General features: G+C 57.0%; 6 protein-coding genes across 23 annotated transcripts; 4 read left to right on the forward strand and 2 right to left on the reverse strand.

Annotated features, from left to right (window-relative positions):
• Positions 1–7857: 7857 nt before the first annotated feature.
• CIC (capicua transcriptional repressor) lies at positions 7858–34524 on the forward strand. Of its 8 annotated transcripts, none has more exons than XM_037065506.1 (21): positions 8609–8735; positions 11187–13985; positions 25634–25783; positions 25868–26102; positions 26184–26313; positions 26406–26588; positions 26671–26836; positions 27597–27799; positions 27896–28121; positions 28564–28667; positions 28881–30105; positions 30188–30375; positions 30802–30923; positions 31022–31188; positions 31289–31585; positions 31676–32001; positions 32250–32545; positions 32643–32797; positions 32874–33005; positions 33298–33429; positions 33526–34524. In XM_037065506.1, exons 2-21 carry the CDS (start codon positions 11198–11200, stop codon positions 33891–33893), a joined length of 7593 nt encoding a protein of 2530 aa, XP_036921401.1. In that variant the 5' UTR covers positions 8609–8735; positions 11187–11197; the 3' UTR covers positions 33894–34524. The 8 variants fall into 8 exon arrangements, with proteins under 8 accessions (XP_036921399.1, XP_036921401.1, XP_036921404.1 ...); XM_037065509.1 differs by having other exon boundaries at positions 32643–32773; XM_037065508.1 differs by having other exon boundaries at positions 32646–32797.
• An 867-nt stretch (positions 34525–35391) lies between these two features.
• Positions 35392–37985, reverse strand: PAFAH1B3 (platelet activating factor acetylhydrolase 1b catalytic subunit 3). Of its 4 annotated transcripts, none has more exons than XM_037065514.1 (6): positions 37885–37985; positions 37413–37794; positions 37139–37228; positions 36446–36562; positions 36245–36367; positions 35392–35717 (listed from the first exon to the last, which is right to left on the reverse strand). In XM_037065514.1, exons 2-6 carry the CDS (start codon positions 37485–37487, stop codon positions 35430–35432), a joined length of 693 nt encoding a protein of 230 aa, XP_036921409.1. In that variant the 5' UTR covers positions 37488–37794; positions 37885–37985; the 3' UTR covers positions 35392–35429. The 4 variants fall into 4 exon arrangements, with proteins under 4 accessions (XP_036921409.1, XP_036921413.1, XP_036921412.1 ...); XM_037065518.1 differs by lacking the exon at positions 37885–37985 and adding an exon at positions 37822–37840 and having other exon boundaries at positions 37413–37503; XM_037065517.1 differs by lacking the exon at positions 37885–37985 and adding an exon at positions 37795–37821 and having other exon boundaries at positions 37413–37503.
• A 110-nt stretch (positions 37986–38095) lies between these two features.
• On the forward strand, positions 38096–41879 carry PRR19 (proline rich 19). 2 transcript variants are annotated; one of them, XM_037065513.1, is made up of 3 exons: positions 38096–38591; positions 40633–41257; positions 41357–41879. In XM_037065513.1, the coding sequence occupies exons 2-3, from the start codon at positions 40639–40641 to the stop codon at positions 41812–41814; spliced, it is 1077 nt and encodes a 358-aa protein (XP_036921408.1). In that variant the 5' UTR covers positions 38096–38591; positions 40633–40638; the 3' UTR covers positions 41815–41879. The 2 variants fall into 2 exon arrangements, with proteins under 2 accessions (XP_036921408.1, XP_036921407.1); XM_037065512.1 differs by lacking the exon at positions 38096–38591 and adding an exon at positions 39225–39253.
• A 1769-nt stretch (positions 41880–43648) lies between these two features.
• On the forward strand, positions 43649–51763 carry TMEM145 (transmembrane protein 145). 2 transcript variants are annotated; one of them, XM_037065520.1, is made up of 15 exons: positions 43649–43823; positions 44564–44638; positions 44758–44835; positions 44921–45007; positions 45101–45202; positions 45302–45386; positions 45498–45569; positions 45681–45749; positions 46039–46119; positions 46199–46277; positions 46428–46521; positions 47264–47436; positions 47935–48055; positions 50258–50464; positions 50951–51763. In XM_037065520.1, the coding sequence occupies exons 1-15, from the start codon at positions 43704–43706 to the stop codon at positions 51197–51199; spliced, it is 1692 nt and encodes a 563-aa protein (XP_036921415.1). In that variant the 5' UTR covers positions 43649–43703; the 3' UTR covers positions 51200–51763. The 2 variants fall into 2 exon arrangements, with proteins under 2 accessions (XP_036921415.1, XP_036921414.1); XM_037065519.1 differs by having other exon boundaries at positions 50258–51041.
• A 418-nt stretch (positions 51764–52181) lies between these two features.
• MEGF8 (multiple EGF like domains 8) lies at positions 52182–95161 on the forward strand. 3 transcript variants are annotated; one of them, XM_037065521.1, is made up of 41 exons: positions 52182–53078; positions 60206–60369; positions 60612–60818; positions 61688–61868; positions 61949–62037; positions 62830–63245; positions 63643–63788; positions 63919–64041; positions 66047–66201; positions 66520–66639; positions 66992–67136; positions 67221–67384; positions 69091–69291; positions 69674–69874; positions 70257–70493; positions 71214–71332; positions 71418–71549; positions 71658–71771; positions 72243–72491; positions 72989–73188; positions 73527–73737; positions 73829–74078; positions 74606–74738; positions 76113–76360; positions 76441–76551; positions 76705–76823; positions 77164–77371; positions 77854–78034; positions 78612–78775; positions 79544–79688; positions 80439–80670; positions 81777–81900; positions 82021–82237; positions 82351–82565; positions 86593–86800; positions 86953–87112; positions 87437–87629; positions 88119–88289; positions 88382–88512; positions 88990–89122; positions 91501–95161. In XM_037065521.1, exons 1-41 carry the CDS (start codon positions 52892–52894, stop codon positions 92761–92763), a joined length of 8367 nt encoding a protein of 2788 aa, XP_036921416.1. In that variant the 5' UTR covers positions 52182–52891; the 3' UTR covers positions 92764–95161. The 3 variants fall into 3 exon arrangements, with proteins under 3 accessions (XP_036921416.1, XP_036921417.1, XP_036921418.1); XM_037065522.1 differs by having other exon boundaries at positions 82024–82237; XM_037065523.1 differs by having other exon boundaries at positions 77863–78034.
• Positions 95162–98318: 3157 nt separating this feature from the next.
• CNFN (cornifelin) lies at positions 98319–100462 on the reverse strand. Of its 4 annotated transcripts, none has more exons than XM_037065538.1 (5): positions 100410–100462; positions 99678–99859; positions 99130–99240; positions 98623–98759; positions 98319–98529 (listed from the first exon to the last, which is right to left on the reverse strand). In XM_037065538.1, exons 2-5 carry the CDS (start codon positions 99712–99714, stop codon positions 98440–98442), a joined length of 375 nt encoding a protein of 124 aa, XP_036921433.1. In that variant the 5' UTR covers positions 99715–99859; positions 100410–100462; the 3' UTR covers positions 98319–98439. The 4 variants fall into 4 exon arrangements, with proteins under 4 accessions (XP_036921433.1, XP_036921432.1, XP_036921434.1 ...); XM_037065537.1 differs by having other exon boundaries at positions 99678–99891; positions 100410–100459; XM_037065539.1 differs by having other exon boundaries at positions 99678–99799; positions 100410–100427.
• Between the last annotated feature and the right edge of the window lie 7562 nt (positions 100463–108024).

The following is a 108024-nucleotide window of genomic DNA, read 5'->3' on the forward strand; positions in this document are numbered from 1 at the left end:
GTCCTACAATCAGGAAGTGTTGGAGCTGGGATTCAAACTCAGATCTTTTCCATTGGAAACCACCACCCTTAACCACCAGGCTTTAGTATCACCTTTCCTGCCCTCCCCCCTCCCTTAAATAGAGATGCTAAATTTCAAAGATAAGAGCCTTAGTGATCCCTGCCCTCCCACCAGCAAATCAGAGACCTGGGTTGCAACCCTAACTCTGTACTTTCTGTCTATGACAGAGAGCCAGTGTACCTCTTTGAGCCTTAGCTTCCTCATCTGTAAAATGGGGATATTAACAGTCTACCGGACCAGGTTGTTGTGAGAAATCCAAGACATGAAATAAATACTCGATAAATACTGGTAATAATTATTAGCAGAGTGAACTATATACCCCATGGATAACGTAAGCACCCCTCACCTTACGCTCCAGCCGTGCACAGTAAACACACAGCACTGACCGTGGGAGATTGCCTGTTAATGGCATAGTTCCACCCCGACCCAGCTGGGTGACTCAATCCCAATCCCACTGCTTCTATGAAACACAATCGTGGATGTTGGGCATGCTTCATAGGAGTGTCTGAGCCACACACACAGGATGAGAGTCCCTGGTGAAAATGTCCCCTGGGCAGTGTGACCTGCGAAAACCCATCCACAGATTGTGCAACCCCTTTGGAGGTCCATGTGACTTCACCATAGAAATGTGGACCCTCTTGGATAGTTCAGTTGCCTCTTGAACACCAAGAGTCACCCCCGGGGAAAGTGAACCCCATCATTACTACATGAAGGCCCACATATTGTGAAATTGTGTTTAAAACTATTCATCACCGCTGATTCCTTGAAGACATACCATCCAACCAGGGCCGTGTCTACTCCAATGAGCAGGGAGACGCCCTCCCCAGGTCACTATGAAAAGCCTCCAGGAATCCCTCTGGGGCTGGTGAGAAGCCTCTCACAGACCCAGGGCCAGCCTGTGATGAAAAGTGCAACACTACATGAAGAAAAGAACTCTTGTCTGAAAAAAAAAAGAAAAAAAAAAAGAACTCTGTCTGATCGGTGAGGACACCCCCACCCTCCCACAGACCTAGCAGTCCTCGTTCCCGTTTATTGTCCTGACACAGATAACATTTACCCTATTGTCAGGCCAAGGCGTGGACGGAACCTGTCCCCACAGAAGTTGCAACTATTCACAGACTTCACTCCTGGAAATTGTGGGGACAATAAAAATCATAGCCACAAGCCACCCACCACCCCCATGAAAAATAACAAAGTGTTACCCCATTCTGTGAACATTGTAGTTCTCTTCGAAATAGTGTGACCCATTCTATATAGAGAGTACAGCTACCTAAACAGGTGTGACCACCCCAAACAGAAAATGTAACCCTGAGATGGTCTTACGCTTCCTCATCTCTCTGATCTGAAATGCTGAAGGGCCCTAGGGCTCAGTCTCAGGTCCTCTTCTCTCTTCATGTATAATCTCTATGCTGATTACACCCAACTGTCTATTCAGGACTCTCCCCTAAACTTCAATCTCACACATGGAAGTATCGTTCCCCCGCCCCATTATGCTGGTTGCTCAGGCTGAATATCTTAGAGTCATCCTTGACCCCTTCCTCTCATCTGACATTAAATCTGGAGGGAAGTCCCATCAGCCCCATCAACTCTAATTTTAAGATTTCGTTTATTTATTTTTAGAGAGCAGAAGGGAGGGAGAAAGAGAGGGAGAGAAATATCGGTGTGTGGTTGCCTCTCATGTTGCCCGTACTGGGGACCTGACCTGCAACCCAGGCGTGTGCCCGGACTGGGAATCGAACCTGCCACCCTTTGTTTTGCAGCCTGCACTCAATCCACTGAGCTACACCAGCCAGGGCTGCTTTCAGCCATTTTAAGAATCAACTACTTGTCACTGTCACCACCATACCCATGGTCTGGGGTCTTCTCACTGGTCTCTCTGCTGCCACTGGCCCCTATATTCTGCGTTCCACCCACAGCCAGAGGGGTTCTAGTAAATCGGATGCTGATTTAAAGATTTAAAGGTCCAAAACCTCCAGCAGTCCCTCTGACCCCTGGGAGTAAAAGCCAGCTTCTTGCAGTGGTTGGCAAGGTCTTTCCTCCACAACCTCACCTCTCACCTTTCCCTTCATCTCCAGTCTCTTAGCTATTTCTTTTATTTCTTTTTATTTTTATTCATTGATTTTGAGAGAGAGGGAGATTGACTCATTGTTCCACTTATTTATGCATTCATTGGTTTGATTATTTTGTGTGCCCTGATTGATCAGGAGTTGAACCCAAAACCTTGGTGTATGGGGATGATGCTCCAACCAACTGAGCTACCCAGTCAGGGCTTGGCTATTTCTTGAACATGCCAGACGTATTACTGCCTCAGGGATCTCTGCCAATGTTGTTCCATCTGCCCGAAAGGCTTTTCCCGCAGAAGTCTGCATAGCTCTGTCGCTCATCCCCTTCAGGCTTTTACTCAAAAATCACCTCCCCAATAAGATCTTGCCTGACCTTCCTAGACCTCGAGCCTCTTTTAGTCCCTATTTTTCTCCATAGCCCTTATTCTCATCGGACATGTATTTCCACAATACATTTGCTTGTCTGAATCTCTCCTCATTAGTGGCAGTTCTAAGAGGGTAGGAATTTTTTTTTTCTTGCCTGTTTTCTTGCCTGAAGTATCCTCCAAGCCTGGCATGGTGCCTGCTAATCTATGAGGGAATAAGCTCATCTTTGGACAGTGAACTCCCTACTCCCTGTACCCCAATGTGATACCAATGAATGTAGCCCCAGACACTTGGAGACACCCTCATGGACAGCTGATGCCAGCACAACCCCCAGGAGCATGAACCCTGATGTGAATCACATAAACAGGGTGTGCCTGTCCTACTGAATGTCAGCTCCACAAAGACAGGGGTTTGGGGTGTTTTCTTCACTTCTTTATCACTGGAGCTGAGACCCTGGTCTGCCCTAGAACAGGCTGGTGACACATATCTGCTGACATGCACCAAGTAGACGTGGTATCACCCCACAGTCAGAACCCATATCGACAGTACAGTGTCCATAAGTGATATAAACCCCCATATACAGTGTGACTCTCACGTAGACAGTATAAACCCCATGTACACAGTGCTCAAAAACAGTGTGGCCCACAGAAAGCTCATACAGACGGCGCAACCCTCATAAATGACGTGAGCCCCACGCAGTATAGTGCAATGTTCATAAACTGTGTGAACTTCACACGACAGGGCAACCCATAGAAATGGTGTAGACCCCATGTGGGCAGTGCGACCCTCGTAAACAGCGTGAGCCCCAGATAGGTGGGGAGACAGCAAAAAAACAACATGCGACCCCTTGAGGCATATTCCCTCGTTAGTGTGCTGTACCACACAAATAGCATAACTTCTTTAACATGCTGCGAATTCCTCTGTCATCAAGGTCAACTCCAACAACATGGGCACAGCACCCCCACAGCCATGTAAACAGGGTCCCTTCCATCAATAGTGTGACAGTGTGACTCTTCATGTGACTCAGGGAGCCCCATGGGCGATACGGCCTCCTGCGGTGTAATCCATGGACATTGTGCCCCCTGCTTGGGTGGGCCACTCGGTGAGCAGTGTGGACTCACCAATGAAGGCAACAAACCCTAATGTCACTGTGTCTGTTTTATTTCATTAACTTAAAAAAATTGATTTTAGAGAAGAAGGGAAGGAGGGAGAGAGAGAGAGAAACACTGACTGTTGTTCCACCTATTCCAGCATTTACTGGTTGAGCCTTGCACTGTCCCGACTGGGTATCGAACCATAACCCCAGCACATGGAGACAATGCTCTAACCAACTGAGCTACCCAGCCAGGGCTTGCTATGTCCATTTTATTAATTTCTGGATAATGCAGCCCCTTCCCATAGATAGGGAGAAACCCTACTTTCCATGTAAATCCCCTGGGCCTCCGTAACCTTCAAAAATTATCCCCCCACAAAAAAATCTTAATGCTCCCATAAGTTACCCAATTCCCCTTCAACACAAATGTATTAGGACAGATGGCTCCCTGAAGGGTGATATAGGCTGTTATGGACAATGAGGCCCTGAATAAAGGCAAACAAATGCTGAATTCCTGAATGGCAGGGGTTTCCCAAGGCCCATGCAAATCACCACTTCCGTTCATTGGGCATCTACTCTACATAAGGCCCTGGATTCAACATCTCGTTATCCTTACCTCAGCTTTATGAGGAAGGTACTCTAAGGTTGCCCATTTTGCAGGTTAGCAGATTAAGGCTGGGAGAGGTTACAGACCCAATATCACAGAACTAAAAATCTTTACAGCTAGGACATCAAGTACTAGACTATAATGCTTCCGGATGGATTGATAAATGTCCCATAGATATGCTGAATGCTAGAATCCTTTCAAAATACAGCACTATCACAACCACCATGGCACAAATCAACTAGGACAAGGTTATGAGTAAGATTGTCACAGCATAAACTTTAAAAAATTTTTAGAGCCCTGGCTGGCGTGGCTCAGTGGATTGAGCGCAGGCCTGCAAACCACATGATCACGGTTCGATTCCCAGTCAGGGCACATGCCTGGGTTGCAGGCCAGTTCCCGGCAGGGGACACACCAGAGGCAACCATACATTGATATTTCTCTCTCTCTCTCCTTCCTTTCTCCTCTAAAGATAAATAAATAAAATCTAGAAAAAAAAAATTGGAGCCCTGGCTGGTGTAGCTCAGTGGATTGAACGCGGACCTATGAACCAGAGGATCGCGGTTCGATTCCCAGTCAGGGCACATGCCTGGGTTGCAGGCCAGTTCCCAGTAGGTGACTCATGAGAGGCAACCATACATTGACATTTCTCTCCTTCTCTCCTTCCCTTCCTCTCTAAAGACAAATAAATAAAATCTTTTAAAAAATTTTTAGAAAGGGAGAAGTAGAGGGAGAAAGAGGAAGGAAACATCAATTTGTTGTTCCAATTTTATTTATGCATTCATTGGTTGCTTCTGGTATATGCCTTGATGGGGGATCCAACCTGCAACCTCAGCATAATGGGTAGATCCCACTCCAACCAGTGGATCTACCTGGTAAGCTATTTAGGTAGAAATAAACTCCTTATGAATAACAATAATTGCAACAACAGCTAATATTTTTGAGGATTTATTCTGCTGGAGACACCATCCTAAGTGTTTCACATTTTAAAAAATATTTTATTTATTTATTTTTAGAGAGAGGGGAAGGGAAGGAGAAAGAATGGGAGAGAAACATCAGTGTGTGGTTGCCTCTCACGTGTCCCCCAATGGGGATCCAGGCTGCAACCCAGGCATGTGCCCCAACTGGGAATCGAACCGGTGACCCTTTGCTTCACAGGCCCGTGCTCAATCCACTGAGCTACACTGGCCAGGGCTATATTTTTTTTAATTTATTTATTTATTTATTTATTTTTAGATAAAAAAATTATCTTTAGAAGGGAAGGGAAGGGAAAGAGAGAAGGAGAGAAATATCAGTGTATGGTTGCTTCTCGTGCGTCCCCTGCTGGAAACTGACCTACAACCCAGGCATGTGCCCTGACTGGGAATAGAACAGCGATCCATAGGTTCGAAGACTTGAGCTTAATCCACTGAACTACACCAGCCAGGGCTTACATTTGTTAATTCACTACATCTTCATAACAGCCCTAGGTCATAGGGTTTTTTATTTTTTATTTTTAAAAAATATTTTATTGCCCTGGCTGGTGTAGCTCAGTGGATTGAGCGCCGGCCTGTGAACCAGAGGATCGCGGTTCGATTCCCAGTCAGGGCACATGCCTGGGTTGCAGGCTGGTTCCCTGCAGGCCAACTCCCAGCAGGGGATGCACGAAAGGCAACCATACATTGATGTTTCTCTTCCTCTTCTTTCCCTCTAAAGATAAATAAATAAACAAATAAAAATCTTTTTTAAATATTTTATTTATTTATTTATTTTTAGAGCGAGGGGAAGGGAAGGAGAAAGAGTGGGAGAGAAACATCAATGTGTGGTTGCCTCTCGTGTGTCCTCTACTGGGGACCTGGCCCGCAACCCAGGCATGTGCCCTGACTGGGAATCGAACCGCGATCGTGTGGTTCGCAGGCCCGCGCTCAATCCACTGAGCTACACCAGCCAGGGCTTATTTTTATTTTTAATTATTCCTTTACAGATGTAGAAATCCAGGCACAGAGGGATTAAGTGTTTTGCCCAAAGTCACACAGCTGGGAAGAAGACCAGCTGGATTTGACCCTAGCAGTCTGGGTAATCCTGTGTTATCCTGCTTCCTGAAACATCACCCCCTAGTACCACAAATGACTGTAATTTCTATGAGCTGTGTAATTAAATTAACTTTTATTTTAATTTCTGAGAGGCAGGGAACAGCTCCCTGTGCACACCTTTCCTAAATGACAGGGTAAATAGGCCTTGGACAGTATGAACTCCCATGGATGGGTCTCCCTCATGCATGGTGAAACTCATGTGAGCAGTGGGGATCCTCTGTGGATATCATAAACACGCCACGACCAGAGACAATCTGAACGGCTATCAGAGGCTCCCTTCACTACAGCAGAGTGCTTCCTAGGCAGGGTCAGGTCCATGGTGGAGAGTTCAGACCAGCCAATGAATAGTTTCACTCTTCCTCACACATGACGCAAACTGACTGGGCAACACAAAACACCACCCTAATCAATGGAAACCTCTCCCAAAGGGAAACCTCCCAGAGGCAATTTGGACCCTTGGCCCAGAATGTGTCTCTCCATGCATAGTATAGTCTTTCATACCCATGACAAAGTTAACAGGGACAGTATGTATCACCATGTATGGGGAACTTTCTGTGGCTTCTGGGAGCCCCTTTTGTGAAAGCACAAACCACTCTCTCCAAGGGTCTCCCTAAATGGGCAGTGGGAATGAGTGTGATTTTCCTCAGACTCAACACTACCCAATGTGCATAGCACACTCTGTCATGGGTAGTGCTAATGGAACAGACAGTATGGATCTGCAACAGGGCTGGGTGCGTTTTCTTCACACCTGGTGTGAACCCCGCGTTCGTACTGGGAACCCAACACAGGCAGCAGAACCCTCCCTCACGCCCAGCTTTGTGGTTTTGTTCTTTAATATGGAGTGCTTCACAAATTTGTGTGCCATCCTTGCGCAGGAGCGAATCTTCTCTGTGTATATGTGCTGCCGAAGTGAGCACCCCCAGGCCGTTTTTATTGCCCTCCATACCCTCCATCCAGGACAAGTTCAACGTGGAGAGAGTATGGACGTGCCACAGACAGGTTCACACCAGGTGTAAATCCCTTATCTGGACAGCAGGAATCTACTACTGACAGGGCATACCCATCTCCCCCGCAGTGTGAGCCCACCCTTAAAAACATATAGCTCCCGCAAGATGTGAACACACACAAAGTGTAGCTCTTCACGGAGTGGAATGCGGTGTGAAGCCGAGGAAGTGCTGTATTTCTCCATCTCGTGACCCCCATGCGTAAGACAGCCGTCAGAAAATTACACCGCCCTTAAATGTCGAAGTCTTGGAGGGAACTTGTCTCCAAGAACCCCAAGTCCCAGGCCGCGAGCGTAGACTACACCGCAGCGCGCGCCACCTAACACACGTACGTCTCTCCCCTCCCGGTGGCAACAGTGCTTTCCGCGGGGCCGCGCCAGACTTTCTGAGGCTGTTGATTGGTCGTAGTCCTGCCACCCAACAGCCAATCAAGCGGGGGAAAGGTGACATCACTCTTTCTTCTTACCTCCCCCTACCCCAAACTTCCCTACACCCGACTACCAGCAGCAACAACCGTGGGGGAGGGGCAAGAGAGTAGAACCCGGTGAGGTCATTGCACCGCCCCAGCCACTGCTGATTGGTTGCAGGGCTTGCGGGTGGCGGTTGGCTGTTCCTCGCACCTCCCCCTCGTGCAGCTACCGCCGCTGCTGAGAGGAGCCACCAGCGACGCCAGAGCTGGGAATCCGGGTGAGTCAGGGCCCTGGGTCTAAGATGCTCCTGGTGTCCAGTGAGAGTCCCGAAAAACTGCCCTTTGCGACTTTTTCTCTTCCCCTGGGTTCTTTGGTGCTTCAGGCACTCTGTCACATGGGAGTTGTAGTCTGCCTTTTACTGTCGACTATGCGCCAGAGAGGCAAGAAGACTACCATTCCCATCAGGAATTGCGACTAGCCGGTCAACAAATGCTCAGGCCACGCCCCCTAAACCTGCTCATTGGAGAGCCCGTCCATTGGCCCCTCCTTCTTGCGTTTCATTGGCTACTGTCCTTAAGAGGGGCTGGGTTCCGGCTTAGAGTGGGAGGTGACTGGGTACTGTATTCGTCAATCGGCACTAAGACGGCTTTTAATTGGTCAATGCTGGTGTCCATTACTTGCTGTGGGGCAGGGCTTTAGGCATATTAGGCAGTCGTAGGCTCAGGTGGGTGTCGGTCCCAGAGGGAGGCCGGTCTTGGACCTTGGCTCCGCCCCCTAGCGCTGCCGTGTGGGCGCGATTGGTCATGGGAAGTGTCGCTCGTCGTCCAGAGGTGGAGCTGGCTAGGCTGCGAATATCTATTGGTGTAGGACGGCGCCGGTCAGCGGGGTTGTGACCGCTGATTGGCTGGCTGCTCCAGCTGTTGCAGGTCCATTCACCATTTTGTGTGTTGGAGTAAAAAAAAGGGAGAATCGAGAGGGAGAGCCGAAGGGGGGGGCGGGGAGGGACCGGACCGGACCAAGCCGGGGGCACGGCCCCCCGCCCCGAAACCCTGCGGAGCCCAAGGTGAGGGGCGGGTCCAGGGCTGACTTGGGCCGGAGGTGTTCGGGGTGCTGGGGGCCGAGAGGGACAGGTGGCAGTAACGGGGAGGGGGGGTACAAGGGAAAAAAGGTGAGTGGGATGGTGGGGAGGAAGGACAGAGTGGAGGAAGTGGTGGGTAGGAGGCGGGACAGAAAAGGGGTGACGAGGAGTGAGTGGTGGGCAGAGAATGGGTAACAGGAATTGGAGGGGTGACAGGACTGGATCAGGGTAACAGGGAGAAAGAGGGGACAGAGTTGGAGGGGATGACAAGGAGAGGTGATGGGGAGAGAAGGTGGCATGTCCAGAGATGGCTGACAGGAGAGTGACTGGAAGGAAGAGGTGACAGAGATAGATGAAGATGGCAAGGCGGGGGGGTGACTAAGGAGGGGGCCTAGGGCTTGTGAGGAGAGAGGTAGACATAGAGGTGGTGACAGGATGGGAGAGAGAATGGCAGAGAAGCTGGTGCCAGGAGGGTTGATGGGAGCAGAGGGCATGAGACCCTGAAGAGCCAGGGCCTGGGCTGGCCTTGGCTGGCATGGGCTTTAGGAGTTAGTGCTCAGATTCTGGGGTAGATGGCCCGGGTCGGGGGGTGGGGGGGTGGGCAGTGAGGGCCTACAGAGCCTTGGGTGTAGGCCCTAACTCTGGGAGTTATTCAGAGAGGAGTGGACAGGAAGAGAGTAGGCCCCAGGGGAAAGAAAGAGGCTTGACTTCTGGGGTGGAGAGGCTGGGCAAGGCAGCAGGGTCCAGGGGTACTAGGCAGTGCTGTTGTAGGCCCTGATCGGGTATGCAGAGGTTTGTGTTTGGGCAAGACTGGGGCTGCATTTCAGTCCCCAGGTTGGTGGCACAGCAGGTCAACGGGCAGAAAGTGGTGGTGGCTGCCCAACTCTGGGGCAGTTGGGTGCTTTCCTCAGTGTGAGAAGACCTGGCTTCTCCAGGCTCTGCCTATGAGGACTGCAGGATTGGCCCAGGGAAGAGGCAGCCTGGAACTACAGGGTCCACAGGAGCAGCAGGCCTCAAGTATGAGGTCAGAGGTTCCTAAAGACTTGAGTCAGGGGTGCCTTTGATTGTGTTTGGTTTATGGTCCCAGGTTCATTCTAAACCTCACTTCCCCAGAGGCCCCCTTTCAGCTTTTCAGGTTCTCTTAGTCACTTGAGAGTAAAGTTTTTTCCCTTTTCTTTTCTCAGGGCAGCTTGAAAGGGGGCGGGCAGTAATGACTGTTCAGGAAGTGGGTGAGGTTGGCCTGCTGGGCTTGTCCTGCTTTCTTTGACCTTCTCCCACTTACCCCCCCGCCCAGGAGTCAGGGGGCACATTTTGGGGCTGGGGGGACCTGGCTGGCTTAGCTACCTTGCCAGAGCTAGCCCAGCCAGCCCAGCCAGGGTGGGGATGCAGGTAGGCCAGAAGAGGGGGCTGGGCTTATGGGTATCATGCTGGGTGCTATGCGGGAAGGAGCAGGCTCCCATCCAGTAGGACAGCAAAACCCTGGGGTATAGCTGTGTGTCCCACTGTGTGATGACGTGTGTCTCTGTGTGTGTTCTTGTGTGTGCTCATGTACAGCCTCATGGCAGTGCTGGGTAGGAGCTCTTGCCCCAGACGTGCCCCTGCCTGCTCTATGCCAGGATCTGGGGAGATGGCTCCACCTGGCAGGCCCAGGGTGCAGAACAGACTGGGAAGCCATTCCTCGGGACTCTCAGCTGCCCACTTCATCCCACAATGCCTGGACATACCAGACTGCTCAGAGGGGTGGGGCAGGGGGAGGTGGAGAGAGGCTCACATCACAGCCCAGTCACCTCCCTTTCTGTGACTGTGCCTGTGCGTGTGTGTGTGAGTGTGTGCTCTCTGGCTGGTGACAGTGCAAGGAAGTGTGCTCTCTGGATCATGTGATAGGCGGCACACTGAGATGGTTAGGAGGACAGACTCTGGAGCCAGGTTGCCAGGGTTTAAAACCTAGCTCTCTTTTATAGCTAGATGAATTTGGACAAGTTGGGTGATCTCTCTGTGCCTTAGTTACCTCAAGTGTGAAATGGGGTTGTTAGTAGCCTTTACCTCTTAGGGCCGTTGTGAGGATGAACTGGGTTAATAAAGGCGAGTTCAGCCTAGGAGTGGCACAGAGTGAGTGGTCCATTTGCGTGAATCGTTCCTGTTTCTTGCATCTCCTTGGGGCAGTCAGAGTGTGTGCCTGTGCATGCTGTGTTCTCTGCAGAGGGAGCAGGTGTATGCGAGTGTCCCCGAGGAGCCACAGTGAATAGCTCAGGGAACACGGGTGCCACTCTGTGTCTGGGTGCTGGCCAGGGGCCCATTATGACTTGGGGACAGCCAGGAAGGAGGCCTCAGGGATAATGGAGGCGGGGGCCTCTGCAAGTGGAAACTCCTGGGGGCGCAAGTCTGAGAGATTCCTGAGTTGCTCCTGATGGCCCCTGTCTGCCTTCCACCCTGCAGGTGGAGAAGAGATGAAGCCAATGAAGAAGGCATGCACTGGCCTCCCAGGTCCTGGCAGTGGAGGCAAGTCCCCACCAGCTACCAGGGCCAAAGCCCTGCGGCGGCGAGGGGTTGGGGAGGGTGACAAGCCAGAGGAAGAGGACGACGAGGTACAGCAGCAGCCTGGCCCAGAAGAGGCTGAGGAGTGTGAGGAGGAGGAGACCCAGCAGGGCTCAGGGCCTGAGGGGCTTCCCCCGGAGCTGCACCCTGATGACCCGGTCCCAGGCCCCGCTGAGGACCCCAAGGCAGAGGGTGAGACTGGTCGCTGGGAGCCCCCCCTCAGCCGGAAGACAGCCACGTTCAAGTCACGAGCACCCAAGAAGAAGTATGTGGAAGAGCACGGGGCTGGCAGTGGCAGCGGTGGAGCAGTTGGGACCGCAGACGAGCCAGCAGGGACCCCCGAGGATGCTGGTGCCCTAAGTGTTCCTCCACGGCCACTCACCTCTGCCCGCTCCTCCTCCACTGACACAGCCAGTGAGCATTCAGCTGACCTGGAGGATGAGCCCACTGAAGGTTGTGGGCCAGGCCCCTGGCCCCCGGCTGGCACCAGTGGCAGCTATGACCTGCGGCAACTGCGGTCCCAGCGGGTGTTGGCTCGGCGTGGGGATGGCCTGTTCCTGCCAGCTGTGGTTCGCCAGGTACGCCGAAGCCAGGACTTGGGTGTGCAGTTCCCTGGGGACCGGGCCCTGACTTTCTACGAGGGGGTACCTGGCAGTGGTGTCGATGTGGTTTTGGATGCCACGCCGCCACCAGGTGCGCTGGTGGTGGGCACAGCTGTCTGTACCTGTGTGGAGCCTGGTGCAGCTGCCTACCGTGAGGGTGTGGTGGTGGAGGTGGCTACCAAGCCGGCTGCATATAAAGTTCGCCTCAGTCCTGGCCTAGGTTCCCAGGTGGGTCTACCAGCCACCCTCCCCCAACTGTCCCAGCCATCACATTGTGAGCCTGAGGAGGCCATATGGGTGGCCCGCTCCAGCCTGCGCCTGCTTAGGCCCCTCTGGGAACCTGAGGCCCTGTCAAGGAAGCCCCCCATGGGCCCGGAGGAGGAGCAGGCTGACCCAGGGGCTACCCTGCCACCCTGCCCTCCTGCCCTGGATTCCAAGCAGCCTGAAGATGCTGAGGTCTCCAAGATCAGCTTTGGTGGCAACCTGGGGGCTTGTGAGGAGGGTGAAGAGAAGCACCCACCAGCCCTGGGCACTCCCGCCCTGCTCCCACTGCCCCCACCCCAGCTTCTTTCCCCGCCACCCAAGTCCCCGGCCTTTGCAGGCCCAGGCCGCCCTGGTGAGCAGCCTTCACCTTGCCAGGAGGGGAGCCAGGGCGGCAGCCGTAGCAGCAGTGTGGCCTCTCTGGAGAAGGGCACCGCTCCAGCCACCCGCGCCCGCACGCCACTGACAGCTGCCCAGCAGAAGTATAAGAAGGGCGATGTGGTCTGTACGCCTAATGGAATCCGCAAGAAATTCAATGGCAAGCAGTGGCGGCGGCTGTGCTCACGGGATGGCTGCATGAAGGAGTCTCAGCGGCGGGGCTACTGCTCCCGCCACCTGTCCATGCGAACCAAGGAGATGGAGGGCCTGGCTGACAGCGGCCCGGGTGGGGCCGGGCGGCCTGCTGGCGTGGCAGCTCGGGAGGGTAGCACCGAGTTTGACTGGGGTGACGAGACATCGAGGGACAGTGAGGCCAGCAGCGTGGTGGCCCGAGGAGATTCACGCCCACGCCTGGTAGCCCCCGCCGACCTGTCGCGCTTTGAGTTTGACGAGTGTGAGGCGGCAGTGATGCTGGTGTCCTTGGGCAGCTCCCGTTCAGGCACGCCGTCCTTCTCCCCGGTCTCCACGCAGTCGCCCTTCTCGCCAGCGCCCTCACCCTCACCCTCGCCACTCTTCGGCTTTCGTCCTGCCAACTTCAGCCCCATCAACGCATCGCCAGTCATCCAACGGACTGCTGTTCGCAGTCGCCACCTGAGCGCTAGCACCCCTAAGGCAGGCGTGCTGACGCCACCAGATATGGGTCCCCACCCACCGCCGCCTGCCCCCCGAGAGCGCCATTCCTCCGGCATCCTACCCACCTTCCAGACCAATCTGACGTTCACCGTGCCCATCAGCCCTGGGCGGCGGAAGACAGAGCTGCTGCCCCACCCAGGGGCCTTGGGAGCCCCTGGTGCAGGGGGCGGAGGAGCCGCCCCAGACTTTCCCAAGAGTGACAGCCTGGACTCTGGTGTGGACTCGGTGTCCCACACACCGACACCCTCTACACCAGCCAGCTTCCGGGCCGTATCACCTGCTGTGCCCTTTCCCCGCTCCCGCCAGCCCTCACCGTTGCTGCTGTTGCCCCCACCTGCCGGTCTGACCTCGGATCCTGGACCCTCTGTGCGAAGGGTGCCTGCTGTGCAGCGGGACTCACCCGTTATTGTTCGCAACCCTGATGTGCCGCTACCTTCCAAATTCCCTGGAGAGGTGGGCACTGCTGCGGAGGCTCGAGCTGCAGGACCTGGGCGGGGCTGCCGAGAGACCCCAGTGCCCCCTGGGGTAGCCAGTGGGAAGCCTGGCCTGCCCCCGCCTCTGCCGGCCCCCGTACCCATAACTGTGCCTCCAGCCGCGCCAACTGCTGTGGCCCAGCCAATGCCCACCTTTGGCCTGGCTTCCTCGCCCTTCCAGCCAGTGGCCTTCCACCCCTCACCCGCTGCCCTGCTGCCCGTCCTGGTGCCCAGCAGCTACACCAGCCATCCTGCCCCCAAGAAGGAAGTGATCATGGGTCGGCCTGGGACAGGTAAGGATGGAAGTGGGTGGGACGGGTGAGGGCTCATTTCCAATAGAGTTGCTTTCCAACGGGCTCTTAAGAGGTGGGCTCCTGCCTTGGGAGGGATGTAAGGGGAGGCTGGAACGTCCCTGCACAGATGTTCCAGTGAGAATTCATGTGTCAGGCAAAGGACCGGACTTGGGAGGCTCAAAGTGGTGTTAACAGGCCTCCTGTTAGGAATGTACTCTCAAGGGTCCCTCAGTCATGGAAGTAGTCCTGAGTGGGGCTGATGGGATAACAGGATAATCATGATGATGGCTCCGAGGTCTGGAGGGCTGGTGGGGGTGTCACCATGATAAGCCCTGTGTGGGGGTTATCTCGCCAAACGCTCATACCCACCCCATGATGCAGCACTCAACTTACAGGCCCTGCTCCAAGCCCTTTTCAAATATTAGCTCCTGTAGTCTTCACAATAAGCCTAACAGGTGGGTGCTTTGATTATGCTCCTGTAGAGGAAACTGAGGTCAGGTCAGTGACTTGCCCAGGGTCACATGGCTAGTAAATCCTAGAGCCTACCTTCAAACCCAGGCAGGCTGGCCTGTGACCCTGGGGCCATAGTGTTGGTTACAGACAGGAAGACTGAGGCTCCCACAGGTCCTTCTGCCAGGAGTTGGTCAGACCAGGACTGGAGCCCTCACGTTCACCATGGCACCCAGAAAACACCACAGGTGCTGTCATTGCCCTGGAAGGGACCTGGGGCTGTGCCGGGCATTGTGCCTTGTTTTGAATCCAGGTGTGAATCTAGTCTGGTTGCCCTAGGGACAGGGCGCCTAAGCCGGGAGTTGAAGGATGAGTTGGAACCAGTCACCATGGGGTGGAAGAGCTTCCAGAGAAGCCAGTGAGAAGGCAGGCTCCAAAGCCAGAAGGAACACAGCTGAGGAAAGCCGTTGTGGCTGGAGGGCTGAGGCCAGGTGTGGGGAGAGTAGCATTTCTGAGATCGTGTTGGAGAGACGGGCCCAGGCCAGGCTGGGCCTTGTCAGAGCCACTCTCCGGGAGGGTGACAGACCCATCACCAGCCCCTTCCCTAGCATCTTTTTTTTATTTACTTATGAGTCCACTGCTTACTGAGGGCTCTCTCTGCTCCTGGCCCTGTGTTGGTTGGTGCTGAGGACACAGCCCTGCTTTCAAATTGTGCCTAGAAAGTGACTATCCAGAGTGGTCAGGGCAGGGATAGGGCAAGCCCAGGAGACTGTGGGGAGTCAGGGAGGACTTCTTGGAGAGGGGGCTAGAGGCTTCTAAAGTGAGACCTGAAGGATGTGCAGAAGTGAGCCTGCCACTGTCAGCAGGAAAACCCGTAGGCAAAGGCAAGAGTTTCTGCAAAGGCCTTGAAGTGAAAGCAAGTATCTGAAGGAAGTTATATCGGCAGTAATGGGTTGCAGATGGCAGGTGAGTGCTTAGATGTGTGACTGTATTGATGAGCAAACGCCAGATAATATAGCATCCTTATGAGACTTGTGGACGTGATTCTAAGGGCACTAAGGAGCCATGGAAGGTTTTGAGTCTGTCTGTCTACGGCTGTACTAGAGATGGGGAGATGGAGAGGAAGGAGCCATTGTGGCTTGTGCTGGGGCAGAGGTCAGTGTAGGAAGGAGCTCCAGCCTGGAGCCAGGCCACAGGGACACAGGGGTTCTGCTTACCCCCTGTGCTCATATAGTAGGTTGCGACCTGTGTTTTTTGCCTCACTTCCAAGTTTTTACATCTGTTACTGTAGTTGATAGGAGCAAAATTCCACAGAAGTGGACACAGCAGGGGCTTCTGTCCTTAGGCAGATGAAGAAACTGAAGCAGGGCCCTGGCTGGTGTAGCTCAGTGGATTGAGCGGGGGCCTGTGAACCAGAGGATCGCGGTTCCATTCCCAGTCAGGGCACATGCCTGGGTTGCAGGCCAGTTCCCAGCGGGGGTCACACGAGAGGCAACCATACATTGATGTTTCCCTCCCTCTCTCCTTCTCTTCCCCTCTAAAGATAAATACATAAAAATCTTTAAAAAAAGAAAAGAAACTGAAGCAGAAAGACTCTAACCCCGCCTTACTTCCCACGTGCCTGGAGCCCCAGACATGGTCCAACTCAGCATCATCTTGGGTTATCTTCACTGCTGCTGTGTGAGGAAGGATGGCACCGAGGCAGGTCACCTGAGGGCTACCAGGGCAGGCCCAGCAGGGGTTCCTGCCATCGTTTTCCAGATGAGGCAACATGAGGCCCTGATAGAACAAGGGTCCTGACTGACAGAACAAGGGTCCTGACTGGGTTCACCCAGCCAGGGAGGAACAGGACTGAGCCTCACATCAAGTCTGACCTTCAGATCACAGAACTCCTTACTATCAGAAGTTACAGGAATAATAATTTATTGAGCTCTATTCAGTGTGTGTGCTTGGCTCACTGCTCAGTAAGTGCTGAGTATTTACTCACTGAATCCTCACAACCTTTCAGGAGGTCAGGATGCTTACTGTTTCCAGCAGACAGAGGACGAAATCGCAGCCCAAGACTTGCCCAGAGTCATCAGCTAGGATAAGGAAGAAGCAGGATTTGAACCCAGGTGCTCTGGCTCTGTGGCCCAGGCTCTCAAGCACTCTCAATAATAATGATGAGAAAATAATCATGACCGCTCTTCACTGAGCATTTACCACGTGTCCAGCCTCAGGTGTGGGGCCATCTTATGGAATCCACCCAGTGCTGTGAAGTAGGAATTACCAGCTCCGTTGTCTGGGAAACCTGAGGTTCGGTGGAGAAGGAGGCCTCTTGCTGGAGGCCACCTGGTCGTCAGAACTTGTCCAGTGCCTGTCCTGGCGGTTCTGAGCCGCGCCTCTCTGACAACACCCATGCTGAGGTATCCAGGTTGCCCTTAGATTCCCAACCAGCAGGCCTTTTGTTCTTCTCCCAGAGGCCTTCCTAAACCCGTGGGAGGTGGCACCTTGGGGCCTTCTCTTTTGAAGGCCAAATAGGGCAGAAAGTGCCCAATGGCATAGTGAAGGCGTAGTGCTGTCCACTGCGAGTATGACTCTGGCTCAGGGCAGCAGGTGTGAGGGGGCTGCAGGGCAGCCTGCCTGCTCCTGTCCCCCACCAGGCATTTGCTTCCGCTGGGGGACATGCCAGGGCAGGCGGGAGGCATTCTCCACATTCTGTGCATGGCCTGGCCAGCCAGCTGCCATTGCCACCTCCTGTGACTCTTCTTGCCTGCTCCCCAGGAGAGGAAGCTGCCCCAGGGCCTGCAGCCCCAGCCCAAGAGGCCAGATGTCTCAGCCCAACTCCTGGCACAGCCTCCTTTCCAGCTTCCTGGGTCAGCCTGGCTTCCCTGTATTGACAGGCAGTGCCCCTTCTCCTGGGCCTGTCTGCCCATCTGTCTCTCCCTTGGGTTTCTATGTCTGTCTCTCTCTGTTTCCATTTCTGGGCCTCAGTCTCTCTCCCTGGACTTGTCTGCCTCTGAGTCTGGCTCTCTACATCTTTCTTGGTTTGTTTCTCCTTAGATACCAGCCCTTGTTTGAGCTTTGACCCCATCCTCTTTCTCTTTTGGTCCATGGTCTTGAGATCCTATCTCTCTGCTCCAGCCTTAGCCCTCTCCTACTACTCTCTCTCTCTTTTTTAAAGATTTTATTTATTTTTAGAGAGAGAGGGAAGGAGGGAGAAAAAGGGAGAGAAACATCAATCAGTTGCCTCTCACATGCTCCCAAATAAAGACCTGGCCTATAATGCAGACGTGTGCCCTGACTGACCGGGAATCAGTTTGCAGGATGATGCCCATCCCACTGAGCCACACCAGTCAGGGCCCCTCCTCCCACTCTTTAGACAGACTTTCTGCCTCCATTCTAGCCCCCCACCCCCACCCTGTGTCTATCAGGTGCTTTGTTCCTTGAAGTCAGTGGACAGTTGCTAAGCACCAGGTCCCCTACTTCCTTTCTGGTTAGTGTTGGGAGATTGTCCAGGCCTGGGACAAATTAACTGCCTACTACTGTTCCTGAACCCTGCTGAGAGGTATCAAGAGCCTTCTGTAGACCCCTCTACATCCAAGCACCTGTTTCCAAGACAGGCAGGAAGGCGGGGGCTGTGCAGACCAAGCTAGGAGATCCGGCTGTGGGGGAGCAGTAGGAAAGCAGCTCCTATGCCCACCCACCTGCTAGAGGTCACGGCCTAGATCACCCTATATCCCCTCTCCACCACCACCTTTCAGGAGGCACATTTGGTGCCGGCTTCATTTAACTGAGTCCCACATGTGGTCCGCCCCAAAAGGTTGGACCTCAGAGATCAAGCAGTGCCCTCAAACTGCTTGGGCAGGTGGGGAAAATGAGGCCCAAAGAGAGGCCAAGGTTCTCCTGGCTCCCCAGATCCAGATCCAGGTTCTGTGCACCAGCATTTGTTTTGCTGACAGTGAACTCCATCTTCCCACCTCATTCTCCTCATCCTTCCCCCAGCCCAGGCTGAGCAGTTCTGGGGTTGGTGGGTGGGGAAGGCAAATGTAGCTGCAGGCACAGGCAAGGATGACAGGGAGATACAGCACCTGGGGAAGCCAGAGGATAGACACAACTCTGGCTCAGTGCAGGGCGATGAGGGAGATTCAGGAAGGCTTCTCGTTAGAAGGGACATTTGAGCTGAAGCAGGAGGAATGAGTGGATTTCAGGATAGTGAAAGAAAAGGAAGGGTGATCCAGGCCAAGGCAGCCACGGGAGCAAAGGCCAGAAGGGTGAAAGTGCATGACCTCTGAGTGGCTGTTGAGGCTGAAGCTGAACTAGAGCCTAGGCTTGGCCAAAGGGTGCCATGCAGGACAGGCTCAGCCAGGCCAGGGTTGAATGCCAGCCCCTGAAGATCCAAGAAGGGGTTTAGAGCAGGGGGGGATAAAGGTTGCACCTGGGTGCCAAGGATCCCGGGAGACTGTTCTGGAACGGAAGGAGACCTGTGCTTGGAAGAAGATGACTTGCGGGGAGAGGCATTTGTGAGGTAGCAGGAGTGATTTTTGGAGATTTCGTGGAAGAACCTCCAGCAACAAGAGCTGTGAGGGGTCAGGCTGCCTCCTGGCGGCGGCTGGCGGCTGGCGGTTGGACCGTGGAGCCGCTGGAGCGCGCACGCGCAGCGGTTGAGGTTGGGGGAGGGTGTATGCGGCCGGGAAACCCCGGCGCCGGGCGCCGGGGCATTAATGGCTCCATTAGTGGCCGGGAGGGAGGCGCATTAGCGGCACCGACGGCGTCTGGCTCCCATTACCACCGGCGGCAGAGACTGCACCGCAGGCGGCTGGACCCTAGCCTGCCGCACCGCCTCCTCCGCCCGTACCCCATCCCCTGTTCCTGCTCCCCGTGGGAGCCTGAGCCAGGGAACCCCGGTCTCCCCTTTTCAGCAGAAAGGCAGACTGTGGCCAGGTAGACCTGGGTTCAAACCCTGACTGTGCCACCTTCTGACTGAAAGGTCCTATCCCCCTCTGAGCCTGTTTCTTGTGACCTGACGTTTTGTAGACCCGGACAGGCACCCCTTGTGGCCGCACTTAGCCCCCACTAGCAACCTGGGCACAGGTTCCCGCGCCCCTACGAGTAGCCCCCCCAACCCCGCAGTCGGGCTTTCGTTCTTCCTATTGGCCGCCTTCGCGCCTGCTGACACCGATTGGCGGAGACTGGTCCCCCCCCCCCCCCCCCCCCCCCCCNCGATTGGCGGAGACTGCCCCCCCCCCCCCCGCCCACTCCTGCGCCATTAACCCCTGCACAGCGGCGCTCTCGGGTTGGGGTGGGACCCCCTCCCCGCCCGACAGCTCGGGTGCCAGCTGGCCCGCGCCCCACCGCAGCCCGCGTGGGTGTCAGGCTAGCCGGGCGCCCGCCCGCCCTCCCAGCACAAAGCGGCTTTGTGGGGCCCTCCAGGGGCTGGCTAGAAGCCAGCCGGCGAGTGGAAAATCTCGTGAGCTCGAGGACGGGAAGAGAATGCAGGGCGGCGCCCCCTCCTCGCCTGGGCCGTGGCACCTCCCTCATCCCGAGCCGACATGCCCTCCCAGTCCCGGCGCCTGTACACTATTCCCCCTTCCCACCCCAAAACCCACATCCAGCCCTTGGTCCTATCCTGCCCATCTCCCGATCTCTGGGGACCTTCCCCCACACCTCTCGTCTGCCTCTCTTTCCCTTCTGGTCCCCCTGCCTACCCCAGCTCCACTCACACTGACTCACCCTGGCGCTATTTTTAGGCTCCCATCACTTTCGAGCTGCACCAGCCCAATCCTGGGCTCGTTCCCCAGGCAACCCTGGCCGTTGCCCACGCCTCCTGGAGTGGGTGGGTGGGTGTATATGTGGGGAGCGGGTGAGGGGATCTGGGGACACCAGGTTGGTGAGCCAAGGCGGGGTCCCAGGCAGGGTGGGGCGCTGTGGGCGATGGGGGCAGGGGCGGGAGCCTCTCGGAGTTCAGAGCGTTTAGTCGTCTGTCAGCATCCCGAGCTTTATGCCCCAGGCCCTGGGCAGGTCTCTGCCTGTGCCGCCCTGGGTATCACTTGGTGTCTTTGTCTGGGCTTCGTGTTTCCAGGCTGGGGTGGGTAGAGTGGTGCTTTGGGGGCCATTTAGGACCAGACCTTTTGTGGAGTTGGCTGCGGGATGGTACAGGGGTGGCTGCACCATAATTCTCCCCCAGAACCTGCCGTGAGTGAAGAAGGATGGTGTTCCCACACCGTCTCAGATGGGGCTGGGGCCCTAGTTTGGGGAATTTCCTCAGCATTTTATAGCTAGGGAGGCCCCCGCTGGAGAGATGGGGCTGTGTGGATATAGGGCCTGCTCCCTCTTCTCTGCTCCTAATCACCCCCACCCAGGGTTCCTCCACTCTGAACAATGGAAGCTAAGTATAGGGCTGGCCCAGTGCCCAAGGCAGGGGGGCCCTTCCTGCCTGGATTCCGGCCCCTCCCTGCCAGGCTGGGCCCCCGCTTGGCTGTACCATACCCTGTAAGGGGCCTCTTCCCACCCCTCCTATGTGGGCACTGTGTCTTCTGCCAGATGTGTGACCCTCCCAGATGTGTGGGGCCCGCTTTCTCTGCTGTACCAGGCCTAGCTCTTTTTCTCGCCCAACAGAAGTGGGGGGGGGGGCAGAGGACAAGGTTCCTCTGAGCTCTGACCCTGGGCTCCACTGCAGTGGGGAAAGGGTTAACTTGCCAATAGGTGACTCACCGACAGAGAGAGGAGGGGGCAGTGGTGGGGAGATAGTGGCCACATTGATTTCAGCCTTGGTTTCTGCTTCACATTGCAGTCCCTGGGGCAGTGAGGTAATGGAGGGTCTGAGTCTGGGGCTGCATAAGGAGGAGGGGGCAGTCACTTAATAGCCCCTCTGGTGGCCCCTCCAGGCCCATAGCCAAATGTCAAGCCCTGTGATCTCTGGAGGTCAGAGGGCTACAGATGTCTCTTTCCCCACTGGGTTCTGGTTACCTGGTTTTTGCCCCCTCTCCTTGCCTTCAGCACTGTCGGTGGATGGGGCAGGCTGGAAAAAGGGTTTGTCTGCTGCAGTCTTCCGCCCCACCTGTGAACCAGCTCACTCAGTCTTGGTCCATCTGAGCTCGTGCAACATTTACCAGCTCAGGTACCCCTTGGGTGATCCAAGGCCTCTGCATCTCTGCCTTGTGGGCTCTAGACCCTTGCCTGTGTCTCTGTGTGTGCCCTCTGACCTTTCTGTAGTTAACCAGTCTCTTGGTATTATAGTTGAACCATGTTCCTGGATCCTGGGGAGCCTGTGCCCGTGTCTACTCCGAGGTTAAATTTTCAGTAGTGGGAAGAGTAGTTCAGTTGGAGCACTGGGTTGTTCCATCTGGCCGCATGATCTTGCGCAATTCATTCAGTTTCTCTGAGCCTCATTTTTCTCATTTGGACAATGGGCGTAATACAGTGTACCTCCTTAGTGGCTGTGAGGATTCAGTGAACAGGATCACGAATACAAGTTCCCAGCACATTATCAGCCTCAGTGTTAGTTTCCTTTCTTCCTCCTGGCCATTTTTTTGGAAGGGGTGACTTTCAGCCTATGGTGGTGGGGCCAGCACACAGTGGTGTTCTATGAGGTAGAGGGTCCTGGGTGGCTGCTGAGTGTCAGGAAGGGTAGTGTGAATGGCCATGGCACTACTGCTAGGCCAGGGTATTGAGGTAGTTAGTGCTCACCAGGGTAAGTTTATATGGTGTGTGGGGCCACTATGCTGGTGTTTGTGAGAGTTAGCCTGTGTTGGGGATGGGAGTACCTCAAAGACCGTGTGACAGTGTGTGAAGAAAGAAGAGCTTTTATGGTTGTGTGGGAGGGATGTGGGCGTGTGTGATGAGGTGTGCATGATCATCGTGCCTGTTTGATATATTGTGTGTCTGTACGATGATTCAGTGAATGTGTGGTGAAGATATGTGTTGATGAAACATATATGACAGGACATGTATGAAAGGGGTCACGTGAAGAGGATGGGTAAACATGAGTATGATATGAACCGTGTGAGAAGTATATGTGAGGTGTTCGAGATTTGTGACTTCGTGTGTGACAGTGAGTGTAAGATCGAGGGTACATGTGAACGTGGGGTGTGTATGAAATAATGGGTGTGGCAGGAAAGTCTGTGAGGGGTGTGTGTGTGTTGGCGTGAGTTGGTGAGGGCTCAGGGTGGCTCCCCAAACCCTACATGCAGTTAATCTGCCCTGCGAGACCGGTGGGCCGAGCGCACGTGAGAGTATTCCTCGAGTGGACTAGTCACACACACACACCCCACACGAGCCCCGGACCTCTGCAACGCGGCGCTCGGAACCGCCCCCTGGCTCGGCGCCTTTACTGCAGTGCGCTCGTCCTGCCTCCCTCCTTCCGCGATCCCGCCCCCGGACAGCTTGAGGCCAACCGGAGCCCGCCCCGCCCTGCCCTAATTTGCATATGACTGACGTTCCCCCGGGGCGGCCAATGGGGGCGGACGCGGCGGGGCCTGACCCGCGCGCGGCGGCGGCAGCCAATAGGCTCGCGCGCGAGGGGCCGGGCTTGCGCGGAAGGCCGCGGGGGAAGCGGGGAAAGGGCGGGGGGAGGCGCGGCGGGGGGAGGGGAGCGCGTAGTAGTGGCGGGGCGGGGAGGCGGCGGTGGTTCGGCGCGGGGCTCGTTCGGAGCGCACGAGCGCACACACGCTGGTCCGTCTGTCTGCCCTGGGCCGGAGGTCGACCCAACGCTGAGCCGCGGGCCAGGGGCCCGGAAAGGCGGGGCGGCGGCGCTGGCAGCCGGGGCGCGCGGGGCTAGAGCCGTTACCCGCCGGAGCTGCGAGGGAGGGAGGGAGCAAGCAAGCCAGGGAGCGGGGAAAGGGAGGGGGACGCGCACGCGCACCCGCGCCCCGCCCCACCGGGCTCGGTGCTTGAGGAGGGAAAGGGAGGGGGCGGCGCCGATGGCCCCGGTGCCGCGCGCCCCGTGACGGCCCCCGCGCGCGCCGGGGGGCGGGGCGGGGCCGGAGCGCTCTGACCTCCCCCGCCCCCCGGGCGGCGGGAGGCAGTCGACGCTGTGCGCAGGCGCTCCCGGCGGAGACCCCCGCGTGGGGAGGCCGGAGGGGGGCAGCCGGGGGTAGGGGGGGGGCATGCGGCGACGGCCTCCAGCTGCCCCTGGGCCGGAGCGGCGGCGGGCGGAGCGGCGGCGGCGGCCGCTGAGGAGGCGCGAGCCCCGGCCGGGCCCCCCGGCGCCAGATCATGTACTCAGCCCACAGGCCCCTGGTGCCCGCGTCCAGCGCGGCCTCCCGTGGCCTCGGAATGTTCGGTCAGTAGTTCTTCGGTCCTGGGGTTGTAGGGATCAGGGTGTCGGGGTGCTAAGTGCAGAGCGATGGTGATGGGCATACGGTAGAATGGTAGAGGCCGAGTAAAAGGGTAACGGGAAAGTTATTGAGCTGTGCTGTAGTGGTTAGTGGCGGCAGGTGGGAGTGTAGCAAAGTGATGGGAGTGGGGAGTAGCTGGGGCAGCCGTGGTGTTCAGGTGACGGGGTGAAACAGGTATGTTGTCATTGGGGGTGAGAGGTGGAGAGTAACTGGTTTGGGAGCATGGATTAGGATTGGAGCAGCCTGAGACCTGCTGGAAACTAGACAGAGGGAAGGGGCTGTGACTGAGTAGTGTAGATACAGAACAGGGCTTGGGAAGTGAGTGAGGCACTGTGTGCTTAAAACAGTTTTGGGCTGGAGTGGTGAGCTTTGTAGAGAGAGAGGGAGAGACCCAAAGACCCTGGAGGATAGTGCACTTGGGTGGGGGAGTTCAGGAGGGGCAGGACCACAGGACTGTTCCCCTATTGTCTGCTGGGCCCCTTCTCCACCCAGCAGATGAAGAGGTCCTGGTAAAGAAAGATCTTTGTGAAGACCTTTGTGAGAGGGACAGGTTCAGGTTCCTGGGGGCTGTTATGGGGTTGGAGGGCCTAGAAGGCTTTTGTGTCCCCAGGCGTAGGGGATAGGGTCTGCATAGTACCTTGAGTAGCTTCCACTGCTGACCTCCTTGTTCCTCTCCTGTTGCCTTGACGTCTATTTTTTCTTTTGTCAGCTCTTTGCAGAATCAGGTCTTGAGGCCAGTGTCTCACTGAGGACTCTCTTAGCCAAGGTTTCTGTAGGCATGGGTGGTCACTGCAGGTTAGAGTGGTCTGGGTCAGGAGGAGGCCTGCAATGATGGAGACCAGGGTTAGGGCGTTCCCCTTCTCCCTATATCGTCTTCCCCTAGCAGGGGCCTCCGCTGCTGGTTCCACTTCCCCCAGGGAGCCAGCAATGAGGGAAGCCCACTCCTAGTCTCTGCCTGCCCCAGGAGTCAAGCCAGTTATCCAGCTCCTGGGGCTGAAGGTGGGACCTTGGGACTAGCTTCTGGTGAGGGAAATGCCTTCCTGTGTATATTCTCAAGGAAACACCTGGCACTCTTGCGTTCCCTGGGCAGAGACTTGTAACAGTTCTCTCATCTGCCCCATTGTCTGTGCCTTTTCTTCCAAGGAGTTTACCACACCCTCTTCTCTTTCTGGGCTTGGGGGCTGGGCCATGCTCTAAAGATGAGCTTGGGGTTTTAGAGGGAGGGAGGGTGGGAGGGTTCTTCACAGGCAGTAGATTCTCTTTGGGAGTAAGGGGAAAGCTGTTGTAGCCACCTGTGCCCAACCCGGGAAGGGCAGGTCTGGCTCCCTAGGGCCTGTGTTGGGGGAGGGAGGCAGAGAGACAGACTCAAGACCCTGTGCCCTATTGGTAATGGAGAGTAGAGGAGAGAGGAGACAGGGCCGTCTGCCCCAGGAAAGAGAAAGGCAGTGTGAGGCTAAGGTAAGAGGCTATGTCAGATGGCAGCATGGGTGCTGGCAACATGCCATGGCTGGGGGAGGGTCTCCAGGCAGGCTGTGGGCTTAGGGCCTTAGGAGTATAGGATGGCAATCTTTCATGGCCTGGTTTGTGACAGGAGCCAGTCATTCCTCTGGCTTGGTCCCTGGTGGAAGTCAGGGAGGGAGTGGGATGTGAGGACTCTTTTCCTTCCCTGCTCTGTTTTCAGTTTTATAAACCTTAGAAACCTTTCAGGCAGGAGTTTTTTTTTCTGAGTGATGTTGCGTGCAGGATGTCAAGAGATTCAGGGCTAGGAGAAAGGGGTGTAAATGAGAGGTGGAACTTCATTGTCCAGGGTGGAAAAAAGCTTGGGTTGAGGGTCAAGGCCAAGCTCTCCTGCTGCAGAGCTCATCTGGCTCCTTCCCACAGTGTGGACGAATGTGGAACCTCGCTCTGTCGCTGTGTTCCCCTGGCACTCCTTAGTCCCCTTCCTGGCCCCCAGCCAGCCAGACCCTTCCGTGCAGCCAAGTGAGGCCCAGCAACCTGCCAGCCACCCAGTGGCCTCCAACCAGAGCAAAGGTGAGGGGTGGGGGGCTGTGGGAAGGCATGGGGAACAGCATTGAGGGGGCCCATGAGCTCTCTGATCTGCCTCTCTGTCCCCAGAACCTGCTGAGTCGGCGGCTGTTGCTCACGAGCAGCCACCAGGTGGGACAGGGAATGTTGACCCTGGGCGGCCCCCTGGAGCCACGTGCCCTGAGAGCCCAGGGCCAGGACCCCCCCACACTTTGGGGGGGGTGGAACCTGGAAAGGGCCCCCCTCCCACAACTGAGGAGGAGGCCCCTGGCCCTCCAGGAGAACCCCGGTTGGACAGTGAGACAGAGAGTGATCACGATGATGCGTGAGTCCCCTGAGGCCTGGGACTGGAGGGGGTGGTCTGGCCAGAGACATGTCCTTCACTGTCCTTGCCTCTCCACCGCAGTTTCCTCTCCATCATGTCTCCTGAGATCCAGTTGCCTCTGCCACCTGGAAAACGCCGGACCCAGTCCCTCAGTGCCCTGCCCAAGGAACGAGACTCATCTTCAGAAAAGGATGGACGCAGCCCCAACAAGGTACCTCACCCCCACCTCCAGCTTATCACCTGGCTGTCCAAGCCTGTTTCCTTGGTTCTAACTATTGTACTTGGGGTCTCTGTCTGATCTAGCGGGAGAAGGACCATATCCGGCGGCCTATGAATGCCTTCATGATCTTCAGCAAGAGGCACCGGGCCCTGGTCCACCAGCGTCACCCCAACCAGGACAATAGGACCGTCAGCAAGATTCTGGGCGAGTGGTGGTATGCCCTAGGGCCCAAGGAAAAGCAGAAGTACCATGACCTGGCCTTCCAGGTAATGCCTCCTTTTCTTGGCTTCTCCCCAGCTTCCTCTAGTGGGCGGGTGAGTGAAGGGTCTCCTTGTCCTCTCCTGCCAGGTGAAAGAGGCCCACTTTAAGGCCCACCCAGACTGGAAGTGGTGCAACAAGGACCGGAAGAAGTCCAGCTCAGAGGCCAAGCCCACGAGCCTGGGGCTGGCAGGAGGGCACAAGGAGACTCGGGAGCGGAGCATGTCGGAGACGGGTACTGCCGCTGCCCCTGGAGGTTAGTGAGCTCCTTGGCTCTCTTGTCCTGCCACCTCCCTCTCTGAGAGCCTCTGGTACCCTCTTGCTTGCTGGCTTCGACCCCTAGAAGCTCATCTGTGTCCTGTCACTTTTTTTTGAGGACCCTTACATGCAAAAGAATCCACACTTGTCTCATGAGAAAGATCTAGGGGAGTCCAGGCAGATAAAACTTACACAGCGATCTCATTATCAACTGCCACTTAGTGTTTATTACACACCAAACACCCAGGGGAGTATAATCTCTGGGACTCAAAACCATATCCTATTTTTTAGATGGGAAGACTGAGGCTCAGAGAGACAAAGCCACTTGCTTGGAGTCATAGGAAACAGTAACTGTCAGAGCCAGAAATTAAAGCCCTGCTTGGCTGGCTCCCAAGGCCATAGTTGGAGGTGCCTCACGCTGTGCTGAGGAGCTCCTCCGGAGCAGTCCTGTGGGTCTGGGCCTATAGCTCTGAGGGCAGGCATGTGGTGCAGGAGCAGACCGACAGTTATTAGCTTGTCGGTGCCATACAAACCTGTCTCCAGGCTTTCTTACTCTCAGAAGGGCTGCCCTCTGGGCTCCAGAGGGCAGGAACCAATGGGAAGGAGATGCAGGGCTTGTGAGTGACATCTCTTTTCCACTTGGTGGCCCAGGAATTCCAACCCGCTTTTTGCCCAGTACCTAGAAATACTGTCCAGGTGCTGGGTGCTGGTAAGAGGCTTCTTGACTCTAGCACTTCTCTCCCCCTTCCACTCTACAGTGTCCTCTGAGCTTCTGTCTGTCGCAGCCCAGACACTCTTGAGCTCGGACCCCAAGGCTCCAGGGAACAGCTCTTGTGGGGCAGAACGTCTGCACACAGTTGGGGGACCTGGTTCGGCCCGGCCCCGAGCCTTCTCCCACAGTGGGGTCCACAGCCTGGATGGCGGAGAAGTAGACAGCCAGGCACTGCAGGAACTGACTCAGGTCTGGGGTGCAGGCCATGGGAGTGAGGGAGACGGGCAGGGAAGGCTGCCTAAGGTAACAGCCCCAGCTGAACTCTTCCCTACACCTGCCCTGCAGATGGTGTCTGGCCCTGCGTCCTACTCTGGCCCGAAGCCTTCTACACAGTTTGGGGCTCCAGGCCCCTTTGCAGCTCCCGGAGAGGGAGGTGCCCTGGCAGCCAGTGGGCGGCCTCCCTTGCTGCCCACCCGAGCCTCTCGTTCCCAGCGTGCGGCCAGTGAGGACATGACCAGTGATGAGGAACGCATGGTCATTTGTGAGGAGGAAGGAGATGATGATGTCATTGGTGAGCAGTGGTAGGGGTCCAGATTCCTGCCCAGGGGCAGCAGGCTACGGTTTGGACGGTGGACACAGACTGCATCCAGGCTCTCAGGCCCCTTTTTTTCCTTCCCTTCCATATTTTTTCATGGTTGCAGGCATGTTTAGTGTAGGCCCTTCTGGGTAAGCCTAGCCCTGCCCTTGGGAAGCCCCTGTTTAGATAGGCAGCCGGGAGGACCTGGGCGTGGGTAGGCCATGGGCACAGTGTTAGGTGCTATTACCTGCACACTCTAGTAGGTGGGCACACCCTAGGCTGAAGAACTGCATTTCTGGGCAGTACTCACTGCTGGCTTGGGGCAGAGCTGAGGCCAGAGGCAAGGCCAGCTTCCCGACTGCCCTTGCTGCTTTACATTCCTTGTCCTTTTGTCCTTTTGACCTTTTGACAAATACTGTTCCCTCTGCTCCCTCAGCTGATGATGGCTTCAGTACCACTGACATTGACCTCAAGTGCAAGGAGCGGGTAACTGACAGCGAGAGTGGAGATAGCTCTGGGGAAGACCCAGAGGGCAGCAAGGTGAGAGCTTGGGACTTGGTGCTGTCTGGTTCCACTCAACTGCAGGAGTGAGGATATCTTGGCCTGTGTGTTGACAGAGGGCCTGGAGAGGGAAGCTGTTTGCCCGACAGGGAGTTGTATCACAGTCTGGATGAATTGAAGCCTTCGATGGGCTGGCTGGGTTTGGGTATCCAGGCTCCCTGACACAGTTATGTCTCTTCTGCTTCCACCCAGAGCTATGGCAGGAAGGTGTTCTCGCCTGTGATCCGTTCTTCCTTTACCCACTGCCGTCCATCGCTGGACCCTGAGCCCCCAGGGCCCCCGGATCCACCTGCAGCCTTCGGCAAAGGCTATGGGCCCACCCCATCTTCCTCATCCTCACCTGCATCCTCCTCAGCCTCAGCAGCCACCTCCTTCTCATTGGGCTCAGGGACCTTCAAGGCCCAGGAGTCAGGTCAGGGCAGCACAGCAGGCCCACTACGGCCCCCACCCCCTGGGGGCCCAGCGACACCTTCCAAGGCCACTCGCTTCCTCCCAACGGATCCTACCACCTTCCGGCGCAAGAGGCCTGAAAGTGTGGGGGGCCTAGAGCCACCTGGCCCCTCAGTTATTGCAGCACCTCCCGGAGGGGGAGGAGGTGTCCTGCAGACACTGGTCCTGCCTCCAAACAAGGAGGAAAGGGAGGGCAGCGGAGCCCGCATGCCCTCAGCCCCAGCCCCATCGCTGGCCTATGGGGCCCCAACAGTCCCCCTGTCCCGCCCAGCTGCCACAATGGTCACCAATGTGGTGCGGCCTGTCAGCAGCACTCCTGTGCCCATTGCCTCTAAGCCCTTCCCCACCTCCGGCCGGGTGGAAGCATCTCCAAATGACATAGCAAGTGCCAGGACTGAAACCATCACTGGGTCCCGGGCACCTGGGGGCTCTCCACTGGGCGTCAGTTTAGTGTATTCGGACAAGAAGTCAGCAACAGCCACCTCACCAGCCCCACATCTGGTGGCTGGGCCCCTACTGGGCACTGTGGGGAAGGCTCCTGCCACTGTCACCAACCTGCTGGTGGGCACCCCAGGCTATGGGGCCCCTGCACCTCCTGCTGTCCAGTTCATCGCCCAGGGAGCCCCTGGCAGTGGGGCCACTACGGGCTCAGGAGCAGGTGCTGGGAGTGGCCCTAATGGGCCGGTGCCCCTGGGTATTCTGCAGCCAAGTGCCCTGGGCAAGGCTGGGGGAATCACTCAGGTGCAGTACATCCTGCCCACGCTGCCCCAGCAGCTGCAAGTGGCGCCTGCCCCAGCACCAGCCCCTGGGACCAAGGCAGCAGCTCCCAGCGGCCCAGCACCCACCACCAGCATCCGTTTCACCCTCCCACCGGGCACCTCCACCAACGGCAAAGTCCTGGCTGCCACTGCACCCACTCCTGGCATCCCCATCCTGCAGTCCGTACCCTCTGCCCCGCCCCCCAAAGGTGAGGCCTGGGCCGGGCAGCACAAGTAGCGGGGCCACAGCCCTGTTTGGCTCCCTTTAATCTCCTGTCTTGCCTCTTGCAGCCCAGTCGGTTTCTCCTGTGCAGGCCCCGCCCCCGGGTGGCTCAGCCCAGCTGTTACCCGGGAAAGTGCTAGTGCCTCTGGCCACCCCTAGCATGTCAGTACGTGGTGGAGGGGCTGGCCAGCCACTGCCCTTGGTGAGCCCCCCCTTCTCAGTACCTGTGCAGAATGGTGCCCAGCCACCCAGCAAGGTAAGGGCATCCTGTCCCTCTTTTCTCGCTTCCTCGGTATTGGTGTCTTCGTTCTGGGGTTTCTGTCTGCCTTTTCTTTGGTCTCTCTTTTTTCTCTCCTGTCTGGTTTTGGGAGTGTCTTGTAATCTCCTTAGTGTCTCTGCATCTTGATTCTGGCCTCGGTCTCTGCAACTTGTCCCTTTTCTGTGTCCCTATCTGTTTTTTTCCAGATATAAAAAAAACTTATTTAAAAAATTTTTTATTGGCTTTTAATTTTTTGTATTCTGTATTCCCTCCCCCATCTCTTGTTGTCTTCTTTTCCTCTATCCCAATCCCAAGTTTTGTGCTCTCTGTCTTGGTTGAGACCCATCCTTCTAGGCGTTGGTCCTCCCCTGCCCCACTCTGGGTCCTCCACTCACTGCAGCTCGTGGGTGCTCTTGCCCACAGATCATCCAGCTGACTCCCGTGCCTGTGAGCACACCCAGCAGCCTGGTGCCACCCCTCAGCCCAGCCACGATCTCTGGTCCCACCTCACAGCCTCAAAAGGTCCTGTTGCCCTCTTCCACCAGGTAATGGAAGTTGAGCCCTTACCCAGAGGCCAGCCCAGGGGAGGGGGTGGTGTGGGGCAGGGCCAGCTCACTTCACTCCCTTGTTCTTCTTGTGGCAGAATCACCTATGTGCAGTCAGCGGGTGGGCATGCGCTGCCTTTGGGCACCAGCTCAGCATCCAGCCAGGCTGGAACGGTCACCTCATATGGGCCCACAAGCTCGGTGGCTCTAGGCTTCACCTCACTAGGGCCTAGTGGCCCTGCCTTCGTGCAGCCCTTGCTTTCAGGTGAGGGACAGCCTGGCAGGGAGTGCTGGGGATCCAGGATGGGGCTGAGGTGGTTTAGGCTCTAGCTCAGGTTCCTGACTCTCTGTTTTCCTCTCTGCAGGCCAGACACCACTGTTGGCTCCCGGCCAGGTGGGCGTGTCACCTGTGCCCAGCCCCCAGCTGCCTCCCGCCTGTGCTGCCCCTGGAGCTCCCGTCATCACGGCATTTTACCCTGGCAGCCCAGTACCCACCTCATCAGCACCCCTGGCCCAGCCATCCCAGGCCACCCCGGGCCTGGTCTACACTGTGGCCACCAGCACCACCCCACCTACTGCTCCAATCCTGCCCAAGGGCCCACCAGCTCCTCCCACTGCCACTGCCACTGCCGCCCCTACTAGTCCTTTCCCTAGCTCCACAGGTGGGTATTGGGCCAGCCCAGGGCAGGGTGAGTTTGGGGACCCAGGGAATGGGTCAGACCTGGCTCAGCAAATGCTCTTCTCCCCACCAGCAGGCTCCATGACTTACAGCTTAGTGGCCCCCAAGGCCCAGAGGCCCACCCCCAAAGCCCCTCAGAAAGTGAAGGCAGCCATCGCCAGCATTCCTGTGGGCTCCTTTGAGGCAGGTGCCCCTGGGCGGCCTGGCCCTGCACCCCGGCAGTCCTTGGAGCCTGGCTCAGCTCGTGAGCCTGCTGCCCCTGAGTCTGACCTTGAGGGACAGCCTACAACGCCAGCTCCTCCACCTCCCTCAGAAACGTGGGCTCCCACTGCCAGGAGCAGCCCCCCACCACTCCCACCTGCTGAGGAGCGGAACAGCACCAAGGGCCCCGAGAGCATGGTGAGTGCCCAACAGGCCTGGAGGCTCCTGTTGCTGGGCTCTGTCCCTTAGCCCACTCTCTGCCTTCCTGTCCTGCCCTCTTTCCTGCATGCATGTCTGAGCCATACCCTTGTCCCTCCTGCTCGACTGTGTGACTGGGCCTCTTCCAAGACTATCGGGCAATCAGCCCCCATCTCTTTGTGTTTCTGGGTTTTGCCTCAGCGATTCTGAACCCAGTGTCCTCCATCTTCTTGCCATCCTCACCCCAGGCCAACAAATTCCCCAGCTCGTCTTCAGATTGGCGCGTCCCTGGGCTGGGCTTGGAGAGTCGCGGGGAGCCTCCCGCCCCTCCCAGCCCAGCTCCAGCCCCAGTCCCGGCCCCGGCACCAGCACCAGCCCCAGCCCCGGCCCCAGCCCCGGCCCCTGGTAGCAGCAGCGGCAGCAGTGAGGGCAATAGTGGCAGGGCAGCCGGAGACACCCCTGAGCGCAAGGAGGTGGCTGGTACCGGCAAGAAGGTGAAGGTGCGGCCCCCACCCCTGAAGAAGACCTTTGACTCTGTGGACAAGTGAGCATGGGCTGGCGGCTGTGGTGTAGCCTGTGGGGTTGGTGCCAGAGAGGGTGGCTACAAGCCGGGCGGGGGGGTGACTCTGCCTGCTCTCCAGCAGGGTCCTGTCAGAAGTGGACTTTGAAGAACGCTTTGCTGAGCTACCTGAGTTTCGGCCGGAGGAGGTACTGCCCTCGCCCACCCTGCAATCTCTGGCCACCTCGCCCAGGGCCATCTTGGGCTCCTATCGTAAGAAAAGGAAGAACTCCACTGGTAGGCAAGGGGGGTCCCCAGGGTAGGTGGGGAACACACTAGGGCCGCCTCCCCTTATCCTCCTTCTTTTGACCAGACCTGGACTCGGCCCCTGAGGACCCCACTTCACCCAAGCGCAAGATGAGGAGACGCTCCAGCTGTAGCTCGGAGCCCAATACTCCCAAGAGTGCCAAGTGTGAGGGGGACATCTTCACCTTTGACCGCACAGGTGCTGGTGCCTAACTGGTAGACCTGTGGGGAACCCAGGGCCAGCAAGGGGGTGGGATCTCAGGAATAGGGTAGAGGTGGGTGTCACTGAGAGAACAGCAGGTCAAGGGTGGGCTCTAGAATCCAGCAGGCCCTTAAGCTGCCACATGACCTTGGGCAGGCCTCCTCTTCAAACCCTGCTGTGAAATTGAATTCAGTGAGGGCTGCTGGGTAGACACTCAAGATAGTGGTGTGGGTATGGGATGGCCAGGCTTCTGCAGGAACCTTCATTGTGCTTCCTGCCCTGCTTCCAGGTACAGAAGCTGAGGATGTTCTCGGGGAGCTGGAGTACGAGAAAGTGCCATACTCATCACTGCGGCGTACTCTGGACCAGCGCCGGGCCCTGGTCATGCAACTCTTCCAGGACCATGGCTTCTTCCCATCAGGTGAGCATGTATTGGAGTCCTGGCGGGTATGTGGAGAGGATCTGCCTGCTTGAGTCATCCTCCCTTCCCCAACCCCCACTGTCCTTCTGTCCACAGCCCAGGCCACAGCAGCCTTCCAGGCCCGCTACGCAGACATCTTCCCCTCCAAGGTCTGTCTGCAGTTGAAGATCCGTGAGGTGCGCCAGAAGATCATGCAGGCGGCCACTCCCACAGAGCAGCCCCCTGGAGCTGAGGCCCCCCTTCCCGGACCGCCCCCCACTGGCACCACTGCTGGCCCTGTTCCCACTCCCAGTCCTGTTGGGGGCCCTGATGCCACCTCACCTGGCTCGGACTCTGGCACGGCCCAGGCTGCCCCGCCACTGCCTCCACCCCCAGAGCCAGGGCCAGGACAACCTGCCTGGGAGGGCGCCCCCCAGCCCTCCCCCCCACCCTCTGGTCCCTCCACAACTGCAACAGGCAGGTGAGGGGCCCCTGAGAAAATCCCAGGAACCACAGTACCCCCCCTCAGGAATGGACAATACGTAGGTGGCAGGAATGGGGGGGGGCAGGATGGTTACCTCCCCCCCAGTAAAGCCATTTTCGTCCTTTCTAGTTTGGGGCAGAATGAGGCCTGCTCCTCTGTGTGTCCTCGTCCCCCTACAGCTCTCTTCCAGTGATGGGGGCAGCTGAGGGCGAGCAGGGGCACAGTCTCCCTCCACTGAGCCCCTGTACATAATAACCTGGAGTGTGTTACCTTCAGATCTTTTCACTTGTACTTTATGCAAAATGGCTCATGTGAGGGCTGTGAGCAGAGAGAAGTGAGGGCCTTGGGCCAGAGGGAGGAGCCTGTGGAGTAGGGGGAGTTCATGTACCCCTTTTTTCCCCAGAGGGGCTGGACTCAGGTTAGTTTTGGGGGTGGGGGCTCCTGCACTTTGCCACAGGCATGGGGAGGGTTTTCTCCCCACCCCTTTGCCCTCCCAACTTGGGTTGTACTTTCTAAGAAGGTGATTCCCCCTACCCTTGTCCCCATCCCCAGAACAAAACATGTTGATCATGTGCAATATTTCTTACTGTGCCGAGAAGCCACAATGACCGCGATTAAAGCTGTTTAACACATCTGTGTGGCTGCCCATTCAAAGGGGAGGTGTTGGTTGTGCCAGTCATGTCCCCAAATGGCCATGGTGGTATATACTTTTCCCCCAGGGAGGTGAGGGGAGCAATGCTAGGACCACCCCTCCCAACAGCAGAGGGACACCCATACTCTGGGGTCCCTGGTCCAGTGTGGGCCCAACATCCTCTCTGGGCCTGGTGCTCATGAAGTTGTGACGCCGGCTCTGCCTCTTTCTCAGCCATCCAACATTCATGGGCTTGGGGAATGCCTAGATGTGCTGCAAGGATAGCGAAACCCTCAAAGTCCTGGTTAGACCTGAGGTCTCTGCCCAGAAGTGGCACTGTTCCGAGTCCTGTGAGGTCCTGAGTGACTCCTGCTGCCACCACGTGGCTTGAGCCAGCACTGCAGCCAGGCCAGGAACCTCTCCTGGGTCACACCCCTTTGGGCCAGTGAATAGTGCCCATTTGAGAGATCTGTACGGTGTGGAGGAATGACTGCTGGGGGTGGGAACGTCAGGAACCTCCCACGGGAAGTGGCATCTAAGCTAGGCATAGAGCACCAGCCAGGGGAATAGCACGTGCAAATACTGGAGGACTACTTTGAGCTTTGACAGTTAAGCCACTCTGTTCCTGGAATTCTTTTCTAGATGCTGATCCTGTAGGGTAGCGTTGGCAAACTGGTTTTGCCTAGTGTTACTGATTAGGAGTGCCCGCCTGGAGCACTGCTCTGCTAGAAATGGGCCTTCCTCTACAAGAACCAGAGCTCCTCAATAGATGGATGACCCTGTAGCGTTGCAGGGTCAAGGAGTTCAGGCCTGAGGCTGAGCTGCTTAGATAGGCATGGTCAATGAAGCAGAAAATAGGACAGGAGACTGAGGAACGAGAATTTAATGTTGCAGAAAAGTGGATGCTTAGAGCGTGGGCTCTGGGAGAGGGACCCCCTGACCCTGGTCTTGGGCTAGCAGGCGCAGAAGCAGGGAGTGCAGGGTCCGGCACACAGGTGTGTAGCCCAGGCGGCTCAGGTGCAGGTAATCATACATGTCATGGTGGCTTATGGTACCATCTGAGTGCACAAACCCAGGGTCAGCATCCAGGAAGTGGGCCCGTGGATGGCCAGCCAGTGCTGCCCGTACCAGCTCATTCACCTCTTGGTTTTTCTCACGAAGTGGGTTAGGGTGCTGGCCTCTCGGAAGCAGGCCCTGAGGAGGGGCACCAAGAGTTGTGAGGAGATGTTCTATCAACAACTGTGTCCTAGCAGCACCTCTGTGCCAAACTCTTCTCCAACCCCCATCATGAAGTCCCCAGCTGAATGCATTAGGGATGGGAAAGGGGGATTGGAAGGTTAATTCCTGACGCTTTGTCTGAGACCCCACTCAGCGACAACGGTCTTGTAAAAATGTTGACAAAATGACAAGGGGTCAGTCCCTCTATCAGGAGGAAATATGCCAGTTAGAAGTGATGTAGATTCACCCCAGGAAGGCCTGACATATTCTGAACCATGACACCCCAGAATCTCCAGTGTTCCCCTGAGCAAAGGGACCTAATTGGTGCCCGAACAAGTCCTTATTCACAGCTGCTGTGATGGATGTAACAAGCTTCAATGTGAAATTTTGCTTGAAAGCCACTGCTCTGTGCCAACCTGCCCAGAACCATGCCAGCTGTGATTACACCTGAGAGCGTCCCTGAACACTACCATTCTTCCTTTCCTGCTCTCCCACACTCTCACCAGCACCACGACGCGGGCCTGGGGCTGCCGCTGGTTCACCAGCTGCACGATGGCCTTGATGCCGCCAGCCACCTGCTCTGCTGTGTGTCCATGGTTGTTGGTACCCACCCAGACCACCACAATCTGTGGAAAGAGAGGCATGGAGCAGTGGTGAGGGTGCAGGCTAAGGGACTTCTGGCTGCCCACTGAAGCCCTGCTCACCTTAGGCCGGATGTGTTCCAGCTCCCCATTCTCCAGCCGCCACAGCACATGCTGCGTGCCATCACCCCCAATGCCAAAGTTAAGTGCATGCAGAGGAGAGAAGAGCTCCCGCCAGATCTGTGGGCAAGAAGTGAGGGCACAGGGGCATTGTCAGCATGGACCACTACTCTGGGTCCAAATGTTAACCAGATGTCATTAAAGAAGAGTCTCTCTTCATGGAAGGCATCTGGTTAAAGCTCACCTAGAGCAAACCCCAGTATGGTCAAATCTCACTTTATGCAAACCCATTCATTATACTGTAGGAACTCCAGAGGAGCAAGACTCACTTTGTGGAATCGATTCTGCTTGAGGCATGCATTGAAACAATAGTTAAATCTTACTTGGAGAAAAGCCATTTGGGTTTAAGCTTGCTTAGTGAAAAAGAGCTATTACAATTGCAATCCATTAAGCAAACAATAAAGAGCCTCACCTTAGGCAATCTTTCAGGAAAGCTTCATTTTAAGTCTCACTATACGACCCCAGCCTGACAAAGCCAGGGCATGCACTTCCCTCTCAGTAGAATGTTGTCCTTACACTGAAATTCTGGGTGCTCGGCTCTACCCGAGGCTATTTCAGGTACCCCATATCCCACCCGTCCAGGTGTGTCAGTGAGGGCAGGCCTGGGTGGGGCAGGAGGAGGGAGACGGTCCTCACCTCGCACTGGTGCATTAGCTGGACCAAAGAGTCCCCGATGAAGACGACTTCGGGTTCTTTATCTTTGCTGTCAGCCACGAACCGATGGTGCTTCAGGGATAAATAAAGGATGATTATGGCACTCTCGCTCCCGGGCGCGCCCGGCCCTGCTTCCCTGCACCATTCTAACTGGTTCCTAAATTTCCCAATCAGGTAGTAAGAGTCGCGCGAACCAGCTGGACTGAGCCCCGGCCCCAACCCCTGACCCCTTCTTATCGCGGACAGGATCGCTCACCAGGGACATCCAGCGTCCGTCGCCCTGAACGTCCTGCACCGGCGTGGGCTCGCTGGCTGGGTTCTCTCCGCTCATGTTGGAGTCGTAGTTTCTGCAGGAGGAGCAAACGAGTTCGGGTACGGACTACTCCCGGAGGAGGTGGCTCTGACACGCCCACCCCTACCCCTCCAGGCAACAATGGAGGGCCCAGACGCTCCCACTCCAGCGGCGGATGAAGGCCGATCTCGAGCACCGCCTCCTCTCCAGGGGCGGAAACTTTCACTTAGGAGGGGAGACGGCTCGGGAACTTGCTTCCCCTACGGCTGCCTCGGAGTGAGCTCGTCCGGCGCTTCCCGCCCGCGCGTTTTTCCACTCCGAGGCGGTGGATCCAGTATCCTTGCACCTGGGGAAAGGGGGCGGTGAGACCAACCGGCATCCATGGGAGGAGGCGGGAGAAACCACGCCACTGGCGTCACGGGGAGGGGCGAAGTACCTGAAAGGCCGAAAATGGGCGGGGAAAAAATCTAGCACCCTGCCCTGGGGGAAGGAAACCATTTGCTGTAGGACGAGAAGCAGTGTGCCCGAGGGCTCACGGGCTCTGGCTTTCTCTGCCTTCCCCCCGCCTCTTTCCCCCTCTCCCTCTTTTTCTGTCTCTCTCTCCCTCCCACTCCGCGTGTGGGTGTGTGTCCGTGTTCTGCCCCATTCACGTGACGGGGGTGGAGGGGAGTGAGTGGACGAGTCCATTCTTGGATCCCTTGAAGGGGAGGCTCGTACGCACCTGTCTTAGAGGAGGCGCTCCCATTTTTTACGGTTGAGGGGGAGAGAAAAGGAAAATGGCAAAATGTGAAAATAGAGGCTCAATTGTAAAGAAACACTCTAAGGCAGCGCCAGGACTTCAGTGAGCCTCTCTGCTCATGGGACTCCCCTATTCAAAAACACCAATTTTGTGGCATAAAATCTAAACCACACGTCTGTATTCCAGACATCACAGGCCATGCAAGGAGGTTAGAAGAAAGTGAAGAAAGAGAAAAGAAATTAGAGACGGTGCAAGGCCCAGGTCCAGCCTGGCAAACCTCCCGCAGCAGCTCACCTTGCAGATCTGTGGCCTCTGCTCCCCTCCCTAAACCCACTGCCAACCAACAACTTCAGCTGGGTGTGTCTAGGCTCTGAAACCGACATCCACAGCCAAGGACAGCTAAGGTCGATCCTCCCCCTACCCCATCGTAATCTCAGATCTCGTCTTCCTAGATCTCCCTGTTCTCGGGGAACAGGTGTGTGTGTGTGAAGGAGGGCCCACAGCCCCTAAACCTCGTGGCCGTATTCCCAGATGGGACCTTCCCATCTATTCCTTCCTTCTTGGCAGGTTGATACTGAGATAGAGAAATGAGTCTATTGTTTATGTTTTACTTCAATGCACTTGCCTAGTACAGGGCCTGACTCAGTACCTAGTACTGTGGCCGTTCACAAGTACTTGCTGAATGAATATTACATGAATAGATCAAATCCTGGCCTTGTCCCAGTGTGTTGACAGAGCGGAGGGATGGATCAAGGTTGTGATTAGGGAAGAACTGGGGACCTCTGGGGATGAGACAGAGGCCAATTCGATGGCAAGGGGTATCTTAGAAGGAATAGTATCTGAATCAGGATTCGAAAGATCATGAAGGTTAGCTAAGCAGTATTACACAGATAATATAGCTCATTGGGGGATGGGGAATACCCTGGCATAGTCTGATTTTAAAGTCTGAGGGGAGCCCTAGCTGGGTAGCTCAGTTGGTTGGAGCATTGTTCTTGGTGCACCAAGGTTGTGGGTTCAATCCCTAGTTCGAGTACATGCCGGATTCAACCAATGAATGCATGGACAGGTAGAGCAACAAATCGATGATTCTCTCTCTTCCCTTCTCTCTCTCTCTAAAAAATCAATCAATAGAGTTTTTTTAAAAGTCTGAGCAGATAAGTGTAGATAGGTAACTTCAAGAAATAGACAGTTCCTGAAGCAAAGCTTAGCGAGAAACAAAGCTTCCAGGCTTTCATTCACCAAGGACTATTTTAAGTTAGATGTTGGCTCATCTCATACTAACAGTCACCGCGTGAAGTAGGTACTGTTAGGAATCTCATTTTACAGATTAGGAAACTGAAGCTCTGAGCGGGTACACAATTCTCCAAGTTCATACAGCTCAAATGTGCCAATCTGGACATTTGAACCTAGCCCCAGAGCCTAGCTTTGAATGGCGACCCTATGGGTGAAATCTCTGACCTCCCGGGGCTGGCTAGCCCATTCCATGCTTCAGACAGTAAGTCCCCTTATAGACGTATAAACCAATCGGATTCAGGAACTGGAAGGCCTCCTCATAGCCAATTGGTAGCTGGGAGGCGCCCAAGCGCAAATGGGAGGTTGACGAACGTGAAGGCGAGGCTGCCACCAGCGTTCTGAGCCCCAGGCACGTGCCTTTGAGCCTCGCGCCTCTAAGACGCAGAGAAGTCAAAGGGCGCAATAGGGGCACGCGCATGCGCAGGAGGCTTGAGGCCCGGAAGCGCATCCGGTGCCCGTAGTGAGCTGTGGGAGGTACCTTGGAAAAGAAGCCATTGCGCCCCACGGGCAGGTGGGGTGGGCGGGGCTGGGGGCAGGGGTCGGCTTTGTTGGGGTGGGAGATGAGGGTGCCCCTCCCCCACTCTTACCGTACCAACTCCGTTCCCTCCTTTTCTACCTCGACAGCGCCATCCTCCTCACATTGTCCACAGCCCAACTCTCCCACCCCCTGACCAGACTCCAGTCCCTGATAGCTCCGCTGTCACCGTGTCTGTGTCCTACAGGTTCTTCTCTGAACAGTTACTGCCCTCTGTCTCCCTCCTCTGCCTTTCTTTCTCTACCATATCCCTCTACTTTTTGCGTTCTCCAGGACCATCTCTACCCCCAGGATTTCTCTTCTGTCCAAAATCCGTTTTGGTTCTCCAGATCCCTTCAGTCTCATGATCCCTCCCCCATCCCATCTTCTATTTAGCTATTTCCTCAGGTCCCTGAAACCCTCCGTATTCCCTGACAGATCTTCCCATTCAGCAGAGAATCCCTTGATCCCACCCAATCCCTATGACAACTTGTAGACCAAGCCCTGTCTAACCCCTCCGAGCCCATTCGCTCTCTCATCTTGTCTCCCATTTCACCCCAAACCATCTCTTCTCACAACTCACTTTTAGTTCCCTAGCTTATCTGCGTGCTGATGACCACCCTATCTTTGTATTCTAGGACACTATGGACCCACGGGGACCAGTCCCCCAGTCTTTCCAGAGGACTGAGAAATCTGGTCGGGTCCGCCGTCGGAAGACCAGGAGGGAGCGTAATAAGGCCCTGGTGGGCAGCCGCCGGCCATTCGCCCATCAGGATCCTCTTGTGGCCAGTCAGAATCCACCCATGGACCTCCAGGATCCTGTGGCCTCTACTGCCCCCAAGCTTGTGGTCATAACCCAAGGCCGGCTAAGCCGGGAGCACCGGGGTCTCTTTAGCCATGAAGTGAAATCTCTGGATGTGGCACGGCTGCTTAGCAGTGGGTCCCTGGAACCTGGCACCCCCACACTACCCACCAAGCTTTCACCAAGCCCAGGCAAGACCCAAGAACCAGCCCCACAGTCAATAGGCAAGGAGAACCAGGTGCCTGGAGACTCGGGCCCAGGCCCACCTAGTTCCTCAGAGCTCCCTAGCTTGGGGCAGCTGCTAGGGGAGTTGCAGTGCCAGCTGATTCTGCCACAGGCTTTCCCCAGGAGGAACCTAGTGCAAGAGAACAGGGATGCCATCGTGGGTACCTTACAGGCCTGCCACGGGTGTGTGCCCGATCTTACCCTGGTGCTCCGGGGCTGCCAGCAGCCCTTGTCAGGTGAGCAGCCCTGCCTCCTCTGCTTCCAGCCTCCTCTGCTTCCCTTACCCTTGTCTGTTTTAGCTCAGCGTTCCCCGACACTTCTTTCCTTTTTGTCAGGGATCAAGCCTGGGAACCCCGAGAGACGGAGGATCAATAGCCCTGAGCAGGCCCCAGGAGAAGGAAGGCAGAGGAGGAGACGGGGGACAAAGGAATTCGCCTTTGCCATGCCTCGCCCCTCCAGCACTCCCACTACACACAGAGTGAGCCTGCCACCACTGAAAGGTCCTTGGCCACCCACATTGCCTTTGTTGTCTTCACCCTCTGCAGTGGCCTGGGGCCCCCCAACAGCCTTTGACCTGCTGAAAAGCATTTGGCTGGTGGCCACACCGCCCCCTCCTCACCCCTGTGGGGTCAGCACACCTCAGCACCTGCCTCAGCAGCCTTCCCCATTGTTGCTCCGAAGCTCTGCCCTGGACTGGAGTCCCAGCATACCTGTCCCACAGCCCAGCCTCTCCTGGGTGGTAGCCCAGAGCAGCCCAGAGGCCTGGTCCTTTCCACCCATGAGACTGTACTAAGGGGGCTAATGCTGGGCTAGGGGCAGCATTCCCAGTCACTTCAATAAAATTCCTTCTTCATTGTCCTCTTGATTTTTAGTGATTGGTTGACTCAGAAGAGCTGTTTCCCTTAGCTCTGAGTTCTGAGTCCAAAGTGGAGGAGAAGGTGCTATTACTTATCTCCTTCCTAGACCTTGAGGGGCCAGCAGACTGGAGAAATCTGGGGCTTTAGTTAGTTCAACACATCCACCCACTGAGGCCAACTGTGTGCTGGGCTCCGAGCTCTGGTGATGCTGGGGCCCCATGGTGAGTGAAGTAGACTCTGTCCCCAGGAGACTCCCCATCCAGTGGTGGGTAGAGAGAGTCCCAGCCTCAGTGGTTATCTGTAGGAGAGAAAGGTGGAGGGGCTGGGGAAGTCCGAGGAGGGAGTGATGACTCTGCTGCAGTGATGACCAAGACCTTCAAAAACAGAGCTGACCCAGACCCTTGTGTTTCTCAAGACTGGTAGAAACTTGCTAGTAGAGACGGAACACAACATTTGAGGCTATGCGAACACCGTGTACAAGACCTGGAGAGGGCGAATAGAGGATATGGGGCCATTTTCATTCAGCCCATATATCTGTGTGCCATGCTGAGACCGAGAGTGAGGCACATCTGGGCCCTGCCCTCGAGGGGCTCCTGGTCTGCTGGGCGCAGGGACGGTGTGCATGCAGGAAAAGCTGATAGGCCTGCATCTGGCCCACAGACTTTTGTTTAGCTTGTGATAAACGTTTTAAAATTTTGAGTCAATTGCCTACTGTTACAAATCATACAGTTTGCTTTAAAGGAAAAAAGAACTGCATGTCTGCCTTCTAATTTAGGAGGCACTGCACCTATCATCCCTCCTGGCAGCCATTGGCTCAAGCCCAATATCAGAGGCAGGCCCCTTTCATGGAGTCCACACTCTTCCTTGAAAGTGTTCCACACACCTATGTTTCCTGCTTGGCCCCCTGGTTTAGAAAGTTTTTAAAAATGCTATTTTGAGAAGCAGCAAATTTTCTGCAGTGGAGAGAGAGGGATGAATCTGAACAGGAAAATCTACCTGAAGGGTGTGGACCCTACTTTTGCAAAGCTCTTCCATGGTTCCCCATTGCCATTGGAAAACTAGGGTTGGTGCCAGCACGAAGGGGACTGGACCAGAAGATTACGTGGCTGCGAACTGGCTGAGGTCTAATGGGGAGAAAGTGGCTATACTGCAATTTGAACCCAAATAACTAATGTCAGAGTCTGCTCATGGGCTTTTCACAGCAACCCTGTTGCATATCCAGGAAGGAGGACAGGGTAGGCTCAGGAAGGGGGGTGTATAGTGGTTGAGGTTGAGGGCCCTCTGCCACCTCCGTGTTGTGTGACCTAGAACAAGTGGGTTGCCCTCTCTGCGTCTCTGTGGGCACTTCATAGAGTGCGACAGGAGGTGTGGAACGCTGGTACCTTCACTGGACCGGGTGGGGGATGGCTGGCATGGGGGCGGGGCTGTGCAATCCAAGTACAATGAGGGGACTAAGTTGAGGGTATATCAGGACTGAGCTGGGGTCTGGGAGTTGTGGGTCGTCCGAAGATGGTAGTCTGGACGAGGCAGGGCTTTTTGGAATGTGAGTTCAGTTTAGGACACGGGGAGCCGGAGGTATCACCGGACTCCAAGAGGGGAGGACTGGGGCTGGAGCGGGGTAGAGAGGGTGGGAAAGGGGCGTCCCCTTCCACGAGGTTTGGAAAGGAGCCGGACCGGACAGTCCCGGAGGAGGGGGTGGGGATAGCAACGTCCTGCGGCCTCTTTAATCGGGGGCGCGCGTCGGCCGGCCTGCGCGTTCTCGCTGCCGTCGCCAGGCCGGAGCGGGAGCGGGAACGGAGCCCGGGCTGGGGCCAGAGCCGGCGGAATGGAGCCCCCGCGTGCGCCGGCTCTGCGCCGCCTGCTGCCGCCGCTGCTGCTTCTGCTGCTGCCACTGCCCCCCCGCGCCCGGGCCAAGTATGTGCGGGGCAACCTCAGCTCCAAAGAGGTGAGCGTGCCTGGCCCTCCCCTGCCACCCGCCGGGGCCCCAGGGGAAAGGAGGAGAGGGAGAGGGACTGCATCGCCCCCTGCTGCCCCCCACGGGGAGGGGGGAACCTAGGAGCCGCGAGAGAGGGGGCTGGGGGAGATGGAGGACTGGGTCAGGGTTAAGGCCAAGGGAGGCCGTGGGGGTCGAGCGGAGACCTCGGTGGTTGTAGGAGGGACATTGAGGTCAGAACTAGGTGGGGAGTGGGGACCGGATTGGGAGATTCGGAGTTTGGGGTGGGGGCGGGGAACCGCCGAGGTGGTGCTGAAGGGACAGCACTTTTTACTCCGCAGAGAGCCGCGAGTTCACGCTCTTGCACAGGACCGAGAGAGGGCCGTTTGGAATATTGCGCAGCACAGGGTGGTCTCTGGGACCCGCGGCGGTGTGTGGATAACTGGGGGGTGGGATTGTCAGTCGGATGGTGTCTGGGACAGAAGGTGGCAGGGATGGGGATCTGGCCCTCCGGGGTCTTTCTCGGGGCACCTGGGGAATAAGAAAAGTGTTTGAGGGGAGGAGGCATCCGAGACAGGAATCCTGGACCCAAGGTGAAGGGATCACGGAAGAATTTGGGATGTGATTTGTTCTCCTTATGCTTCTTGGGAAATCAGGCGCTGAAGGCAGGGAAGAAAAGCTGAGAGTCTATGGAGTTGAGGAGAGTTTCTCAAAGGACTGGGGAAGAGGGTTTGACTGCACCCCTTTTCCAGGACTGGGTGTTCTTGACAAGATTTTGCTTCCTCTCGGATTATGGACGACTGGACTTCCGTTTTCGATACCCTGAGGTGAGTCTTCCCCAACCACCCCCACATTGAGGCTGGATGTTCCCTTGGCCTCTCAAGGTAAGAAGGGCTGCGCCCAGCTCTCCGTGCTCCTCCAAACCCCCAAATTTCTGGCCCTGCAGGCCAAGTGCTGTCAGAACATCCTCCTCTATTTTGATGACCCATCCCAGTGGCCAGCTGTGTACAAGGCAACGGACAAGGTGAGGGCTGTGAGGAAGGTGGACGGGAGGGGGGAAAGGTCAAGGCTGGCCAGGCAATGACCACGTCCATCCCTGCCTCCTCCAGGACTGCCTGGCCAAGGAGTCAGTGATCAGGCCTGAGAACAACCAGGTCATCAACCTCACCACCCAGTATGCCTGGTCAGGCTGTCAGGTATGGGCCCAGCCTGGGGGACTAGACCAGGCGGTGAAGGTCAAGGGCCTAAGGATGGTGCCGACAGGCTTCAGCTTTCTCACTCTTCCCCAGGTGGTGTCAGAGGAGGGAACCCGCTACCTGAGTTGCTCCAGCGGCCGAAGCTTCCGCTCAGTGCGTGAAAGGTGGTGGTACATCGCGCTCAGCAAGTGTGGGGTAAGGGGCCATGCTAGCCACCTGGCTCTTTTCCTCTTTGCCTTCCTGCCAGTACACTACCTGCCCAGGGCCCTCCTTAGACCCCTACACTCCCCACAGGGAGATGGGCTGCAGCTGGAGTACGAGATGGTCCTCACCAATGGCAAGTCCTTCTGGACGCGGCATTTCTCAGCTGATGAGTTTGGTGAGCCTATGGGAACCCAGAAGCCAGGATCTTTGCAGGACCCTGGAGCTGGGTCTTGGCTGAGAGACACCAGCCTGACAGAACCATTTCTTCCTTCCACCTAATCGGCAGGGATCCTGGAGACAGATATGACTTTCCTCCTCATCTTCATCCTCATCTTCATCCTCTCCTGTTACTTTGGATGTGAGTCTAGCACCTGGTGGAGGGAGATATGAGGGGAGAAAAGACTTGGGGGGGTGGGGAACTGCTCTCACTTCCAAACCTGTGAACCACCTTCCCCTACACCCCTTCTAGATTTGCTGAAAGGCCGTCAGTTGCTCCACACCACTTATAAAATGTTTATGGCTGCAGCAGGAGTGGAGGGTGAGGTTTAGAGTATCTCAACTTTAGAGTTCGGTGAGAGGAGGGACCTCAGGCCCAGACGTCTGGGGCCTTAGGGTGGAGGGGCTGGAAACCTGGACCCCCGGGTCTGAGGGAGGAGGGGGCTGGAGGCCTGGGCTCCTGGGGCTCCTAGGAGGTCAGTGGAAGTAAACTGTCTGGAACCCTGATGGGGGCAGAGGAGGGTTCTGGTCACCTGGGTCACAGTGCTAGGGGTTAGTGATGCACTGAAGCCCGTTTCTGTCCTTTCCTTTCTCTGCATGTCCTCCCCCAGTTCTGAGTCTCCTGTTTTTCTGCATCTACTGGGGCCAGTATGCCACGGATGGTATTGGCCACGAGAGCCTGAAGATCTTGGGTGAGAATGACGGGGGCCAGGGTGGGCACTCGGGCTCCTCTGCCACGGTGTCTGAGCCCTCCTCTCTTCCCTCTCCCAGCCAAGCTGCTGTTCTCCTCCAGCTTCCTCATCTTCCTGCTGATGCTCATCCTTCTGGGGAAGGGATTCACAGTGACACGGTGCCCAGGCTGGGCTGGGAGGGAGTGCTGGGGCTGGGGAATGGCTGGGCTGGGGAATGGGGTGGGAGAAGGGGTACGGTCTGGGGGGGTGGCCACCCCTCCTCCCTGACAGCCCCACCCCTGCCATCTCCCCTCATGGCCTGTCGCCAGGGGCCGCATCAGCCATTCAGGCTCTGTGAAGTTGTCCGTCTACATGACCCTGTACACTCTTACCCACGTGGTGCTGCTCATCTATGAGGCCAAGGTGAGTCCCACCCACCACTGCCCAGGCCCTGCCCCTACCCCGCAGAAAACTTGCACGGCTTCCTCCACCTGTCTGCTAGCCCTTTTCCACATGGCGTTCCTCCTGGCTCTCTCCCCTCCCCTCTGCGATTTCCTGGGCTCCCACCCGTCTTCCTAAGTGCATTCTTCCCCTCTTCACTGTCTCTGAGTGGCTTCTCCCTCCTCCCGCGGTCTGTCACTGTCTGTCATACTTATGCTCAATGTCATGACCGAGAGTTCAGGAATCACACAGACCTGGATTCCACTCTGGCTGGCCCACCTCCCAGCTGGCCGATCTTCAGCGATGGCCACTTTCTTTGGGCCTGTTTTCTTCAGTGTGAAATTAGGAAAGTCTTACCTACCACAGGGCCTCCTTGAAGACTTTAATATTACCGTGGCTGTGGCTTCAGCCAAAAGACATCTCTCTTAGCCTCAGTTTCCCCCTCTGTGAAGCGGGGTGAGCATAAGACCTACCTCAGGGAGCTGACGCAAATGGAAAGCTTCCACATGGCAGTGTTTGCCCCTGTTGGGCCCAGGTGTATTCTCTTCCTATCTTTGTCCCTCTCTCTTTACCTCTGTAGGTGCTTTTGCCTCCATCCCTCACTGTCCTGTTGCCTCTGTCCTGACCAAGTGTCTCTGTCCCCTGGGTGGCCATGGGTATGCTCTGGGGTCCCAGTGTGGAGGGCAGGAGACCAGTGCTATGACAAACCTCTCCCTTGGGTCAGTTCTTTGACCCAGGCCAGGTACTGTACACGTATGAGTCGCCGGCAGGCTACGGACTCATCGGGCTGCAGGTGGCAGCTTACGTGTGGTTCTGCTACGCTGTGCTCGTCTCCTTGCGTCACTTCCCGGAGAAACAGCCCTTTTACGTGCCCTTCTTTGCTGCCTACACCCTCTGGTGAGATGTGCGGGGCCCCCAGTATATCCCTTTGTGACCTCACATGAGTCAATTAACTTCTGCCTTATTTTCCTCACGTGTTTAATGGAGGTGGAAATTGTACCCGCCTCACAGAGCCACTGTGAGAGTTCAGTGAGCTTATGTAGGTAAAGTGCTTAGAAACAGATCTGACATGCAGTAAGTCCTCAGTCGTTACGGTCGCATGTTAACCCATTCATCAGCTCTATTGATTTTCCTGTCAGGTGCTGGGAATGTGGGGTGGGGTGGAACTGAGTTCAATTCAACCTAGTGCTAGGCCCCCAGAATTTCCCAGGCCAGTGGGAATCTTGCCCTCTTTTAACCTCTGGCTTCTGTAAGTCATACAACTTCCCTCCAGTTTGGGACCCACCTGGGGCCTGTGTGTGTGTGTGTGTGTGTGTGTGTGTGTGGCAGGGGAGCTGAGCCAGGGGGTGGAGGGCATCAGACAGTGTCTCTACCAATCCACTTCCTTCCCTTCAGGTTCTTTGCAGTTCCTGTCATGGCCCTGATCGCCAACTTTGGGATCCCCAAGTGGGCTCGGGAGAAAATTGTCAATGGCATCCAGCTGGGCATCCATTTGTACGCCCATGGCGTGTTCCTGGTGAGGATGGCATCCTGTGGGGTGGGAAACCAATGGGTGGAGAATGTATGAGGCTCTCACCCCGACCTGCCCGAACCTTGTATTCTGAACACTTGGTCCACATCCTTCACTCCATCCCTTCAGTCATTCGGTGGACACTTAATGAGAGCCTGCTGGGTTCTGCAGGCTGCTCCGCTGTGCCCCCAGAGTCCACTCTCACCCGTCCTTCTCTCCCACCTTGTGTCTGGCCTCTTCCCCTAGCCTACCCTCGTTCTTTGCCCCCTTCTTCATTCCCATTCTTGACCCTTTGTCCCCACCGCCTACCCCAATCCCTTGGGTCTCTACTCCACCTCCCCCCCTTATGTTCTCCAAATCTGCCACTCCATCATAGGCCATTGTTTGGGCAGAAGCAGCTGGGGCGGGCCAGGCCAGGGCTCCAGGGACCTAGATCTGAATGGCATCTGGAGGGTACCAGCAGCAAATCTATTCTTTGCTCTGGTGTACATCCTATCCAGCCTTCTGGGTGACAAGTTTTTTTAAAAAAAGATTTTATTTATTTATCTTTAGAGGGGAAGGGAAGGAGAGAGGGAGAGAAACATCAATGTATGGTTGCCTCTCATGCATCCCCTGCTGAGAACTGGCCTGTAACCCAGGCATGTGCCCTGACTGGGAATCGAACCACGGTTGTTTGGTTTGCAGGCCCGTGCTTAATCCACTGAGCTACACCAGCCAGGGCTGGGTGACAGTGTTTGCATTTATCAATTCATCCACCCATTTATCCACCCACCACCCATCCATCCGCCATTCAGGAGGCACCTGTCTCAAACCACCTTGTTTCATACCAGGAACACCCATATGCTTTTATTCCTACCCTCTTTTTGAAGTGTCAGAGCAGCCCCACATAGTGGTCATTGGATCCACTCTACAGAGAAGGGAAGCTAAGGCCCAGAGGTGGGAGGTGACCTGCCAGGGCTCCATGGCCTTTAGTGGCAGGACAGGGACTTTGAACTTAGTTCTTTTCCAGCAGACCACAAGATCTGGCATGAAAGGGAAACAGGCATCACTGAAGGCCCCAGCTCCTGACTCCAGGGGCCCACCATGTGCTCTGTGTAGGAAAGGTACTCAGCAGAGGGAGGTGGCCAGGTCCCCGATCTGCTACCCCCCAGCCTGACTTAGGTACAGATTTACCTTCCTAGGAGAGTCCATCTTGAGGCTCTGCAGGAAGTCAGAAAGGGGCAGGGAGTGGAGAAACGCTGAGAGCTCATCATGAGCCAAGCTCTGCACTAGTGGTTTCCATTTCCTCCCTTCCCTCATCTTTCGGAATAAGCACTGCAATTCCTTTCCACCAGTGAGGCTTGGAGAGTTTAATCAACGTGCCCCAGACTCCACACTCAGGGAGCTGTGGGGCTGAGAGGTGAGGTGCGGGCTCGGAACACCAAACACCGTGCCCTTTCTGCTATATTTCACTTTGAGCCAGTTTCATTACTAAAAATGCTCGGGATAGCTCAGCACCGCTTCCCGGTGGACATCCCACTGCCGATTGGTTTCAGCTCCTTCACTTATTGAGCACAACCTTAGAGGGCCATTCTGGGCTTCCCGGATGTGGTTCGAGGGTCATACTCAGTTGCTTCCTTTCTACCAGACTAATGGGGAGACAGCCCTACGTTCAACCAGTATTTATTGAGAGCTTCTCTGTACTAGGTACCCTTCTAGGAGGTATTGGGGTTTTAGCAGGGAACAGAAGAATCAAGTTCCTGCCCTCAAGGTGTTAACATTCTAGGGTCTACTAGTTCAATTGAATTTTGTGTGTTTACAAAAATATTCTACGATTTTTTCCTGTCCAGTATGATAACTACTATCTACATGTGGCCACCAAGCACTTAAATGTGGCTAGTGTAACTGAGAAACAAAAAAAATGTAGATTAATTTTGATTAAATTAAATGCAGCCACATATGGTTGGTGGCTATCATACCGCACAGCGCAGGGTTCTGACGCTTAACTAGTTAGTGATAACTGAGCAATCAGGGCTCTGATGGAGGAAGCATTGGCATAGTAATGAGTTGTGATGAAGGAAAAAGGTGCACAGGGCACTGTGAAAGCCCATGGGAGGGGCCTAATTCCGTCTGAAGGGAAGGGAAGGGTGGGGGATTCCAAGTGAAGGGGGTCCTTAGTCCTGAGTCCTGGCCAGTGCTTCTTCAACCTGCACCTGGCCCTCACCCCAGATCATGACACGCCCCTCGGCGGCCAACAAGAACTTCCCCTACCACGTGCGCACGTCGCAGATAGCCTCGGCCGGTGCCCCGGGCCCCGGGGGCAGCGAGTCAGCGGACAAGGCCTTCCCGCAGCACGCCTATGGGAACGTGACGTTCATCAGCGACTCGGTGCCCAACTTCACGGAGCTCTTCTCCATCCCCCCGCCCGCCTCCTCCGTAAGCCCCGCGCCCCTGGCGCCCGAGGAGCTGCTGGCGCCGCCCCTGGAGTACCTGACCCCACTCCCGGCCCCGCCGCCGCCCCCAGCGCCCAGGCGCCTGAGCCCACCCCTTGCCTTTCGCACCCCTCGCGCCGCGATGCCGCGCCGCGACCATCTCCCGGCGCCCGCGCCTACCCTGCCAGACTGGGTTCTGGCGCTGTTGCGCACGCCCCCGCAGACGCCACGCGCCGTGCCCCCGCCGCTTGCCTTCCGCAGCTCGCCCCCGCCTCCCCGGCCGCCGCCGGAGTTCGCCCCTCGCTCCCCGACGCCGCCCCTTGAGTATCTAGCCCCGCTGCCCAGGCGCCCCACCACTCGCTCCTTCCCTGACTGACACGGGCGCCCACGCCTGGGGAGGGGGTTCTCCGGCGGGAGGGGGACGGGCCTTCGGGGCCGCATCTGCCCCACGTGGGTCCCGGACGGCCTCTGACCCTGACCCCCCTCCCAGGCCGGGAAGCAGGTGGAGGAGACGGCGGTGGCGGCGGTGGTGGCCCCGAGGGGCCGCGTGGTGACCATGGCCGAGCCCGGCGCGGCCTCCCCGCCCCCTCCCGCTCGGTTCCCCAAGGCGGCCGACCCGAGCTGGGATGGCCGGACGCCGCCCTACCAGCCTCTGGTGCCCCAGACGGCGTCGCCGCACACCGGCTTCACCGAATACTTCAGCATGCGCACGGCCGGGGGCACTGCACCCCCGGTCTGACACCCCTGCCACCCTTGCCTCATGGGCCATGCGCCGGGTCCCGGCCGGGCTCCGGACCCTCTCTCTATCCCAGCCCCAGGGCTCGGCCATCCCAGGCCTTCCCGACCCTCCCCATCCCGCGCGCCCAGGTAGGGGTGCAAGGTGTCCCGCTCCCCCCACCCCCCTGACTCTTGTGCCAAACGGTCCCGCGGGAGCCGCTCTCCCCGTCCCCTCCCTCAGCCCCTGCCCCGAGCGGCGCCGGATTCTGGGCTCCCGCTGTTCCGTGACCTCCGGCCCCCTGGCCCCCTCCGAGACCTCTGACCCCGTCGGACCCTGGAACACCAGTGAGGATCGGCGGGACCCTGCCCATGGGACACTCCAGGAGGACTCCACGACCCTGTGCCACTGCTCCCGGGACGGATATTTTGAAGCTCGTCTCGACTCTGAAGCCTTCCCTTAGATCTCTGTGACCTCGGACCCGTGCTCTGTCCACCCCCATCTCCACCCCAGGGGCCTCCCTCAGGTCCCCGGCAGAAAGACTTTTTTCCCTTCTTGCCAAAATAAAGAAGACTCGTTGAGTTTTTATCTATAAGGTGGCCTCTTTTACATAGACGGTGCTCAGAGACAGGGCTGAGAAAGAACCGTTCCAGGCTAGGGGTCTCAGTGTGTCCATCTGTGAAATGGCAAAGTGGGAGAGGTCTGCATAATGTGACCGTTATGTTGACCCAGAATCTGAGATCACTGAAGGTATGAATCATCTAGTCCTCTTACTGCACCGCTCTTTTCTTTTTACCTTCTCTTCCCGTCTCAGAGGTAGAGGCGCCCTCAGGTGGCACATAGTTGTCAGCCAGCTGCACCCTGAGTTTGGGTTACGACTTAGCATTGCGCATGTGCAATTGTTTTTCCCTGGCCAAGGAGGTTAATATTGCACATGCGCCTGGGAACAAATGGGCGGGGGGGGGGGTCCGGAAGTCTCCATTTTGGGGGGGGCGGGCTGAGTGTTCCGCAGTCCTCCCAGAGCCGCTCTGACCTGCTGCTCCGCTACTTCTCGCCTCCTCTCCCGGCCCCAGTTCTCCCACAGCGCCCCCCCGCCCCGCCCCCTCGCCCACCAAGCGGTCTTCCTGAGACCGCTCTGGCCCGAGCGTCCCCTCGACTCTGTGATCTGGCCTATCCGGGTGTGTAGGGAGTCGCGGGTGGGTGAGCGAGGGAGTCAGGCTTTGTGGTCCAGACCCGAGCCCCTGAGAACGGGCTCCGCCCCCGGCTGGAGTCCCTCCCGGACCATCCCGTCCTGGCCCGCCCGGGCCTGCATCCTCTGTGGAGCGCTCGCCCGGCTGCAGGACCCTTCGCCCCCCGGGGACCCACCCATCTCTAAAGTCCGTTTCGGCCTGCAGCGGTCCGCGTCTGTAGTTAATTGCTGGACACCGTTTATGGGGTCAGCCAGCCTATGGGGGGCCTGTGTCTATAAGGGACTCCCACAGTCCCTAGGGCTCGGCCCCGCCTATAGCGACCCCATTTTCAGGGCCTATCATGGGTCTCTAGGGCCCACCCCTGGACTTCCAGAGCCCGTCGCCTGCGGCGGTTCCCTTAGCGGGGACTGCGACTCCTAGACCTCCGTGGTCTACAAGGCCATGTCCCGTCCATAGAGGTCGTATTCAGGGCCTCGCACCGGTGGAGGGTCCGCGCTGTCTGTAAGGGTCAGTGCCGGAGGCAGCGATGGCCCTGGGCCGGGCTCTGGCAGCCTTGCTGGCCCTGTCTACGGCTTTGCTGGGGCCGCTGTCCCCTGGGGCCTGGGCCGGGGACTGCAAGGGGCAGCGGCAAGTGCTGCGGGAGGCCCCAGGCTTCGTGACGGATGGTGCGGGCAACTACAGCGTCAATGGCAATTGCGAGTGGCTCATCGAGGGTGAGTAGGGCGGTGTGGGTCACACACCCTGTCATTTGCTAATTCATTCATTTGTGCAGTCATTCATCCATTCACCACATCCCCAGAGCCCAGTTCTGGTGCAGGCCCTTTGCTCTGAAAAGCAGCCCACTTGGGCCCTGCCCTGCAAGGCCTTGAAGTCTGGTGGGGGAGTTTCCCCCACACTCAGTGGGACAGTTGCAAGCTAGGAGCATCGTGAGGGGTATTCTGAGTAATTGTTAGAAACCTCAGGCAGTGAGCACAATTGCCTTGCTTCAAATTTGGTTTTCCCTTCTTCCCAGCTTTGTGAATTTGGGAAAGTGGCTTCCTTTCTCTGAGATTCAGCTTCCCCTCCCCCCAAGTAATAATAGTACTCACCATGGAAAAAGGTATAGGGAGGATAAGGGATAATGGAAAAAGCCCCGGCCAGTGTGGCGGAGTCGTTTAGAGTGTCGGCCCCATCTAATGGAGGGATCTAATGGAGTGTCGGTTCGATTCCTGGTCAGGGTATATATCTAGGTTGCAGGTTTGATCCCCCTTCTAGGCACCTATGGTCCCCAGTCCAGGCTTCTACAGGAGGCAAACCATTCGATGCTTCTCTCTCTCATCGATGTTTCTCTATCTCCCTTCCTCTGTCCCTTCCCCTGTCTCTAAAAGCAATGAAAAAGTGTCCAGAGGTGAAGATACATAAAAAAATACAAAAAACCCAAACATATTACTGACCTCATAGGGTTGTTGGAATGAAATGAGAACGGGTATTTTTAAAAAGATTTTATAAGGGAGAGAAAAAGAGAGGGAGAAGAACATTGATGCAAGAGAGAAACATGGATTGGTTGCCTCTCGAATGCCCGCGACCAGGGACAGAAAGTGCAACCCAGGCATGTGCCCTGACTGGGAACCAAACCAGCAACCTTTTGCTTTGCAGTAAGATGCCCAACCAACTGAGCCACACCGACCAGGGCATAAGAACAGGTGTTTAATGTGCCTGGCAAATAGTAAGTGCTAAGTGAATGGTATTAGGGTTATTACTGTTGTTTGGGTTTTTTAAATATTTTATTTTTAGTGGGGGAAGGGAGGGAGAGAAACATCAGTGTGTGGTTGCCTCTTTCGTGGCCCCCCTGGGAACCTGGCCTGCAACCCAGGCATGTGCCCTGACTGGGAATCAAACCAACAACCCTTTGGTTCGAAGTCCGCCCTCAATCCACTGAGCTACACCAGCCAGGGCCTGTTGTTTTTTAAAGTACTTAAATAAAAGCATTTTTTCAGCCCTGGCTGGTGTAGCTCAGTGGATTGAGCACTGGCCTGCGAACCACATGATCGTGGTTCGATTCCCAGTCAGGGCACGTACCTGGGTTGCAGGCCAGTTCCCGGTTCCCGGCAGTGGACACATGAGAGGCAACCATACGTTGATATTTCTCTTCCTCTCTCCTTCCCGTCCCCTCTAAAGATAAATAAATAAAATCTTAAAAAAAATAAGAGCATTTTTTCAGTCATTCGTGTGCTACATATTGCATTTGTAGGTCCTGAGACATAGCAGAGACCAAGGCGGTCCCAGCAGTCCCTGTGGGTTTGAGGCTCGGGATTCAGTGGGGGAGACAAACACACTAATAGATGATAACAGTCCAGAGCGATTGGTACTGTGATGGAGAAACCCCACAGCTGCAGGGGATCCTAGAGGAGGTGCCTGGCCTGGGCACCAGGGAGAGCAGAGAGGGCCTCCTGGAGGAGCAGGTGTCTGAGCTGAGGCGTAAAGGACCAACTGGAATCAGCCAGGAGGAGGAGGAAGAGCAGTTCAGGACGAGGGAACTCTGTAAGGGCCCCAGTCTTACCCTCATGGGCTCCCAGTCCAGTGGGGGAGACAAATTCACCTCCAAGGGGTGGGGAGCCCAGAGAAAAAGCCTGCCCTGGCCTGGGCGACATCTGAGACCAGAGGCATGTGTAGCAGGGAGCAAAAGGGCAATCAAGGCAAGGAGAACAGCCTGTACAAAGGCCTAGATGCAGGAGGGCATGGGGCTTTGGAGGAAGCAGAAATGCAGTGCGCCAGAACACAGAATACAAGAAGACCAATCACGAGCCAGAAGCTGGAAGGCTGAGGGGAGGCAGAGGGTGTAGGACCGTCCTGGGGGTGGTGGAGAGGTAGAAGAGAAGTCCAGGAAGGCCTCCCTTGGGTGGTGGATGTAGGAGTTGGTCTTCAGCGAGAGGTGGGAGTCCCCCAGCGGACATCCCGGGCAAAGGCCAGGGGTTCAGTGGCCTGGATCATGTGGGGCCTCCCGTTGTGGGCTGCGGGGCTTGGCCTTCATCCCAGGGCGTTGGGAGCTGTGCAGGCGAAAGGCATAATCTCATTTATGTTTTATGTGTTATTTATTTATGGCTGTTGTGTGGGGTACGGATGAAGCCTGTTTCTTGGCATGTTGTGTCTGTCCCCAGCCCCGGGGGCCATTTCTGCCTGGGGGTGAGAACAGAATGGGAGGTATGTGTGTGTTGGGGGCAGTACTCATCCTCCGGCCCTGAAGAGCCCCAGCCTGGGTGGGGACACAGTTGTGCCCAGGTCTGAAACAGAAGGAGGTACAGGGTGGGGACAAGAAGACTGTAGGGGCGTGAGAGGACACTGCTAGGGGTCCCAGAGGGGCAGCCACTGGAGCAGGGTTCTGACGCAAGCTTAGGAGTTTACTGGGTGAGAAAAGGGAACAGCCTCCGTGTGTCTCAGTGTTACCGAACAGAGGTCCAAGGGGGGCAATATTTGGCCCACCCAGGGATGCCAAAAACTGTCATAGAACAGATACACTGGGCCTGGACTCCAGAGGATGGTATATTAATACCGTCCAGACCACCTACTGGGCCCGATGGTCCGTCGCCAATTGGAAAGACATCTCTCAATGCCTTTGTGAAAAGGAAAGGAAATGTTTATTTAATGCTATATAGACCTAACATAGTAACCTAACATCTCAATTAAAATATCAAAGTCTTTTAGGATATCCATCTATGCACACAGCACTCCCTTCTCCCCCTGCCCTAATTTGGGGTACCGTAACTCAGGAAAAAGAGCACACGTCCATTTTTCCAGGCTGCTGGCACCGTCCAGGCAAGATCTCTAATTAATCCAAAGTCATGTGGCACCTTCTCATGGTCCACTGGCAAGAGTTCTTTGTACCCATTTTTCCAGGCAAAGTCTCCCCTGCTTCCCAGGCCATTCGGCCAAAGGGAGCACCCCAAAGCTGCAGGGGTCTACACTCCGCCAAAAGTGCGTGACTTTCTTCCTCAACTGCCTGCAGGGGTCCCCACTCTGGCAAAGCCGCGTGCTTCCCTCTTTCACCTGGGCAAGTGGGGGTTCTCACTCTGCCCAAAACCGCGTGGCTCTCCCTCAATGGCTGCTGTGTCTGGGTTTAAATCCCTTCACCAATCTTCCTCTGTACCCCTATTTCCGACTCCTCCCACAATCAGCTACACCTGCCAGTATTTCTGTATTATTCCAAGTTTACCGGGCTGCCATCGTGAGTCTGGGCAGGTACGGCCCCATGTCCTGGAGCCAATCTTCTCCAAGCTCCCACGCAGGCGCTGTAACTCAGGGGACCTGCCGCCGCCCAGTTACATCTTGGGGGGAAGTGACTTCATCCCCCTGGCTCCAAGCATGGCCACAGATATTTAACATATCTAAGTGACCCGCCAAAGGCTATAGATATGTTAAATGACNATTGTTGCAAGTTTACTGGGCTGCCATTGTTAGTCTGGGCAGGTACGGCCCCATGTCCTGGAGCCAATCTTCTCCAAGCTCCCACGCAGGCGCTGCAACTCAGGGGACCTGCCCCCCCCAGTTACATCTTGGGGGGAAGTGACTCCATCCCCCTGGCTCCAAGCCTGGCCACAGCCATTTAACATATCTAAGTGACCTGTCAAAGGCTATAGATATGTTAAATGACCCTGCCATGGATTAGCTGCAAGGCTGTGGCTGTGCAAAACAGCCCTGCAATGTTCCTGCTCCATGTGTCCCTTCCCCCAACTCACATCCGTGGGGGGAGGGGTGAGGACATCTTCTATGTCTCTCCAATAATTCCTAGACACCTTGAGTTCTTTGGACACCATTCCAAATCCCTTTTTGGCCCCCCTCCCTTGGCTGCACCCTGTATCATCAGGAGCCGTGTATGGGTTTGTCCGGCCTGTTGGCCAGGAGGCGAGGAGGGTACCAGAAGAAGGGGAAGGAGGGCCTTAAGTGTCCCGCTGGGCAGCTGGGCTTTGCTCTCCGGGAAGAGGAGCCGAATGGGATTTTGAGCGGGGGTGGGGCTTCGCTCTCAGGCTGGTGGGGGTGGACTGGGGACCTGGTGTGCTAGTCTTGCAGGAGAGGGTGAGCTCTGACTGGAGCAGGAACTAAGGAGGCAGAGAGGCGCAAAGAGCACTGGGAGATGTCTGTGAAGTTTCACCAGTGAGACTGGGGGACCCACTGGCTGGATGTTGGGGTGGGGAGGAGTCTGGGAGGCTTCCAGGCCCCCCTTGACCTCCCACGCTTCCCGGTGCCTCGCACCTCTAAGAAGCAACATGTTCTTCTATCTACTGAAGGAAGAAAGCACTGCATCACTGAATTTTGTACCATGTTCACACTCTGTTGTACCTCGTCCTCGTAACATCTTCATGAAAAGAGGCTTTTGCGCTTTTTTAAAAATTTTATTTATTTATTTTTAGAGGGGAAGGGAAGGAGAGAGGGAGAGAAATATCAGTGTATGGTTGCCTCTGCCGGGGAGGCACAATGTGTCGTGTGTCCCCCTGCCAGGAGCTGGCCTGCAACCCAGGCATGTGCTCTGACTGGGAATCGAACTGCGTTCCTCTGGTTCGCAGGCCCGCGCTCAATCCACTGAGCTACACCAGCCAGGGCATGAGGCTTTTGCTTTTGAAAAGCAGGGGTTTTGTGGTTGGCTCTCTGTTTAGGATGGCATGGGCGTTGGGCCCATGTTGAGTTAGAAAGGAGACCTTGAACTTAGGGAGGAACTTGGGGAAAGCAGATGGTGAGCCTGTCTTTGGCTGGCACTTAACAAAGAAATACTTGTTTTAGGCTTTATAGTCTGGTTGAGGCTGGTAAGGCTTGGGGGTTTTTGTCTGGTCTGGCTGAACGGTTCTTCTGCATTCTCCAGACCATGGCTGGGGTCTGCTGGGCTGTTCTCCAGGGCTCTGGTCGGAGCCTCAGGGGGAGCTGCCAACTTCAGCCTTTTGTGGGTTTCCTCTTTCCTTCATCTGGAATTTCCTGAGCCCCTTGCTCAGTGCTGGGCTCTGTGCTGGGCAATGTTGAGGAGGGACCCCAGATGAATTGGCCCAGGCCCTTCCCTGTGAGCCTCCTAGGTTGCAGGGGAGACAGACCTGGACACAGGAGGTCCCAGAAGAACGGAGGTTATAATGGGAGGTGAGGACCCCCGAGAGGGGCACCTATCCCAGCCAGGGGATATCAGGGAAAGCTCCCTGGAGGAGATGGGGAAGCTTGCTGGCAGGAAGGGAGAATGTGCTCCAGACAGAGGGAGAAGCATGTACAAAGGCCCAGCTGCTGATAGAGCTATGAGCGGTGGGGTGATGTGAGACAGGGTAGAGGGCTGGACTTTCTCCTGGGGATGGTGGGAGTCATGAGGGCTTGTGAGCAGGGGAGGGCCCGGGCCAGATGTCAAGCTGGGAAGATTGCTCTGGATCCATGTCAGGGCAGGATGGAGGCTGGGAGGCCAGGAAGGAGGTGTTGCTCAGTGGTCCTGGTGCGAGGGCACGGCCTGGGCTGGCGCCTCAGAGTCACCATCCGAGAGCTCCGCAGCAGCCTAGTGGATGCGAAGACTCATCCCCATTCTGCGTGAAGGAAACCGAGGCTCAGAGAGCCCCTGACAGGGTCCTAAGATCCCGCAGTGAGCGAGTGAAGATGCGTCTAGCCAGGGGTGTGAGGGAGCGGCTGGTCCAGGTCTTCTGGCAGGTCAGGGGCAGAGGTGCAACTCGGGTCTGGTCTCACTGGCCGGGAAGACTTCCCCGAGCCCTTCGTGTGACATGTGGGGTGAGAGGACCTCTGGTCCAGGACCTGGCAGAGAGCAAGAATAGGGACAGTGCTAGGAACAGTGGCACTCAGGAAGTGCCAGGCTCCATTAAGTACTTTATGCGCATTAACACCTCACACTCAGGCTGCTCAAGTGTCAGCTGGGGCTGTGGGCGTCTGAACCCTCACTCACCTGGGCTGGACATCCCAGACGGCACCTGCTCAGGGCTGGCAGGTGATGCTGACTGTCGGCTGGGGTGCCCACAGGTGGCCCCTTCATGTGGCTTTGGCTTTTCATAGTGTGACAGCTGTGTTCTGAGAAGGGGAATTCTATGTGGCCCGGGGAAAAGCTGCAAAGCTTCCTCTGATCTCGCCTCAGAAGCCCCAGGATGCCTCTTCGGCTGCTGTGTATTGGTCAAGCTAGTCTCAGAGGCTCTTCCCAGATACAAGGGACACGGCATCAGCCCTCATCTCTCAATGGGAAGAGTGGCCAAGAAGCGTGAATCTACCACAGTGCCGTTCTATCCTCACTTACGAAGAAGAAACAGATCAGAGAGGTTAGGCGACTTGCTCTAGGTTACACAGCTAGTGGCTAGTAAGCGGCAGAGCCAAGATCTGAGCCCGTGCAGTCTGGCTGCGGAGTCTGAGCCCTTGGGTGCCACAGTAACCAGAGGTGCGACCCCGGGTGGGGCAGACGGGAGCTGCGGTGCTTTCAGAAAAGTTTGGCTTTCCTCCAGGGAGAAGACAGGCCCTTTTCCATCCCGGAGTATGCTTCTCTGCCTGGGCCTGGGCCCTGACCCCCGGCCCGAGTGTGTCTGGAGCTCAAGAGTGAATGGAACAGCTCTGTCTGATCGCTGGGATGGGCTTCCTCTCTCACTGTGTCCATTTCCCCACCTGAACAGTGGCGGGCGTTCAGCCTGGTGTCAGGAGCCCTTGTCAGGGGGGACACTCTAAGTCCTTGCCTGAGCCCTGACCCCCCTGGGCTATGAGACCAGAAGCCCCTCCGAGGCAGGGCGCAGATCCATTCATCTTTGGGCCTCCTCATTATGCAGAGCAGGCTTTGGTGTTTGTGGGTGGTCCGAATGGAGGAGTGAGGAGAGGGTCCGCGCTGGAGCCTGGCCCCTCTGTTTTCACCACCCAGCACCAAGCCCCCAGCACCGGATCCTCCTGGACTTCCTGTTCCTTGACACGGAGTGCACGTACGACTACCTGTTCGTGTATGACGGCGACTCCCCCCGAGGACCCCTGCTTGCCAGTCTGAGTGGGAGCACCCGGCCCCCACCCATTGAGGCTTCCTCGGGCAAGGTTGGTGGGGCTGGGCTGTGGACTGTGGCTGGAGGATCTCAGTGCAGTGTGGGGCAAGGGGGCAGATGCACCCAGGCAGGGAGAGAGAAACAGCAGGAGGGACATGGCATCCGACAGGACACAGGGACAGAAAGAGGTGGAGAAAGACAAAGAAAGGCGGTGGGGACATCCAGGGTGGGGGTGGGACAGGAGTGGACCACCTCCCAGTCAGGGCCCGGAACCCTGCCCACCTGTGCCCACAGATGCTGCTGCACCTCTTCAGCGACGCCAACTACAACCTGCTGGGCTTCAATGCCTCCTTCCGCTTCTCCCTGTGCCCGGGAGGCTGCCGCAGCCGTGGGCAGTGCCGGCCCCCTGGGGTGTGTGCCTGTGAGCCAGGCTGGGGGGGCCCTGACTGTGGCCTGCAGGAGTGCTCAGCCTACTGTGGCAGCCATGGCACCTGCGCCTCGGTGAGCCCGCCCCCAACTGCGTTGCGCCCACCTTGGGGTCCTGACCTGTGTCCTCACTTCTGCTCCCATCTTCTGGATCTAACTCTGCCCTTGTCTGACTCCGCCTGACACTCCGCCCTCTGCCATGATGCTGACCCCCCACCAGCGCCCCTGCTCTCATCCACAGTCCTGCCCATGCATTCCAGATGCTGCCCCACCTGTGACTGCAGCCCCGCCCCACCTCTGCCTGGGGCCCCTCCCCCGCCTGAGTCCACTGCTGCTCTCTCCACAAGGCACCGCTCACCTGTGAACCCACACTGCTCCCTCTTGCCAGGCCTGACTCCACCCACCCACCCAGCTGCTCTGTCTGGCCTTGGGCCCTGAGCCGTGACTTTGACTTTCGGCCACTGTCTTTGGCCCTAAGGCATGTGTGTCCGCCTTTGGGACTGGATCACACCTAGCACCCTCCCTGCCTTGATCTCCCCAGACCTGAGCTTTCCCAGCTCAGGCTGACACGGGCCTCCCCATCGTGGGCCTCACCGTCTTTGCCAATCTGTTTTCTGTCTATCCTCATTTTTTTCTCTGGGCCTTTCTCTTTTTTTTTCTTGGTCTGTCTTCTTGCCTCCACCACCTCTCTGCCTCCTCTGGTTGTGTTTCTGTATCGCTTTCTTCCTCTGTCTATTGGTTTTTCTCCTTCCTGTTTCTGTCTCTCTCTTTTTGCCTCTCTGTCTTTATTTATTTATTTATTTATTTATTTCCATTCTCTCTTTTCCTGTTCATCTCTCTCCCTTCCCTTTCCGCCTGGTGTGTCTCACTCTGGCTCTCTCTTCCCCTTGTTTCCCTGTCTCTTTCTCTGGCTCTGTCCCCTGTCTGTGTCCCTTTCCCCCCAGCCCCTAGGACCATGCCGATGTGAGCCTGGCTTCTTGGGACGTGCCTGTGACCTGCACCTGGGGGAGAACCAGGGGGCCGGCTGGTGGCACAACGTGAGTGCCGGGGACCCTGCCTTCTCTGCCCGTGTCGGGGCGGCTGGTGCCTTCCTGACCCCACCGGGACTGTTGGCTGTTTTTGGAGGTGAGTAGATGGGGTGTGTGCCTGCAGCCTGGAGGCCTGGCAGCCTGTGGCCAGGGCTCAAGACCACCCACCTTCCATAGGCCAGGACCTCAACAGTGCCTTGGGTGACCTCGTGCTGTATAACTTCTCCGCCAACACCTGGGAGCGCTGGGACCTGAGTCCTGCCCCGGTATGGACCCCGCCTCTGCTCTGCCTGGAGGCACCTGCCCCCTCTGTCAGTCCCAGCAACGGCCCCTCAGAGCCACTCCCTTACCCCATAGTCGCCCCAGCCTGCAACTTGATAGAGGAACACCTACCCTTTCATTTCTGCTGTCTCAGGTCTTCTTTTTTTAAAAAAAGATTTTATTTATTTATTTTTAGAGAGAGGGGAAGGGAGGGAGAAAGAGAGGGAGAGAAACATCACTGTATTGTTGCCTCTCGAGTGGCCCCTACTGGGCACCTGGCCCACAACCCAGGCATGTGCCTTGACCAGGAATGGAACTGGTGACCCTTTGGTTTGCAGGCTGGTGCTCAATCCACTGAGCCACACCAGCCAGGGCTCAAATTTCCTTTTGTCTTCCTTTATATCCCTTTCTGCAACTTATCTTTCTGTGTGTCTCTTGCCTCTCTCTCAGTCCATCTCTCTGTTTTCATCTCTGACTCTTGGATCCTTGTGTCTCCTCATGTCTGGATTGTATCTCTGTCTCTCTCTGCCATTTCCCCTTATCCTTCTGTCTCCCTGATTCCACTTTCCTTACCTTGTTTCTCTGTCTCCTCTCTGCTCTCACTCACGTGTGTCCATCTTTCTGGGTCTGTCTCTCTTCTCTCCGTGCATATCTGTCTTTGTCTCACCTTCTGTCTGCCTGTCTTCCTTTCTGTGTCTCTTTCTCTGTCTCTGAGTCTGTGTCTGGCCCTCTCTGTCATTCTGTGTGTCACCGTCTGTTTCCCTCTCCATCTTTGTCTCCTGGTCTCTTCCTCACAGGCTGCCCGTCACTCCCATGTGGCCGTGGCCTGGGCTGGCTTCCTGGTGCTGATGGGCGGTGAGCTGGCCGATGGCTCCCTCACTAGTGACGTGTGGGCCTTTAGCCCTCTGGGCGGGGGCCACTGGGAGCAACTGGCCCCACCTGCTTCTAGCTCCTCCGGGCCACCAGGCCTGGCAGGTCACGCCGCTGCCTTAGTGGACGACATCTGGCTTTATGTGTCTGGTGGCCGCACCCAACACGACCTCTTCTCCTCGGGCCTCTTCCGTTTCCACCTTGACCGCACCAGTGGGGGCTATTGGGAGCAGGTGACTCCAGCGGGTGGGCGACCCCCTGCTGCCACCGGCCACTCCATGGTGTTCCATGCCCCATCTCGAGCTCTGCTGGTCCACGGTGGACACCGGCCCTCCACTGCCCGGTGAGTGGCCTGCCTGCCCCACACCTCTGCTCTGCACCATTAGTCACTGGTGGTCTTCACCCGCTGACAGGCTCCTGTGGCCATTCAGTCACCCCTTCCCTCATTCAGTCACGCTCTCGTTCAGTCTCTCACTCGTTGTCCCACTCAATTTCTTGGTCCCTTGCTGCCCCTCACACTTACACCGTCTGTTCATTCTACCAGCCCCTGCTTGGTGTCCAGCCCTAGCTGGGTTATGCAGGGTGCCCAGATAGGAGCCCACCGGATCCTGCCACAGCAGCTTCTGGTTCTGAGGGGACATAAACCCTATCACAGACGGTCTTAGCCCCGAGTGAGCACACAGCCCTTAACAGCCAGCGGCCCCCCTGCCCTGAGCCCTTGCTCTGCCCCACCCCCGTAGGTTCTCCGTGCGGGTGAACTCCACCGAGCTGTTCCACGTGGATCGGCGCGTGTGGACCACCCTGAAGGCCCGGGATGGGCTCCAGGGCCCGCGGGAGCGGGCCTTCCACACAGCCAGTGTCCTGGGCAACTACATGGTGGTCTATGGTGAGGAGGCTCCCTGCTGGCCTGCCTGCCTGCCTGCCAGGGGCCCAGTCCAACCCTGAGCTGAGGCTCCTTGTGTGGGCGGCCCCACTCCCCCAGTCTTGCCAGCTATGCCTCTTTCCTCCATTCCCAGGGGGCAATGTGCACACCCATTACCAGGAGGAGAAGTGCTATGAAGACGGCATCTTCTTCTACCACCTGGGCTGCCATCAGTGGGTGTCGGGGGCTGAGCTTGCGCCTCCAGGAACCCCTGAGGGTGAGTGGCCCCTCTGTCTCCCTGAGGGGCTCCTGACGGTCGTACTCCCCCCAACAGTGAATCTGGAGGCACCTTAGTCCTTGTCAGGGTGAGCCAGCCCTCCTATTGGAGCTGTCTTAGGAGGCAAGCCTGTGCTGCACCGAGGACGAGGTCATTGTTGCCATGGAGATGGGAGGTAGTTACAGCAGCATCAGATCTAGGCTCTAGTTCAGGTTTTCCAGTTTCTAGGGAAATGCCCATGAAGAGGTGACTTTTTCAAAGTCGCACCGTGTGGGCAAGTGGGAAAGCCAGGATGGCTGGCTCCAAAGAACTATCTGTGCAAAAGCCATCATTTAATTTCTGTGTCTCCACTTCCCCGTCTGTAAAATGGGGATTATGGTAACACTTAAGCCACCAGGCTGTTGTGAGAGTAAACTGAGATGGTGCTTGAAGACTGAGGGCAGCCTGGTGAGGGGCTCCACACGGCGTCTTTCTCACAGCAACGGCAGCTCTGCCGGAAGCAGATGTGGAGACCCTTTCCAGCTCCTTAGGTCAAAGACTGCTTTAGGACTCAGAAGAAAGCCACAGGCCCCTCTCTCAGAAAAACATTTGTATACACAAAGTGGACATACCATTCAGGGGACTATGGACTTGCCAGAGGCCTCTCTGTTCTCAGCACCCCATCAGAAATAAAGCCTGGGCCTGACCTTCTTGCTTTCCAATCCAGGACTCTTCTGCTTGTCCCTGCCCCTCCTTTAGGACCCTTTGCTGGGCAGGCGAGAGTATGAGGTTCTTGGAGGTCTCTTCCTCTGAGGCCTGTGATTCCCTGGGCCGAGTCCCATGTGCTTACGGAGCGTTCAGGTTCAGTGAGAGGGTGGGGGAGTCGCCCATCACTGGCCACCTTCCTATTGGTCAGGACTCTTGTTTTTTGTTTTATTCATTCATTTTTAGAGAGAGGGGAAGGGAGGGAGGAAGAGCAGGAGAGAAACAGTCATGTGTGAGATACATCAGTCATTTGCCTCTCGAGTGTCCCCAACTGGGGACCTGGCCCACAGCCTAGGCTTTGGTCCTGACAGGGAATTGAACCTGTAACCTTTTGGTTTGCAGGCTGGTGCTCAATCCACTGAGCCACACCAGCCGGGGCAGGACTCTTGGTTTTAAGTGACAGAAATCCAGCCCAACTAGCTTAAGCAAAAGGGAGAATTTCTTGGCTAATTTGAGTGAGTTCCGGCTGGACTGGATGCAGGTGCTCCCGTGATGGTGTCAGCCGTATCTCTCTCCAGTTCTCGTCTGGGCTTACTTCCGTCTCCGGCAGGCTCGCCTTTTGTAGATGGTCGCCAGCGGTTCTGGGGTGACATTCCACCCTTTCAAATGCCTGGAGGGAAGAGCGTGCTCTTTTTTCCCAAGGACTGTAGGACTTGAGTTTCATCCCTGAACTAGTTAGTCACTGGCGCTGATAGGCCCGGGCTAACTAAGGCGCTGCTTCTGCCAGAGGTGCGGATGGCGTGGCTTGCGCCTTGTGGCCTGGGAGAGGGAGAAGGTGGTTTTTTAGGGGAAAATCAGAGGCTGTCCCCAGAAGGGAGGCTAATTCGAGGCAGACCAAAACAGGTGAGAGCCAGGCAGCTCCCCAGGAGCAGGGTGATGGTTCCACTCATAGAGGAGGGACCCAGACTCAGAGATGTCGAGTCTCTTGCCCAGCGCCACACAGCTGGTTAGTAGTCGATCCATGATTTGAACCCCAGTAAATGTTAAACCCAGGATTTAAACCCAAGTTTTTCTGAACTGAAGATTGTGGTCTGAATGGTAGCTTGGCTGGGGCTGTGGGAGCCCAGGAGAGAAAGGACTGGAGCCGCTGCGGGGCCAGGCCAGCCGGGAGGGTTTCCGTGGGCAGGCGGGTTTAAGCAGGATCTAGGAGTCTGGGCTGAGGCTTGGGAGAGCCAGGCAGGGGTGGTAGTCTCAGTAGGGGAGCCATGGAGGTGGTAGGGGGTTTGGGGGCCCCATGTCCTAGGGGTCTGTATTCCTCTAGGCCGAGCAGCGCCTCCGAGTGGTCGGTACTCACATGTGGCAGCTGTGCTTGGTGGCAGCGTCCTGTTGGTGGCTGGTGGGTACAGTGGCCGGCCCCGTGGCGATTTGATGGCCTACAAGGTGCCTCCCTTTGTGTTCCAGGCGCGTGCTCTAGATGTGAGTATCGAGGTGGAAGGGAGAGGGTGGTGTGGTTCCCACAGATGAGGGAGAAAGTTGGGGGTTCTTGGGGTTAGCATTGGGAGTCCTTAGACGGGCCATGAGAGGAGAGACGTTGGTTCCCAGGTTCAGGGGAGGAGGAATGGAGGCCTCTGGGGTGGAGGGCAGAGGAGCAGGGGTCCCTGACACTGGAAGAGGATTAGATGGGGTCCTTGGGGTGCTGAGCACTCGGGGTTCCCTGGGATGATCAGTATGAGTGGGAATATGGGAAGCGGGCCCCTGTCTGAGGAGCCCCCGTGTCCACCCCTCTCTCCGCAGTACCACTTGGACTACTGTTCCATGTACACGGACCACAGTGTCTGCTCTCGAGACCCTGAATGCAGTTGGTGTCAGGGGGCCTGCCAAGCCGCACTGCGTCCTGGTACCCCCCCGGGGGCTGTGAGTGACTGTCCTGGCCCTGCCTCCTAGCCCTCAGTGTCTCCCTCTGCTGAAACCAAGTGGAGAAGGACTTCCCTACACACCGGGGAGACTTGTTTTCACATCCAAGATCAGCATCCCTGATTCCTGACTGCTGACCCCTTGAACTTTGACCCTCTCCCAGACCCTTTCCAACTCATCTGTGCCCACATCCCCAGGCCCTGCCTTTTGAGCTTTCCTCATTCAAATTGGCTTTCAATGCTCTTCTTCAGTTTCCTGACCCCTTCTACCCCTAATTTCCTGAATTTGCAGCCCTTTCCAGATCCCTTAAGCCCCAGTGCACACTGACCCCTGTTCCCTTCCTTCCCTGTAGTGTCCCGCTGCCAGCTGCCTGGGCCTGGGGCGTCTCCTGGGTGACTGTCAGGCCTGCCTGGCCTTCAGCAGCCCCGAAGCTCCTCCCCGGGGGCCCGGTGCCCTGGGCTGGTGCGTGCACAATGAGAGCTGCCTCCCTCGGCCCGGTGAGTGACCAGTGGCAGTGTGGGCAGGGACAAGATGGTGCTGCACCCCACACTGACCCCACCCCCACCCTCCCGTCCTCACAGAGCAGGCCCGCTGCCGAGGAGAGCAGATCTCAGGCACCGTGGGCTGGTGGGGTCCCACACCTGTCTTCGTCACATCCCTGGAGGCCTGCGTCACCCAGAGCTTCCTGCCTGGTCTACACCTGCTCACCTTCCAGCAGCCACCCAATGCCTCCCAGCCTGACAAGGTGGGGAGCTGGGGGCGGGGCCCAGTGCGAGTGTTGAAGGGCTGGTCCTTGGGTCGTCGTTTTCCAGATGGATCTTTTTCATTCTCGTATTTACTCTGTAGGTCTTTACATTCAAGGGTTTGCTTTTCCTTACTGAGTTAAAAACATTTTTAAAAGTTATGGTAAAATCCACCTAACATAATATTTACCACTAGTGACATTTAGAACACGCACAATGTTGTGTGACTCTCATCACTATCTAAGGCAGGGGTGTCAAACTCATTTTCACTGGGGGGCCGCATCAGCCTCGCGGTTGCCTTCAAAGGGCCCGCTGTAATTTTAGGACTGTGTACATGTAACTGCTCCTTAATAGTTAAGCCAGAGCTCGGTGCTGCCACCGGATGAAACAAGGTGGAGGGCCTGCAGGCCTGCTGTGTGCCACCTGTGATCTAGGGTCGGAACGTTCTTGTCACCTCAGAAGTTACCACGAAGTAGTCCCTCCAGTCCCCACTCTCCTGGCATTTGGCAACCCCTCATCTGTTTTCTGTCTCTGGATTTGCTAGCTGTAGATGTAGCATATAAAGGGAATCATACAATGTGGGGCCTTTTGTGGCTGGCTTCTTTCACCGGGCGTGATGGTTCTGAGGCTTATCCATGTGTTGCGTGCATCAGGACGTCGTTCCTTTTCACGGCCGAGTCATCTTCCATTGCATGGCTGGGCCGTACCCGTTCATCAGCTGATAAGCAAGTGGGTTGTTTCCACCGTTTTGCTGGTGTGAACATTCATGCATGTGTCTCCCATCTACCCACTCCCTGCCTCCTCAGTGTGGGAAGATGGCTCCCACCGCCCCCCCAGCTCAAGGCCACCCTACTTCCCCCCGAGACCTGTTTGGATTTCTTTGATCTCCTCCCAGAGTCTACCTATTCCAATACAAGTAAATGTGACTTTCAATCATTTTTCTTTCTTGCAAAAAAAAGTAGTATGCTACCCACACTGTATTACTGCTTCCTTTTCTTCTTGACACACACTGGCAACCTTCCCACCGGGGGGCTGAGGAAATTGCCTCAGTGCTGCTGTTTATCTAAACAGTCTCCCTCGATGAGCACTGGGTCGGTCTGTTCATTTGCAATTACAAAAACACATACAAGCAATAAATTACGTCATACGTCCATCACTTTGAACGTTGTATCTGGGATGTCTTTTAAAAAAGAACCTTATGTACTTGGTTGCTGTATAACGGAGGATATGGTACGTAGGGTATGGTCCCGGGGCTCTGAGCACCGGGGCTTCTGTCCCCGTGGGGTGGGGGTGCAACACCCTTTTGGCACACGGTTGCGTTCGCTAACCGGGAAGTTTCCCAAACCCTGTAGTGAAGTGATACTGTTTCGTTTTTTTAAGATTTTGTTTATTTATTTTTAGAGAGTGAGGAAGGAAAGGAGAAAGAGAGGGAGAGAAATATCAATGTATGGTTGCCTCTCACATGCCCCCTCCTGGGGACCACGCCTGCAACCCAGGCATGTGCCCTGACTGGGAATTGAACCGGCAACCCTTTGGTTCTCAGGGCTGTGCTCAGTCCAATGAGCTACATCAGCCAGGGCAGTCTTTCATTCCGTGAAATAGGAAGGAGGTGGAGCTGCCTGGTTGTTTCTGGCTCTGCTGTGGCCTGAGGGGTGGGGACCACAGGCCACGTGGAGTTCTCATGCACACCCGTCCCTGGCCGTCACAGGTCTTGATCGTCCGCAGCACAACCATCACCCTGACACCCAGCCCAGAGACCGATGTGTCCCTGGTCTACCGTGGCTTCATCCACCCGCTGCTTCCAGGAGGTCCTGGCGGGCCAGGGGCCGAGGACGTGGCTGTGTGGGCCCGGGCCCAGCGCCTACGTGTCCTGGCCCAGATGGCCCGTGGCCCTGACACAGCGAACATGGTGAGGGTGCCTGGGGCACTCAGAGGGCTGTTTACAGTCAGTCCAGGGGCGAGGATGTGTGGTGCAGGGGGGCGGGGAGAAATCAGAGCTGGGAGATGTGTCCTCAGTGCAGGGAGAGCCCTGGCGTGTTCTGTGGACACGCTTTGGTGGGGAAGAGGGGAGTGGAGAATGTGGGGAAGGTCTGTCCTAGCAAGTCAGATTCCCCTGAGGAGGAAGAGGGTCACTGGTGGCTTTGGGGACACTTGGAGGTTCTCAGAGTCAGAGGAACTGTGCCCCTCTTTTTCCCAGGAGGAGGGGGCTGCTATTGAAGTGCCCAGAGGTTTCTGGGGTTGGGGGCTGTGGAAGGCCCTGAGGCCCCCGTCTGTCCTCATCCCTACCCTAGGAGGAGGTGGGGCGCTGGGTGGCTCAGCAGGAGAAAGAGACGAGGCGGCTGCAGCGCCCAGGGGCCGCTCGGCTCTTCCCGCTGCCTGGCCGGAGCCACAAGTATGCGGTGGAGATCCGTGGCCAGCTCAACGGCTCCGCAGGCCCTGGGCACAGCGAGCTCACGCTGCTGTGGGACCGGACCGGCGTGCCTGGTGGCAGCGTGAGTAGTCGGGCCCGGGCCCCAGGTGCCCTGGGCTTTCTGAACCCCTGGCAACAAACCTGGGCTTCTGAACTCGGGCCTCACCTTGCACCCTCCACACCCCAGGGTCTGACCCCCAGACTCTGACCTGCTACTCCAACCCCTGCCCTACCCCACTGCCCCTGACTTCTGCCCTCCATACTTTGACCTCTGATCTTTAGATTGTTTCAAACCCTGGTCCCCCTTTTGTCTGCTGATGGCCTAAATCCTGACCTGTGTGTGCATGAGTCCTCAACCTTGTCTCTAAACACTGAAGCCTTTAGCTCCAAACTCTGACCCAAACCTCTACTCCTGACCCTGAAGCTGGGGCACAGACCCCTGACCTCCTGTGCCCCTCCCCCAGGAGATCTCCTTCTTCTTCCTGGAACCCTACCGCTCAGCGGCCTGTGCCTCCTACTCCTCTTGCCTGGGCTGCCTGGCCGACCAGGGCTGTGGCTGGTGCCTGACCAGCGCCACCTGCCACCTGCGCCAGAGTGGGGCCCACTGCGGGGCCAGCGGGGCCAGCGGGTCCTTGCTGGTGCTGGTGCCTGCCCTTTGCCCCCTCTGTGAGGAGCATCGTGACTGCCATGCCTGCACCCAGGTGCCTGCCAGGCCCCAGAGGGGCGCTTTCAAGTTGGAGGCAGCCAAAGCAGGGGATCCAGGGGTGAGGGAGGGGCCCCCTGGGTGGCAGTAGGGGGAGAGAACTGGGTCTATCATCTTCGAGCTGCAGACAAGAGCTCAGTGGGGAGCAGAGGAGAGGGCTGGCACTCAGGGCTCTCCCTCTCATGGGGGCTGGAAACCCCAACCTGGAGCCTCTTCACCAGAGGAGCGTTTATGGGCTCAGGCTACAGGGCCCCAGAGCAGGCCTGAGACGCCTGGCGGCTCACACTGTGCCCTCCCAGAGGGTCAACGCCTGCGGGTGGCGGGGGAGCCACAGGCTCCAGACTTGCATTCCCCCGCTCAGCCAGGTGGAGAGAAGGCACCTTTCTGTCCCCGCCTCACTCACCCTCCAGGTCAGCAGACGTCCCAGGAGAGCATTTTACTCACTCTGGTTGGGTCTCGTGCCAGCTCTAGGACCAGTCAGGGAGGCCAGGATTGACCCAGCCCCACCTTGACCATACAGAGGGTGCTAGTGCCCAAAGGAAGTAGGTGCTGGGCAGGCCGAAGCCAAGGATGTTGTTGGCTGAAAGGCAGTCTGGAGAGGCAGGCGGTTGGGGAGGGAGGGGGCTTGGAGGGGTGGTCTCGGGTGGAGCAGGTGGGGGAGGCAGGACGCTGGGAGCCCAAGGGACAGGGCTAAGCTGGGGTCTTCTGTAACCCCCAGGACCCCTTCTGTGAGTGGCATCAGAGCACCAACCGCAAAGGGGATGCGGCGTGTAGCCGGCGGGGCCGGGGTCGGGGTGCCCTGAAGACCCTGGAGGAGTGTCCCCCGCTCTGCAGCCAGTGAGCCCCTCTGGCCCGGGGAGCAGGTGTTGGGGGGTGCACAGACCAGCCATGGCATGACCCCGACCCTACTCCTCACCCCCAGGCGCCTGACCTGTGAGGACTGCCTGGCCAACTCAAGCCAGTGTGCCTGGTGCCAGTCCACCCACACCTGCTTCCTGTTTGCTGCCTACCTGGCCCGGTACCCATACGGGGGCTGCCGAGGCTGGGACGACAGGTACGGTCAGGGTGATGGCTGGGTGGTGGGGCTCACAGAGGGGAAGGTGGCGGCAGGTGGGGGCCTGGGCTCTGAGCCACCCCCACTCCCCGCACTGTCGCTCTGCAGCGTGCACTCAGAGCCACGGTGCCGGAGCTGTGACCGCTTCCTGACCTGCCACGAGTGTCTGCAGAGCCATGAGTGTGGCTGGTGTGGCAACGAGGACAACCCCACACTGGGACGGTGAGGCCTGGGAGGTGGGGCAGGTGGATGGGTGGGGTATGGGGTGGGGTATGGGGCGGGTAGCTCTCCAGGGCCCTAATTCTAACAGCTGTTCATTTCTCTGCTTTTTCCTGACCATCGTCTGTTTTTTCCCCTTCCCTTTTCCCTTATTTCTCTCTATCCACTCTTTTCCTTTTCCTGTGGCTTGTTTTCTCTCATCTTTCCTTCTGTTTCTTCATTCTTGACTTTCTGGTTCTGTCTCCTTGTCTCTCCCTTTCACTAATTCCCTGCTTCTGTCTCCTGTCTGTCACAATCATTTGTGTCTGACTTCTCTTGGTTTCTCTGTCACTTCCATTTCTTCTCCTGTTTCTCTCCCCGTATTCACTTTTCTCTCTCTCTCTGATTGGCCTCCTCTCTCCCCATCACTGTTTCTGTCTCTTGTATCTTTGTCACCTCTTCCCATTCCACCACCTTCAATCTCTCCCAAACCAGGTGCCTCCAGGGGGACTTCTCTGGGCCCCTGGGTGGGGGTAACTGCTCCCTGTGGGTGGGGGAGGGCCTGGGGCTGTCCGTGGCCCTCCCTGCCCGCTGGGCGTATGCCCGCTGTCCAGATGTGGATGAGTGTCGCCTGGGCCTGGCACGGTGCCACCTTCGGGCCACCTGCTTGAACACGCCCCTCAGCTACGAATGTCACTGCCAGCGGGGCTACCAGGGAGATGGTATTACATACTGCAACCGCACGTGAGTGGGACTGGGTTTCCATGGAGATGTTGCTCCGGGCTGGGACGTGCGGCGATGGAGGGAGGAAGTGATCTTGGTGGGGGAATCCTTCCCATGGACCAGCACCCGCAGTGAGCCGCAGGTTTCTACCTTGCAGACTAGGTCCTCGTTATAGTGATAGGGTCCCCAGTGTAATGCCAGTTACTGTGGAGACAGGTTACCCATAGACTGTGGGCCATAGTCTTCAGAGTTGCCATGGAGATGGAGGAGGACCAAGTTGAAAAGGGGTTTTCATAGAGAACAGATCACTAGTGGTGATATGTGGTTACTATAGAGACAGAAGTAACCACGTGTGATGGGTTACCTTGGAGATGGGGCCACCCATGTAGTCCTGGACCAGTGGGCAGTAGCTTGCAATGGTGTTGCCATGGAGATGATGGAGCAGGGTGGGGTGAAGGGATGCCTTGGGGAGTCTCGGCCTGCCCAGCCCTTCCCCCACCCCTGCCATGGCCCCTCAGGTGCCTGGAGGACTGCGGCCATGGTGTGTGCAGTGGCCCCCCCGACTTCACCTGCGTGTGTGACCTGGGCTGGACGTCCGATCTGCCCCCACCCACGCCTGCTCCGGGACCCCCTGCTCCCCGCTGCTCCCGAGACTGTGGCTGCAACTTCCACAGCCACTGCCGCAAACGGGGGCCTGGCTTCTGTGATGAGTGCCAGGGTGAGCAGCCCCCCTCCCAGATGCCCCTGGACTGGCCTCGAGGGAGCTTCCTCGGGGTTCCAGTTTCCTGTTCTCTGCATGGGCTTCAGTGTCCCCTCACCTGGCTCTGGGTCCTCCTGCCCCATTGCTTGCTCCTGACCCCAGACAGGCTTCAGTGGCACCCACCTCTTTGGCGGGACCTCAGTCCCCACTCTTGGGCCTTGCTAGTCTCCCAAGTCAGCCCTGGTTACCTTCCTTTGAAGCAGCCAGGGGAGGTCAGGGGTCAGCTGAGCCAGCTGGGCAGGCCCTGTCCCACCCTCGCCCCTGACTCTGCACCCTGCCTGCTGGGGCTTTCACAGACTGGACCTGGGGAGAGCACTGTGAGCGGTGCCAGCCCGGCAGCTTTGGCAATGCCACGGGTTCGAGCGGCTGCCGACCCTGCCAGTGCAATGAGCACGGGGACCCACGCCTCGGCCACTGTGACAGCCTCAGTGGGCTCTGCTTCTGCCAGGACCACACTGAGGGTGCCCACTGCCAGCTCTGCTCCCCTGGCTACTATGGGGACCCCCGGTGAGCCAGGGGCCAGACAGGTGGGGTAGGGGTCCGGTCGATGTGGGATGAGGCAGGACTGGTCTGACACTGGCTTTCCTTTGTCTCCCAGGGCTGGTGGCTCCTGCTTCCGGGAGTGTGGGGGTCGCACCTTCCTCACCAATGTGTCCTCAGTGGCACTGGGCTCACGCCGGGTTGGGGGGCTGCTGCCTCCAGATGGTGGGGCAGCAAGAGCCGAGTCAGACCTGTTGTATTGTGTGTGGATTGTCTCGGCCACCGAGGTGCTGCAGCCCTGTGCTCCCGGGACCCAGTGTCCACCACTCACCCTCACCTTCTCCCTTGACAGCAGCACGCCCTGCACGGTGAGCTCCGAGAGTGCTAGGGTTCAGACCCGCACCTCCCTTCCCAGTCTGAGTCAGACCCTGACCCCAACGTTCCCATGTTGCATCCTTCAAACCCCAAACTCTGTTCCTGTGACCCCAGCCCTTCATTTCTAAGACCACAGACCCTCCCATTTGCCAGGTCACCTACTGTTTCCTGGACTCCAAGTCTCCAATCCCCAGATCCTCAAACTCCCCTTCCTCAGCCCAGGCATGGTAAACATTTATTCCGTGTGTCAGCTCTGACCAATGGTAGTGGCTTCCGGGAGCTGTGTATTGAGAAAGAGGCTCCAGGTGAGAGTGCCTGATTGATTAGCCACGTCTGCTATCAACACAGGTGGGGGACTGGTGGCCTCTAGGCCACAGTTTGACCGTCTGCCCAGGAGGTGCAAACAGCCCATTTCCCTATCTCAGCTTGTCCTCTGCTCTTGAACTCCCCCTCCCAGACTCCTAGCACCCCTCTTCGTCATCCTCAGCTTCCCCTAACCCTCAGCTCTGCATTCCTCCAGCTGAGCTACGTGCTGGCCTTTGATGGCTTCCCACGATTCCTGGACACCGGTGTGGTGCAATCGGACCGTAGCCTCATTGCTGCCTTCTGCGGCCAACGGCGGGACAGGCCCCTCACTGTGCAGGCCCTGTCTGGTACGGGGACTGGGGAGGTGGGACCTCTGTCCTGGGCTGTGTATCCCTTGCTCCCCTGCAGCTTGCTAACCAAGGTGGGCTGAAGACCCAGCCCACCCTGCCACTGACTTGCTGGGTGCGGCAATCCCTTGCCACCTCTGGGTCTCAGTTTCTTCAGCTGAGAGGCAAATAGAATATTAGTGGGTTGCCTCTGGAGAGAAGGGCCAAGAGGGACGTGTCTTTGGGATGCACAGAAGGGCCGGCGTGAGGGCCCCTGAGTGTCTCCTCGGGCTGGGGTTCTCTACCAGGGCTGATTATGTCCTCAGGGCTTTTGGCTGACTGTCACCATTGGGGGCACAGCCCCATAACTGAGACCCACCCGCAGGGCTGTGAAACCCAGCTGATGTTGATGATGATGCACCAGAAATAATTTGTTGCCCATGGCAGTTGCTGCTCCAAGGCTGGGGGAGAGAGGCAGGGCTGTAGTTAGCCCCTGCAGAGCCCTCGCAGTGAGCCTAGAATCGATTGGGCCCTGGTTCCCTTCCACTCACTAAGTGTTTACTGCCCACCTGCGGTGAGCTGGGCCTGTGCTAGATGCTAGGGGTGCAGTACAGGCTTCACCTCCATGGATTCAGCGTGTGTGTGTGTGTGTGTGTGTGACATTGAACAATGTGTACTCTGAATAGTGAGGGATAAAAGGAAATGGAAGAGAGAGCCTGGCTTATCTGGGTAGTACTGAGGGCTTCGGTGCAGAGGTGCAGTTTCACTTAAGGCCTCTAGGGGGCAGTGCGGGTAAGGGAGACTCCTCCAGGCGGAGGATCTGCAGGTGGCCAGGCCCTGAGAAGCAGGAAGGGGGCCTGGTGCTGGAGCCAGAGAGCCTGAGAGGGGGAGGTGATGATGTCAGAAAGCTTGCAAGGCCCTTTTTCCCCCCCATGTAACTTTTTTGAGACTTTTTTACATATCGTTAATCCCCACCCTCCCATCCTGGAACTCTTTCTAAGGAAACTGGGTTTTACAGAACAGTAACAAGTCATGGAAGGTTTGGAGCTTGTGAGTGACAGGATCAGGTTTGTGTTTTTGGAGGATCACACGGGATGCTGTGAAGGGCAGAGTGTGCAGGAGCCAGGAAGACCAGTGGGGGATGGTGCTGGTGGCCAGGCCAGACTACTGAGGAAGTGGCCAGCAGTGAGTGAGCATGAGAGAGATTTAGGCTTCACAACCAGTGGGGAAAAAGAAAAACCCATGAGAACTTGCTGGGCTGGACAAGGGAGAGGGTGTGCAGAGATTATAGACAAATGGGTGCCTGCCTAATGACACTGGTTTTTCTCAAAACCTGGGGGTGGAGTAGTGTCTGGACTTGGCTCTGCTACCTGCTTCTGCCCTCTCTCCCAACAGGGCTGCTCGTGCTGTACTGGGAGGCCAACGGCTCCTCGTCCTGGGGCTTCAACGCTTCAGTGGGCTCTGCCCGCTGTGGGTCAGGGGGCCTCGGAAGCTGTCCTGTTCCCCAGGAGTGTGTGCCCCAGGACGGGGCCACCGGTGCTGGACTCTGCCGCTGTCCCCAGGGCTGGGCTGGCCCACATTGCCGCATGGCTGTATGTCCTGAAAACTGCAATGCCCACAGCGGGGCGGGGACCTGCAACCAGGTACGGGAGGGACGAGGTGATCAAGGTGGGGTGGGGTGGTGCTCAGGTGTCCTGCTGAGCATCCTCCTGCTGTCCCCCAGAGCCTGGGTGTGTGCATCTGTGCTGAGGGCTTCGGAGGCCCCAACTGTGCCACCAAGCTGGACGGTGGGCAGCTGGTCTGGGAGACCCTCATGGACAGCCGCCTTTCAGCTGTGAGTTGTGGTGGTCTAGTGTCTGGGGAGGTGCCCCTCTGCCTGGATCCTTCTCCCTCCTCCACTCCTGGGACTACCCCCAGACCCTGTACTCAGCCTGACACTTTGTCGTGACCCTAGCCTGACCCCTCGTGTCCTTACCCGCACCCTTAGGATACTGCTAGCCGCTTCCTGCACCGCCTGGGGCACACCATGGTGGAGGGACCTGATGCCACTTTGTGGATGTTTGGGGGCCTGGGCCTTCCCCAGGGGCTGCTGGGAAACCTGTACAGGTGAGAACTGCCCTGGGGAGGTGGGATACTGGAATGAGAGAAGTTCACGTCAGGAGATGCTGGATGTCTGTCACCTAAGAGTCCTCTCAGGGGTGCCTAAGAAGGACATCTCCAAAGGACATGGTGACACTTATCATAGGAGGCTCGCCTCAGGGGTGGACACTTATTTAAGTGGGTAGTGCCGCCCGCCCTGGGGGATGGTAAGGTGACTGTCTTCGGAGGGCCACCCCACAGGATGCTAGGATGCTGGAATACCCGCTGAGGAGTAGCGGGTCACTTGGGTTGCTGGGATACTGGGATGACTGGACAGTGAGGCTGCTTTTTTGCATCTTGGTCCCAGGTACTCAGTGAGTGAGTGGCGGTGGACCCAGATGCTGGCAGGAGCTGAGGATGGGGGCCCAGGCCCCGCACCCCGCTCCTTCCATGCAGCTGCTTATGTGCCCTCGGGCCGTGGTGCCATGTACCTTCTGGGGGGGCTCACGGCTGGGGGCATTGCCCGAGACTTTTGGGTCCTCAACCTGACCACCCTGCAGTGGCGGCAGGAGAAGGTGAGCATCTCTCCCCACCCCTGGGCCCTGTAACCGGGCTCTGGCCAGATGGCCAGGGAGCTCCTGCCACTTTGTCCCCAGAGGACATGGCTTACTCCCTGGGCTACAGCGGAAGTCCCAGAACTGAATCTCATTGGCCACCTGGGTTACACACTCTGTTCTGGCCAAGGGGATGTGGTACCATGGTCGAATAGGCTGGGGATACAGCCTGTAGAGCAGGTAGTCAGCCCTCTGCAGCCACAGCAAGGGAACATAGGCTGCTCCTGGCTAGAGAAGTGACACTGAGGTGGAAATGGCCAGAGGTCTACTGCACACCTGCTGGGAGCAGGGCTGGTTGGAGGGCCTGCTCTGACCAGCCCCGGGCAGCTCACTGTCCCCTTAGTGGTTCAGGAAGAGTGTGGGGAGTTCTGAGTCTCTCCTACCCTCAGGATGACCCCTGACTTCTGGCCTCCTGTGACCTATGTATGCCCTCTGACCCTCAGACCCCTCAGACTGTGGAACTGCCTGCTGTCGCCGGCCACACCCTCACTGCCCGCCGAGGCCTGTCTCTGCTCCTGGTGGGCGGCTACTCCCCTGAGAATGGCTTCAACCAGCAGCTTTTTGAGTACCAGCTGGCAACTGGCACCTGGGTATCCGGCGCTCAGAGCGGGACGCCCCCCACAGGTGGGGCTAGGGACAGGAGAGCACGGCGCCTTTGACCTACTGGCCATCTGGGGCTTTGTGTAGGCTCTCTGTCCACTTCCATACTCTGTGGTCACTGCCCACCCCCCAACTTCATATCTTGTTATCTCCTGTCTTCCTGCTGACCCCTACCAAGATTCTCAGGGTACCGTCTCGAGAATGAGAAGTTCAGTGTCTCTATTTAACACCCCTCCCCTTGACTCCACGGTAAGCTGCCCTCTTTCTGCCCAGTATCCCGCTCCCCCAGGGCCTAGGTCACTGTCCCCCAGATATTCTCCTGTCTCTGTCTCCTCCTACATTCTTGGGTCGCTCTCCCCAGGATATTCTGGCCACCCCAGTCGCCCTCTCCTCTTTCCCAGACTCTGATGGTTCTCCTTTCAACTCCAGGGAGAGGGAGGGTTGAGAAGGTCTCCTGAGTCTGTGGCCTCAGGGCCTGGGGAGGCGTTGTGGTCATAAGAAGGGGAACTCAGAAAGGCAGCAGGGGTGGGGGGGGCGCTGTCTGCCTGGTCCCCAGGCCTTCGCCAGTTTCTGTCCTCACCCTTGCCCCAACTCCGGCCAGGTCTCTATGGTCATTCTGCTGTGTACCACGAGGCCACGGACTCCCTCTACGTATTTGGGGGTTTCCGCTTCCACGTGGAGCTGGCGGCTCCGTCCTCCGAGCTTTACTCCCTGCACTGTCCTGACCGCACCTGGAGCCTGCTGGCCCCTTCTCAGGGGCCAAAGGTCAGAAAGGAGGTCTAGACAGATGGCGGTAAAGGGTGGGAGGGAAGGGGCCTCCCCATCCCAATGATCCAGGGACTAGCTCAACCCTGGACTCCTACTCCCCCTCCTCCCCAGTCCCCTGAACTGAGCTGCGGCATCCCATGTCTCCCCATCTGCCGTCCCTGGCTCGGAGAAGAGACTCCTAGACCAGGAGTTCAGAGGCCAGGGTTCTGCCCCAGCTCCGTCCCACTCTTGGTGCAGCCCTGGCAGGCCCCGCCCCTTCCTGGCCTCCCCATCCAGGGACTGAGGCTCCTTCCTTACACTTCCTGCCTTCAAGGCCAAAGGAGACCAGTGGGTGTGTGGGAGAACATGTAACCCTGGATCTGCTGGTCAGGGACAATTGCGTTTTGTCCATCGACATATTTCCAAGCCCTTCCTGGGTCTGGACTGTGGGGGAGGAGTAAGTAAGACACCCAGGCCTCACCCCAGGCGTCCCCAGCCCAGCTGGCGAGATTACACAAATCTGTGGGGTGCATCTCCAGCAGTCTGGGCTAGGTTGCTGCGGAGTAGCACAGGGTGTAGGAGTTCGGGAGAGGAGGATGGTTCTGGGGCTGCTGAGGAATGAGGGAGTTTTCCTGGAGGAGGGAAGTGAGATCTGAGGAAGGTCTGGATGGGATAGGCTGGCGGGGCTCAGGTTAGGGGGATTTGGGGTGGCCCTCAGTGAGCCGAGAGAGGGGGCAGAGGACTGCGGACTCTGATGGGCCATTCTGCCACCTGTCTGCCCAACAGCCCCTCCCCCGACTTTTCCACGCCTCGGCCCTGCTGGGGGACACCATGGTGGTCCTGGGGGGGCTCTCGGACACTGAAGCGTTCAGCAGTGAGGTGCTGCTCTACCAGGTCAACTGCAACACCTGGCTCCTGCCCGACCTCACCCGTAAGTCCTTTGCTGCCCCCGGGAGCCCCTGACTTGGCTCCCTCCCACTGGGAGATACGTGGTGCCCCTCAGACGCTCCAGCACAGCTCCTGTCCCCTAAACACCCAGGGGGACACCCTCCTTCCTTTTTCTCCCCTTAGAAAATTTTATTTTGCTGCTTTTATTGGGATCCATGGTAGAGGCCTGGGGTTTCTCTGGCTCATTCGTTATGGGCAAGTTTAAAATATAAGAGCAGGAATTTAAAGGGTGGGAAGAGAAAACAAGTAGCCCAAATGGTCAGATGCTGAAATCAACCAAATTCTGTGAAACAAAGCCCCAGGTGGGGAGGGAGCCAGCTGGCCTGGTCCCAGTGGTCCTGCGGCTACAGTGTGTCCATCCCAGACAGCCTTCCTTGATACATGTGCCTCTTTGAAAAGGGTGCCTGGCAGTGAGAGTTTCTGTCCGGGCACTTGCGTTACAAGAAGAAAAGAAACAACTCTTAGGGCTGTACTGCAACATTTATCCCCAATCGTAATTTCACTCTCTGTTGCTTTCTTCCCTCTACATGCCTCTCTCCCTCTCTTGTTTGGCTGTCTGTCCGGTTCCCCGGCCCTGTCTGGCTTTCCCTGTTTCTCCCTGTCCTGCTCTGTCCGTCTCCTCAGACTGTCTCACTGCTTGCTCGGTGTCCCTCCCTGACGGGTGTCTTAGTGTAGGTCTCTTCCCCAGCGTCCTGCCCGTTTTCTTCCTGATCGCCACTCTGTCTTTCCCTAGGTCAGGCCTCTGTGGGGCCCCCCATGGAGGAGTCTGTGGCCCACGCTGTGGCCGCGGTGGGCAGCCGGCTCTATATTTCAGGGGGCTTTGGGGGAGTGGCCCTGGGTCGCCTGCTGGCCTTGACTCTGCCCCCTGACCCCTGCCGCCTGCTGCCCTCGCCTGAAGCTTGCAACCAGTCTGGGGCCTGCACCTGGTGCCATGCGGCCTGCTGGTCTGGGGACCAGGCCCACAGGTAACCGTGGTGACTGACAGCTCAGGGGAGGGTGCTCTCTGGTGCGCTCTGAAGGGGCTTCTGTGCTAGGCCAGGCTGGGATACCAGCTTCCGTGGGGAAATGGGCAGCTCTTCACCGGCAGGGCTGGCTGGGGGCCCCGAGGGTGAAGCCCTGCATGTGGGCTGGAGAGCCATCCCAGAATGCTTCCCAGAGGAGCTGGGTCTGCACTGGGCTCTAAATGACTGGGCGACTGGACACCAGCGAAGGTTCAGAAGTGGGGCTGTGCCTGGCATATTTGAAATACCCCCTGAGTCTGGGGGAAATGAGACTGGGTATCTCCATTCTCAGTTGGGTGGGTCGGCTCTTTAAGGGCTTCTGGTGCTTGGCCGAGGCGCTGGCCCTGGCTCGGGTCCGCAGACCCCTCCCCTGTGGTTCTGGAAGCTGATGTCTCGGGAAGCTGGCATGGGTTTAGCACAGACTCGGCTTTGTGTGCCCGATGAAATGCGCCACGGCCTTCACTGCAGAAATAGCAAAGGGCTGGGTTTACGGGGTGCTCTCCCAGCCTCCACAAGGGTGTTCCGTAACAGTCGGCACATGCCCTGCTTTTCTAAAAGTTCTGGAGCACGTTGCCTCCAAGGAGTTTGGGTGAAGGATTGTGGACCGCCACTGTGTGTGACAGGGAGCCCACAAGGGTTTGTGTGGGAGGCGGCAGGGGCAGCCCTGGGCAGAAGGAGCCTTGGAGGCTGTGTCGAAGGAGGGAAGGCTGCAGGTAGAGACTAGACAGAAGGCCAGGGTGAGGGAAAGAGGCCTGAACTGCATGCAGGGCTGCAGAGGTGGGTAGGAGGGGACGGCCAGAGAAACTGAGGAGGCAGAAGCCTTGGTGGCAGAGGGGCAGGAGGATGTGAGGGACGGTGTAGTGTCTCTGGCCTGGGTGGCAGGTGGACGTGGGACCATAGCAAGTGGGCTGGAGAAGGAGCAGCTTTGTGAGTCCGATGCCGAGTGCAGCGTGGGGCACACACGGGGGCCGCAGGGTGATGTTCAGGAGGCACCAGGAAGAGGCTGGGACGGGAGGAGGAAGGATGGGGCCTGGCTGGGCATGATGAGCCAAGGCCTCATGCCTCCCCAGGCTGGGCTGTGGGCCTCCCCTCTGCTCCCCAATGCCACGCTCTCCTGAGGAATGTCGGCGTCTCCGGACCTGCAGCGAGTGCCTGGCCCGCCATCCGAGGACCCTGCAGCCTGGGGATGGAGAGGTGAGTGGAGCGAGGTGGGGGGGGGTGGCTTGGGAACCACTGTGCTGGGATTGGGTGGGAGGAGCTGTGCCCAGAGGGATGCTGGAGACCCTGAGAACCCATGGAGTCTGTCCCCCGCAGCAGGCATCTGCCCCCCGCTGTAAGTGGTGCACCAACTGTCCCGAGGGTGCCTGCATTGGGCGCAACGGGTCCTGCACCTCGGAGAATGACTGTCGGATCAATCAGCGGGAGGTCTTCTGGGCAGGAAACTGCTCAGAGGCTGCCTGCGGGGCTGCCGACTGCGAGCAGTGCACCAAAGAGGGCAAGTGCATGTGGACGCGTCAGTTCAAGAGAACAGGTGTGCACCGAGGCGTGGTCCCTGAGAGGGCAGTTTGGGGGTCAGGACTGGGTCTCAGGGAGGTGGGGGCTGGGGTCGTGGACCCGGGGTTAATCACTATGCCCCAACCCTAGGGGAGACCCGGCGCATCCTGTCCGTGCAGCCCACCTATGACTGGACGTGTTTCAGCCACTCTCTGCTGAACGTGTCCCCGATGCCCGTGGAGTCATCGCCCCCACTGCCCTGCCCCACTTCCTGTCACCTCCTGCCCAACTGCACCTCCTGTCTGGACTCCAAGGGTGCAGACGGGGGCTGGCAGCACTGTGTCTGGAGCAGCAGTCTCCAACAGGTACCGCGTTCTGCCAGGGCTCCCGGGCTCTTTCCTCTCGGCCCCGCGCTGACTCTCTCCTCCGCCACCTCCTCCTCCTCCTCCCCACCCCATCCCCCGTGCTCCGGTCTTGCCACCACGCTTTCCCCTGGCCCCCATTCTCTCTTCTCTCTTCCCAGCGTCTCTTTCTTCCCTCCTCGCCCTCTCAGTCTTCCTGGTGTGTCCGCTTGCCACTCCCTGCAGCTCTGCTCAGGCTCTCCCTGCCCCGTCCTTCCATGGCTCTTACACCGCCTCCTCTCCCTCCTCCACCTCTCTCTGCATTTGGAACTTTTGCTTTTAAGAGGCAGAAACACACCTGAGCTGGTTGTGTTAGGAGGAATGGGGGTATTCGATGGGGTGTAAGGACGGGAACTCCTGCTGCTCCGTGGCTCTCGGGCCACGTGCTCTCTGAGCTCAGCTGCTCCCTGCACGTCTCTGGGCTCTGGTTTCTCTCGGCTCGGTCGTGAGCACACGTGGCCTCAGGTGGCAGCCCTGGTCCTCCCTCAGTCTAGGTGACTTTCCAATTCCAGAGGCCAGTCTTCTCTGTTCACCAGTTTTCTGACATTCTCAAAGGGACTTCAGCTCAGCTCAGGAGTCGGTCCAGCTTTGGTCTAGCCTTGGTCCAGGGAGACAGCCCGGGGCATGTGGTTCCAACGTGGCAGCTCAGACCCACCCCTCCTGTGTGGCTGTGGGCTGGAGAGATGGTTCTGGAAGGTCTGGGGGTGGGGCACTGTATGTGCCTTTGACAGCCTGCCTCTGGGCTGCCCAGCATGCACTCTCAGAACGCTTCTTCCTGAGGTGCCTCTGTGTGGCGTGATTTAGCTGTTCCAGTGACGAGTGACGGAGGCGTTTATTCCCCAGCCCCACCCCCACCCCGGGGGGAGACAAGGAACATTCACCTCTCGTCATACCTGGAAGCAGCGTCACTGGGCCAGCGTCTGGGCTCTGATTCCCACTGATGTCCACTCCCCGTTCAAACTTTGTTGTGCAAGACCCAGTTGAGGTGTGACTACTCACCATGGCAACCGTCTTTGTTCAAATAGAAGTTGTCTCAACAGACCCCACATCTGAGGTGTTTCCAACACCAGTAACCAATTCACCGATTGTGCAGACACAAGCCGGGTGTCCAACAATTCAGTGCACTTCTGACACTCTGTACCTGGGGTTAGCATCACATCCCACGAGTGCAAGGGCTCCGTCTGCAAAGACTGCCCCCTTCTCAGACACCCGGCTCAAAGCTGGGTCTGCAGTACTTCCTGCCAGCCAGCCATGAATCCGGTCCCCACCACCCCTTCTGCAAGTTTGAGAATTTGCTGGAGTGACTCATGGGACCAGGGAAACATTTACCTACTAATACCAGTTTATTATAAAGGACACAGCTTCGGAAGAGCCCAGTGGAAGAGATGAATGGGGCCAGATAAGGGGGGCGTGTGGAGTTCCACACCCTCTCTGGGCACCAGCCTTGAAGAGTTTTTATAGAGCTCAGTTGTCAACCCTGCCTCCAGGTTAGTGGGTGGGGCCAAAAGCTAACCCCTCCAATCACCTGGTCCTTCTGTGATCCCTGCCAAAGTCACCTCAGTAGCATAAACTCTGGGGAGAAAGGGGCCCCTGGTGAATAACACAAGACATTCCATCACACAGGAAATGTAAAGCATTTTAGTAGTTTTGTGGCAGGGATCAGGACAAAAAAAAACAAGTATTTTCTTGCGTTGCACCACACCATCCCGTAGGCAGGTTGGGCAGATTAAATGGGAGGATGTATTGAGAGCGTGGAGCAGAGCCTGCCATTAAGTAAAAACTCAGCGACGCCCCAGGTTCCACCCACTTTCTGGGACACGCCTTGGGGATCGCTGCCTGGCGGGGGAGTGCGCGTCCCCGAGGGGCCTCTCCGTGTGGCCCTGCAGCGTTGGTCTGTAACAGGCAGAGACCTCTCCTCCCCAAACCTGGGGGTCTGCCTGGTGGTAGAAGTTATCTCCCCCAATGTTACTGAGGTTGCCGTTGCTTGTCTTGGTGGGAGCTGCAGGGACCAGAGAGCACGTGCTGCTCCCCCCGCCCCTCTGCGCCTGCCAGGCTCTCTGGGCAGCCCCAGGTGGGAGGCCGGAGGAGGTGGTGGAGAGCACAAGGCTGTCTGCGTGTGAGCGTGAGAGGGCTTTCCACCAGGTCTTCTGGTTGGTTTCTGTGAAACTTAATTAAAGTGTTGGCTCAGGTTTTTTGTTTTTAATTAATTTTTAAATTTTATTTAAAAAATTTAAATCTCTTTTTAGAGAGAGGGGAAGGGAGGGGGAAAGAGGGAGAGAAACATTAATATGTGGCTGCCTGTCATACGCCCCCCCACTGGGGACCTGGCCTGCAATCCAGGCATGTGCCCTGACCGGGAATCAAACCGGTGACCGTTTGGTTTGCAGGCTGGCACTCAGCCCACTGAGTCACACCAGCCAGGGCTAATTTACTTGTTTTTAGACAGAGGGGAAGGAAGAGAGGAGAGGGAGAGAAACATTAATGCGTGGCTGCCTCTCTTAAGCCCGGCACTTGGGGAACCTGTCCTGCAATGCAGGCATGTGCCCTGACTGGGAATCAAACCGGTGATCCTTTGGTTTGCAGGCTGGTACTCAGCCCACTGAGCCACACCAGCCAGGGCTTAGCTCGGGTTTTTAAAAGTCACCACTGCACAGATGAAACATAACAGGCGTACAGGCCAGACCTGTTATGATTTGGCTCGAGGGCAGCTGTGTTCCAACCATCCAGCATTGTTTGTTTCAATGGCTTTGGCCTCAGAGCCTGGCGCAGGTGAGAGGGCGCTCCCTTTCCTGGCTGGCTTCTTTCCTCCTCTTTCTCCCTTCGTCACACTGTCTATTGCGCACCTTCCTTGTGTCCAGGCACTTTGCTGGGCATGGCGCATGCCAACAGATGAGAGCGGATCCTGCTCAGAACTTCACGTTTGTAAGTCTCTGCCAGGAACACAGGAAATGCAGTCATGGTGTGGGACAGCAGCATCGCATTTGGCCATTAGGGAGGTCACAGCAGACAGCACATGGCAGACTGGGGCCTCAGGCTTCTGTCCGCCTCCTCCCAGATTGGTCTGCTCTCTGCCGTGGGTGCACTAAACTTAGATGTGGAGGCCTAGCCTGGCAGAGAATTGGGCAGTTGGGCAAGGCTCACCACCAGCCATAACCCTCCACAGGCTCAAAGTTCTGGCCGTAGCAGTTGGAGTTTCTGTTTCAGGATTGCATGGTGGTTTTGCTTTTTTCTAAGTGCTGCTGGCCAGCCCAGACTAAAGTCTCTCCTCTTGTACTTAAGGCCTGAGCCGTAAGCGAACTGCTTGTATACACTGAGGTTAGTTCCCAAGTGCCCGATCCTCATTGTCTGGGTCCCAGGGCGTGACAAGTGGTGGCATGTGGGCTGCTGCTCAGCCCCTGACTGTGGACTCTTCAGCTTCCCAGACCGGGGGAGAGCCTCCTGTTGCCCCAGCAGCCAGGTCCCCTTTTCTTCTAGGTGACTGTGGCTTGCGGCCTCCTCCTCATGCTAGTTTTGGTCTCCATTTGGGACCATTGCCCACTTTAGATTGTACGAAGCAGCTGTGCCCTGAGCCAGGTGGGTGAAGGGGCCTCATTACACCAACTCAGTGGCACCTCGTGGAAGCCCAGGTGCAGAGTGCATCCAGGTGTCACCAGGGACTGGAGATGGAACTGGGAAGTGGCCTCTCCACCTGCATCGGGGGTGTGGCTCTCATCTCTGCTTCCTTCTGTCTCCACCTGCTTCCTGCTGCCTCTCCTCTTCATTAATGTCATTTGTTCACAATCAGCCTTGCCAGTCCTGCTCTACATAATCTGGTTTCAAGGATGTCGCTAGTCTCAATTATAGGTGCTTGAGAGGGAGAATGTGATGACCCCAGCTGGTGTTCGCTGTGGTCCACCAGCTGCGGCTGGGTGGGTAAGACCTCCGAGAAGAGGAGGGTACCCAGGATGTACTCCTTTGACCCCGTGGATCTGTGTTTCGCCTCCCCGGACAGTGTCTGAGCCCCTCGTACCTGCCCCTGCGATGTATGGCTGGAGGCTGCGGGCGGCTGCTCCGGGGGCCCGAGAGCTGCTCCCTGGGCTGTGCCGAGGCGACCCAGTGTGCCCTGTGCCTGCGGCGCCCCCACTGTGGCTGGTGTGCCTGGAGGGGCCAGGATGGAGGTGGCCACTGCCTGGAGGGTGGACTCAGCGGCCCCCGTGATGGTGAGAAGGGGTCGGAGGCCGGGCGAGGGGCTGGCTCACAGCATGGAGGGGGCTGGGGGCCGTCGCAGAGGTGGGGCTCGGGAAGTAGGAGCAGGGGCCCGGGTCGGTGGGTGGTGCGGAGACCCCCAGTGAAGCCCTGTGTCTCGTGCCAGGGCTGACGTGTGGGGATCCTGGCGCCTCATGGGTCTTCCTGTCCTGCCCTCCTGAGGACGAGTGTGCAAACGGGCACCACAACTGCAATGAGACCCAGAACTGCCACGACCAGCTCCACGGTTACAAGTGCAGCTGCAAGGCAGGCTACACCACAGACAAGTGAGGCTGCAGCCAGACCGGGGCCTGGGTGGGCTGGAGGGGGGGCGGACAGCCACGGGGTGGGGGCATCTGTGGGGACCAGAGTAGGGCGGAAGGAAACACAGTCCAAGGCGTGATGGTGGTGGGGCTGGCCCAGGGGGCATGTGGCTGGGGGGCTCGGTCGTGGAGCGGCAGGGTTTTGAGTTTGATGGGGCACACCCGGAAGAGGGGGCTGGGGGCTGGCTCCTAGAGTGGCTGGCTCCGGGGAGGGAGCCGGAGCAGAGCTAGGAGAGGATGGCGTGTGGTGGGCTTGTCCCCTGCCCTGACGCCCTCCCCACCCCTCAGCGAGACGGGGCTGTGCCGCCCAGTGTGTGCCCAGGGCTGCGTGAACGGCTCGTGCGTGGAGCCCGACCACTGCCGCTGCCACTTTGGCTTCGTCGGACGCAACTGCTCCACGGAGTGCCGCTGCAACCGGCACAGCGAATGCGCTGGCGTGGGGGCCCGGGACCACTGCCTGCTCTGCCGCAACTACACCAAGGTGGCCACTCGGACCCTGGCCCCGGGGCCCGGCCCTTCCCTGCTTTCAGCCCTTGTTCAGGCATCTGGAGCCTCGTCCACGTCCCAATAAACTGTACAGGGGCGGATGGAGATGGCATGACCCTGTCCCAGGGTGGTGTGAGAAGGCTGGGGGGGCCCCGTCGGGGTTTGATTCACAGAGGGACTGCCATGGACTGGTGGGCAGAGTCGGTGCTGGGCCAGGGAGGGTGGTCACGTGGAGGAGGACTTGGAATAGTTTGGGGGAGGGCTTTCTGAGCCAGGAACTCGGGCTGTAAGGGAGTGAACCCTCCATCACGGAAGATGTGCAAGCAGAGGCGGAGGGCAAATCGCAGACAGGCAGGGATTGCCCAAGCCAGGTGCCGAGCCCGTTGCCCTTTTGTGGGGCTCTCAGAAACTGTCACCTCCCACTCTTATACCCCCCCACCCCCTGATTCTCTAACCCTTCTGACCACCTGACCCCCATTTCCAGGGCAGCCACTGTGAGCAGTGCCTCCCGATGTTCGTGGGTTCCGCCGTGGGGGGTGGGACCTGCCGGCCCTGCAACACCTTCTGTCGAGGCAACAGCGACACCTGTGTCTCCAGGAAGGATCTTGAAAGGGCCAGGAGGGAGCCAGAGAAGTACTCGCTGGATCCAGAGGAGGTGACAGGGGCTGGGGACTGGAACTCCTGGGCCTGAGGGAGCAGGGGGCTGGTCCGGACCTTTTCATGATCATCCTGTCCTTCCCCGGCCAGATTGGAAACTGGGTGACAGAGGGCCCCAGTGAAGAGGAGGCTGTGTGTATACACTGCCAGAATAACAGCTCTGGGGACAGGTGTGAGAGCTGCCTCCATGGCTACTTCCTCCTGGAGGGGAAGTGCTCCAAGTAAGTGGAAGGGGCCCAGGCCCTTTGCCCTGTCCACCAGGCATGGCTCTGGGAGCCAGACCTGCTCCCCAGCCTGCCGCCCTGGGTCAGGAGAAGGTGCAATCCCCAGGGAGCCCTCAGGCCAGGGCAGGGGTCCAGGGAGGGCTGGATTCAGATGGGGGACCCCAACCTCGGAGGCAGTGCTGAAACACAGGCTAGAGAGCAGCCCCGATGGAGACCAGAGGGCAAAGAGAGGGCCGCTGAGGTAAAGGCCTCGAGACACCCGCCCCAATCTGCCCCTTCCTTCTGAGTGGTTGGTCAGAAGCTGGGTTCTGGCCCTGACTCTGCCGCTTACCTGCCCGGTGGCCTTGGGTAAAGGGCTGGACCTCTGAGAGCCTGTTGCCCCTTCAGGCCTGGACTGGAGCTCACCTGCAGCATCGCGCTGGCGCTCCTCTGGGTCACGAGAGCACCGTAACCCCTGTCTGCCTCCCTCCTCAGGTGCCATTGCAATGGCCACGCGGATACATGTAATGAGCAGGATGGGACAGGCTGCCCGTGTCAGAACAACACAGAGACAGGCACCTGCCAGGGGAGCTCCCCCAGTGACCGCCGAGACTGCTACAAGTACCAGGTGCGGCCGGAGGAGCAGGTTCTGGGCCAGGGGCCCTACAGCCCCAGGGGTCAGGGCTGGGCGGAGGCAGCCGGGTCCAGGCCAGACCAGCACTGTGGTTTTAATTTAATTTAATTTAATTTAATTTAATTTATTTAGAGAGAGGGGAAGGGAAGGAGGAGAAAGAGTGGGAGAGAAACATCAATGTGTGGTTGCCTCTCGTGAGTCCCCTGCTGGGAACTGGCCTGCAACCCAGGCATGTGCCCTGACTGGGAATCGAACCACGATCAGCTGGTTCCCAGGCCCGTGCCCAGTCCACTGAGCTACACCAGCCAGGGCAGCACTGTGGTTTTGAAAGGCAGCTGTGCTCACCGCTATACCACCAATGCTGCCCAACACTGTGGTTTTGAACTCTATAGCCGTGGGGTCAAGGTCAGCCTGATAGACTATTTCTGAGCTCCTGTCGGTTTCAGGCCCAGGGTAGTGATGCTAAGGACCAAGAAATGAGCTTCTTAGGGGGCTCCTTCAGGCTGGTGAGGGGACAGGCTCCATTACAGATAGTTACAACTTAAAGGTTGAAAGTGGCAGAAAACCCATCTCATAGTAGCTTAAGCGAAAAAGAGAATGTATTGGCTCTCAAAACTGAGGTCTGGTGTCGATTCAGGAATGGCTGGATCCAGGTGCTCACACAAAGCCATCAGGAATATATCAGTCTCTGCATCCTCCCGCTGCTTTCCTCTGTGTTGGCTTCACTCTCAGGGAGGTTTCCTCCGAGCAGCACTTCCCACCTGATGATCTTGGGCTCACAGGGGGTCTCGTATCATTACCAATACCTGTATTCAAATTCCCCTCGAGTCCATTTCACTCTTCTTTGGCCGGGGGGCTCCTGGTTGGCTGCCATGTTGCAAGCTCACCCCCTACAGAAAGGATAGTCCGGGCTCCCTCTTTGGAGGACAGCTCCCACAACCCCACCCACTGGCCCTTTCTCCCTAGTTCGGAGGGGAGAGAAAATCCCTTGCTTGCCTCAGTCTCCGGTCTCCCCACCCATTCACAGAAACATCACATCTGCAAAGCTTCACAAGCTTTACTGACTCCTGACATTTCCATCCTCGGTCAGAATTATGTCTTTCTTGGTGCATAATCAAGGTCTGTTGGCCTTTGCAAAAAAAAAAAAAAAAAAAAAAAAGGCCCAGAGAGTAATTCAGCCCTTCTCCTCCGGCAGCTCGGTGGCAGTTCTGACGCAGCAGTTTCTGTAGGTTCTATTGGCAGCAACAGGAAGAAGCTAGTGTGGGGGGAGTGCCTGCCACCGAGCCGGCACTGTGCCGTGGGGACAGCACAGATGGGGAAGGCCTGTCAGGGCTCTGCTGGGGCCTTGGTCAGGCGTAGACGTAAGAGGAAAACATTCTGGGTGGGAGGCTCGGACACCCCATGTCCTGTCCTGGGTCAGACTGGGTTTGGAGCCCGCACTGACTGGTCTGACCCTGGAACCTGAGTGGTTTCCACTGGGCTGCAGGAATCAGAAGGCTGTGGGCCATCCACCCGTTCAGCACCCACTGACTGAGCGCCTTCTCTGTGACAGGCGCTGGGCAAGGCGCCGGAAGGCAGTAGGGAACAAAACAGGCCAAATGCGCGTTCTCAGGGAATTTACTTTCTCTTGGAGGAGTCCAGCAGCAAACAAGTGAATAAGTCAGATACACAGCGTGATAGTGATGAGCAGTAAGGAGGGACATTAGGCAGAAAGGAGGGCTGGGAAGTGCTGGGGAGTGAAAATAGTGGGTACCGTGGCCAAGGAAGGTCACAGTGAGAAGGTGGTGCTTGAGGAAGAGCCTGATGGAAGTGAGGATGCCAGACAAGCAGAAGGAGGTGGGGGAGGGGGAGGGTGGGAGCAGGAGGGGGAAGGCAAGGGCAGGTGGAGAGTGATCCAGGTTGAGGGCCAGCTAGTGCAAAGGCCCTGGGGTAGGATGTGTCTTAACACAGCCCAGAAACAGCAAGGCCGGCCCACCCTGTGCTGTGTCTGTAATTTCAGCAGTCTGTGAGCTGGCCATGCTTACTGCCTGTGAACAGAGGAAGAATCTCAAGTTCAGTGAGGTTTAGTCACTAGCTCAATGCCGCACAGCTAATGAGGAGGTGGAGCCGGGATTCAGCAGAGCTCTTCGTCACTGAGCCCCAGAGTTCCAGAGACCTCAGCATCAGGGTGCTGTGATCTCGGGGTGCTGAAGTGTAGGGCCCTGGCAGTATCCATACTGTGTCAAGGAGGTTCCGGGGGTCACAGGAAGTTGCTGGGGCACCAGGGGGACTCTTGGCTACTTACCAGCAGACAGAGACTGTCAGCCCTGCCTGGAGGTGTGCTGGGCGTGAGCTCAGCCCTGATGGCTGCCTCCACCCGCCCCTGCCCGCAGTGCTCCAAGTGCCGGGAGTCGTTCCACGGGAACCCGACGAGCGGGCAGCAGTGCTACCGCCTCATCTCTGTGGAGCAGGAGTGCTGCCTAGACCCGACCTCCCAGACCAACTGCTTCCATGAGCCCAAGCGCCGGGCCCTGGGCCCTGGCCGCACCGTCCTCTTTGGCGTGCAGCCCAAATTCACCAACGTGGACATCCGCCTGACACTGGATGTGACCTTTGGTGCCGTGGACCTCTATGTCTCCACCTCCTACGACACCTTTGCAGTCCACGTGGCCCCCGACACGGGCATCCACATGGTGCAAATCCAGTCTCTCCCACGGCCGCCCCCACCCCCTGCTGATGGCGGGCCCCGGGGGGCCGGGGATGTGGGGGGACTGGGGACTGGGAGTGGACCAGCCACTACAGTGGAGCCACGGGTGCGGGAGGTGTGGCCTCGGGGTCTGATCACCTACGTGACGGTGACAGAGCCATCGGTAGTGCTGGTGGTTCACAGTGTGCGGGACCGGCTGGTCATCACTTACCCGCACGAGCACCACGCCCTCAAGTCCAGCCGCTTCTACCTGCTGCTGCTGGGCGTCGGGGACCCCACTGGGCCCGGCGCCAACGGCTCGGCCGACTCCCAGGGACTGCTCTTCTTCCGGCAGGACCAGGCCCACATTGACCTGTTTGTCTTCTTCTCCGTCTTCTTCTCCTGCTTCTTCCTCTTCCTCTCGCTCTGCGTGCTCCTCTGGAAGGCCAAGCAGGCCCTGGACCAGCGGCAGGAACAGCGCCGACACCTGCGAGAGATGACCAAGATGGCCAGCCGCCCCTTTGCCAAGGTCACTGTCTGCTTCCCGCCCGACCCTGCTGCTCCAGTCCCTGCCTGGAAGCCGGCTGGACTCCCGCCACCCACCTTCCGTCGCTCTGAGCCTTTCTTGGCACCCCTGCTGCTGACAGGGCCGGGTGGGCCCTGGGGACCGGTGGGAGGGGGCTGCTGCCCACCAGCCATCCCTGCCAGCACCGCCGGCCTGCGAGCCGGGCCGATCACCCTCGAGCCCACGGAAGATGGAATGGCTGGTGTGGCCACACTGCTGCTCCAGCTGCCCGGTGGGCCCCATGCGCCCAACGGTGCCTGCCTGGGCTCAGCCCTCGTCACGCTGCGGCACAGGCTGCATGAGTACTGTGGAGGCGGCGGGGGTGCTGGGGGCAGTGGGCATGGGGCTGGTGTAGGCCGGAAGGGACTGCTGAGCCAGGACAACCTCACCAGTATGTCCCTCTGACCGGGGGCCGAGCTCTCAGCCACAGCAGCAAAGTGCCCTGACGGGGCCCTGGGCTTGGGGCGCATCCACATGAGGGGCCCTCGACACTGTGTCCTCAGAGACCTCTGGTTCCTTTCCCCTGGGGGCCCCAGACAGGCCCTTCTTTGTTGTGCATTCAACAGTTCTTTATTGAGTACCTGCCGTGTGCCAGGCACTGGTGAAGGCACCAGGTAAACAGGAGCCAAGGCAGACGTGGTTCCCCCATCTTGTGGGACTTGATGTGTCTGTAGGGACTGAGGGTAAGGTCAGCCGGGCATCCAAGAAGCTACACAAAGATCGAGAAGGAACTGGCTGTGGGAAGAGCTTCGGGACGCAGGCTCCCGGCAGAGGGAACAGGTCCCTGAGGTGGGAGCAGCTCGTTTTAATGGGAAGGTCCGAAAGCTGGTCAATGTGACCCCGACTGAGTGTGGAGAGGAAGTAGGGCCGGGGTCAGGCAGGAGGTAGGCCACCCAGGGCCCGTGGACCCCAGACAGGGTTTGGGTTTGGTTCTCCGGGCAATGGGAAGCCGTAGGACAGTTAGTTTTATGCGGGGGGATGACAGGATCTGAAGGTTTTACTTAAGATGTCACTCAGCTGTGGTGTGGAGAATGGATTGGAAGGGGTGAGAGAAACAGCAAGGGGACAAGACGTGCTGATGGGCCCGATCAGGAGTCCAGGCCAGAGGCAGGGTGTGGGCGAAGGAAGTAAGGGCAGCGTGGGTGTCGGGGGGAGGGAGGGAGGCATCCAGAACGATGCGAACTTTGTGGCCCAAGCTGTGGGTGGACGATGGTGTCGTTTATTAAGATGGGCAGACGGGCGTATGGGGAAGATCAGGAGCCTGGTTTGGGACCCAAGGTGCCCTTCAGACATCTGTTAAGTGAGGCCCAACCAGGGAAACAAACCACTCTGAGCATTTCAGCAGAAGGAATTGAGTGCGTGGGGCTGGCTGCAGTGGTGAGGGATGAGGCTGACAAGAGGGAGGACAGCGAGGCAGCCCAGGGGCTCGAGCCAGAGCTGGAAGCCGATGCTGCCCCCCTTGGCTGGAGGGACAAAGCTTTGGAGGTGTCACCTGACCCCAGGGCTGGGGTCACAGGCTCAGAGGTGGGGGGAGGAGTGAATGCCAAGGTTGGAGATTAAAATGGTGGCGACCTCAATATAGAGCTTTCTTCCCAGGCGATGCTGCCTTGAAGATTTTTGGCCTCTTCCCGGGGGCTGCCCCGACCCCAGCCATCACCTTGGACTTCTGAGCCCCTTTCCACCCCTATCCTAGACACCTTGGAGTTAAGACTCTCCTTTCCCAAGAGTTCATCCCCCAGCTGCTTTTTTGGACCTTGCAGAGCTGGGTACGCATCTTCCCCTCTGCTGGGGCCCCAGTCTAGGGCCCACCCATGTGTGCTGCTGGCTGAGAAAGTGGGGAGTGTTTGAATCAACGAAGAGTGTGGGGAAGACCATCTCCCACTGCTGTCTACGTGCAGAGTTGGGTATCTTGGCGCTCTGACCCAGTACCCACGCTCTGGAGAAATCAGGCAAACACCCCTATCTCGGGGCCCCCTCAAGCCACATGGCCTGCACTCTGGCCCACCTAGGCAGGCGTCAGGGTGGTCCCACCATAGAAGCTCTTGTTTCCAGAAGGGACAAACCAAGGGGACATGAGGGCAGTGAGACCTTTGACTCTAACCCCAGATCTCTGTCAGGGAGGCCTCAGTTTGTTTCCGGAGGGAAAACAGGCCTTCCTGGGTGCTAGGACCAGCTGTGATCCTGGCCGCTGCCGTGAGAGGCGTTCAGGCATGGAGACTGAAATGGGGCCCCAGCATGGCGAGCTCGCCCTAATTCAAGCAGATTCTCACGGCCCGAACCAAAAGCATCTTGGGAGCCTTTGTCAGCCAGTCCCCCAGCAAGCAACAGCCCTGAGGCTAGGGGAGATGGGAGCCGGAGATCTCTGTCCACTCGGGGCCTCGGTCGTGGGAGTCTTGCTGGAAGTGTTCGCTCGTCTTTCTGCGCAAACCTGCCTAGAGGCCCCAAGCTGGCTGCCTCATCTGGTATTCAGCCACAGACGTGGTGATGTTTTGAACCGAGGAGTGGTGTGGGTCTCCACTGTGGTCTGTGAATATCATAGTATTAATAACGTTTGCAGACTTTCTGGGCAATTGGGGATTTCCAGAGATTTATCTGCCCACACGTAAGTTTTGCCTTTATGAGCTGATGGTAGCACCTACCCTCCAAGGTGTGACTGTGAACTTGTATTTGCTGAGTACCAGTGCTGGACAATTTGCTTGGCTTGTTACCGCATTTGATCTTTCCAACAGCCGTGCAAGGCAGGTACCATGTAGCCCCATTTTGCAGGTGAGAAAACATTAAATAAGTTTTATTTAGCTGTTAAGTGGCAGCTGTCATTTGAACCCAGACCGCCTGACTCTCAGATCCAGGTGCCTGACCACCAAGCTCTTTCTCCTTCCCGAGGAAGGAGGCCACAGGCCGACGCAGCCGAGAGTGGGCCCAGCACTGAGCGGGCTCTAGGGGCACGGTGTTCAAAATGGCCAGTTTCTGCCGGGCGGGCGGTGGGGCCTGGGAGGTCGAGTTTCCCATCTGGGGAGCCAGCCAGCTGCGGGACACCCTGCGTGACCAGGGGGGAGCGGAATTGGTGCTTCAGGACACCTCCTTGTGCGTGAACCCTGCAGTAAGGCTCTTGCTCGCTGCCCCCCCTGTGGCTTACTCTTCCTAGGGAGAGTATTCGCACTGTGATGGATCCTTTCTCCAGCTCATCACTGTCACGCAGGTGTTCGCATACAAACGCCCCAGGCCATATGTTCCTCCTCCCTCAGCTGTCTCCTCTCCCTGGTATCCACACACCTGGAGAGGAGAGACTCACAGAGTATGAGAGAAGGCCTGGGTTCCGGCCTGCGTGGGGCCACCAACACCCTAAGGATCGGCAGCACTCAGGAGGAGGAGGGGCAATGCTTTCACACTCCAGGCACTGTGCTGGGTGCTTGGCACGGTGTTTTAGTCTCCCTGGCATCCCTGCTGGGAGGCAAGGCTTGTTCCCTGGTTTTGCAGTTGCAGAAGCTAGACCCCTTGGCTGACTATCATTTAGACCTTGGGGCTAAATGATAGTCAAGTCCAGATTCTGACATCAGCCTGTCTGCTTTTCCACTGTCCCTCCCCATTACCTCTAAAATCACTCCCTTTTGCTAAGCCAGTGTCTCACCTGTGATTACTTGTTTTTTAAAAGATTTCATTTATTTATTTTTAGAGAGAGGGGAAGGGAAGGAGAAAGAGGGAGAGCAACATCAGTGTGTGGTCGCCTCTCACACACTCCCTACTGGGACCTGGCCCACAACCCAGGCATGTGCCTTGACTGGAAATCGAACCAGCAACCTTTTGGTTCACAGGCCGGCACTCAGTCCACTGAGCCACACCAGCCAGGGCCTGTGATTGCTTATTATCACCACCTACAATGGGCCCCACACTCTCCTAGGTGCTGGGGGCACAACAGTGAACAAAGTGCCTGCCTTCATGGAACTGACAAGCCAGTGGGGAGCCAGGTAATAATCAGTAAATGATGGGGTATGTTGGAAGGTGACCAGGAAAACAAGTCAGTGAAGGGGGTGGGGTGAGGGGGTCAGGCACTTCCTATTTAATACAAGGTAGGAAGGGAAGGCCTCTCTCATAAGATGACATGTAAGCAGAAGTGAAGGAGTGAGCCACAGGGATATCTGAGGGAAGGAAATTCCAAGCTGAAGGAATAGCCAGTGCAAAGGCCCTGAGGTGGGACTACGTCTAGCATTTTAGAGAAACAACAGAGATTTGTGTGGTTGGAGTGGAGAGAGAAGGAGGAGACAAGGTTACCGAGGCGACGAGAGGGAGACACGTGGGCCAGGTGAGGACTCCGGTTTTCCCCGGAGGAGGAGCCACAAGAGGCTCCTGAGCACAGAAGGGGTGTGATCTGGCCCATTCACAGGGCTCTGTGGGGAAGAGGATAAGGGTTGGGGGTGGGTCGGGGAGCCCAGCGAGGAACCGCTGACTCCAGCTAATTCAGGGTGACTGGAACACGATGGGGGCGGAGGAGTAGGGAGAAGTGAGATTCTGGATGGATTCTGGAAGTAGAACTGACTGAATTTGTTGACAGATTGGATGCCGCGGGTGAGGGAGAAAGTGACTGGGTACCTGGAAGGTTGGGGCTTGCTCATTCCCGGGCTGTGGAAGAGCAGGTTTCAGAGGGGAACCAGGAGTTAGGGTTTGGACACGTTAAATTTGAGATGCCTGTTGGATATTCCAGGTGGAGGTGTCATTCAGTGATTGGATCCACAGATAGAGAATAATAACAAGCAACATATTAATAATAGAGTAGTTACAATGTTATACTATATCTAAAACAATAATAGTCCTGGCTGGCGTAGCTCGGTTGAGTGCGGGCCTCAACCACGGGGCCCACCGGGGCCCTCAGGACGGCGCCCACCGGGCTCGGTTGAGTGCGGGCCTGCCAACTAAGGGATTGCGGTTCGATTCCCAGTCAGGGCACATGCCTGGGTTGCAGGCCAGTTCCCGGTGGGGGACACACAAGAGGCAACTATACATTGATATTTCTTCCTCTCTCCTTCCCTTCCCCTCTGAAGATAAATGAATAAAATATTTTTTAAAAACCCACAATAATAGTGGCAGTTTAGGAAGTTCACTCTTTGGCCTTTCCACCTGTTTCATCATTTGCTCTCCAGTAGCCACGTGACATGTTGGGGACCATCCTCAGGGGAGGGAATGGGCTCATTAATTCACTAAGCACAACGGCGGTGAGAGTCAAAATTTGATGCCAGGTCTGTCCAATTTCAAGACCAGGATTTTTTTTCTTAAAATTTATTTTAAAAATCATCACCCAAGGATATGTCCCTGTTGATCTGAGAGAGAGTGGAAGCGGGGGGAGGGGGAGGGAGAAACAGTGATATGAGAAACGTCGGTTGGTTGCCTCCTATACCTGCCCTGACCGGGGATTGAACCTGCAACCTTTTGGTGTATGGGGTGATGTCCTAACCTAACTGACTGAGCCACCCGGCCAGGGTGAAACCAGAACCTTTTCTAATCTGTAGTTGCTCTTGAGGTACACGGTGGATTCCTCCCTGCTCTAGAAAGCCTTCAGCCTTGACGTCCTCTGCTTTGGAAACGAAGGCTCCCTCCCTGTCAGAGTTGGGCGCAGGCGAAGAATCCACAGGCCCTGAAATGAGCGGGGCCTCTCCTAATTTTTTTTCTTTGAACTCCAGTGTCTGGAGTTTACCCAGACGACCTGTCTGGTTTTGCTTGGTTTCAGAATCCAGGAAGAGCTTCAGCTAGGCAGCCACGGGGTGAGTTGGCTTGACTTTGCTAGCGAGGACACCTTGGCCCCCAGAGGGAAGAGACTTGCCAATGTCATCCACAGCAGGTGGAGGTCAAAGATCCGACTCCAGACTCCTCCTTCCACACCTAGGCACCTTCCCTGTGTCCCCACCTTCCACACCAAACCTCTTTCTCCACCCAGATTCCTTCTCCGGAGACAAACGATGTAGGCGGAGTTGGTTTTCAGGTTTTTATTGTGGGTGTACTGGTGGCGGGATCGGGCGGAGGGGCAGGCCCTCCCAGGAGGGGGCAGAGGAGGCCAGGCATAGTTGAAGGGAAAGGAGGCCGGGGGTCGCTTTACTCTCGGATCTTCAGTTCCCGTGCCATCTGGCAGAGGGCGCAGGGCAAACAGAAGGTGAGGGATGCCCAGTCGTGCCCGACAGAGCCCTAGAGGGCGGGAGAGAGAGGTTAGGAGCTCTGCCTTGGGTCCCAGGAGACCAGCCCGCAGACCCCTACTCCTGGTCCGGACCCCGCGCGCACCTGGATGCGGTAGCGCTCGCGCATGCCAGTGCGCAAGGAGTGCAGGCCTCCGGGCAGGTAGGGCGCGCAGCAGCATTCGCCGAAGTCGTCGGAGATGCGGCAGGCGAGGCACAGAGGGGCGAAAGTGCCACACAGACCTGGGACATGCGCGGGGAGATCAGGACGGCGCCCACCGGGCTTAGCCTCTTGGGGGGGAGGGGGCGAGGCTGAGGGGTCCCCGGAGCCAAGTTGAGGGTCCCAGAGGGAATTGAGTGTCAGAGGGAAGTGAAGGTCCCAGAGGAAATTGCGGGGAGAGGTAAGTGGGTGGGAAGCTGGAAGGTGTGAGGTTAGGATCCCAGGGAGCGTTGGGGATCCGAGGAAGGCGTGAGGGTTAGAGAGTGGGGACTCAGGGTCCAAGGAGAGGACCAGAAGTGGGATTAGCGGGGCGTCCTGGGGGCGGGGGCGTTGGAGGTCACGTTGCCTCCCTCCGGCTGCCCCCGGGTCCGGAGGGGAGAAGCGGGCACTCACAGACGGGCATGTCGTTGCAGCAGTCCGTGAGGCCGGTGTGCCAGTCACTGAGCTGGGTCTGGTAGCAGCTGCTGGCGCACTGGGGCTGGCTGGTCACTGGGTAGGACATGGCTGCAGAGGTGGGAGACGGGTCAGCAGGCGGCCTTGCAGCGCCTCCTGGGACCCTGCACCCCCGCCGCCCCTCCCTCTGCCGGGCAGTCTGGGCGGGGCCACCAGGCCGCCCACTGAGAGGTCACCACTGCGCCCCCTTCCCATTGGCCACATCTGGGCATCGACACCCCAGTCTGTCCCGTTGCTGCTGCCTCCTGTACATCTGGTTGAGCTGGGGGTGGGGGTCCTGCAAGTCTGGGAAAGGGGGTGCACCACGTGTGGGTGGCCGGGCGACAGTGCCTCCTCCACGTCTGGGCCTGGGGTCCTGGGTTCCCGAATTTCAGGGACCTCTGGGGTACGAGCAGGCGCCGGTTGTCTTCGAAGCCGGGGTGCCCAGGGGAGGGAAGTGGCCAGGTTCCGGGGACTGGAAGGGTTGCCGGTCCATTGAGTGGTCCCACCTTTGCCTTTCACGTTGTCGTGCATCTCAAACTGCATCTTGCTGGCCCTGAGGAGGTGGTGTTGGGGACGGCAGAGGTGGCGGCGGTGACAGCAGCGGAGTCTGTCCAAGGGACACTGGATACTGGGGGAGGGGAGGCCAAGGGGCAGGGGCACTAGGGGCTGGGTTCTCAGGGGAAGGTTGCTGGGGAGAGAGAGGCCACTTCAGCCTGCCGGCTAGAAGAGACATGGAATTGGGATGTATGGGGTGGGGCGAGAAACTCGCCCATCTCTGTGCAGCTGCCCGACAGACCCCAGAGGACCCTCCTCATTCCAGAGGCAGAGCTAGAGAGAGAAACCAAGAGGCAGACAGGCCAAGTCATGGACCCAGGGAGGGAGATCAGAGCCAGGTGCCCGGAGAGATGCCGTCAGCAATGCTCACACCTGCCCAGCACTTTGACCTCTCTGTAGGCCCATTTCACAAATGGAACACGGAGGCTCAGAGAGGTGAAGAGAAAGGCCCCACATCCAATGGCCTAGGCCAAGGGGGTTAGTAGAGGGAGTCCTTGCCCTCAGGACTTCCAGATTCAACCCAGCGATCCTCAGGTTGAGAAGGGCGCACCAGGAGCATTGAGAAAGAAAGAGAGGGATGTGCAGAGAGAGAGCCAGAGATCGGCAAGGAGACAGAGAGAAGTGGGTGGGAGAGCAGAGCAGAGGCCTGACCTCATAGTAGAGGGGTGTGGGGGTGCTCCTACCTGCCGGACGGAGACGGTGATGATGGAGACAGAGGTGTGGGTGACACCGGCACTGAGTTCTCAGTCTTGGGCCAGGAGCTGCTTATATGGGGCAGGCCACATGGCCCTGGGCGGGGCTCTGACAGAGGTGCCCAAGGAGCTGGAACTTGCCCTCCCTCCCTTTCCGCCCCCCATCCCCTAACTTCCCCCTCCTCCTGTACCTCAGATGACTGGGCAGTTGTGGGGGAGGGGGTCCAGGGGTAAGGAAGGAGCTAGGAGTGGGGACAGAAAGGGGAGTGGGCAGAGGGCTGGGAAGGTGGCAGAGCAAAGGTGCGAGGGGGCGCAGCTGGTTTCAGAGACCAGAAGAGAGGCAGAGACGGAGAGACGGGGAAGGAGCGGGAGACACAGAGATGGAAGGGGAGGTCGAGACCAGAGAAAGAGAGCTAGGAGGTTCAGAAAGACGGAGGGAGAGGAGAAGACATAGAGGGATATGGAGAAATAGATGCCTAGACAGAGGCACAAAGATCTGGGGGGAAATAACGAGAAGGGGGAGACATGGGAAAGCGGAGGGGGAGGTAGGTGGAGGCAATGGCCACCGCGGGACTTAGAGGGCAGGGGGGTGGGGAGAAAAGAAAGGCCTGCAGTGCGGGCGAGCGAGAGGGGGCAGGGTGGGCTCCCTTTGAGGGTCTCTCCCATTATCCTTAGTGAGGTCCCCACTTCCCTGGGAGAGGGGGCTCTGTCCTCCCATCCAGGGCCCTGAAGGGGGGGCAGTGTGTTTTGGCCCTGATTCATACCAGAACCAAAATAAATAAACACACCTCACCCCACCTCTAAACTGGAAAGGGAGGAGGCTGGGAACTGAAAAGCCTGGTTCCCGAAGGAGGTGGCTGTGGCCCAGGCGGCCTGGGTCTGAGGGAGGAGGGGGCTGGGGGCTGACCTCTGACCCCAAATTGAGGAGGGAAAGCGGGCTCAGGTTCCTGGGTCTGAGGCAGGAGGGGCTGGGGTCCAGATTCCTGGGTTAGGCCAGGCTGCCTTCCCGAGTAGGGTAGGGGTCCTGGGGTTCCAGACCTTCTGGGTTCCTGAGGGATGAAGAGCTGGGGGCCTGGATGCCTGAGTCACCAACATCTGCCCCCAACAGGCCTGGCAGGGTTGGAGGTGACTCAGAGAGGGAAGCAGCATTAGAGCCGGGTGGGGTTCCCAGTACGTGTCACCCCAAAAAGGTAGGAGGCACTGGAAAATTGGGGTGTCACCTGTAGAGAAGGTGGTGTCATCACCACACTGGATATGGGGTGATGGCACGTGGATCACCCTGTTCACCTGGGATCTCAGCTTTCCCCTCAACCCCCTGCTTCAACACATCAGGTCCCAAGACCTGGCGCCACCCAGGTGGCTTGCTGTCCTCGTCCCAGACTGTGGGCAGCACTCGGCATCTTGCCCGTGTGCATCCGGCACTCAGTCTGGGAACCTGAATGTCCGTGGGACATCTCTCCGTTTCTGTTCTAGTGCCCCCTGCGTCTTTGCCTCCAGCTCTGATTCGCCTCTTTCTTTTCTCATCTCCGCCAATCCATTTCCAGATTTCTTTGGTTCCCTTTCTCCCATCTCAGAGTCTCTCTCTTCCCACGCAGTGTGTCCCTTGCCTTTCTCTGTGGTCTCTGCCTCCTGTCTTGGCATATCTCCCCCAATCTTTAGGCCTGCTTCGTGGAGGCAGCCACAGGGCCCCATCCCCTAGCTCTCCAGACCATGGCGTGCAGGTGACTCAGGGTCAGTCATCTCTGGGGACCCTAGGGCTCCGGGTATGACAACGTGAGCTGTTCTCCAGTTTCCTCTCCCCACTCTTACACAGCCTGGGTACTGCAATTACATACAGCAGCTCATGTAGATGAGGAAATCGGGACTGGGAAAGCTGTGAGGTGGCCTGTTTAGGGGTGAGGAGGAGGGAGGAGGGCAGGAAGAGGAGAGGCCTGGGGGCTGAGGAGTGACCATGGCAGATTCCCCAGGCATCTGGCATCCTCCCCCTCAAATAGGACTGCCAGATAAAATACAGGACGCCCAGTTAAATTTAAATCTCAGATAAATAACAAATGCCTTTTTTAAAAGTATAAATATGTCCTGTGCAATATTTGTGATATACTAAAAAAAAAATTTGCTGTTGATCTGAAATTCAAATGTAACTGGGTGTCCTATATTTTCATGTACTAAACCCGGAGCCCTACCTTTAAAGACAGAGAAATCCAAGTACCTTGGCCCCCTCTTTTCCCAGAACCCAGGATTCTGGGCTCCCAGCTCTCCCTCCATCAGGACCTGAGAGCCCAGGTCCCAATCCTCCTCCTCCTCCTCTGCCCTAGAATCCAAGAATAGGACACCCATCCCCTACTCTCTCAGAACCCAGGAATCCAGGCTTCCTTTCTCCCCAGAATCTAGGAGTCCAGGCCAGGTCTGGGTCAAGTTGCCCAACACAGGTGGTTTCATAAGGCGGGTGGTGCCATCATGACCGTGGTGGAACCGGTAGGGCTGAGCGGACAAGTGAGGTGGGCCCCTCTTTTCATCCTAAATCTGCTGCTTCCTTGAGGACTAGCCCAGCGAGGTTGGGAGCAGAACAGGGAGCTCTGGGTGGGTCTCCATGTCCAGGTTTTGGTGTGTCGTATCTCTGTGTCTGTGTGTGTGTGTGTGTGCTTCTCCGGGTGCTGTGTATCTGTGTGGGGATTGTCTTGATGTGTGTCACTTTTCGTGTCCCTATGTTCTGAGGTGTGACATGTGAAGGGGTTTCTCCTATTTGTGTGTCTCTATTGGCCTCCTGTGATTCTACCCACTATGCGTGTGAGTTTGGGTGTGGTCTCAGCTGTCAAGTTTCTGCAGTTCTGACTGGATTAAAGCAGGAATTATTTATTGCAAGTTATTTATTATTTATTGTGTAATGGACCTAAAGACCTGAGTTTAAATCCTGATGGCCTCTCACTGGCTGTGGAAATAACTAAACTTGAGCAAATAACTAAACGTCCCTGGACCTCAATTTTCCCATCTGCAAAATGGGTTGTTGCAAATAGAGTTGTTTAGAGGATTAAGAGTTAATTCAGGTAATGTACCTACACTTGTGCCTGGCACACACAAAATATATTGTGTTTATGGTGATGCTGCTGCTGCTGCTGATGACGACGATGACGACGATGATCTGTTGTAGTTGCTTGGAATGCAATAGTAAACGAAGCCAAATCGTTGCTCATGGTCCCAGTAGGGACTGGCTGGATGCCTATCCGTGGCTGGGCATGTAACTGCCTAACGGGGGTATCTGTTTTGCATGTAGCGTAGGATATTCCTGGCTGTGTCAATGCAGGGATTTGCTGATTGTGTGCCTACGTCTGTGTTTATAGGTGATTGCATGTGCTGTGCGTGTGATTCTCTGATTGTGTGGGTGTAAATGCAAGATTGCCTCCAGCACATGTTGTAAGGACACATGTTTGGCGTATTCTTGGCGTATTTCTGACTCTGAGGTGCTGGGAGTGTTTGTATCTGGGGCCTTGAGAACCCCTTTCTCAGCTACTCCTTTCCATGTCCTACAGGTGGCACTGGGAGGTTGACTCTGTCCAAACTGAGCCTCAGTCCCTCCCTAATGGGGGTGGTGGGCCGGATGGCTTTGGGAGAAACACCACGGTGAAAGAGAAGGTGGGAAGAGATAGACGAGACCAGGGAGAGGCTGAGAAATGAAACATGATGGGGAGCCTAGGACAACGTGGATGTTTGTCCCTCCACTCCATTAGCTTGGGTTGAGCCCCTGCAGTGAGTGAGCTGGGACCTCTGGCTGGCATTGGTTCAAGGTCTGGAGGAAAGTAGAAGGAATTAGAGTGAAGATGCCTCCAGGCATTGTTGCTGCCCCAGGGCAGCTCATCTGTCTCCAAGAGGGACTCCTCGACAGTTCCCAGTGATGGAGACTCAGCAGTGGACAGGGACAGAGAGGGCTCTGCCCCTCTCCAGTCCTTCCTGAGGTCTGATCTGTTCAGATCAAAGGGGCTGTGGGGGGAAAGGCTCCTCCCAGGCCCAGGGCACCTCCATGAATCATTTTCTTATCATCTCCTAATAGGATAATGACACAGTTGCTCTCTCTAATCATTATTTTTGACCCCAACCAGGCCAAACAGCCACAGCATGCTACGTGGGAGTCAGGAAATACCCGGGAGTCCCCATCCTTGGTCTTCCCTTCCCCAGAACCGCCCTCCCCATCCCTTGCAGTGTCCTGGCTTTTAGCTCCTCTCCTTTTTCGCTTTTCTTTTTGCCCTTCTCTTTTTCTCCTTGTCTGTCCTTTCTTTTCTCTCTGGGCCTGCCTTTATCTCTTTGTTCATCACTATCTGTGTTTTATGTCTCTCCTGTCTCTTCACATCTTGATTCTCTGTCCCTGGGTGTCAATTTTCTCACTTGTAAAATAGGGATTATAATAATAATCCAATCTTTTAAAGACGTTATGAGGAAGACATGAGACAATTATGTAAAATGCTTAGCACAGACCTGGGTCACAATAAACTCCATACAAGGGAGCTCTATTATTATTTACAATATTTAATATCTCCACTGGTATTTATGCTTTTCTCTTGGTCTCCACGTGAGCTTCAAGTCTCCTCCCACTCTGTTTCTTTCGCAGACAGCACCCTGCCCCTGGCTTCCTTTTAGGGAGGAGCAAAGGGTATTCTGAGGCCAGAGCTCCTAAGCTGCTTCCTTGTCATCTCTAGTCAAGCTCTGCTTCTTGAGTTCCTCAGAAGCCAGAACTCTTGCCTAGGGGCAAAGCCAGGCTCCAATCCCATAAATAGGCACATAAAATACTAAACTTCAAATCTGTCATTCCAGGGCAGGCCAGTGACTCATCGGACCCAGGAGCCCCCGTCCCCAGACCCTAGCCTTTCAGGTTTCCAGTTCCTTCCTCCCTCAAGATGCAGGAGTCCAGGAGCTCAGCCTCCTCCTCCAGTCCGAGGAGGGGACGGAGTTTACTTCTCTTACGAGGAGTTATTCCAGTTACTCCTCTTACGAGTCCTCAATCCCCTCCTCCCTCGGGCCCCTGGCCGCCTCCTTCAGGACCAAGGAGTTAGGAGTCTCAAGTCCCCATCCTTCCTTAGGACCCAAGGTCGGGCCAGCGACAGCCCAAGTAAGTGCAGCCAGAAGCCCCAGGGCCTGCTCCTCCTCAGTCGAACACGCTCTCAACTACTTCCCGCGTTCTGTTTTTCCTGAGGCGGGTCTTCCTCCTCTGGAGTCTAGTTTTGATAAGCTACCCATGACGTCAGTCACTATCATTCCGTCAATAAACACTTTGTTTCCTACTAGCCTGGGCCACTCAGGGTGAATTCCTTAGTAGGCGGGGCCCTTAGCCTAAGTCGGAGAGGGATAGGCTCTCGAGGACCCCAGTCCCCGCCCATTCCTTCGATCTGCCAATAGGCGGGCACCTGGGAGGTGGGCATCCCGTGGGCTCGGCGGAAGCTGGAATCCTCTGGCGAGCAAAAAGGCTTGGCCGGGGCGGTCGGTAAGACCTTTTCGGCACGTCCAGCGTTGGGATTCTTGACCAAGTTCGGATGGGGAACGGTGGGCTAGGTGAGGCTTGAGGCGGACCAGGGAGCTTAGCCAGGCGTCAACCCGTTTTGCATTGTTGGAGAAAACTGAATCCGGAATGCACACTCTCAGATACTCGTTCGTTCATTTCATTCCTCCCACCCAAAACCTGACTCTTGTTTGCAACTACATGCCCTTATTAATTTCCTCACTGATTTCCTCGTATAACCCCTCACATTCACTTATTCACACTTTCATCTACCCATTACTTAAATATTTCCTGAGGCTTCCGGTGTGCCGGGGGGAATCAGGCCTGGGTCAGATGGGAGGATAGCCCCACTCATTGATAAGCAGGGATGTGCAGAGGCAGGGGAGTCCGGAAGAGTCTTTTTTGGGGTTTGGTGGGTTAGAAAAGCGTTTCCAGAGGAGGAGCCATTGGAGCTAAAGGGAATGATGAGGCTATCCCTGAGATGGGGACAGGAAAGAGCAGGTTGGTGATGATGGCTGTTTGGGCAGGGATGAATAAGGGATCCTATGAGCTGGACAAGGGGGACTTCATTCACGCCAGTGGGTCTGGATCTTCAGGGAGAGTTCTGGGCTGTGGCTCCCTCCCCCATCACAGGACCTGACTCAAGTCACTCGTTGGGTGAATGAGGGCACCTGAGGTGAGGGTCCTCTTCTCCCCCTCCCTTCAGGAAACTGCTTTCTTGTGCTTCTCATCTTCTGTCTCTCCCTTCCTTCCCTGGCAGTATAAAACATGTTCCATCTTTTCTAAACACACACACACACACACACACACACACACACAAACATTGCATCCCTTGCCCTCTTACAGCTAAACATCATCCCTTTTACAGCTAAAGACTTGTGGTACCCACCTGCTTAATCCCTTACCTTCTACTCCTTAGTCCTCCACATCTGGCTGTGTACCTCCCAGGGCCCTACAGGGGCTCTGTACAAGGTCACCGAGGACCCACCCACTCATTGCTGAGGCCTGATGATAACATTTGGATTCTCCTCTGACAGAGATCACTCCCTCCCTCTTAACATTCATTCCCTTTGCTCCACGTTCTCTTCTTTCTTGATCTTCTTGCCTCTGCAGCTACTCCTTTGAACCTTCCCGGGCTCAACTTTCACTGCCCGCTCTTCACTGGGAGCCATGGTCCTCAGAGCTCTCTGTGTCTGTCCCAGCCCTTTGCTCATCCCACCTGCCCCCTCTCCCTAGAAGCGTTCTAGTCCCTCAGCTCCAGTGAGCACCCAGCCCACTGCATGTCCGCCTGAATGTCTAAGACGGTTTGATCTTTCCATGTGCACCCCCACCCCCCAAATGCCTCACATACACCTGAGCTTCCTCCCAGTAGGTAGCCTCACTGTCTACTTACTGCCCTGGCCAGACTTGTCATCGTCCCCTTACTCTCACATCACTTCTGCTCTACCCTTAAATCCTATCCATTCAACCTAAGTTACAGCTCTGGGTTCTGCTCCACCCCTACTTCCACTCCCTACCCTCTGCCCCTGCTTAGGCCTTGTTTTCCCTGGCTCCATCCTCTTCCTTTGCCTTCAGGGCTCCACCCTTGCCCTTTTCAGCCTGTCCCTCAGTGTCCCAGCAGGCTCTTCAGTGCCACCAATCCCATCCCTGCTCAAAACCCACCTGTGGCTCTCACTGCCTTTCAGTTACAGCCCAAATGGCAATCCAGGCCCTTCAGGATTTGCTCCTGTTGGCCATTCCGTGTCCCTCAGGCCACTCCCCACTTTGCACCTGGCCTGGCCATGCAGAGACCTTGATCACGGGCCACTAGCTCTAACCACCTTGCATGTTTCTTCTGCTTATCCTTTAAAGTCAAGCTTGGATCGCCTCTGTGAAGCCCTCCCTGACTACTATAGGTATAGGAGCTGTGTTGCATGAATCTCGCATTCTCCCTGAGTCCCTTGAGGCCAGACCCTGGATTGAAACCATCTCTACTTCAAACCCAGGGCTTATAAAAGAGTGAGGAAAGAGTCTTTGTTGAGGGATTGAGTGGCGGTCACAGCTGGGCAGAGATGGGGCCTTATGCATTTTGGGTGAAGAGTTTGTTTTTAGTGTCCTGTTAGCTTCCTCCATTTAACCAGG

Source organism: Sturnira hondurensis, unplaced genomic scaffold, assembly GCF_014824575.4.
Source record: "Sturnira hondurensis isolate 20B ecotype Veracruz unplaced genomic scaffold, ASM1482457v3 Scaffold0015767, whole genome shotgun sequence".
NCBI lineage: Eukaryota > Metazoa > Chordata > Mammalia > Chiroptera > Phyllostomidae > Sturnira > Sturnira hondurensis.

Coding starts and splice junctions, on each gene's coding strand:
- PRR19 (XM_037065512.1), top strand. Junction 41,258..41,356: donor CTGCCAGCAGCCCTTGTCAG/GTGAGCAGCCCT, acceptor CCTTTTTGTCAG/GGATCAAGCCTGGGAACCCC.
- CNFN (XM_037065538.1), bottom strand. CDS start 99,714: ATGCAGTTTGAGATGCACGACAACGTGAAAGGCAAAG. Junction 99,241..99,677: donor CGACAACGTGAAAGGCAAAG/GTGGGACCACTC, acceptor CCACCTCTGCAG/CCATGTCCTACCCAGTGACC. Junction 98,760..99,129: donor CTGCAACGACATGCCCGTCT/GTGAGTGCCCGC, acceptor CGCATGTCCCAG/GTCTGTGTGGCACTTTCGCC.
- CIC (XM_037065504.1), top strand. CDS start 11,198: ATGAAGCCAATGAAGAAGGCATGCACTGGCCTCCCAGGTCCTGGCAGT. Junction 25,784..25,867: donor GGCCTCCAACCAGAGCAAAG/GTGAGGGGTGGG, acceptor CTCTGTCCCCAG/AACCTGCTGAGTCGGCGGCT. Junction 26,837..27,596: donor TACTGCCGCTGCCCCTGGAG/GTTAGTGAGCTC, acceptor TCCACTCTACAG/TGTCCTCTGAGCTTCTGTCT.
- MEGF8 (XM_037065521.1), top strand. CDS start 52,892: ATGGCCCTGGGCCGGGCTCTGGCAGCCTTGCTGGCCCTGTCTACGGCT. Junction 66,202..66,519: donor TCCAGGCGCGTGCTCTAGAT/GTGAGTATCGAG, acceptor CTCTCTCCGCAG/TACCACTTGGACTACTGTTC. Junction 73,738..73,828: donor GGCTACTATGGGGACCCCCG/GTGAGCCAGGGG, acceptor TTTGTCTCCCAG/GGCTGGTGGCTCCTGCTTCC.
- PAFAH1B3 (XM_037065514.1), bottom strand. CDS start 37,487: ATGAGCGGAGAGAACCCAGCCAGCGAGCCCACGCCGGTGCAGGACGTT. Junction 36,563..37,138: donor AGCTAATGCACCAGTGCGAG/GTGAGGACCGTC, acceptor TCTTGCCCACAG/ATCTGGCGGGAGCTCTTCTC. Junction 36,368..36,445: donor TGGAACACATCCGGCCTAAG/GTGAGCAGGGCT, acceptor CTCTTTCCACAG/ATTGTGGTGGTCTGGGTGGG.
- TMEM145 (XM_037065519.1), top strand. CDS start 43,704: ATGGAGCCCCCGCGTGCGCCGGCTCTGCGCCGCCTGCTGCCGCCGCTG. Junction 45,750..46,038: donor GGCTGCAGCAGGAGTGGAGG/GTGAGGTTTAGA, acceptor GTCCTCCCCCAG/TTCTGAGTCTCCTGTTTTTC. Junction 46,278..46,427: donor AAGGGATTCACAGTGACACG/GTGCCCAGGCTG, acceptor GCCTGTCGCCAG/GGGCCGCATCAGCCATTCAG.